Genomic DNA, 144,179 nt, shown 5'->3' with positions numbered 1-144,179 from the left:
ATTGTTTTTTTCAGGACAAGATGGGCTTTCTTCAGATACCATTATTTTGATCGTATCATCTTATTTACTATAAAAAAAACATGGTGCAAAATTGAAAAAAAAACACATTTTATGACTTTTATTTGAAAAATCTTTTACTCACCTAAAAAAGCAAGTAAAAAAACTAGCTAAATAGATTCTACTACTTGTCCTGAGTTTAGAAATACCCAATGTTTTTATGTTTTTTTGCTGTTTTTTGTAAGTTATAGGGCAATAAGTACAAGCAGCGTTTTATGATTTCCAAATCTTTTTTAACAAATCTGGTCAGTCTGCCTCCATCTCCTCTTTGGAACATCTTTGAAGCCGGTTAACTCAATTTAACCCATTCAAACCATATATTTTTGAAAACTAGACACCCCAGGGTATTCCAAATGCTGTTATTTTAACCCTTTCCATGCACCAATTATACAACTACACTTTGTCAAACTTTGTAATAGTAATTTTTTTTCTTTTTTTTTCCACACAAATTGTACTTTAGTTATAGATATACAGGTTCTGGTATATGTCACTGTCAAACAACACCCCAATATGTGTTCAGCAACATCTCCTGAGTACAGCGATACCCCACATGCATGGGTTTGTCAGATTGTTTGGCTGGTAAAAGGCTACTTTTGGGGCATGCGTAATTCAGGTGGTCATTTGGTCATTGTGCCTCCCTCTCCTCTTTGGAATATCTTTGAAGCCGGTTAACTCAATTTAACCCATTCAAACCATATATTTTTGAAAACTAGACACCCCAGGGTATTCCAAATGCTGTTATTTTAACCCTTTCCATGCACCAATTATAGAACTACACTTTGTCAAACTTTGTAATAGTAATTTTTTTTATTTTTTTTTCCACACAAATTGTACTTTAGTTATAGATATACAGGTGCTGGTATATGTCACTGTCAAACAACACCCCAATATGTGTTCAGCAACATCTCCTGAGTACAGCGATACCCCACATGCATGGGTTTGTCAGATTGTTTGGCTGGTAAAAGGCTACTTTTGGGGCATGCGTAATTCAGGTGGTCATTTGGTCATTGTGCCTCCCTCTCCTCTTTGGAATATCTTTGAAGCCGGTTAACTCAATTTAACCCATTCAAACCATATATTTTTGAAAACTAGACACCCCAGGGTATTCCAAATGCTGTTATTTTAACCCTTTCTATGCACCAATTATAGAACTACACTTTGTCAAACTTTGTAATAGTAATTTTTTTTATTTTTTTTTCACACAAATTGTACTTTAGTTATAGATATACAGGTCCTGGTATATGCCACTGTCAAACAACATGCCAATGTGTGTTCAGGAACATCTCCTGAGTGCAGTGATACCCGACATGCATGGGTTTGTCGGGTTGTTTCAGATTTAAAATGCCACATTTGGGAAGTGCGCTTTTTTTCTCCACCTTGGTCAGTCTGTACCTATGCCCTATCTTTGAGCTAGGCCACTCCAATTTACCCCATCAGCCATTTTTTTTATATATTAGACACCCCTTGGGTATTTGAAGTGCTTTTATTTTAACTCTTTGTTGAGATTTTTGAGAAATTTTAGCACTTGCTCAAAATAATAAACTTTATTTTTTAATTTAATTTTATTAATACTTTTTTTATATTTTTTTTTACACATTTTGCTGGTACTGGATGGTTCATCTAGTGACATCACTGCATAATTATTTTTAAATGTTAGCACATTTTTTTTAAAAATTTTTTTCCATTTTTTATTTATTTTATTTTTTTGAATATTTTACTAATCACATAGTGATTAGAAAGTTGGGCTCCATTGACTTGCATGGTTGAATGCAGTACCTGTATTCAACCAGCAAGTGGAGCCAGTTCTCTAGAGGGTCTGGAGACCCTCTAGCGAACTTTTTCGTCTTTATTGTTTTATTTCCCGGGCCGCCGCCATCTTGCTTGATGGCGAAGATCACCGGCAGCGGCGGCTGTGACCGCTCTCCGGAGCGGTCACAGCCCACCCAGAGGTAAGTGTTTGGTGTCGCTGGATGCCTCCTGATCGAGGCATTCCAGCGACACCATTTAAGTTTAGGAGGCGATCGTTGATCGCCTCCTAAACGCTTTTAAAACGGGCGTCCGCCGCCATACAATGTATGGCGGCTGTTGACGCCCCGGGGAGGGGCCAGACATGGCCCCCGATGCCGATCTCGGCCTTGCTGAATGCCTCGACATCGAGGCATTGCAGCAAGGCCGTTTAAGCGAAGAAAGTGATCCTTGATCACTTTCTAAGCTTATTTAATTTTTTGACGGTTCAGGACCGTCAAAGGTCATTTAGTGACCTTCTTGTTATGACGGTCCTGAACCGGCAAAGGTCGCGAAGGGGTTAAATATAAAAAAATTGTTTACATGTGAATTAATATTTACTAGTAAAAAAAATTCCTATAGGGTAGTCTTATATTCAGGCTTTTTCATTTTTTCCTAAATTAATATTAAAATTTTGGGGGTCACCTTATAATCGAGCAAATACGGTACTTCTATAGAATTTACTATGATTCCATTATACAACTATATATATATATATATATATATATATATATATATATATATATATACCGTATTGGCTTGAATATAGGCCGCACTTTTTTCCCCCACTTTAAGTCTTTAAAGTGGGGGTGCGGCCTATATTCGGGGTCTAGCGCCCGACGCCCAGGACATGCAGTCCCGGGCGCTGGGCAGGCAACGGGGTTAGGATACAGATCCCCCGCAGCGGTGCAGGGGACCTGTATCCTACTCTCGGATGTGCTCAGACACGGAGGGAGTGCCGGCACGGGAGATTGTCTAAGCGCATCGCGCAGACGTTCACAGGCAGCGGCGATGTGCATAAACAGCCCCCGCTGCCGGCACATCTGCACGATGTGCTTTAACAATCTCCTTTGCCGGGAATTCCCACGGGGGGAGTCCAGGCAAGGGAGATTGTTAAAGCACATCGTGCAGACGTGCCGGCAGCGGAGGTTGTTAACGCTTGCATTGCCGCAGCCGGTGAACATCTGGGCGATGTACGCTAACAATCTTCCTTTCCGGCACTTCCCACGGCGGAAGTTGAGTACGCGTACTGCGTAGCTGTCCCCCGCCGGCCCTGCAAGACCCCGGGGAGTCTGCACCGGTAAGTCTAGGGGGGGGGCCTCTTGGGGGCAGAGTGGCAGCATATCTCAGGGGGGGTAGAGTGGCAGCATATCTCGGGGGGGGCACATCTTGGGGGCAGAGTGCATATCTCAGGGGGGGATAGAGTGGCAACATATCTCAGGGGGGCAGAGTGGCAGCATATCTGGGGAGGGCAGAGTGGCAGCATGTCTGGGAAGGGCAGAGTAGCAGCATGTCTGGGAAGGGCAGAGTAGCAGCATATCTCGCGGGGGCAGAGTGGCAGCATATGTAAGTGGTTTTTTTTTCTTTAAAAAAGCACCTAACTTTTAGGGTGCGGCCTATATCCGAGCCAATATGGTATATATATATATATATATATATATATATATCAGCAAGTGAATAGTTAAACATGTGCAGCTTCTTTTTGCAACTTAGTATCAAGCACTACAGAAAAGAACATATTTTGATTTACAACAGTCATTACTGTGTATGTTTGTAAAGCGTGTGCTGACACCTACTGGTAGTGCTGAGTATTGCCGCCAATCATCCCATCATTCCAATATGCTGATTAGTATTTCCTCTGAAAGTTCTACATCAGGAAAAATGGGCATGATAGAGGAATGCTTCTTATATGAGTTTACAATCTATTAGAAAGGAACAGCAACTAAGGAAGAAAATATAAACAAGCAATCTAATAATAATAAGCATAAGAGCATACAAAACAAAGTATGCTTCAATAGATAAAGTAACAACAATGCCCCAATAAAGGTAAACTTAACATTTTATACAATTTTATATTTTGAGATACCCTCTGGTATGTTATTTGTTTTAATATATTTTTTCAATCAGTACTAGTGCGCTCCTTTCCTTTTTGTTCTAGCAATACACACACACACACACCCACACACCCATTGATTATAAGCAAGCTAGCATTGGATTCCATATGTGTGTGCGTCTATGTGTGTAAAATCTGAGCTATAATTGTTACAATACGCCACGTACGCACATAATGTATGTGTTGGCAGATTATCTTCATAGAAATCCTGAAACATAGCACTTTCGTAATAGTGCAGTGATTTTACAAACACGTTAATGACTTCACACAGTAAATCATTCGTTTTATGTTAGGACACACAGCAAGTCGGAAGTGACGACATGTAAAAGTTCCCTAATTCCGTTCAGTGTTTCCCTGATGCGAGTGTTGCCGGTAAAGTTGACAGAGGAGGAAGGAGGTGATTATTTTGTTATCTACCAATCGCGTGGCCATATTTTGTTAGGTACAGACGATGGCTTGATTGACATTTAATTGGGCGATTTTCATTCTTTAAGGAAGTTTTTATGTGGTCCTTTATGACGAATGGTTTTTACTGCTCGTTGTGATTCTTTTTTTGTTATAGGGGAAACGTTTTGATAATCCATTGTATTATCACAATGGAAAGCAGGGCTGTAGTACTGCATGATATAAGGTGGATGATCTACAGACACCCCAATGTATGGTATAACCACCGTTTGCATGTTTTGCTTTGTTTTTGGTTTTTTCGTAAAAAAAATGAGATACCAGTACAATTAAAAAATATAAATAAATAAATACACGTAAATATACACGACCCCCTCCCTTATCTATATATGCACTACCTAATCCGCCAAACTTCCACCCCTCTACAGCACCTTATTCCTCCAGTTTCTATGGGAAGCTACATAGTCTTCAATTCATTAATCTATGCAGGGGCTGTATCACATAATGTCAGGATGGCATTTTAGCAACTTGCCTGATCTCAATAGGCGCACTCTCACTACCACACACCCAGACAGTCACACTTAGACTAGGTTTCCACTTTGGTTTTTGTCCTGCGTTTTTTTCTTGATGAAAAATGCCAAGAAAACTGCCACTGCATTCTCCTGCGTTTTGGTGTTTTTTCTGGAGTTTTTTTCTGGCGTTTTAGCCTTTCTGTGGAAATTGCTTTTTTGACCTTAGGCGTTTTTCCAGCCTTTACACGTTGGAATTTTCACCCAGCTAAAAGGGATTAGGATAAATGGCAAGTATCTGCCCCCTCCTGATGTCATTTTCTTGGTAGAGTTCTACTTAAAGACGCCCCGGCGGACCCTTTTTTCTCTTTTCTGTGGTTTGTAAGGCATGCTTTATTCCGAATGTCTGCTCCTCTAGGAAGATTGGCCCCAAATGATGGTGCAAATTGTTTGCTGTTGCTTTTGGCACGCAGGATCCAGTTGGGTATGTTTGTTTGTAATGGCATGTTTGTTCCAAATGGTGTAAAACTCAATATGAACTTTGTTTTGTGTGAAACTGTTTGTTTACAGCCTATTTCTCGTAGGACACACAGATACTGGGTCCATCCTCTGCATTGTAACTGGAAAAAAACGCCATAAAAAACGCCATGGCAAAACCCACATGGCTTTTTCATGGCGTTTTTTCTCTCCCATAGACTTCTATTGGAGAAAACACACCCAAGATTTCCTTGCAAAAAACGCCAGTGTCTCAACACGCTGCGATTTTGAAAAACTGCCACAGAGCCCAAAAAAGCAGAAAAAACGCCAAAGAGGACTGAAAAAACGCCAAACAGAAAAATGCCAAGTGGATATGGCATTGTGCGATTTCCTATAGAAGAACAGCTAACATCTGGCCGGCAGCATTTTTTCACTAAAAAAACGCCGTGTGGCTGAATTGGCGTTTTTATGGGCGTTTTTTAGCAAAAAAAACAACAAGTGGAAACCTAGCCTAACACACATGAACAGTCACACTGATACACATACCTTCGGTTCTGTGGGTCAACACCTGAATCCTCCAGGTCGCATGGTCTTGACACGTCCCGCTCCCCGCCCATTTACCCTTTAAATGACATCAGCGGGAATGCCCGCCGCCATTGGTAGGCAGTCCTGGTGGCGTCCCCCAAGGGAAGGTAGCCGGAATAAAGAAGTTCCCAGGTATGCTAATACACCAAGATACCATTACACACTAACATGCAAATACATTATTTCTTTTTTTTAGCGCCATTATATTCCATAGCGCTGTACAGTGGCTAGACAGGACATAACAAATAGTAAATAATATAACAATTTGTCTTACAGAAACAACAGATGAGGAGGGCCCTGCTAAAATGAGCTTACTATCTAAAATTTAGTGTGTATTACATAAGAGGTAAACGTGCCACTGTTAGGGATGGATCAGCCACACTAGTATAAGTGTTGCAAGGAGAGGGACTAGGAAAGGTGATCTAAAGGAATATGGAGGAGGGTTCTAGGTGTATTGAGGGAATTTTTTTGGAACGACCAAAGACGGATCAAGAGTAGGAAGGTTAGGTAGAAGGGTTGAACTTGATGGACTTAGGTCTTTTTTCAGCCTTATGTACTATATAACTTGTCTGCTATTTCTTCATGGATGTCACAACACTACCTGAAACTTAATCTTTCTAAAACTGAACTCATTATCTTCCCTCCCTCCATCTCCACTCCACTACCTGAATTCTCTATCACCATTAACAACACGACTATCTCTCCTACTAACCAGGCCCGATGCCTTGGGGTCATCCTTGACTACAAACCTCTCCTTCATCCCTCACATTCAGTCCCTCGCCAAATCCTGCCGCTTGCACCTAAAAAACATCTCTCGTATCCGCCCATTCCTCACCCAAGAATCCACAAAAACACTCGTTCATTCCCTTATCATTTCCCGTCTTGACTACTGCAACACTCTTCTGGTTGGCACTCCACTGTCTCGACTCTCTCCTTTACAGTCTATCCTAAATGCCGCTGCTAGGCTCATCTTCCTTGCACGTCGCTCCTCTTCTGCTTCCCCCCTCTGTGAAACCCTCCACTGGCTCCCAATTACCTTTAGAATTAAATTTAAGATCCTGGTACTGACATATAAAGCCATCCATAATACTGCTCCTCCGTACATTCTGACCTCATTAGCAAATACTCTCCTACTCGATCCCTACGTTCCTCCCATGGGCTAAGGCTCTCCTCCTCACTCATCACCTCTTCCTTTTCCCGTCTACAAGATTTCACTCGAGCTGCCCCATATCTCTGGAATCTACTCCCAAGGAACCTTCAGCATTGTCCCTCCCTCCCAACTTTCAAGAAACATCTAAAAACCCACTTCTTCAGAGAAGCATACCATCTTAGCTGCTAGAACTTCCTTGTCATCGATACAACCCCCACAATACCTCTCACCCTTTCTCTATGCTTATGTTTGTCACCCCATTTCCCTCTAGATTGTAAGCTTGCGAGCAGGGCTCTCTCCACCAAATGTATCGGTTTGTCTTAGTCTGTCAATTCTTGTCTTGTCATATCCCTTGAATTTATGTATTGTATTAAGCGCTGCGTAAACTGTTGGCGCTATATAAATAAAGGATAATAATAATAACTATGGCTAGGCCAGGGAATTACATTCCAGTGGATAGGGGCAGCCATTTAGAAACCTTACAATATTGCATGAGAGCCAGAAATCAGAGAAGGCTGAGTGGAGAGACTGGTTAGGAGCGTATTCGGAAATGTGAGTAGGGTACCCACTATGAAGGGTTTTGAAAATAAGAGCCAATATTTTGAAATGAAGCATGAACATAAACTGGTGATAACACAAAGATACCCAGGTACGCAAACATTCAAATGCCCGCACAAACACACACGCTCCTGCCCATGCACATATATACACACTCATGTCTGCCTTTATACATACTGGCTTATGCTTACCCCTGCAGCCACATACTTGCCCTAAGAAACACGTTTAACACTCTCCCTCTCCCATATCTAATTATCTCTCTCCTTTCTCTTCGATACTCCCCTTTCTCATTTCCTCTCCCCTTTCTATTTTTGTGACATTTAGGAGTATTTTATTTTCCCCAAAAATCATAAAATGTGCCTCTCTGGATCAACTGTGATAAAAAAAATACTTGAAACCACTGTACTCTCATGTAATCTGTCACATGTACCCTGTATCTATACACTTTTTATTTTTTAGGATATCAAAACTTGCCTGACATGTAAAACGGTAGCCCAGCATGTAGCATCAATCCCTAAACATCCTGAGCTTAACCCCTTCACTACAAAGCCCGTACATCTGTGGGCAATAAATGCAGAGCGTTTGTGACAATGCTTGTGCATGTACTGGTGTTGCTTTAAAATTCCTGCAATTTGATTGCTTCGATCACCCCCCTCCACAAAAAATGGCCACCGCTGAACCAATTAACAGATATGGCAATGGTTACAAATGGGCTGTGTTGCTAAATTGCCACAATTTTGATGAAAAAAAACACAAAAATCCAGCTCTGGAGAGCGACCACAAACGCCGCAAGTGTTAGACATGTTTCTGCTTGGAAGCACTCACTAAAAAGTAAACAAGTTCCCTGGAATACACTCACTGGCCACTTTATTAGGTTCACCTGTTTAATTTCTTGTTAACGCAAATAGCTAATCAGCCAATCACATGGCAGCAACTCAATGCATTTTGGCATGTAGACGTAGTCAAGATAACTTGCTGAAGTTCAAAACAAGCATCAGAATGAGGAATAAAGGGGATTTAAGTGACTTTGATCATGGCATGGTTGTTGGAGCCAAGCAGGCTGGTCTGAGTATTTCAGAAACTGCAGATCTACTGGGATTTTCACGCACAACCATCTCTAGGGTTTACAGAGAATACATCCAAACCTGAAGCAGATGGGCCACAGCAGAAGAAAACCACACTGGGTGCCGCTCCTGTCAGCTAAGAACAGGAAACAGGCTACAATTTGCACAGGTTCACCAAAATTGGACAATGGAAGACTGGAAGAAGACTGGCAACAGACTGGTCTGATGATTCTCTATTTCAGATGGCAGGATTTACCTGACATTTGCTTAGTTGCATCTCAGCGCAAAAGCTGTGGTCCGCAGAGAGCTTCCAAAGCATTAGATGGATCTCATTGTTGAAAGATTTCAGTCAGGAGAAGGGTGCAAAAGAATTTCCAAAGCATTAGATGTACCATGGAACACAGTGAAGACAGTCATCATCAAGTGGAGAAAATTTGGCACAACAGAGACATTACCAAGAACTGGACGTCCCTCCAAAATTGATGAAAAGGCGAGAAGAAAACTGGTCAGGGAGGCTTACAAGAGGCCTACTGCAACATTAAATGAACTGCAGGAATTTCTGGCAAGTGCTGGCTGTGTGCTACATGTCACAACAATCTCCCGTATTCTTCATATGAATAGGCTACGGGGTAGGGTGGTAAGCCTTTTCTTACAAAGAAAAACATCTTAGCCCTGCTGAAGTTTGCTAAAGCAAACATCAAGTCCCAAAAGCACGTGGGAAAATGTGTTATGGTCTGATTAAACCAAGGTTGAACTTTTTGGCCATAATTCCAAAGGTATGTTTGGCGCAAAAACAACACTGCACATCGCCCAAAGAACATCGTACCCACAGTGAAGCATGGTGGTGGCCCATATGGACCGGAATCTGAGGAATGTTTCTAGCACCTTGTAGAAAGTATCCCACGAAGAATAAAGGCAGTTCTGAAGGCAAAAGTGGGTCCGACCCTGTACTAGCAAGGTGTACCTAATAAAGTGGCCAGTGTGTGTATGTATATATATCGAAAGCAAGTAATTGTGGAGGATGGGATTGATGTATCTCTATTACCCCCCAGGAAAATGGTACTTGAAAGCAGATATTGCACTTTATACAAGTATTGCTTTTGGCACCTGGAGAGTAGACTGGGCCAGTGCTAGGGCTGCAACAACTAATTGCTAAAATTGATAATCGATAATGAAAATCGTTGACAACGATTTTCATTATTGATTAATCGAATCGATTTTTATCGATTTATTAAAAAACTCCTCTTCTTATATAATCTGACCTCAAACAGAGATTGGATTATAAAAACACACAACACAGTGCAGCTAACGATCAAGATAACGAGGTTAACTGAAACACCACCTATACCTCAAGTGGAATCAACATATGGAAAAATACTAAAACAATTGTATCAGTAAACCACAATGACATTTGGAAATGGCAGTTTAGGGAAATAAGAAAAATCTAAAAATACATGTGACAGTATAAAAAACACTTTTAATAAATCAGAACTGTCAGTCTAAGAAACCACAGGGCCCTTGTAGCTATAGACTCAGTTGCTTAATTACCACAAAAATAATAAACAGAAAAAAAAAAATACCAAAAAATATAATAGTAAAACTATAATAATATAACACTCCTGATCAATATTGGTACACGGTTCAGACTTAATAAGTATAAAGTCCCATATAAGAAAAACCTATAAAATTGTATCCAACTAAATAAACTTTGTAGCAATTGTCCTGCAACATGAATATGTGAAGTATTCAGTGTTTCAGCACTGAATACTTCAAAACATCGTGCTGATTGTAAAATATCTGTAGAAAGATGTCCTCAAACATTAAATATGGTATGGATCCCTTGGGGTAGGCAGTAAGCACTATGTCTTTATAGAATCACTGGCCGGTGCCTTATTTAGTAAAACAGATGCTCTTTTTCTTAACGGATCATAAAAAGATGGTACACTGTACCGCTCACCATCTGATGTTAGACCGGATTTTTGTCGCTAGCAGATCTTTTCCAGTACAACGCTCCAACTGGGAGATATGGCTCTGGATGGAAGGTAGCCTCTCACACAGGCGAGCGCACTGGCAATCACCAGCATCTGACGTAATAGTCAGATGATATCCGTCAGTTTGTTAACTGTATGTAGGACGTTCCGGCCGAAATCGCAAACACAGACCAACTCAGTGATGGTATTCGCTGGGTGTTCGCATGGATTCCACAGTCAATCAGCATACAGGCAAAAAGTGAAAATCGTGCCTCCCAAACTTCCACAATTGGCGCTGGCTAAGCGGGCAGTATCTGAACAGTGTCCAATATAGTAGTGTATACTAACCAGGCCCAACCCTGCTTAGCTTGCGAGATCAGACGAGATCGGGCGCTTTCAGGGTGGTATGGCTGCAGGCAAAATAAAAATAAATAAAAAATAAATAATAATAAATACATAAAAAATGAAAATAAGATACAAGAAAACCTTTCATGAAAATACCAGTAGGTGATAGGATCCCTCCCGGGGGCCACTCTACCAATTATTCCAGAGTGGGTCACAGGTAGGGAGCCCAACTTTCTACATAAAACCATGCAAAAAAACAGAATGTTGCAGAATCTTGTAATACCTTTTTTATTGGACTAACAGTATTTAAAATAATAGACGATCTTTCGGGAGTCCTCCCTTTATCAAGTCAAAAGCATTTCTGACCAAGCAAGTGAAAAACACAGTTTAAAACTCATACAGGGTTAAAACAGGGGTTAAAACAACATGGTAGAGAATTTGCAGACAAAAAACTAAGAGGGTCGTAAATAGTAAATAGTGGCATATACTGCACAGATAAGGCTAGGGGGGGAGCAGGGGTAAGCATGTAGGAGAGAGAGAAGAAGAGAAAAAAAAAAACCCCACAGGTTATAGGAAGTTTTGATAGTGTGCTAAGAAGCTCAAATCCACATTAAGTCCTCTGTTTTTACAATCATAAAAATGTATCATTTTGGCTTCAAATGTCTTTCTTTCTTGGGTGTTTTTGAAATTACCTCTCAGTGTTTTGATTTTAAGGTCATATATGGAGTGACCTGTTTGGGTGAAGTGGTGGCCAACTGGAGTGCAAAGGTTTTCTTCATCATGATGGTTGATGGAGTATCTGTGCAGATTCATCCTTTTATTGAGTTGCTGGCAGGTTTCACCGATGTAACACCCTATAGTACATTTGGTGCATTGAATCATGTATACAACATTTTGTGAAGTGCATGAGTATGATCCATTAATATTGTATGTCTTGTTGTTGTGGGTGGCTGTGTTGCTAGTACAGATGTGTTGGTAAAGTTAGCATCTGGCTTTGTTGCATGGTTTGCTTCCATTATCTGTGTGTGTTGTTTCAGTATGTAGTTTGCTACTCACCAGCTTTTGTTTGAGATTAGCTGGTTGTCTCTCTCCTACACGCTTACCCCTGCTCCCCCCCCAGCCTTATCTGTGTAGTATATGCCACTATTTACTATTTACGACCCTCTTAGTTTTTTGTCTGCAAATTCTCTACCATGTTGTTTTAACCCTGTATCAGAACATATACTGGTCAGTTTTAAACTGTGTTTTTCACTTGCTTGGTCAGAAATGCTTTTGACGTGATAAAGGGAGGACTCCCGAAAGCTCGTCTATTATTTTAAATACTGTTAGTCCAATAAAAAAGGTATTACAAGATTCTGCAACATTCTGTTTTTTTGCATTCTTATACACTGGACTAATACGGCTACCCCAAACTACAGTACTATTGAAGATACCGCATATAGCCGTTTAACAAAGCAATTCTTCAAAATCACCACAAAGGAAACACAGCTCAACAGTGACATATACTTCTTATCTCACTGTAAGAAAAGAAGGCTCATCCCCAATGGACTGAGGATCAAAAATCCAGTCGCTACAACGCATAACTCACAATATGCTGAAAACCTCTGCAAACGCACCAGTGAGAAACTTAGGAATCACCTTATCCACCTACTATATAAGAAAAAAACAAGCATTCAAAATGAAAAACAATCCCTGCTTCAGAAACTACGGGGAATGAACATACACACGACTGAAAAAGTGGAAAAAGAAATGCAATATTTCAACGCAAAACAAAAGAGAGAGCTTTTCATGAAGAAAAACAACAAACTTAACAGGCTTTCCCAAAATGTCAGCAAACACCAAACAGAGGGAGAGACCAGGATCACCACTAAAGCAGGGCTTGACAAATTTGTTGTGAATCTAGGCGCCAGGTAAAAAAGTTAGGAGCCAGGATTTTTTTAAACTAACAGTTGGTTAGGAGTGATCGGATCATCATCAGCCCACTTACTAAACTCACAGCGTTTGACCTGGAAGCACCCTGGACTTTCAGGTCAGTGCTGTTTTTTTTTTTATTAATTATTTTTTTTTTAACTCTTTCGATGCTGATGTTCCATTGGAGCACAGCTTTGACTGATATTTAGTCCCCACAAGCTTGTGGGGAAAAATGTTAACCCCTGCAATGCCACGAATGTGTCATACACAAGGGTGGCATTGAAGGGGTTAACGCTGCACTGTCGCTCTCATGGAGCGATCAGGCAGCAGGGGGGTGTTGGGGCTGGTGTCCACACTCATGTGGAGACCAAAGAACCTTCTCCCCTGTCCCGGCAGCTGGGACACAATTGCTGGTTTATAGACCAGCCATTGCAGGGAGGGGAGTCTTTGATGACTGCTGTAGGCTTCCATGCCTACAGGAATCATCAAAGGGCTTGTGGGGGCTCGTTTTTGCTGTTGCTGGTCTGCCTGGGCTTCCAGGCAGACCACCAGCAGCAGAGCCCCATACAAAACGGGAATTAACCCCTGAAATGCCGGCATTGAAGGGGTTAACGCTGCACTGTCGCTCTCATGGAGCGATCAGGCAGCAGGGGGGTGTTGGGTCAGGTCCCCACACTTGTGTGGGGAACCAATCAACACACAACCCCCTTCCCTGAAGCTGCCTGTGGCAGCTGATAACACGATTGCTGGTTTTGCAGCAACCGCGGTTTCAGCCTACAGGATCACTCCGTGGGAGTGATCTCAGGCTCGGGGGCGGGCTCTGAGTGGCTGTGCTGTCTGCCCAGACTCCTGGGCAGACAGCAGCAGCAGCGCCCCCGTGTGGTTACTCAGCCTCTTACATCCACATTTTTTTATGGATGTAAAAGGCTGACAAAACCTAGGCGCCAGGACAAAATTCTCTGTCGCCATGGCGACCTGGCGCCTGGGATTTGTCGAGCCCTGCACTAAAGCACCCAGAGCACCTGAAACAGCCGATGGTCTCATTACTAACCCGGACTACAACACAAACAGCTCAGGAATTATAAATATTTCAGATTACGAACTGTCCACACCTGAGATATCTGTCCTCTCCAAAGGATTATCATTTTGTCCAAGTACAAAATTAGATGACATTGAACTGTACTCAGACCTGGAAGAATTTTTTTAGGAGACTACAATTAAAAGAGTTCTTTCACGATAAAGAGAAAACTACCACAACGCTGGATTACAATATCAAGAAAAAGAACTCTCAATTCACTCCAGCACCAGGACGCAACAGCAAATTGGACAGTTACATTGAAAGTTTCCGGCTAAGAACTGCATCCTTAGTCACAAAGCAGCACCATAATAAAATCAGAGCTAATCTCTCACCAATAGAAAGAGATGCAATCAAAGATTTAAGGAATAATCAAACCATCACAATCAAACCAGCGGACAAGGGAGGAACAGTCGTTATTATGAACACCCAAGATTATATAGAAGAGGGAAACAGACAATTATCAGGCAGCACATACTATAAGAAACTGATCAAAGACCCCACCAAGGAATACACTACCAAACTGAAGAAGCTGATCAGATCTGTCCCAGAGGAACAGCAAAAAGGATTGGAAACGTTTATACCCACCAATCCCAACATAGGGACATTCTACATGCTTCCGAAAATCCACAAACCAGGGAACCCAGGCAGACCTATAACAACAGGTATGGACACACTAACCGAACCAATTTCAGGCTTAGTGGAAAATATTTTAAAACCCTTTGTTAAAAACACTAGGAGCTTCATACAAGACACCACTGACTTCCTTAACAAACTCAGTAAAATTACAAACTTGCCTGCCAATTCCATACTTGTAACCATGCATTGTGGAATCTCTATATACCAACATCCCACACGTAGATGGAATTGAGGCCTGCACTCTGTTCCTCTCAGAACATACTCATAACCAGAAATACAGTCCTCAAACCATTACTAAACTCATAGAATTCATCCTCCCACACAACTACTTCAGTTTCAACAACAATATATATCTGCAAACCATAGGCACTGCCATGGGGACGAGAATAGCACCACAATATGCCAATCTATTTATGGCTGACCTGGAACAACGATTCTTGGAAACACAACTTCACAAACCCTACAAATATTATCGCTACATTGATGATATTTTCATTGTCTGGACGGACGGAAAAGAAAACCTCAGAGAGTTCCATAACTCATTTAATACATTTCACCCATCTATTAAACTCAAAATGGACTTCTCCACAGAAAGTGTAAACTTCTTGGATACAACTGTCACAATAAACAAGGACACACTACATACATCCCTATACAGAAAACCCCTTGACTGCTAACGACGGCATGGTGCCGTCGCTAGCAGTCCCAGTCAGGTGCGAACGACGGCACCATGCCGTCGCTAGCACTCTCCTACCTTTTATGGAGGTCTGTGGACCCCCATCACCCCCTACCCCGGCGATCTGCCCCTCACACTGAAGGGCATCACCGGGGCCACCCGATCCGGCTGGTGACGGCACGCGCAATGACGTGATGACGTCACCGCGCAACTTTATTAATAACTGACAATTGTCAGTTAAAGCGGTATGGGGGCATGCTGCTTAGATGCCTGTATCTCGGGCATCTAAGCAGCTACAGACCCCCAACATATAAAAAATATTAAGTAAAAAAAATAAAAATGTAAAAAAAAATTATTTGGGGGTCTCTAAAGGCAGATAAATAAAGATCAAAATTGCCTAGAGACCCCCAAATTAAATTATCTAAACATAAACTAGTTTAAAAAAAAAAGTTTAAGTATTCTAGCTAAATAATCACTGTGGTAGCCAATTAGGGCTGCAACTAACGATTATTTTCCTGGCATACAGTGGCAGTACCAGTGGGTAATGTTCTTTCCTAGGGACAAGTAGAATCTAAAGAGAGTAAAGAGTTAAATTGCCCAGAGCCCCTCCTCCTTACCCATAAAACCCGGGACCTCTCGAAGAGAATCAGTTCTTTTCTTGTCCCTTTCAGGGACGGACAGGTGGAATCGTCAGGTCCGGACATTTTCGGCAAGCTGGTGAGGCGCACGGGTTGCTGCCTGGGGGTTTCGTTGCCTCCGATTGCTCCCCGGGTGGTGAGCAGAGAGGGGTCGTCCCTCCGTAGCGGTTCGCGTTACGGAGGATGTGGTGAGTCTTCCTTTTGATGTTCAGGAAGCGGGAGCATGCGCAGTTTGGTGGAACGCACGCCCGGGTGTCGTTGCGTTCCACCGAAGATCCGATCGTGCTACTGAGCATGCGCGAGTCGGATCTTCCGGAGGGCGGCAATTTTAAATTGCTTATAATGTGCTTTGCCTGTCTGACTGCTGGAGCTTTCGTCAGTACAGTGCAACCGTGTCACCAGCCCCCCCACACGGTTCAGAGGAGGTTAGGGTAAGATATTTTTTTTATCTTTGCTCTTTCTTTTCCTCTTCCCTCCAAAAAATAAAAAATAAAAAAAAATAAAAATTTCTTTTATACTTGCTTTTGTTTTATCAGATGTCTAGTCCGGTGCCGTCAGAAAATCCGGATAAGGATAAGAGACCTGCTCCAGCTCCCAAAAAAGCCACTGCTAAAGCTAAGCATTTTACATGTGCTGAATGTGCTACTCCGCTTCCCGATGGCTGCAGGAAAAAATTATGTAACTCCTGCTCTGCTGAACAGCTTGCTTCTGAGAAGCGTAAAGACCTGCAATCGTTCCTTGGGTGGTTCCAGGAAAATTTGGCGCAGACATTTGAGGCGTTTCAGTTCTCCGCGGCTCAGACCCAGGAGAAAGTTAAGAGTGGGTCAGCTCACAAGCGCAAGAGGTCCAGGTCTTCCTCTCCATCTGACCTTTCCTTGGGTGAGATCTCCCGGTCCTCTAAGTCCTCATCAAGTGACAGTTCGGAGGATGAGATGGTTTTTCCTCCCCACGACCTCCGTAAGTTCACCAAGGAGGTGTCTCGCCTACTCCTGGAGGATGATATAGGAAGAATTAAGGGTTTCCCTGTCCTGCCTAAAGTGGATGACCTTATTGCCAGGGAATGGAAGCACCCTGGGAAGCGAGCTTTCATTTCAAAACAGTTTAAGCAGCTGTTCAGGCTTCAAGGGGAATATTCCTGGGATGAGCCCCCCAAAGTGGACGTACAAGTGGCCCAGCTCTCTAAAAAGACTACTCTCCCTATTGGTGAGGTGTCCGGGCTTAAAGACCCCATGGACAGGAGAGCGGAAACTTCGTGCAGGCGTATTTTTCAGGCTGCAGGAGCTCAATGTAAGGTGGCGGTATCCAGTGCAGCGGTGGCTAGAGCCCAGCACGTGGATTCAGATTTTGCAGGATCGTCTTGCAGATGATTCCGACTCGGAGATTTCTAGGCTTTTAAAGAACTTAAAGCTCTCTAACAGTTTTTTTGTGGATTCGGCGCATGAATCTCTGAAGTTATCAGCCAAGAACATGGCTTTGTCTTCTGTGTCGCGCAGAGCCCTGTGGTTACGGTCTTGGACGGCTGATTCCGCCTCAAAAGCGGCTCTCTGTGACTTACCTTTGGAAAAGAAGAAGTTGTTTGGTGCACCTTTGGAAGACCTTATAAAACAGATTTCTGATACTAAGAGAGCCTTACCACAGGATAGAAGACCTAGGTGGAGTCGTAGATATCCATATAGGAACCCGAGGCCTTTTCTCCAATCCGCTAGATCTCAGAATTTTCGTGGGCCCTTTGGAGATAAGAAATTCCAAGACCGGCCGAGAAAGCAGGACAAAAGGAAATTCTGACAAAGTAGGAGGTCGCCTGCAGCATTTCAGTCTCTCCTGGGAACAGACCACGCAAAATCCGTGGATTCAACGCATTATTTCTCATGGTTACAGGATAGAGTTCTTTCGTCCTCCGGTCCGCCATTTCCAGATTTCATCTTACCCCTTGGTAACAAAGAATTTGACGCTGTTCTCAGAAAGCATGAAGCTTTTGGAAAAGGGAGTTATAGAGCAGGTCCCTGTTCTCCACAGGTTTCAAGGAGTCTATTCCAGGTTATTTCTGGTGCCGAAGCCGGACGGCTCCCTTCGTCCGGTTTTGGACCTAAAGACTGTCAACCGCTGCATTCCCTATCAGCATTTTCGGATGGAGAGTATCGCCTCAGTCACTCAGGTCTTAAAGGAGGGAGATTTGATGGTCACCTTAGACCTAAAGGACGCTTATCTTCATGTCCCCATAGCCGAGGCATCCAGGAAGTTTCTGAGATTTGCTCTACGGGTCAATCAGAGGGTGCATCATTATCAATTCAAGGCCCTTCCATTCGGTCTGGCATCTGCCCCACGAGTTTTTACAAAGATTCTTTGTCCGTTGACTTCGCACCTCAGGGAACAGAATATTTCCATCATTCCTTACCTGGACGACTGGCTGATCATGGCAGCTTCCCGGGAAAAATTGTTACTAGATCTGTCCACAACAATGAACTTTTTGGAACAACACGGCTGGTTGATAAACAAGCAAAAATCTTACCTTATCCCTTCTTCCAAGATTCTGTTCCTGGGTTTTTTGGTGGACTCAAGGTCCCTTTGCGTCTATCTTCCACGTCCCAAGCAGATAAAGATAAGACGGGAAATTGCAGCACTTCAAAGGTGTCCAACTTGCTCGGTCAGGAAGGCTATGAGCGTCTTGGGTCTGCTAACTGCTTCCATCCCGGCAGTACCTTGGGCAAGGTGTCAGCTTCGTCCCTTGCAGTGGCAGATTCTCTCAAGCTGGTCCAAGCAAGAAGAGGACCTGGATTCGTCCTTCACAATAAGTGGCCAGGTCCTGTCCCACTTAAATTGGTGGAAACAGTCGACCCATCTCACAAGAGGTCTCTCTTTCCGTCCCAGAAGTTGGATCATTCTCACTACAGATGCCTCCGGCCGCGGATGGGGAGCCCATTTAGGTTCCCTTTTTCGAAGAGGAGATTGGGCTCCAGTGGATGCGGCCCGCTCTTCAAATTTCCGAGAGCTAAAGGCTGTTCTTCAGGCACTCCTGGCCTTCAGGCCCTTCATAGAGGGGCAGGCGGTAAAGATCCAATCGGACAACGCATCGGCCGTCGCCTATGTCAACAAACAAGGTGGGACGCGGATACGGAGTCTTCAGATTCTGTGTGCAGTGATTATGGAATGGGCCCAACTTCATTTGTCGGATATTTCGGCGACTCATATCAGAGGCCGCTACAATTTAATCGCAGACGATTTAAGCAGGTCAAAATGGTCTCAGACGGAGTGGTCCTTGACCCCAGAAACATTCTGCACGTTGGTGGCACGTTTCGGTCTTCCGGAAGTGGATTTGATGGCGACTCGTCTAAACCGCAAGGTTCCGGTGTTCGCGTCTCTCAACAGATGGGATTCGCCGCATGTCCTGGACGGTCTGTCCATGGTGTGGAATTTCCGGTTGGCCTACGTCTTCCCGCCGGTGGCTCTGATTCCTCGCGTGCTGCAGAAGATTCGTTTCGACAAGGCCAGGGTTTTGGCCATCCTTCCGTACTGGCCCAACAGGAGTTGGTTTGTCCTCCTCAGGCAGTTGACCGTCTCCTATTGGGAACTGCCGATTTCGTCCCAGCTTCTGGAGAACGTCGTCCTTCCGGATCTTCTTCAGGTCTTCCGTCTGACAGCCTGGCTGTTGCAAGGCTGATTTTGAGTTACCAGGGTCTGGACGAAGATATGTCTAATTTTCTTCTGTCTTCAGTCAGGTCTTCTACTTCCAGAATTTATTTGCGGGTGTGGACCAAGTTCCTCCTGTGGTGCTCCGACAAGAATCGTTCGATTTTCCCTCTGTCCATCAACTCCATCCTTCAGTTTTTGCAAGAGGGTCTGGCTTTGGGCCTTAGTGTCTCGACCCTTAAGGGGCAGATTTCGGCCCTTAGTCATTTTTTTCTCTCGGATTTGGCATCTCACGTGCTTATTAGACGTTTTTTTAAGGCCGCCCTTATTCGTCGTCCTCCTAGGAGGTCTGTTTTTCCATCATGGGATCTTTCCCTTGTTCTTCATGCTCTCTGTTCAGCGCCTTTCGAACCTCTGGAGGAAGTGTCCCTTAAGCTGCTTTCGCTGAAGACGATTTTTCTGGTGGCTATTACCTCGGCTAGGAGAATTGGAGAAATCCAAGCTCTTTCTTCCTCTCCTGAGTTCACCATTTTTCATGAGGATAAGGTTGTTCTACATGTCAAACCCTCATTTCTCCCTAAGGTGATTTCCAGGTCCAGTCTCAATCAGCCCTTGATTCTGCCCACTTTTTTCCCGTCTCCTTCCTCTCCTGAAGAGTCTGCATGGCACACGTTGGATGTAAAACGGGCTTTAGAGATTTATATTGCTCGTACCTCCTCCATCCGTACCTCGGACCAGCTGTTTGTGAATTTTTTCGGGCGCTCGGCCGGGAGAGCGGCTTCGAAATCATCCATTTCCAGGTGGTTGGTGGACGCCATCCGGATGGCATACCAGTCCAATAACCTCACTCTGCAATGGCCCATCAGGGCCCATTCCACGAGGGCCATGGCAACCTCCTGGGCAGAAAAGGCCGCAGCTTCCCCTGAGGACATCTGTAAAGCTGCTACCTGGTCCTCATTCTCCACCTTCGTTCATCATTATCGGCTAGACATCTCCTCCTCTGCGGCGGATTTTGGGCGTAAGGTGCTCCAGGTTGTGGTTTCCTGATGCGTTTTCCCTCCCAATTCCGGGATCTTGCTACATCCCACTGGTACTGCCACTGTATGCCAGGAAAAATGGAAATTTTTTTACTTACCGTAAATTCCTTTTTCCTTAATACAGTGGCAGTACAGGTTTCCCTCCCCTGTTTTGGTGGAATAAACTTATATTTTGGCAAGCATCTTTCTGTGTGTGTCTTGTTACTTACTGATTCTCTTCGAGAGGTCCCGGGTTTTATGGGTAAGGAGGAGGGGCTCTGGGCAATTTAACTCTTTACTCTCTTTATATTCTACTTGTCCCTAGGAAAGAACATTACCCACTGGTACTGCCACTGTATTAAGGAAAAAGGAATTTACGGTAAGTAAAAAAATTTCCATTTTTCATAATCGATTAGTTGGCCGATTATTTTTTCGATTAATCGATTAATCGGGTAAAAAAAAAACAATATGCAAATTTTTCGTTTATTTAAAATAAAAACGTATAATTTACAATGGCATTTCACGATTCGCCTTCTTATTTTACTGACATAATAATTAAAGCTATATTTTAACAAGAACTCAAAAAATACCAATAAAAGCATTACTAGTAAATATTCATGTAAACTATTTTTGCCCAGTTATGCACACCTCCCCCCCAGCTTGCCTCTCTGTCCCAGAAATGCATATCAGGAGGGGTATAAGGCATATCAGGGGACAGAGTGGCATATAGGAGGTATAAGGGGATACCTCCTATATGCCACTCTGTCCCCTGATATGCATTATACCCCTCCTGATATGCCTTATAGCCCCCTATATGCCACTGATATGCCACTTTGTCCCCTAATATGCCACTGTGCCCCCTGATATGCCTTATAGCCCCATATATGCCACAGTGCCCCGATATGCCACTGTGCCCTCCTGATATGCCTTATAGCCCCCTATATGCCTTTACCCTTGATATTCCACCATGCCCCGATATGCCTTTTACCCCCATATGCCACTGAGATGCCACTGTGCCCCCTGATATGCCTTATAGCGCCTTCATGCCACTGTCCCCCCTGATATGCCTTATAGCCCCTTTATGCCACTGTCCCCCCTGATACACCTTATAGCCCCTTTATGCCACTGTGCCCCCTGATACGCCTTATAGCCCCTTTATGCCACTGTGCCCCCTGATATGCCCCCCCGATATAAGAAAAACTGACATCACTAAAATTGTTTTTTTATATTTATATTTATTAAATATAGACAAAAAAAATACACAATACAATATATAAATATATGGACAATGAATCAAATATTATAGACATTAAAAAAACCCACAAATGCACATAATTAATAGATCCCGCAAAAATTCTACCTGCCCCACCAGGGGTTAATATATCAACAGAAGAAACACAGGGCAAATGAGCATAAAAATAAAGATAATACTTACCCAGTGCTGCTTACTTGTCCTGTTTTTCTTCTGTTGATATATTAACCCCTGGTGGGGCAGGTGGAAGTGGCAGCGAGATGAAGTATCCTCTCCGGCAGCCGGTAGGGGTCTGTGTGATGCGCGCAGACAGCCGCTTCTCCCCTCCGCTTCCGTTGGGGCTTCCATGATGGAAGCCGCACCGGAAGGTCACGTGACGCCGGGTTCAGTAATAGAAGCCCCGGCGGAAGTGGAGGGGAGAAGCGGAAGGGGAGAAGCGGAGGATGTCTGCGTGTTTTGCACAGACCCTCACCGGGTGGCAGAGAGGATCCAGGTCTCCTGCAGCTTTGCGGGGGGTCTGGATTCTACAGTTATAATCCGATCTCTATCTGACAACGATTTTCATAATCGATTATTATCGATTTTATCGATTCGTTGTTGCAGCCCTATAGCCAATGTTACCACAGTAATCATATAGCTATGAAAAGTCACATTCCCTTTTTAAAAATGGCCGATACTAAATTTAGCCAATGGTAGAGGGAGACAATTTTTTAAATCCTGATGAACTGCAAATATTATTAAAATCAGCCATTTAGCCTGTGCGGTACGTGAGTAACCATCTCATCCCTGGAGCTCCTTGCATTTTAACTGCAAAACGTATTTTTGCTGTAAAAGTGATTTTTTTTTTTTTCTCCCTTTACCATCATTTCTTTGGGATTGTAAGGGGAAAGAGTGGTGTGTGTGCGTCTGTGAGTGAATGTATGGAAAGTATGGTGTGTGCTTCTGCGAGTGAATGGAGATATGAAATGCATGTGAATTAGGGTTGAAGCCTTGACGTGACATTACTGCTCACGTAAGAAGTTAAATTATGGCACAAAAAGTACATATTTGCAAAAACTACACCCCTTGGCGCATCAAATGAGGGGCTGCATGTGTTTCTAGTACAAACCTGGAGTGCGCAAGACACAAATTAACATGTCGCTATGGTTAGAAAAAACATATTTTCTAGCCAAAGCGACACATTCCATCATTATTTGTGCACTCAACTTTTGTCCTAGAAATATGTGTAACCCCTCATTTGAAGCGCCAAGGGGTGTAGTTTCTTGAAATGTATACTTTATGTACCCTAATTTAACTTCCCAGATGTCTAGACCACTTTAACTTCAGATATGGCAGATTGGAGAATCTTGTCAAAAATTGTCTTAAAACATTTAGGGGTGATGCCTGCAATTAGACAGCTCTAGACAGCTGGGAAGTTAAATTATGGTACATAAAGCATACATCTTCAGAAACTACACCCCTTGGCGCATCAAATGAGGGGCTGCATGTATTCGTAGCACAAGACTGGAGTGCGCAAGACATAAATGAACTTGGTGCTTTTAACTTAATTTTTTTATTTTTATAGGTGTGATATTCATTTATTTGTTGTGCACATCAGGTTTGTGATACAAATACAAATAAGACCTCATTTGCTGCGGCTGGGGGTGTAGTTTCTAAAAATATATCGTTTTTGTTGGCATATTTTAACATCCCAGGCAGCTAGAGCTGTTTAATTGACACCAGCCGTGCCTTAAATGCAAAGATGTCTTTTGTGATAGTCTAATAAATTTAACTTTTAGCAATAAAATATTAGAAAAACACAGTCTACTGTTCTCAATTTCTGTTTATTTTAGACCGGTTACCTACTACAAATATTTAGCAGCACAGCTTTTGATATTAGAGTTTAGAAAAATAAAATTACAAACTAGTTTTTATTGAGTCGGAAGTGAAAAATTACAATTTTTCCCCATTTTTGGCTATATTTTGCAAACCTGATGAGACATACACATATAAAAATGGTATATTTGGAATCTGCTGGGTGTGCTGAAAAAAACAATATATGGTTTGTATAGTTTATTCCCAAGAAATTTACTTATAAACGCGTTTAAACGTGAGATGCACCAAAATGCCGAAAACCAGCTTAGCACCAGGGTGGGAAATGGCTTGGCAGCCAAGGGGTTAAATACTGTTAGTCCAATAAAAAAAGGTATTACAAGATTCTGCAACATTCTGTTTTTTTGCATTCTTATACACTGGACTAATACGGCTACCCCAAACTACAGTACATAAAACCAAAAAGTTCTATGCTTGAGTTCAAGCCATGTGGCTCCAAACTTTGGAATTCATACATCTAAAGTAGCTAACACACGTTCTGTGGTCCAAGAAAAACTCTCTATTAGTTTAATTGCTTGAGTAGTGTATTTTAAATGATAAATTGTCTTTTGTACAAATGGCTGCAAAAATTTGTCAACATATTGTGACAAATTTGATGTTAAAGATCCTATTCCAGATACAATCAGACGGCCAGGAGGACTTTCTAAACTTTTGTGTGTTTTTGGCAGACAGTAGAAAACGGGCAATCTCTCCTGCGTGTACCCATAATGAATTTTGACTCGTGTTCATTAATAATATCTCCATCTAATGCCTGTTTGCAAAGGTTCTCTAGCTGCAAGCTATATTCCCCAGTTGGGTTACCAGTCAGTTTTTTTTTATAAGTAGTTGTATCCTGAAGTTGTCTAAGACATTCTTTATTGTAGTCACAAGTATTCAATATAACAATCGCTTTATAACACTAGAATCCAGATCCCCCGCAACGCTGCAGGGGACCTGGATTCCCCTCACTGTCAGCCGGTGGGTGTCCGTGCGATGCGCACAGACAACTTCTGTCTCTCCCCTCCACTTCCGCTGGGGCTTCTATGATGCAGCGCCAGCGTCACATGATATAGAAGCCCCAGCGGAAGTGAAGGGGAGTAACGGAGGCTGTCTGTGCACATCGTGCAGACCCCCACCGGCTGACAGAGAATCGAGGTCTCCTGCAGAGGCTCATCCTCTCTGTCAGCTGGTGGGGGTCTGCGCGATGTGCACAGACAGCCTTCGTTACTCACCTTCACTTTCGCTGGGGCTTCTATGAAGCTGCAGTGAAAGTGCCTGTCGGCAACGGAGGTTCTCAAAACACCAGGGAGTCGGGAGAGAGGCAGAGCGGTGTATGAGAAGTTGGAGGAGGCAGAGTGGTGTATGGGAGCCACCCTCCCATACATCACTCTGCCTCCTCCCCCTCCCATACGCCCCTCTGCCTCTCTACCCGACTCCCTGGTGTCTTGTGAACCTTCGTTGCTGACGAGAGGCAGAGTGGTGTATGGGAGGCGGGGGAGAGGCAGAGTGGTGAAGGGGGGAGAGAGGCAGAGTGGTGTAAGGGAGGGGGAGGAGGCAGAGTGGTGTTTGGGGTGGGGCGTGGAGGCAGAGTGGTGTATGGGTGAGTTATAGTGGTGTATGGGGGTATAATGAATTTCAGGGTAGCAGAGTGGTGTATGGGGGTGTTATCAATTTCAGAGTGGCATATCTGGGGGAGGCAGAGTGGTGAATCAGGGAGTATAATGAATTTCAGGGTGATGCAGGGCATTTATGGTGGGCGGAGTGGCATATCAGGGTGCACAGTGGCATATAGGGAGGTATAAGACATAAATGGGGCTAGTGGCATATTGGAAGTTATAAGGCATATCAGGGGGCACAGTGCAATATAGGGGTATAGGGCATATCGATATTAGGCATATCAGGGGGGCATAAGACATATCTGGGGGTAAAAGGTATATAAGGGGGCTCAGTTGCATATCACTGGCATATGAGTATAAGGCATATCGGGGCACAGTGGCATATCAGGGGGCACAGTGGAATCTCTGGCGTATAGGAGGTATAAGGCATATCTGGGGGCAGAGTGGCAACCTAGGGGTCAGATGTGCATAACTGGGGGAAGTTTGGTAAATAAAAGAAAATATAAACAAGGCTTTTTTCCCTGCCATCCCAGGTGACACTATGAGAGACTCCTCCTCCGTACCTGAGATAGGGCAGGACTCAAACAGTTAAAAGGCCCCTCCCCTCCTAGCACCCTCAGTGTTTTTTCCTGCCCTACATCAGGTAGGGAGGACTCGTCTCCTGTTTGTTATTTTTTCACGGCTCTAGGTTGAGCCGGTTCTCCCTAGGGCTAAGCCCCCCCGGGTGGGGGATGCCTGCACCATAGCCGGGTGGCTGGTGCCTGCACCATAGCCGGGTGGCTGGTGCCGCGCTGCCCCGCGCATACTCACCGTGGCTGAGCGGTGGTCTGTCTGGCTTCCTTCCCTCAGCTCCCGCGGCTTCCTTTGCTGATCTGCCGTTAGACGCCGCGGTTCCGGCGTCTCGGCGTGTTTCAATATGGCGTCCCTGCTTCTTCCGGTGAGGAGTTCTAGGCATGTCCGGTATGCGTTCCTAGCCTCGTTTTCGGGTCAATTCAAAATTTTGGCGCCAAATTTGCTTCTGTTGCAGTTTGTAGCCTGGTATGAAGCTATTTAAGCGGTGTGGTGAGCTGAGAGCTGTTATATATATATATATATATATATATATAAATATTTCTAACGGTGCTGTTGCATCCTGTTTAATTATGTCTGCTCCAGTCGGCTTTATCTAAGACTAAGCATGCGCAGTGTTCTGGTTGTCACAAGCCTCTGCAGGATTCTAAGAAAAAGCTCTGTTCCGCCTGTCTAAAGTCTGTGGCGGATTCTGAAGCCTCTGGTGGGAGAGAATTTTTAGCCTGGCTTAAGGAAGAGATGCAGTCTACCTTTTCTGCCTTTCGTCAGTCAGTTCCTGCTTCTCCCCGTCTTCCGGCAGTACGGGAACCATCTTTCCTGGGTTATCAGCAGCTTTCTGACTCCGAGTTCGATTACCCTGAGCTGGAGGAGTATTCTTCAGAGGAAGGTGAAATCCAGGAGGAAAGTTCCTTTTTGTTTCCGGTGGAAGAGATTGATACTCTCGTCTCTGCTGTAAAGTCGGCCATGAACTTGGAGGATACAGCTACACCTAAAAAAAGATCACTTTTTTTTCCCCGGCTTCTCCAAGAAGTCACCGTCTTTTCCTGTGCACCCTGCTTTATCCGACATCAAGCAGTAATGGAACCATCCAGAGAGGAGAATTAACCTGTCCAGGCGGGTGAAACGCCTTTTTCCGTTTGAGGAGGACTTTGTCAAATTCTGTGCAAACCCGCTGGTTGACACCGCAGTGATGAAAGTTTCCAGAAAGACTGCCTTGCCGCTGGAGGATGGCTCTCATTTTTCGGATCTTATGGAAAAGAAGGCTGAAGCAGCCGTTAAGAAATCTTTTGAAGCTTCCACCGCTGCTTTTAAACCTGGCATAGCATCTGCCTCGGTGTCTCGAGCTGTTAAAATCTGGCTGTCGCAGATCGAGGAAGAGGTTGCAGCTAAAACGCCTAGAGAAACTATACTCAAGAACATTGCTGCTCTCAAGTTGGCAGTGGATTTTCTCTGCGATGCCTCAATTGAAAATGTCAGGATGTCAGCCAGGGCCTCTGCACTTTCTGTGGCGGCCAGACAAGCCTGGGGGGCTGACAATGCCTCAAAGAACAGGCTGCTTAATATCCCTTTTAAAGGAGGTCTCTGTTTGGCGAGGAACTGGAGTCCCTGCTTGAGAAAACGACTGGTGATAAACATTGGATGCCACAACGCAGAACTGCTTCCAGGAGGCGGCAGTCCTTTCGTCCATACTTTCCAGGCCAGTCCAGGTCCGGTTTCTCTCGCCCTGCAAGGGAACATGCCTTCCGGGGCAGATTTCATCGTGAAAGGGGTAGATATGACAGGTTCGCCTTCCCCAAAGCGGCCCAGGACCCCAAAGGTTTTGCATGACTCGGCAGGCATCCCGGTGGGAGGAAGACTTCGGCATTTCATAGACTATTGGTTCTTCATCACCCAAGATTCCTGGGTGAGATCCATCATATCCCAGGGTTATCGACTACAATTCGAAAGCAAGCCTGCAGACCAGTTTTTGATTTCACACCTTCCTCAGAACGTGGAACAGCGGGGATTCCTGTTGTCTGCCGTCCAACAGTTTGTAGATTCAGAAGTCCTTATTCCCGTGCCCCTGCAGGAACAGAGTCAAGGGGTTTATTCTCGTGTCTTTTTGGTTCCAAAAGCACCAAAGGGGTTTCGTCTCATTATAGACCTACGTTTCCTGAACCGTCACCTCCGTTTCCTAAGGTTCAGATGGAGACTGTACGATCAGCTCTGGACTCTCTAAATCTTCGAGACTTCATGGTCTCCATAGACCTAAAGGATGCGTATCTTCATTTCCCTATGCACCCCTCCCATCAACGGTTTCTGCGGATAGCTATTCCTTGGGGTTCAAGAATCAGTCATTTTCAATTTCAAGCCCTTCCAATTGGACTGTCTCCAGCCCCCAGAGTGTTTACAAAGCTCCTTGCAGTGGTGGTGGCCCATTTCAGACGTCAGGGTATTTCGGTCATCCCTTACCTGGACGATTGGCTGATTCACTCTCATTCAGCTGCTCTCCTTCAGTCTCACCTTTCCCGGGTGGTCCAGACGCTTCAGGATCTCGGCTGGATTCTAAATTGGGAGAAGTCCAATTTAGTTCCTTCTCAACAATTGGTGTTCCTCGGCCTTCGCCTGGATTCCTGCGAGGGAAAAGCTTTTCTTCCTTCAAGCAAGATCAGCGGTATTTATTCCCTAACCTGCAAGGTGCTGCACGCAAAAGCCCACTAAGGCAATGTATGTCTCTTCTCGGCAAGATGACTTCAGCAAGGTATGCAGTTCCCTGGGCCCTGGCTCACATGAGGGTTCTTCAGAACCATATTCTTCATCTGATGGAAGAGAACCCATTCGCCCTGGACAGACTGGTTCGTCCTCCTCCGCATGTCAAGGCATCCCTCTCCTGGTGGCTCCTACGAGAGACACTCTGGTCTCAGGAAGACAATGGGCCTGGTCATCCAAAGAGCTCCTTACCACGGACGCAAGCAGAACAGGCTGGGGAGCCACCTATCGGGACGGCTTTGTTCAAGGTTTCTGGTCGCCTGCCACTCAGCTCCTACCCTCAAACTGCCTGGAGCTGCTGGCGGTGGAGAATGCCCTACATCACTGGGGAAAGCAGCTCTTCGGCAAGAACATCCTGCTTCGTTCCGACAATCGGGCGGTAGTCGCCTACATCAACAAGCAGGGGGGTACAAGAAGTCCTCGCCTGCTGCGCCTAGCTCTCAGGATTTCCTTTTATAGACTCAATCAGATCGCACAAGAGGATGCCCTGTTCGGTCGTACGGTTCTTGGGGCTGTGTTTTCCCCCTGAGTTTCTTTGTTTCCCACCCTTCTTCTTTGTTATATCTCTCATAGTGTCACCTGGGATGGAAGGGAAACATTAAGTTCTACTTACCGAGAGCTTCTTTTCCCTGCCAATCCCTGGTGACACGTTTGGTTCCCTCCCTTCCTTTCAATAAATGTTTTGCAGTGATTCTGTTTTCCTGTGTGGTCTTTGATATTCACTGAGGGTGCTAGGAGGGGAGGGGCCTTTTAACTGTTTGAGTCCTGCCCTATCTCAGGTATGGAGGAGGAGTCTCTCATAGTGTCACCAGGGATTGGCAGGGAAAAGAAGCTCTCGGTAAGTAGAACTTAATGTTTCTCATAGTTTTTATTAAATAGTTAACATATGAATTAATATATACTAATAACTTTGTATTAAAACCTAGTTTGAGAAACACTGTGTTTGGGTTCTTGTAGCTTTTATTATTATGTCAGTAAAATAAGAAGGTGAATAGAGAAATGCCATTGTGATAAAGTTTTTTATTACATCATTTTAAATTAAACAAAATTTGCATTTTTTTTTTTTATCCGATTAATCGAAAAAATTATCGGCCAACTAATCGATTATTAAAATAATCGTTGGTTGCAGCCCTAGCCAGTGCTGCACTCCACGTTTTGGAGGTTGCTGGTGAGGAGTCTAGTTCCAACTTTCTGGTTTACCTCACCTGCAAAAGGTAACCATTTCGATATCAAATGGACATGTCAGTATGTCTTTAAAAAAAAAAAAAAAAATTCCTGATCTTAAAAGCACATTAGGATATACCGCTACGCCCTGACATTCTTGCAGAAGCAGGGACACCTCCACGCCATTACAAGGAGATCAGGCTGTATTTTTACCGCTTGGACTACTCTCTGTCAGCATAAGAAAGTGGGTACGAAAGGCATTTTTCAAATGTGATGAAAGTAACAGGTACCATACCCTGAGATGTACTTTAATACTTTTTTTTCCTGTCAATGTTTTATTTAATGGATGCTACATCCTTAGATTATGGCTGGTATTGCAACAATAATGGTATCTGTTAAGAAGTACTCTTACTTTTAAGATATTCTCATGTACCGTTTTAAAAATGGACTGTAAATAAAGGACAATTTTACAATTGTTGATACTTCCATCTTTAACATGCCTTCTTTTACCTTCTATGCCAGGTGTGTCATGATTGAATGTGCACTGTTTCAGTAACATGAGGCTGAAGCTCAGAAACATTTTCCTTGTCTACTTTGTGGTCTCCAGTATTGTTCTGCTGTATGCAGTGTTGCAACTTGGTGAGCTGGGTTTTCTTTTGGGGATCTGCTTCTCACAACGTCCAACACCCGAAGTCGATAAGTATATAAATCTGCTATCTATATGTGTCAGAAAGATTTGTGTTTTGAAGAGAAACCAGAGCATATATGGGTAATGTGTAAGGTTATATGGGTAATCAAGGTTACTGACATAAAATGTACAAGTAAAAATCAAAGAGAAGCAGTGGCAAATAAAAATAAGTTGAAAGATAGAGTCTGCAATTATTTAAGTGATATGGAATGTTATATGGAGTTTACGTCTCTTAGTGTAATCTTTTATTTGCTAACAGGGCAGCCATGTGATTGCTCCCTTCATATTCAGGAAGCTCGGGGTATCCATGGGAAGGACTATAATGTTGGGAATCGAAGGGAATCCAATGACCAAGGACTAGTGAGCCAGTTACCCATTATATATGTGGTTACTCCAACCTTTAGGCGGTTAGTACTTCATTTATGGTAATTCAGCCTCTCTTTTTTTCCCCTCTCCTTTCAGTTTTGTTATTCACCGTATTTTCTAGCATTACTGTGCCTCTTGACAACTCTGTCCTCTAATTCCCTTCCTTTACAGGGTTATATACTTATATTGAGGGAGTGGGTCCGTTCCCATGTGAATTTTCAATCTAATTCCGTTTGGATATTTGGATTATTGCTGTTTGATAATTTACAACATTTTGTCTACGTAACCGGATTTTTCTTCGATACATTTCAGTGACTCTAAATAGCTTCCATTTAGTCACTGTTTTATTTTTCATTTTATCATGCTTTCTTTCTTTTCTGTTTTACAGGTTATCCCCTGCTTGTAATTTACTTTATCTCTCACTTGTCTATACTCCAGACCTCTACAGCGTGCAGAACTCACCCGCTTGTCCCAGACTTTGATTTTGGTCCCTGCTCTTCACTGGATCTTGGTAGAAGACTCACCAGAAAGAACCCCATTAGTGACAGATCTGCTTGCACAGAGTGGTTTGCATTATACTCACTTGAATGTTCAGACACCACCATCCATGAAACTTAAAGAAGGAGACCCAAATTGGTTGAAACCTCGTGGCGTGGAACAACGTAATGAAGCCCTGCATTGGCTAAGGACAAACCAGTCACCAGTAGATCGAGGAGTTGTATATTTTGCAGATGATGACAATACATACAGTGTCAACATTTTTAAGGAGGTAAACCTAACAATTAGTTTTTCAGGTTGCATAACATATGCAAATGACAGAAATTCTTATTTATACAGTAAGTTAATCCTTTTACTGAATTTGGGCTTGTATATTGGTGTGATTAATAGTTCACTAGTGTAGACAATAGATAAAAAGATCACCCTTCATGGGGATATATATATTCGCTCCGTTTATATTACTGTTGAACTATGCATTGTATAAGAGCAGTTCATCCCTTGCAAAAACAAACCTTCAAAATGTAAAAATGCATCTTTCCTCTTGCTATAGTGATTAAAACCCTCTTGCAAACAGACCCCCAGACTTAAAATCGCTTTTCTGAGAATGTCTATGTAAACTGCAAGTAATTCATCTAAATGTGCCCTTGGAAAGTGTCCATATTATACTTAGTATATACTTATGTTTTAGTTTTTTTTACACGATTTCCCCTTTGTCTTAACAGCTGCCAGGACCATGGGTTCTATTCATGCGAGAAGGAGATCAGGAATATAACCATGGGTTATATTCCTGTTCTCGTCTTGTAGTACAGGATCTCCCCAATTAAGAACCTCCTCCTTTATATTAAATAAACCCCCACCACAGCTCCCTGGTATTCTTCTATTCTATTGGGAAGATCGGTCAGGTAGATTTCTTGGCTTTCTCAGGCTACCTTTTCTGGAGGCTGCAAAAGTCACTACCAGATCGCTAAGTACCCTGTACCCTATCCTCTCCCACAGAAACAATTTTTGTACTGGCAGGTGCAAATACTCGAGCCGCAGAGAAATGTAGAGTTTTTATTGGAAGGGTACGGCATCTGAACTTCTCCAGTTTGATGCTGAGCATGCACTCAGAGTATCATGACATCTAAAAGGTGGTGACAGGGAGGCAGGAAAAGAAAAGACAAATTCTTTGTAGGTATAAAAGCACAGGGGGTATTGCAGAAAGATGCTAGGAGAGGTCAGGAAAAATAGGGTTTTTTACAACAGTAGACAAGTCAAGGTGTTCAACTAGGGTAGTTTTGACGGTTTTCAGCTAGCCATTTCTTCACTGATGTCTGCCAAACTTCACAGGGAAATTATTTTACTGCTTTTTTAACGCATACATTTCAATGTTGCACTGAATTTCTTGCACACCATAAGTGCAACAGTGGAAGAAAACACCACCACATTTTGTTCACCAAGATCCCCTGATTCCAACAAGACCTCACATGCATGGTTCATGCATTTTTTGAGGAAGCTATGAGGGCAAAACTGGAACATGTGCATTTACATTTTTAAAAATATTTTTTTTCATCAGATTTCTTGTAAGTGACAGGTTTAGGCCGCTGACATCAATCAGGGAGACCGATCAATAATCAGCGACTTAAAATGTCACCGACAAGTGATCAGGTAATAATTATGATTATTTCATTTGTTAATAATTTGTGTTTTTTCATAATTACCCTTGATGACCCCTCTCTCTTTGTAGAGCAGGGTCATCCGTGGGCTGCCATAATGATCCGATCACTCCTATTGGCCAGGAGCGATCTGATCAGCCCAGCCCAGCATTTGACCTGGAAGCACCCTGGACTTTCAGGTCAGTGCTGTTATTTATTTTTTTTAATTATTATTATTATTATTATTATTATTATATTAAATTTTTTTTATTAATTTTTTTATTTTTTAATTTTTTTTTTTTTTTACTCTTTCAATGCTGATGCTCCATTGAAGCACAGCATTGACTGATATTTAGTCCCCACAAGCTTGTGGGGACTAATATTAACCCTTGCAATGCTTCGATGGGGGTCATACACAATTGCAGCATTGAAGGGGTTAATTGAGGAAGGGGGGGTAGGGGTTAACTGAGGAAGGGTGGGGGGGTCTGGTCTCCACACTCATGTGGAGACCAAAGAACCCTGTCTCCCTGTCCCTGAAGCTGTCTCTGGCAGATGGGACACAATCTCCAATAGACTGGAGATTGTAGGGGAGGAGTATCTCTGATCAGTCCTACAGGACTGATCAGAGGACTTCTGGGGGGTCGTTTTTGCTGTTGCTGGTCTGCCTGGGCTTCCAGGCAGACCACCAGCAGCAGAGCCCCCTACAAAATGGGGGTTAACGCTGCACTGACGCTCTCATGGAGTGGGAGGGGCCACACAAGGGGATTGAAAAGAAAAGTTCAGCCGCAAACTTCAAAGTTAGTAAATCTAATGCTTGGGCTAAATTCACTATCAAGAATCAATCGGTGAATATATGTATCAGAGGCGGACTGGGGATGATGTTGGTTCAGCCAATATTCCGGTTTCCTGTGAATAGCGTACACATGTAAAGTATTTCTTGTTTTTTGAAGAAAACTTGCTTTTGATACCGTATTTGCATGATTAGGTGAAAATTGTGGGTGGGAAATTTAGTAAAAACTCTGAATCGTCATCAAAGTAGTTACATTAACGTAAAATACCCACAAATCCACTGTACAGGAAATTGCCTTCTGGTAAGACACAGGACATTTTTGTCTTCCACAAAGAGGGCATCCCTCAGGATTCTAGGAAGGTGTAGATCTTCCCAGTTCCACATTTCTTGTACAGCACCTACGTATGCATACAGCACATACATATGTATGTTTCCAACATACATATGTAAACATACTTACATAAATTCTAACACACTACCACTCACACCCCACATGCTAAAACACTCTGTCTCCAAACACTGACACATACATGCTCACAGACACTTATACATTGACATCCATGCTCACACACACATTAACCTATATATATAGCCTGTCTATGTGGGGTATATACCCCACATAGACAGGTTATTCCCAGGCCCATTTTTTAACATCTCACTTTCCTCCACTTATGTGTATTTTAATATTGTGTCAGTGTTCTACAGCCCTGAAAGTCACAGCAACAGGAAATGTGTTGATAATGTTAATTTCAAGTGTGTAAATAAATAAATAAAAAAAACATTTAAAAAAAAATCACCCTTCTACATGCCTTACTCAGTTATCAATAGATGACAGCCACATAAACAGTGACGTTTTACCCCCTAGGCCCAGCAACTAAAACAAGTGCCCCTCTTAGGCCATTTTCAGCATTAGGATTGTTTGTTTTAACGTGTGCTGCTAAAGTGGGAGACCCTGACCACAAGGCTGTTAGTGTACCCAGCACACATGTTCACAGAAGGGGAGGGCTGGAACCTTCTGGCCTGGGGTGTCTAGACCCCATGCCTTTCTCCAGGCTAACAAATATAAATACTGGCACACATTTACACACCTACCCACCCATGCTACATACACCATACTCCCTTCATCCGTCCGCTCATGGGCTTCTTGACTGATTTACACAAATTTACAGTCGTTTAAAATGTTCTTTTTTAATTCAAAGGAATGTTTGAATGCAGATTAGAGACTTCATGGCTTCATGTTATTTGTATTATGCATATTAGAAGTTTTCACACAGTGTTTAAGAAACACTGAATTCAGGACAATACATTAACCTTACTTGTGATACAGTATGTTCTTATTTTCTTTATTGCAGATGCGTTATACTCAGAAGGTCTCTGTCTGGCCAGTTGGGCTAGTTGGGGGCTTGCTCTATGAGGGACCACTGGTAGATAAAGGCTATGTGGTTGGATTTCACACTGCCTGGAAGACACATAGACCATTTCCCATAGATATGGCAGGATTTGCAGTGTCCGTCTCAATTCTTTTAATGCACCCAGATGCCATATTTGATCCCAGTGCGGAGAGGGGATTTCTGGAAAGCAGTCTATTACAACAGTTGGTATCAGTTGACGAACTGGAGCCCCGAGCAGATAACTGCACCAAGGTTTGTATAATTATATATATATTTTTTTACACATAATATGTTTGCATATATTAGTATCCACGTATTTATACAGTTCCTTGAAAAAGTATTCAGACCCTTTAACAATCATTACAAGTGGTACATTGGAATTTCATTTTGTATAGTGTCTATATACCGTATTTGCTCGATCATAAGACGACCCCCCAAATCTGAATATTAATTTAGGAAAAAAAAAGAAAGCCTGAATATAAGACGGCCCTATAGGAAAAAAGTTTTTCCAGTAAATGTTAATTCATGTAAACTATTTTTTTTAATAAAAGCTATGATTGAGAAAAATATTTTGGTTTTATTTCCTTCTATTTTCCAAACTGCATCCAGTTATGCATTTCATGGAACACTCCAGAAATGCCTTATGCCCCCCATTTAACACCCCCCCCCCAAACTTACCGTTGCTTCTGACTCCCCCTTCATGTAGTCAGGGCAGCGTGTAGATGTCTACGCGATTCGCGTAGACAGTTTACGCTGCAGGCGGAAGGAGGTGTGGCTAGCAGAGGGGGTTGTCTGCGTCCATCGCGCAGACCTTCCTCGACTGTCAGAGATCCGAGTTCCCCGCACCGGTAAGGGGTGGGGGAGGGTTTATGAGCAACTATGAATGATTAAGGGAATGAATGAGTATTTAAATGTTTGTGAATGAGTGTGTGTGATAGCATGGATGTGTAAGGGGGGTAGCATGGCATAGGGAGGCTGTAATCACACTCCTATCATGCCCAGGTACTGGCTGCCTGGCCATGATAGGAGTGTGATTGCTGTTAGCAATTGATATATATCCCTATATGCCACTCTGCCCCATGATATGCCTTTTAACCCCCTATATGCCAGAGTGACATATAGGGGTATAAGGCAAATCATGGGGCAGAGTGGCATATAGGGGGTTAAAAGGCATATCATGGAGCACAGTGGCATATAGGAGGGTATAAGGCATTTCTGGAGGTAGAGTGGCATATAGAGGGTTAAAAGACATATCATGGGGCAGAGTGGCATATAGGGGGGTATAAGGCATTTCTGGGGGCAGATGTGCATAACGGGGGGGGGCAGGTTGGCAAATAAAAGGAAATAAAAACAAAAAAAAAATTATCAATCATAGCTTTTATTAAATATGAAAAAATAGTTTACATGAATTAATATTTACTAGTAAAACTTTTTTCCGACAGGGTAGTCTTATATTCAAGCTTTTTCTTTTTTCCTAAATTAATATTCAGATTTTGGGGGGGCTTCCTATAATCGAGCAAATATGGTAATCGATTGTAAGCTCGTCTGAGCAGGGCCCTCCTCACCTGTTGTCTCTGCAAGTCAAATGTTACATACTTGTTGTGTCCTGTCCACCTATTGTACAGGCTACGGAATTTGGCGCTATATAAAACAATAAATGAATAATAAATAATAGTGATATTTCATTGGATATTGAAAGCCATGTGTCAGTGCTTGCAGATGACACAAAATTAGGTAAAATAATTTGGTCTAAACTAGACCTTACTTTCCTGCTAGGACATTTTGATAGAATTGGAGGTGTGGACAGCCAAGAGATACTAATAATTATATACTTAATATTGATGAATGCAAGGTTATTTATTTTGGGAGACGTTCACGTTTCCAACGCTGGCACACAACTGTAACCCGACACCTACAACAATGTTCCCACACTGCTGAACGTGGTTGGCGAAAGTCTCATTTCATGTCTGATTTTCTGCGCTATAAATTAATGCTACGTTCCTACTACTCTGCTCTCAACCTTGCTAAATAAACCTACTTCACTTCCCTCATCTCCTCCCTGTCTCACAACTCTAAACGATACTTTAATACTTTCAATTCCCTGCTTCCACCGATCCCCACTACCCCTTCCACCAACCTTAACACATCTGACTTTGCCACATTATTCAATAATAAAATTCAAACTATCAGAAATTACATATATGCACAGTCACCACCCTGCCCTCACCCTCCATCTGACTCTGACCCAATGACCTTTTTTCCCTTCACTAATTTCTCTGCTGTCACTGAAGAGGATGTACATGCTCTTCTTCTTTACTCTTGTCCAACCACCTGCCCCCTTGACCCCATCCCTCCCCATCTCACTCAGTCTCTTTCATCTACCCTTGTCCCTACTCTAACTCATATCTTCAACCTCTCCCTCACTACTGGATCTGTCCCATCCTCCTTCAAGCATGCTGCCATTACTCCCTATCTTGAAAAAGTCCTCTCTTGACCCGACTGATCTCTCCAATTACCTTTCTATCTCTTTGCTTCCTTTCACCTCCAAACTTCTTGAAAGAATTGTTTATATCCAATTAACTAAGTTTCTAGATTCCAACTTCCTGCTTGACCCTCTTCAATCTGGTTTTGACACTCGACACTCTAATGACTTACTTACTGCTAAGTCCAAGGGCCACTACTCCATGCTAATCATACTGGACCTTTCTGCTGCTTTTGACACTGTGACCTCCGTGAGACTGCTCTCTCCTGGCTCACTTCCTACCTCTCTGATCGTACCTTCAGCGTCTCTGTCTCCAGTAACACTTCCCTTCCCCTCTCTCTCTCAGTTGGGGTACCCCAAGGCTCAGTTTTAGGACCCCTTCTGTTCTCTCTTTACACTTGGCAAACTGATCTCATCCTTTGGCTTTCAATACCACCTGTATGCTGATGACACCCAGATCTATCTATCCTCCCCTGATCTCTCTCCCTCTGTCTTGGATCATGTAACTAACTGCCTTGCATCTGTCTCTACCTGTATGTCTGCATGTTTCTTGAAACTTAACCTCTCCAAAACCGAACTGAACTCCTCATCTTCCCTCCCTCCAATGCTAAGATTCCCTTACACTGGCACTTTTACCTATTGTGTAATACACCCTAAATCCCTCTAGATTGTAAGCTTGTTTGAGCCTCCTCACCTGTTGTCTCTGTTAGTCAAATTATTATGTTACCACTTGTTTTGTCCTGTCCACCCATTTTACAGCACTACGGAATTTGATGGCGCTATATAAAGCAAGAAATAATAATAATAATATGTGCTGGTCAGCAGAAGCCAGCATTTCTATCTTCCCGGATGTGGTGTAACTGTCCATGTGCCATACCATTGCTTATTAAATATCTGATCACATGACTGGGCAGTATCTTTCAGTTGGTGTAAATGCTAACACCCGCCAGAGACTTCTCAAACCCCCCCCAGTGGAAATGGGGTGGGGGGAAATGAGTGTTACGGGGAGGTCCTGTACCCTGACTGGGTACACCTGCCAGATTGTTGCTTCCTTCCCGAGACTTTGGCGATTAACCCTATTGGTGCTGGACAGAACTAGTGCTAGAGAGATAAAGCAGGACTTTGTCAAAATGGAGCCGCGCTGTGGCTGATGGCAATCTAGATGATGCAGTGCTCATACAGTCCTGACAAGGACAATAAGTGATTGTAGCAGCCCACCCCAAGCATCAGACAGAGTTAATATTGAGGTTAAAACAAAGAACACTTTATTGTGAAAACACACAGCCTTATATACAAACTCTATCAGATAAGGACATAATCTGATCACCACAAGCAATGCCCGTATAACCCTAAATTGTTGTTTTCAGGGGGATCCAAAGGGAGTGGTGACAGTCCCGGGGTCCCTAGATGATTAGGTCGTGCACTGGACCCCAAGCGGTAGCAGTTTGATGCTTTCCTGGGACAGTCCACAAAGCAACCAGGCTGCTTAACCCCGGTCAACAAAAGGTGCTTAAAAACTGGGGTTCCAGCTCCCTCTCCCAACCACCCCTTGTCTGAACCCCACCACATGTTGTATATTTGTGCAAAAGAGCGCTCTGGTGGGGCCAGGGGCATCCGAGATATTAAGGGTTTAAAAGTCCAGCGGGCACTCCTGCCAATCCTACAACTGGTCAGGAACAGGCCAAGGAAAATAAAGATCCAATGGGTCTGGGTAAAACAAAGGTTGGACTATACTCCTGGGCACAACCAAAACAGGTAAACACAAGAATAGGATAGAATAGAATGAAGAATAGGTAAAGTCCTCTGCAGCCCTGGTTCCTTGACAATGGGCAAGGTCTGCGGCTATGCAACCCCATATGCAACAATTTGTGATGCGCTGTGTGTTCTGACACTTTTCTATGAGAACCAGCATTAACTTCTTCAGCAATCTGAGCTACACTAGCACGTCTGTTGGGTTTGGCCACACAGGCCACCCTTGTTCCCCATGTGCATCAATGAGCCTTGGCCGCCCATGACCCTGTTCACCGATTTTCCTTACTTGGACCACTTTTGATAGCTACTGACCACTGCAAACAGGGAACACCCTGCAAGAGCTGCGGTCGTCTAGCCATCGCAATTTGGCCCTTGTCAAAGTCATTCAGATCCTTATGTTTGACCATTTTTCCTGCTTTTAACACATGAACTTTGTGGAGGAAATATTCACTTGTTGCCTAATATACACCACCCACTGACAAGTGCGGTGATAAGCTTATCAAGGTTATTCAATTCACCAGTCATTTGTCCTAATGTTAGGGCTGATCGGTGTATATAAACACAAAATATACAGAAACAACAGCATGTCTTTATTGAACCTTTAAACACCACTATATGGACAAACGTATTCGGGGACACCTCTTAACCCCTTCAGTCCAAGGGGTTTTTGGCACCTTAAGTAAAAAATTTTGTGAAAAAAATGTTTAATTTTAGCCTCTCTACCCAGAGTATCTCATCCAAGGGTCTTTCGTCATTTTTCATGCAGCTATTTGGCCATCAGTAACTACCAAAAAACAATAAGAAAACAAAATATAGAGCTAACTATCAGGGGAACTTTCCAGTTCCTAAAAACTGTGTGTAATATATATATAATATATATGTGTGTGACGGAACCCTCCGTCGCTGGGGCCACTGGAGTGGCCTGACTGCTTACCGACTATGGGCCCTGATTCCGATCGCTTCCTAAGCTGTTTTAGCCTGCCATCGTTTTTCTTGTGGGGAGGGCTTTCCTCCCCGGATTAACAGCAGCCCGTACATGTACGGGCTTTGTCGTTATCATATTGCACTGCAAGCCCGTACGTTTATGGGCTTTGACGTGAAGGAGTTAAAGAATGAGACAAATATAAATCATGTTAGAACAGGGCTATGGGGTAGGGTGTCAAGACGGAAGCCTTTTCATACAAATAAAAATATTCAAGCCTGGCTGAAGTCCCCCTAAAGCACATGGGAAAATGTGTTGTGGTCTAATGTAACCAAGGTTGAACTTTTTGGCCAGAATTCCAAAAGGTATGTTTGGTGCAAAAACAACTCTGCACATCACACAAAGAATACCATACCCACAGTGAAGCATGGTGGTGGCAGCATCATGCTTTGAGGCTATTTTTCTTCAGCTGGAACCGGGGCATTAGTCAGGGTGGAGGGAATTATGAACAATTCCAAATACCACGCAATTTTGGCACAAAATCTTCAGGTGTCCGTTAGGTAGATGAAGACAAAGTTCACCTTTCAGCACAACGACGCAAAGCACACATCCAAATTCACAAAAGCATGGCTTCACCAGAAGATTAACATTTTGGGATGTGCACAGGAGAGGTCCTCGCAATCTGACAGATTTGGAGCGCTTTGGGAAAGAAGAGTGGGCCACATCAAGATGTGCCATGCATGTGGGGTATCACTGTACTCAGGAGATGTTACTGAACACATATTGGGGTGTTGTTTGACACGGACATATACCAGGAGTGGTAAATTCATACCTGAAGTACAATGTGTGTGAAAAAAATACAAAAAGATTTAGTACCATAAAGTTTGACAATGGCTGGTGGTAAAATTAGTGCATGGAAAGGGTTAAAATACCAGCATTTCAAATACCTTGGGGTGTCTAGCTTTCAAAAATATTTGGTTTGATGGGGTAAATTGTATTGGCTGGCTTTAAAGATACCTGAAATAGGATATGTGGGCAGTCTTTTTGACAAGTCAAAATTCCAATTTGAAAAATGCACACCTCTCAAAAAGGGCATTTTAGTCCCTGAACAACCTAACACACCCATGCATGTGGGGTATCACTGCGCTCACGAGATGTTGCGGAACACATATTGGGGTGTTGTTTGGTATAAGTGACTTATACCAGGTGCAGTAAATTGTGGAAAAAAAATACAAAGTATTTTTACTACCATAAAGTTTCACAAAGGGTGGTGGTAGAATTAGTGGATGGAAATACCTTGGGGTGTCTGGTTTTTAAAAATATATGGTTTGATGGGGTAAATTGCATTGGCCCTGCTTCAAAGATACCTGAAATAGCACATGGGGCAAAATGACCAGCTTTGGTGAAAAATTGGCTTTGAAATAGCAAAACAGTACTGGTACTTATTGCCCCATAACATGCAGAAAAAAAGCAAAAAAACATAAAAACATTGGGTATTTCTAAACTCAGGACGAATAGTAGAATCTATTTAGCAGGTTTTTTTTATTAGTTTTTGCAGATGAGTAAAAGTTGTTTTTTTGTAAAAAAGTGATAAAATTAATTTTTTTTAACAAAAGATCACAATATTTTGTACATTTTTGTTATAGTAAATTAGATGATATGATCCTAAAGAAAGCCCTGTTTGTCTTGGAAAAAAACAATATATAATATGTGTGGGAGCACGAAATGAGAGAGAAGAAAGTCACAGCTAAACAGCAACACTGAAAAATGTTAAAAGAACCATTGTCCCAAAATGTATTACGAGTAAGAAACAGTCTTCTCATTAAGTTATCAATAAAAGCTGTATGCCACTCTGCCTCCAGAAATGCCTTATATCCCTATAATCCACTCTGGCATATAGGGGGTTAAAAGGCATATCATGGGGCATTCCAGAAAAGCCTTATGCCCCCCATATAACACTCCCCCCCCCCCCCTCCCGACTTACTTCTGATTCCCTGGTGTCTGGTGGGGGCAGCGGGTGGCGGCCGGCGTTCTGCCTGGGCTTCCATGACTGAGCACCGGAAGGTCATGTGAAGCCGGTGCTCCGTCATAGAAGCCCCGGCGGAAGTGCCAGCAGTAGCGGGGGTTGTCTGCTTCAATCGAGCAGACGTTTGCCGGCTGCCAGAGAAGAAAATTCCCTGAAGCGAAATAAGTCCTCCTCCTGCTAACCTATCTTCTTCAGTGACCCTTAGAGACCAAGGTGATGGAAAAGGGAAAGGACATTGCACTGGGGGAGGGAGTGGAAGGTGACCAAAGGCCTTAACTGGTTTGCCATGTGCTCTACAGAGAAGAATCTCCATTAATGTTTGAGACCATTTTAGGGTCTTGTATAGAGAGGCTGCGCCCTTTGGATCTCTGCATCAGAACACTTAACCATTTCACTTAATTGGCATACAGTTGGTTGTCAATCATGCCTTCCTTTTTACAGGAATATTTACTTTGGGTAAGTTGTACAGTGATTTATAGTATTGGCCAAAAGCTGTGGATATATGATTGGGCGAAATCAGTTTCTTATCTCCAACTATGATGTTCTTTATTACTTCTCTTTTACGCTTGTTTTTTACCCTATTTGTGAGAGACTTGCTTGCCATATTTTTGGAGTAGTTCCATTTTTGGCGTATATATATAATAGGGATTTAATAATATCAAATAATTTGGATTTAATTTTCTCTTTAATTTGATTTATGGATTCTTTGATGTTTTGCTAAATCTATATATAGCTCTGGTAGAATCTCTTGTTTATTGCCGTTCTTCCCTATTTTTGCCCAAAAATGGACGCTCAAACAGCTTAGGAAGCGATCGGCAATCGCTTCCTAAGCATAATTGGTGTTGCTGACATGCCCAGATAACCTTGTGATTGCTCCAAAGAGCAACAAGTGCCATCATGAAAACAACGTTGCCGCGACTCACAAGATGGCGTCTACAACCGAAAAAAAAAACCGGTAAATTGCATTGGCCGGCTTCAAAGATACCCGAAATAGCACATAGGACAGAATGACCAGCTTTGGGGAAAAAATGGTTTTGAAATAGCAAAACGATACTGGTACTTATTGCCCCATAACGTGCAGAAAAAAAGCAAAAAAAAAAGATAAAAACATTGGGTATTTCTAAACTCATGACAAATAGTAGAATCTGTTTAGCAGGTTTTTTTCATTAGTTTTTGCAGATGAGTGAAAGATTTTTCAAAGAAAATTGAGAGGGTAATTTTTTAACAAAAAAACCCCATATTGTATCATTTTTTAATGGTAAATTACATATGATAAAAATAATGGTATCTAAAGAAACTCAGCAAACAGGATCCATGAGCACCTTAAATAGCAGGGGACTGACCTGAAAAGGAGAACAAATACGTGAGAGTACCAGGCAATTACAACAAGAAATACCTGGTAATAAAAAAGAGAGGCACGTGAAAAATAGTTAGAAAATTGAAAACACACAATGAAATAAATACTGCCAATAAACACATACTAATAACCCCCGAAAAGGCGAAACAAGAGAAAAACCCAGGGAGGGAAGACAAAAAGGGGGGGGGAATACTCGCCTCCTGTCTTTAATAAAATTCAGATTAATTCTGCACCAAGGCTAGATTAATCTCCAATTTTACAGCAAGACAGGAGGCTTTGTATTTTGCAATTTTAACGCCCAGCCATAAAACTAAAAGAAGCATGAGACTGGGGGCGAAAGTCCAGAACGTGGAATCTCTAGACCAGTCCGCCGCTGACATGTCAGCCATGGAACTGCCCACAGAGAAAGCCGCCGAAGCGGCCGCACTCCTAACCGAGTGCGCCCCGAAAGAGTCCGGAACATCAGCCAACTAAAGGCTGGCCAAGGTGGGACTCGAAACCGGGCGAAAAGGGTGAACATAGGAAATGAACAGAGGACCTGAACCAGAGGAACGAAAAGGTTTAGACGCGTGAATGTAAGCTAAAACGCAACGCGCCACACACAACCGAGGTCTGTCTAGGAAATAAGGATAAGAAACCGAGGGCGAATGAGATTTTGTCCGGCGCGAGAGACGAAAGGAAACACCCGTAGGGGAAAAAGAAAAAAAAAAAAGAAACATCAATGGCCAGAACATCGGAAACGCGACGGAGCGATACGAGACAAAGAAGCAAGGCAAGCTTGGCAGGCAATTGACGAAGAGACAAACGGTCGTATTCCGGCCAGAGCTCCAGGAACTCAAGGACCTTGGAAACGTCCCAAAAAGATGCATAGTGAAGGAAGGGGAGGCCTGGAAGACTGAATGCCGCGCAGGAGCCGACAGACCGCAGGGTCTTTACCGACCCAAGGCCCGCCACGGGAACGTGCGTAGCAGAGATGGCCGACCTAAACAGGTTGATGGTCCTGTATGACTTCCCCTGGGAAAAGAGGTGAGCTAAAAAATTTATAACAACCGTTATAGGGGCCATAAAGGGATCACAACGCTGTTCCATACGCCAGCGACCCCCGACCTTCCAAGCCTGGAGGTAGGATTTTCTGGTGCCAGGAGCCCAGGATCCCCAGAGTAGATCTCGAGCCGTTGCCGATAAACCTGACATATCCCAGGATCCCCGGAAACTGTCCAGGCCACCAGGGACAGGCGATCCTCGCAGGACCAGAGGGTGAGGATGCCCTTCTGGGTCCAGCAAGAGGTCCCCCAACGATGGGAGAAGAAGGGGATCCGCACATGACATCTCCAGGAGCAACGGGAACCAAGGTTGAGTTCTCCAGAGGGGGTTCAGCAGAACGATCGTCACACCCTGACAAGCTAGGGTGTGGAGAGCCCGAAGGATCATGGAGAACAGGGGAAATGCATAAGCTCCCCTGGGAGGCCACAACTGAAGGAACGCGTCCGCAGCTAGCGAGAGCGGATCCGGCAGCCAGCTGAAAAACTGAGGGGAGTGGACGGCAGTTGCTGGCGTCCCTCCAGTGGCGTGAGAACCAGTCCACTACCAAATTGTCCGTCCCGGGTAGATACTCCGCCCGAATGGACAGATGGTTGTCCAGACAATATTGAAAGAGATCCTTGGTAAGCTCGGTCAGAAGTCGCGAGCAAGAGCCCTCCAGGTGATTGATGTATCTCACCGCAGACACGTTGTCCATGCGTAGAACCAGGCAGCAGTGCGTAAGGTTTTTGGTAAAACTGCGTACCGCGAAGGACAGACAATTGATGTGAAGGCCGCGCTCCTCCGAGGTTCACGGACCTCCCGTGGCCTCCGGGCCACAGGCCGCTCCCCAGCCCAACAGGCTGGCGTCGGAGTCCAGAACGAAGTCCAGAACCGAGCCGAAAATGGCACGACCGTTCCAGGCCTCCATGTGCCCCAGCCACCAGCGGAGTTCCAGAGGTGCTTCGGCCGAAAGAGCGATAAGGTGATTGTAGGAACCTGACGCGCGAAGGTGGAAAGTTTTTAAGCGCTGAAGGGCCCATTAGTGGAGAGGGCCCGGGATGATCGCCTGGATCGATGAGGATAGGAGGCCAATAACCCTTGCGAGGTTCCGAAGTGAAACGCAGCGACGACTGAGCAGGCGACGAATCTCCTTTTTTATGGATTGGACTTTTGCGGCCGGTAGTCTGAGTACAGCTGCCACAGCATCCACCGTGAAACCCAGGAATTGGACAGTCTGAGAGGGGGAGAGAGATGGCTTCTCCACATTGATAATGAACCCCAGATCCTGAAGGAGACGGACTGTGGTCGAGGTGTCGCGAAGAAGGGTCTCCACGTCGCCCGCCTTCAGAAGAATGTAGTCTAAATAGATGATGGCGCGGACGCCCCACGTCTGAAGAAATTCCATAACCGGCTTTAGTAGCTTTGTGAAGCACCAGGGAGCCGAGCTGAGGCCGAATGGGAGACGTGAACTGCCAGAGGCGCCAATGGAACTGCAGAAAACCCCTGTCGTCCAGGTGCATGGGAAAGGTAAGGAAGGCGTCCTTTAGATCGAGCCTCGTAAACCAGTCGTTAGTATGCAAGAGGTCGCGGAGGAGATGGATACCTTCCATCTTGAAATGACGGTAAACTATGAACGTGTTGAGGGCCCGCGGATTTATGACGGGACGAAAGTCTCCCGACTTCTTGCCCACTAGAAAGATGTTGCTTAAGAAACGAGGGGCCCGTTCTATGGCCCCTTTGTCCCGGAGCGAGCAGTGTTCTGAATGGACAAGGGAGGCCGCTGCGCGCGCAAACCGAGGGGGACAAGGAGGAGACATCTGGAACGAGACCGAAACGAAAACCTAGGACCGTCTGAAGAACCCAAGGGTCTGAGGAAAGGGCCGACCAAGCATGGAAAAAATGGGCGAGTCTGCCCGCAATAGGTAGAAAAAGATAAACATGAAAGATGAAGATACTCTACCACAGTAGGCACCACGCTGGAATGGTGTGCGGAAACGGGACCGGAAGGTGTTAGCCGAGTCCGGGTACCGGGGTCTTGAGCCGAAGGAGGCTGATCTGCTAGCGGCACGACCCCTCTGCCGGCCACCTCTGACGGAAAAACGGTCTCCCGACCTGAAGACTTTCTTTAAAGATGTCTGTGCCTTGTCCAAGGAGGTGAAGACTGTAACGTGACGCATGAGATCCTTGAGGAATTTTTCTCCGAAGAGCAACCCGTTCGCTTCAGGACCCAGCTCCTTGGGTGCCAACTCCACCAATTTAGTATCGAGCTTGAAGAGAGCCGCTTTATGGCGTTCGGCTGATAGGGCACAGTTAGCATTCCCCAAAAGGCAGAGGGCTCTCTGGGTCCATTTGCGGACCAAATGGGGATCCAATGGAGATCCATCGAGAAGGGCCTCGTCTGCCATCTGAAAGATGTGTGTAAGAGGACCCGTGACATCCAAAAGCTTGTCTTGAGTGGAACGGAGACCAAGCTCAATCCCCTTCCTGGGATCCTTTCGATGCCGTGTAAGGAATGTAACGAATGATTGGTCAAACTCAGGAGTGCTGGTGACCTTGGCGGGAACGGTAGGTCTGGGGCATTCAGACCGGAGCCGCTGGCGAACTTCTTTATCCAGGGGCCTGCGGATCCAGAATTTGATAAACTCCGCAATGTGATCCGATGGGGTCCATTCAGTGGAGCGTGGATGGCGTATCGACCTGGGGTCAAAAAGTGGTACGCCCATCTCATCGGTGACCTCAAAAGGTTGATCCTGCTTGGAACAGGAGGGTTTAGGATCGTCAGGTGACAAAACGGGAGCCAAACAGGAAGGAGAGCCGTGGCCAGAGGAGCTGTTGGCGATCCAGGATCTGTTATAGGCCTGGATCGCCCATGTCGGAGAGGGATGGGACAGTCGCCCAACTACTTTTGCGGGATTTATCCCGGTCGGTGGGGGAGATGGAAACCCCATTATCAGATTCCTCGGCTTCAGCCGGGATGACTGCCTGTCCCGGGCGGAGTTGTTGAGCTTTAGCCAGAGCAGCGGGCAGAGAGGCTGCCAATGCAGAACGGCACAGACAGCCTCCTTAACTGCCTTCTATGCAGCTGCAGTGAAAGTGCCTGTCAGCAACAGAGGTTCACAAAACACCAGGGAGTTGGGAGAGAGGCAGAGTGGTGTATGGGAGGGGGGAGGAGTCAGAGGAGTGTATGGGAGCCACCCTCCCATACACCACTCTGGCTCCCCCCCCCATATGCCACTCTGCCTCTCTAACTGGCTCCCTGGTGTCTTGTGAACCTCCGTAGCTGACAGGAGGCAGAGTGGGAGGAGGCAGAGTGGAGTATGGGAGGTGGGAGGAGGCAAAGTGGTGTATGGGAGGGGTGAGGAGGCAAAGTGGTGTATGGGAGGAGGGAGGAGGCAAAGTGGTGGATGGGAGGGGGGAGGAGGCAGAGTGGAGTATGGGAGGGGAGAGGAGGCAGAGTGGAGTATGGGAGGGGAGAGGAGGCAGAGTGGAGTATGGGAGGGGAGAGGAGGCAGAGTGGAGTATGGGAGGGGAGAGGAGGCAGCGTGGAGTATGGGAGGGGGGGAGGAGGCAGCGTGGAGTATGGGAGGGGGGGGAGGCAGAGTGGAGTATGGGAGGGGGGAGGAGGCAGAGTGGAGTATGGGAGGGGGGAGGAGGCAGAGTGGTGTATGGGAGGGGGAGGAGGCAGAGTGGTGTATGGGTGAGTTATAGTGGTGTATGGGGGTATAATAAATTTCAGGGTAGCAGAGTGGTGTATGGGGGTGTAATGAATTTCAGGGAGGCAGAATGGCATATCTGGGGGAGTTAGAGTGGTGTATGGGGGGTATAATGAATTTCAGAGTGGCATACGTGGGGGAGGCAGAGTGGTGAACCAGGGAGTATAATGAATTTCAGGGTGGTGCAGGGCATTTATGGGGGTGGAGGAGTGGCATATCAGGGTGCACAGTGGCATCTAGGGAGGTATAAGGCATAAATGGGGGCAAGTGGCATATCGATATTAGGCATATCAGGGGGGCATAAGACATATCTGGGGGTAAAAGGTATATCAGGGGGCTCAGTTGCATATTACTGGCATATAAGGAGTATAAGGCATATCGGGGGCACAGTGGCATATCAGGGGGCACAGTGGAATCTCTGGCATATAGGAGGTATAAGGCATATATGGGGGAAGAGTGGCAAGCTGGGGGTCAGATGTGCATAACTGGGGGCAGTTTGGTAAATAAAAGAAAATATAAACAAGGCTTTTTTCTCATAGTTTTTATTAAATATGAAAAATAGTTAACATATGAATTAATATTTACTAATAACTTTGTATTAAAACCTAGTTTGAGAAACACTGTGTTTGGGTTCTTGTAGCTTTTATTATTATGTCGGTAAAATAAGAAGGTGAATAGAGAGAGAGAGAGAGAGGCCATTACAATATGTTAGGGATATTAATGAGACTAAATAGGCAAAACCAATATTTTATCACACACGCAAAATAACGACGCTATCAATTACTGTGGGATCGCATCCACAATATTAATACAAAGAGAGACCCTATATTTTATCTCTGATCCTAAATTCTTTCAGATCGCCGAAAATTATAATTCAAATTAGATATATATATCACCACGATAGTCAATCAAAAATATTATTTATTGGAAACACAATTTATAAAATATCTATATGAGTCACACAGTGCATAATATAAAACAGAAAATTCTTAAAACATGTCAAATTGAGTCAGTTCCAAATACAGTATATAATCGAAAGTTATCAATATGAATTACTACTTTATGAGTCTAACACACACAATTAATTTCCATTCCACTCAGCAATCAAAATTGATAATAATCAGGGCAGTAATAAAAAGATCATTAACTCTATCTATATATTAGTTCAACTAATATGACAATTAAAAGTAATTTAATAATGTTTAAGAGTATTAGTGAAGTTCCTAATAGATGCAAATAATGTCAAACTTCATCTTTTCATTATTGTCATTATCACGGGTTATAAACTGCAGTCTCACAAGCCGTCATATACAATAATGTCATATATACTAATTCCCAGATACAGGGAATTCTATATTGAAGAAGACAAAATTCTCCTCTATTCAGAATAATAAAACAATTATAATTACCATCACTTGTTACTGTGGTCCAACTGGTCCTTGTAGAAGTTAATCCAGGTTCAGTGGCAAGAAATTAAGTGGAAAGAAATATAACTTTCTAAAAGTTATATAGGTTAGGACTCAAAGTAACTCTAAGAGTAAAATTATGTTAAGATTCCAATTCTCTGGGGTGAATTTGGTGAGTTAGTCCGTCAGGGTCCAATTTGTTTCAGGGTGCCTTTGTTTCAGGGTGAGTCTTTTTTTCTAATTATTAAAGACATAAGCTTTTAAAGACAGGGCTTATTATCATAGCCTCCACCTCTTGATTGGAATTATCCACTCATAACGGTGGGTTTTACCCATTATAATTAGGACTTCTACTCATATTTACACTGTTTTTCTTAATTTACCTGTGAGAGACGCTCTGGTCTAAGAAATAACTTAAGATCATTACATATATGTTTGGAATTTATCCATGGTCACCCTTATCTACCTCCTAGGTAGAAAATCAGGTCTTTGTAGTCACCCATATCTCCAGATGTTGCCTCCTAGGTAGTAAATTAGGTTTTGGTGGTCTTACGACGTATCCCCCATTCCAATTTACATTCCTAAGGATATGTAGTGTCTACTCCTTAACTTTCTCATGGAAGATAACGTTAATTAGATCATATATACTGAAACATCTATATACATGACTACTTCTTTGTTCTCAATTATAGAGGGAACAAAGACAGAAAGAAATAATCATTATATGATTAAGTAAAATAAAATGGCTCTGACTCCATTTTGTGCTCATGTAAAATACAGAATATATAGAATACATGTTTTCCATCATAAAATATCTGACAAATAAAGAGATGAAAGTGTAAATTGTACGTTTTTTATTACATTATTTTAAAATTGCATTTTTTTTCCGATTAATCGATTAATCAAAAAAATTATCGGCCAACTAATCGATTATTAAAATAATCGTTAGTTGCAGCCCTAATATCATCCAAATTTTGAACATCTCATGTTTTCCAAAGGCTGGCTGTATCAGTAGTAAAAAAATCTTTCAGGTTTGTATTTTCTCATATTGGGGTAAAGTAAGATGGTTGATCAATATTGAGAAGACCAAACTTTAAAAAAGGTTCTTTATCTGTGTTTGAAAACTAAAATAATTTGTTGAGGTATGAATTAAAGTACCCAAATCATAATCCTTCAATAAGATTTTTCTACGAGAACAGAGCAAAGTGATTCATAATTTGTCAACCAACCCCTGAGATTAGTTAAATTAAATCTTCAAAAAAGATTCTTGGGAGAGCAATCGGAGAGTTTTGGAAAAAAAATAAATATTACGGAAGAATCATCATCTTTATCAAAATAACTCTTCCAGATACATTGATAGGTAAATGTTTCCAAACAGATACATTTTGAAGCGTTCTTTCCAATATTGGTTGGGCATTTAGTTTAAAGTATGATTTCACATCACTTTATCACAACCCCCAAATACATAAAATTCTCTATTCTTTTCCCTAGCTCCCTTATCAAGTTGCATTATATTCGATTTAGACCAGTTTATAGTTTATATAGACCCGATAAGGACCCGCATTCTTCTACAGTCTGTAAAAGATTCTGCAATGAAGAACATGGATCCTCCAAAAACAATAAAAAATCTTCAGCATAGAGAGCAACCTTCTCTACTTTCCGGGCCACTCTAAAACCCTTTATCCTGCCTGTATTCTATATTATTTCTATAGAGTAAATAATGCTGGGGAAGGAGGGAAGCCTTGGCGAGTTCCTCTACCCAGATCAATCCAATTTGAGTTTGGTAGCTACCACCTCAACAATCCCTTCCCGAGTTCCATAACTGATATCTAACAAAAAAAAAGAGGAATGGTAAAAGAAAGAGGGTAGGAAATACAATGTATTTGCTTTTATTTAGTTTGAGAATCCAGCCAAATTGACAAATTTAAGATCGGCTAAACTGTGTTCCATTCTCAGGACCCTATTTGTCAACCCCTCTACTTTATATCTATTTTAACTTTGTCAATTTTGTTATTAACTGTAACTTGACATGTAGAAATAGCCAGCATAATATCTCTAAAAGAGAATTCTTGCAATTTTTTTTTTACCTAGAGAGACCTCATTTATATTTAGAGTCTTTTGAATAGTCCGGATTTATCTACATCAGTGTCTGTAACTTCTAATTCCACCTCTGAGATCTCTGGTGGTTGAGTATCTTTATTTAACTCCATAAATTCCAATTTTCTTCCTCCCCTCCTTACCCCCAATCTCTGGTCTATTCTTTTCTTTACTTATTCCTCTCTTCCTCCCCTCAAAAAGCAGCACCTAATTATAAAAAAATAAAACAGGTTTTTCAACCTTACAAAAATGTATAATACTTGCAGTTTGACACTACCAGCGACAGCATTGCCAGCTTTATGAATACAGGTTTTAAAAAAACAGAGCTAGCCACCGGGTTAACCCGACTTAGAATTCACAACCACCTCCAGCAGCGATACCAGCATCAGCAGTAGCAGTAGCGCGATCAATGCTGAGGACCGGCATCCGGAGGTAGTGTCATCATCAAGCACCAAACAGAGGCGGAGCTCCAGTAGCAGTGGCACGATCAATGTTGAGGACCGGCATCCGGAGGTAGTTAGACTTTTGATATCCATGGACATTAGGACTATTCCATCCATACTTATGTCCATTTCTTTCAAATGGTAAATGAGAATATTAGTGTCCTTCAAAATTATTGGTATGGCTTCCATTGACTCCTTAAAGTGATAGTCTAGCCATTTCGCCACACGTTCTAGGATTACTCCAATACCTGAGACTATTGGTCTTCCTGGTGGTTGTTGTAAATTTTTATGGACCTTTGGTAGTGTAAATAGCACTGGTATTCTGGGATGAATAGTAAGTAAAAAATTATATTCATCTATTGTGATGTATCTCATATAAAATAAAAAGACTGAAACGTTGACTTGTAACACAGAGTTTCTTGAAATTATTTAAAACCAAGTCCCACGAGTGCCGGCAACTATTTTTGGAATATATATATACACTCACTTTATTAGTTTTGGGTTGGACCCACTTTTGCCTTCAGAACTGCCTTCATTCTTCGTGGCATACTTTCTGTAAGGTGCTGGAAACATTCCTCAGAGATTTTGGTCCAAATGATGCGAAGCTCCACATTTAAAAGATGCTCTATTGGATTGAGATCTGGTGATTGTGGCGGCCATTGGGGTACAGCGAGCTCATTGTCATGTTCAAGAAACCTGTTTGGGATGATGTGAGCTGTGTGACATGATGCATTATTCTGCTGGAAGTAGCCATCTGAAGATGGGCACACTGTGGTCATAAAGGGATGGACATGGTCAGCACTAATACTCAGGTAAACTGTCACGTATAAACAATGCTTAATTGGTACTAAGGGGCCCAAAATGTGCCAAGAAAATGGTCCCAACACCATTACACCACCAGCCTGAACCGTTGATACAAGGCAGGATGGATCCATGCTTTCGTGTTGTTTAATCAAGACCCATTAGACCAGGCAACGTTCTTCCAGTCTTCCATTATCCAATTCTGGGGAGCCTGTGTGAATTGTAGCCTGTTATCTGTTCTTAGCTGACAGGAGTGGCACCCAGTGTGGTCTTCTGCTGCTGTAGCCCATCTGCTTTAAGGTTTGACGTGCTGTGCATTCAGAGATGGCATTCTGCATACCTTGGTTGTAACAAGTGGTTGTTTGAGTTACTGTTGCCTTTCTGTCATCTCGAACCAGTCTGCCCATTCTCCTCTGACCTCTGACATCAACAAGGCATTTTCATTCACACAACTGCTGCTCACTGGATATTTTCTCTTTTTTGGACCATTCTCTGTAAACCCTAGAGATGGTTGTGCGTGAAAATCTCAGTAGACCAGCAGTTTCTGAAATACTCGGACCAGCCTGTCTGGCACCAACAACCATGCCACCTTCAGAGTCGCTTAGTTCCCTTTTATTCCCCATTCTGATGTTCAGTTTGAACTTCAGCAAGTTGTCTTAACTACGTCGACATGCCTTAATGCATTGAGTTGCTGCCATGTGATTGGCTGACTAGCTGTTTGGGTTAACAAGGAATTGAACAGGTGTACCTAATAAAGTGTATATACATATGCCCCTTAGTTTTACAGAATAAACAAATTTAATAAAAAAAATAAAATTAAAAAATAGTTCATATATTTGGATTTTTATATTTAACTACTATATTAGGCATAGCAGAATTTGTGTTGAACTTTATCTGGGTATTTTTAGGTGTGTATATAGGCGTCATTGATAGCAGTGCTGGCTGGTTTCTAGTTGTGGGATTTGGTTGTGGTATGGAGAGGTTTAAAAGTGGTATAGATTTGTAACTTGACCCAACTGCACAATTGGGTATATCTGTCATTAGGAGAGATTACAGTAACATAATAACAAGTGGCATGAATTCTCTGAAATACATGTACAATGTTTCCCCTCCCTACCTACTCTTGCTGGTGAAGAAACTGCTGAGTACAATGCAGCCATGATGTACCAATCCACACCCAGGGGTATTTGTGGAATGTCCGATCTGGACTTACGGCGGGAAATTTGAAGATCCGTTTCAGTCAGCCCAAGTTGCTTGAGAATCCACCGATGATACAGCAAATTTTTAGAAACGGAGGGCGGGCAGATCATTATAGATTTTGCTTTGTGAGATTGTAAAATAGGAGTTTAGGCAGGGATTAGAATGTTGGTCTCTCCCTCAGGTTATGCCCTTAACGGCATAGTGTCAAGTAGGGCTGCAACTACCGATTATTTTAATAATCGATTAGTTGGCCGATTATTTTTTCGATTAATCGGATAAAAAATGCAATTTCTTTAAATTTAAAATAATGTAATAAAAAACGTACAATTTACACTTTCATCTCTTTATTGCAATGGCCTCTCTCTATTCACCTTCTTATTTTACTGACATGATAATAAAAGCTACAAGAACCCAAACAAAGTGTTTCTCAAACTAGGTTTTAATACAAAGTTAATAAATATTAATTCATATGTTAACTATTTTTCATGCTAATAAAAACTGAGAAAAAAGCCTTGTTTATATTTTCTTTTATTTACCAAACTGCCCCCAGTTATGCACATCTACCCCCCAGCTTGCCACTCTGCCCCCATATATGCCTTATACCACTTATATGCCAGAGATTCCACTGTGCCCCCTGATATGCCACTGTGCCCCCTGATATGCCTTATACTCCTTATATCCCAGTGATATGCAACTGTGCCCCTGATATACCTTTTACCCCCAGATATGTCTTATGCCTCCCTGATATGCCTTATACCCCTATATGCCTTATAACTTCCAATATGCCACTCGCCCCCATTTATGCCTTATACCTCCCTATATGCCACTGTGCACCCTGATATGCAACTCCGCTCCCCATAAATGCCCTGCACCACCCTGAAATTCATTATACTCCCTGATTCACCACTCTGCCTCCCCCAGATATGCCACTCTGAAATTCATTATACCCCCATACACCACTCTAACTCCCCCAGATATGCCATTCTGCCTCTCCGAAATTCATTACACCCCCATACACCACTCTGCTACCCTAAAATTCATTACACCCCCCATACACCACTATAACTCACCCATACACCACTCTGCCTCCCCCCATACACCACTCTGCCTCCCCCCATACACCACTCTGCCTCCTCCCATACACCACTCTGCCTCCTCCCCCCTCCCATACTCCACTCTGGCTCCTCCCCCTCCCATACACCACTCTGGCTCCTCCCCCTCCCATACACCACTCTGGCTCCTCCCCCTCCCATAATCCACTCTGGCTCCTTCCCCCTCCCATACAGCACTCTGGCTCCTCCCCCTCCCATACACCACTCTGCCTCCTCCCCCCTCCCATACTCCACTCTGCCTCCTCCCATACTCCACTCTGCCTCCTCCCATACTCCACTCTGCCTCCTGTCAGCAACGGAGGTTCACAAGACACCAGGGAGCCGGGTAGAGAGGCAGAGTGGCGTATGGGAGGGGGAGGAGCCAGAGTGGTGTATGGGAGGGTGGCCTCTCTACTTGGCTCCCTGGTATTTTGTGAACCTCTGTTGCTGACAGGCACAGCGTAAGTGAAGGGCAGTAACGGAGGCTGTCTGTGCGATGCAGACCCCCACCAGCTGACAGAGAGGATGATCCTCTGCAGGAGCCCTTCACTTACGCTGAGGTTTCTATGAAGCTGCAGTGAAAGAGCCTGTCGGCAACGGAGGTTCACAGAATACCAGGGAGACGGGAGAGAGGCAGAGCAGTGTATTGGAGGGGGAGGAGTCAGAGGGGTGTATGGGAGGGGGAGAGAGACGGAAGTGAGAGACCGGCCGACAGTGAGGGGAATCCAGGTCCCCTGCAGCGTTGCGGGGGATCTGGATTCTAGTGTTATAATCCGATCTCTGTTTGAGGTCGGATTATATAAGGAGAGGAGTTTTTCAGAGCATTTGCGCTGAAAAAAAACCTCTTTTTATAATCGATAAAAATAGATTAGACTAATCGATAATGAAAATCGTTGACAACGATTTTCATTATCGATTTTATCGATTAGTTGTTTCAGCCCTAGTGTCCAGCATCATTTAGTCAGGACTATACTGAAGTAAGGTGGGAATTGGAGACCCCTGTGGCTACTACCTCTAAAAGCTCTGGGACAGCTATTGACTATTTAGTAATTCAATCAAATATCTATCTGTTTTGGAGTCTTTCTAATAATTCTATCAAACAATAATCTCTTTTAATGCTAGATTGATTACTTCATGATTTTAGTGTGTATCATGATTTTAGTTAATGTATATTAAAAGTAAAGCTTTATTATAGGATTTGTTTTGTGCAAAAAACCCAGACGTACTATATAAAGGTAAATAGTGCTGTAAAAAGCGTTTGCTCTTTCCTGAGTTCTTCTATTTTTGCATATTTATCACACTTAAATGTTTCAGATCATCAAACTAATTTTAATATTTAATAATGGAGTAAACACAAAAATGCTTTTTAATGTTTTTAATAAAACTATCCAACCCTACCTGGCCCTATGTGGAAAAAGTATTGCCTCCTTTCTAAACCCGTTAAACCCCTTGACAAGTCATGAGGCTAAAAAGGGTACCTCAGCACTGGTAGTGGTTTCTTAGCACTATAGGTAAACATACATTGGCAGGAATGCTTTTACAGTAATTTTCTCTATGGTGATATTTTTTTTTTAAATGTCAAGAACTCATCTCATCTCAAAAAAAAAAGAAGTCTTGGATAAGAGTGGCATATAGGGGTTAAAAGGAATATCAGGGAGGCAGAGTGTCATATAGGGGGTATAAAGCATATATGGGGAGCAGAGTGGGATATAGGGTTGTATAAGACATATCTGGGGGCAGAGTGGCATATGGGGTATAAGGCATATCTGGCAGCCAGGGAGGCAGAGTGGCATAAAAGGGGGGCAGATGTGCATAACCGGGGCCAGCAAATAAAAGGAAATAAAAACAAAAAATTCATTTTTCTCTATCATAGTTTTTATTAAATATGAAAACCATTTACATGTGAATTAATACCGTATATTCCGGCGTATAAGACGACCCCCAACTTTTCCAGTTAAAATATAGAGTTTGTGCTATACTCGCTGTATAAGACTACCCCTCTACCCAGTATACAACAACCAGCCAATCACGGCAAGTGATGTACCTTACCGGTGATTGGCCGGTTGTTACACACACACACACACACACGTGAACGAGAGGGCAGATATAAAAGGGAAGCCAGGAGGGCAGGTAGTTCTCTGGCTGAGGACACAGAAAGCCTGCCTGTGGGAGAGACATGTGAGTAAAGGTTGGTTGCTGGACATATTATGTTAAGTTGGCAGAGAGAAGCTCTCCAGCTGGTAGTGAGGGACATCCCTTGTATAGTAAGTGCCGGACAGGCAAGGTATTTCTTTTATTGCTGTGTTGTTATATTTCTTTTGTCTTTGCAACCTTTCTAATAAACCTGACCCTGTGTCAGATTGCATGAGCTTACTGCTGTTTGCCTGAAGTTTGTGCAATCTGACACAGGGTCAGGTTTATTAGAAAGGTTGCAAAGACAAAACAAATATAACAATATATCTACACATACTAACATACGCTTGTCCATACATACACATTTATACACTGCCCTCACCACACACCCCTGCCTTTACACACACACACATACACAAATATATATATATATATATATATATATAACACACACAATTACCTACACTGCTCTTACACACACCTGACCATACACATACACTGACCATCACAGTTGTGGCAGCGTGAGGTCTGTCATTTCAGACCTCTGCTTTACTGCTCCCTCATCACTACGCGCTGGCAATTGATGCAGAGCACCGGGACATGACGTCACCCCCCGCGCTTGGCATCAATAGCCGGCGCGTAGTGATTAGGGAGCACAGAAGCCGAGGTCTGAAGTGCCAGACCTCGAGCTCCCTAATGTTGGGCTAGTTAGAGGGAGGTCGTGATCTCCCCAACCAGCCCTGCTGATCAGGGCTAGTTGGGGAGATCACGATCTTCCACCTACCTCGGGGCGGCCCTGAAAACCGGCCCAGGGGAGGCGGCTTCTACACTCGCCCCTCCCCTAGAGATTTGTGGCTTCGTGGGGAATCTCCGGCTCGGTAAGTAAGTATACCCTGTGACAGAACCCTCCATCACTGGGGTCCCTGGAGAGGCCTGAGAGCCAGCCTCCTCCCTATCGACTATGGGCCCAGGCCTTGTAGAGACTTCTGTGTGTGGATACAGGGGTTCAGTTTCTGCTGATGTTCCCCATGTTTTAGCACTCAGTGTCTCAAAACTAATGTCAGCTGGACATCCTGTGGTAGGAAGAAGGCTGATTGTTAATTGTATAGGTGTGAAGTGTTTCCCCTGTTATTGTGTGAGTTAGCCCTTATCTTAAGACCCCCTGTAGGTATGACTAGGTGTCACTGCTGCATACCTAGTTATCAATTACTTAACAGGTAGCTGTAAATCCTGTGAGCTCCTGTTATCCCTGTGTCCTGGCCATTGTCTGTCTCAAGCCAATTATATGTCTATCGTCATTCCACGTCTACGTCCCCAGTTAATGTAATTATTTATGTCTCGTGTCATACTGTCCTTCCCCTGGATATTGTGTTGCAGGATTAGATCATGTGATATTTGTCTTGCCCCTTTTCTACTTGTGTGTATATATAACTCTGTATTTGTCTTTAATAAAGGAGTCCTGTTTTCACCTCAACATGAGTGTTGCCTGATGTTTTGGGTGGGCTGTAGCCTCGCTGTGTAGCTAAACTTCGGATAGCCACAGTGCCAATGCAGCTACGGTGCAGCGACGTCCCCCATTCTATCTACAACGCTGGTTCTGCCCGGCGCTGAAGGGGTTACTTGTTGGTGTCCCGTCAGGAGGAAGCAACGTTTGGCGGGAGTACTCAGTCGGGGTACAGGTCGGGCCCGTCACATACCCGGCGTATAAGACGACCCCCGACTTTTGAGAAGATTTTCTTGGGTTAAAAAGTCTTCTTATACGCCGGAATATACGGTATTTACTAGTAAAACTTTTTTCTTATAGGGTAGTCTTATACTCGGGCTTTTTCTTTTTTTCCTAAATTATTCAAATTTGGGGGGGTCGTCTTATAATCAAGCAAATAAGGTATTTCATAATATAACCCTTTACTGACTTTTTCAGCAAGGACAAAAACAACTTTTTTTTTTTTATACCATTATTAGTTGTGTAATCCGACATTCAGTATTCATAATACATTAATGAAAAATGTTGAAACAAAAACATTTTTAATCTGATATTTTACTATGAAAATGGACCCATATTTTACTATGAAAAAAAACCAGTTCAGTTGACTAAAATACAACAAAATATATTGTCTTAAGTTGGAAGAAGAAGAAGAAAACAAAAACCCATCATGCGTGCCTACCTTGCCCTGTTCTGTGTGCTGTTAAGTAGTGTCATGTAGATTAAAAAAATATACAAAGGGGGGGCGTGTCCTGGAGCTCGACCAAGATGGCCGCACGTTAAGTTGCTCCTGACTCACCCGCCGAGATATACAGCTTTTTTCAGCGTTAAAACGCATTTTTTTTTAATTCCTCCTTGGCAGACAACGATGCCTAAACACCATCCGAAAGATTCGTCGGCCGCGGTCGCTTCTTACTTTCGTAAGAAAGATTCCGCTCCTCCGCGTGCTTCCAGCGGCCTGGACCCTGGGGACGAGGACTTGGACGCCCCCTGCACTAAAAAGGACATCGCCGACCTTACTGACCTTCTCAAGACGGTCAAGAAAGATCTCCATCGGGACATCAAAGATGGTCTGGCGACCCTGAAGACGGAGGTATGAGCTCTGCAATCCCGCACTACCGTACTCGAGCAAAACCACGTGGTGTTGGCCGAGGAGAACCAGGCCGCCAGAGCGGATTTGGAGGGATCCCTGGCTAGGTACCGGAGCCTACAGGAACAGGTTGAAGACCTGGACAACCGCTCGAGACGTTGCAACATCAGGGTTCGTAATGTGCCCGAAACGGCTCCATTACCTGACTTTATAGATCGTTACTTTCGCCTCTTACTACCTGAGGCTTCTGCTGCGGATCTCCACCTTGACAGGGTTCACCGGGCTCTTAGGCCTCGTCCCGCGCCGTCGGATAACCCGCGAGATATCATATTAAAATGCCACCATTACACGACCAAAGAAGCTATCTTTCGTGCGGTTCGCAACGGATCGCCCTCCTTGGACGGTATCACACCTCACCTTTACGCGGACGTTGCTCCATCCACGCTGCAGAAACGGAAGGTGCTCAAACCCATTACAGCGCTCCTTCGCTCTAATGGTGTTAAATACCGATGGGGTTTCCCATTCCGCCTTATTGCTTTCCACGGCTCCACTCAACATGTTCTACGAGATCCCTTTGAAGGACCGGACTTTTTGCAACGCCTGGGCATCACAGTTACCCAAGAAGTGCTCCACCTGCAAACCCTGATGGATCCTCGCCCTCGCCTCGGTAGGGCTGCCTCGCCCTCACCACTACAAGATGTTGCTTCAGGGGATGTCGACAACGCTGCTGCTCCCGCTCCGCCACTGCATTCTCAAAGGGACTGAATATTATTGCTCCCTACTGTCTATTGTGCCTTTGGGTGTTGCATTGTCTCGTTGCCCCTGCTGGGTTTATCCTAGGGGTACCATTCTTTCTGACTTTTTGCCTTGGCTTCTGTCGGGGCAGACGCGCGACACGAGGGGATGACACAGAGGGGACAGACACACACCACACACACGCTGCTTGCTGTCCCACTACATCGCTGTTTTCTCAAATGGTCCGCGTGCTATTATTCCATGCTGTCTTCTGTGGCTGTCAATCGTTGCTCCTGTTGGCTTCTCCCGAGGGGTACATGTCACTTGTTCCGGGTCAACTGATCCCACGCACTCACACTTACAAACACTTACAAACACTTTTTAATTCCCCCCCCCCCACTCGTACGCGGTATGTTACACAGGTTGTTCTGTCTAAGTTACCATATTGTTTATCATGTTGTTCTCTTCTTTTGTTCTCGGCGGGGGGTCCCATCTGGTCTCCCAGGTCCCCCTACAGCGCAGTCTCTCCGGTACTGGTGGGAGTACTGCTCTTCGTTTCGGATCTCCAGTTATAGGCATTCCCTTCTCCCTTCTGGAATTTGGGTGCTTATCCCGCGACTCATACGGTTCGCCCCTGTTTGTCGCCTTCGTTTTGAGATCGTCACCTGATACACCTCGTTTGGTATCCGTGGGCAGATCCCGCTTTCTTACCCCTGTAATACTCGTTCCCTACTCTTTCCTCTATTTTTCCCTACTTACTCTTTCCCTTCGGCTCTTAGGGGCCTCTCTTGGATTCTTTCTTTCCCCCCTCCCCTTTCCAAATTTTTTTTTTTTTTTTTCTTTTTGCAGGGGCCTCTCGCGACCTCTGCTTAAGTTTTGCGCTGATCAATTGTTGGGCCTGATGGCTGCGCTGGAGGCTTCTGGGGGGTCCGCACTTAAGGTAATCACACACAACACACACGGCCTCAACTCCCCTCACAAACGTCTTAAAGCTATGTCACCCCTCGTGCAGATGTGGTCTTCTTACAGGAGACCCACTTTAAACATGACCATGCTCCCAAATACTGGGGCAAACATTTCCTCCAACACTTTCATGCCACTCACCCCACAAAACATAATGGGGTCACGATTCTCCTACATAAAAGACTAGACTTTCAACTCACCAGCTTGACTAAGGATCCTGCAGGTAGATACATCCGATTGTGTGGCACTTTGTCTGGTCGTGAGGTGTGCTTTCTTAATGTTTACGCACCCTCTCCCAACCTCTCGGGCTTCTATTCCCAGTTGGAAGCTCTGATCGATGTTCCCAGGTCTACCGGCCTGCTTGTGGGAGGGGACTTTAACGCTACTCCTGACCCGTACTTGGACAGATCAGACTTCCGACGCACCACGACACCTAGGTCCTCCTACAAACCTCTACAGCTTTTCCTACGACGCATGCATTTGTTTGATGCCTGGCGCGCGCTCCACCCCAGGGATAGGGACTACTCCTTCTACTCTAATCCACATGATAGTTACTCCCGTATTGATCATATCTTTATCTCGCAAACTTTACTACCCTCTCTGCTGTCTTCTCGCATCCACGAAATTACTTGGTCTGATCACGGGATAGTCGAGTGTCTATTTTCTGGCCTTTCCCCTCGTCCCCCAGCTTGCACTTGGAAATTGAATGAATCCTTGTTGGCGGATCCGGTCATAGCTACCTCCGTAGCTGAGGCCCTGGAGGAGTATTTTACCTTGAACTCCTCCCCTGACCTGGCGGTGGGGACACTGTGGCAGGCCCATAAAGCCGTTATCCGCGGCACACTCATCAAGTTAGCTTTCCACAAGAAACGTGAGAGGCTCCGTCAGGAGCGCCTTTTATGGGCCGAGATACGCGACCTCGAACGCATACATAAATCCACGGGAGACCCCCGGGCCCTTCGCTCTCTGGTCGTCAAGAAGGGGGAGCTAAATCTGATTCTTTCGACCGAGGTTTTGAAGGCCATTAGTTGGACGAATCCAAATTTTTTCGAAAAGGGCAATAAGCCTGATACCATGCTGGCGAGACGTCTTCGCCTCGCCACGAAGTCACATTCTATTAGGCTAATTCACACCTCTTTCGGAAATACGTCCTCCCATCCTGACGTCATTTGTCAACAATTCACTAACTATTATACTTCCCTTTATGACGGTCATAAAACCTCCCACACACCACATGTTGCCCAGTGTACGCAGGAGTTCCTGAGGAATTCTCGGTTGCCGACCCTCTCTCCGGATGAGTTATTGTCGTTATCCGGAGAGGTTACTCAGGAGGAGGTTGACCTTGCACTCGGCACCATGAAAGGCGCCAAGGCCCCCGGCCTTGACGGGTTTACGGCATCTTATTAAAACGTTATAAACATATTTTATCCCCACAATTGGCTGCTCTGTTTAATAGCTTTTTATCGGGCTCTCCGATACCCACAGAGATGCTTTCCTCCAAAATTGTTGTGATCCCTAAAGAAGGGAAGGACGCTTCCTTTTGCTCTAATTACCGTCCTATTTCCCTTATTAATGTGGACATTAAGCTATACGCCAAGATTTTGGCGTTGCGTCTTGCCCCGTTTACCACGACTGATCCATCCTGACCAGGTGGGCTTTGTGCTGGGTAGAGAGGCCCCTGACAACATTCGACGCACCCTGGGTGTCGGCCAGCCGGGAAGCATGGACCGATCTCCAGCTCTACTGCTTTCGCTCGACGCAGAGAAGGCATTCGATCGGGTTGATTGGGAATATATGTGGGCGACGCTCGGGGCCTTTGGCTTTACTGGAGGTATACTGTCTGCTCTGCGTGGTCTCTATTCCTCCCCTAGTGCGGTGGTGGACACCGGTGGGGCCGTGTCTTCTCCGTTCTCCATACGGAATGGTACGCGACAGGGATGTCCCCTCTCTCCCCTCTTGTTTGCGCTCTGCATCGAACCGCTTGCTGTGTCTATTCGTTTGCACCCAGACATCAGGGGAGTGCAGGTAGGGGATTCCCAATACAAAGTCAGCCTCTTCGCTGACGATGTGCTTCTTTCCATCACATCCCCCCTGGTGTCCCTGCCCAATTTGTATGCCCTCTTATCCCGCTTTTCCGACATATCGGGTTATAAGATCAATGCTTCGAAGTGTGAAGCGCTGAACATTTCCCTCCCGTCGCATACTGTTAAATTTCTAGATCTCAATTTTGACTTTAAGTGGCAACCTCACCGCCTCTGCTATTTGGGGGTCTTCTTGACTGCCCAACTCTCAGATCTTTATAAAGCTAATTACCTTCCGTTGCTACAGCCGTTAAAGGGGGACCTTCGTAGATGGATGCCCTATAACATATCTCTTCTTGGTAGGGTTTATAGTGTCAAGATGACTCTCCTTCCTAAGATACTTTACCTTTTCCGCTCGCTCCCGGTCCCTTTGGTGTCCCGAGACCTGGACCTTTTCCAGGCGGAGATTTTCCGCTTCGTTTGGAGGGGCGCTAGACCGAGGTGGAGGAGATCCAACCTTTATCGCCCTCATGATGCGGGGGGCCTGGGGGTGCCTCATCTGTTGTCTTATTTTCATGCTGCCCAATTGGCTCAGCTTACGCTGGTCCATCTTGGTGCCTTGGCCCCGAGATGGGTCCCCCTTGAGGAGGCCATGTGTCACTTACCTGACATCTCAGAGGTCTGCTGGCTGGGGGGGGGCGTGCGCCCGTGCTGTTCCGGGAGCCCCACGTTGTCCTTTTCCCTCTCGTTATGGGATCGCCTTAAATTGCGGTACACTTTGCTCCATACGCCGTCTGTTCTCACTCCTTTGTTTCGTAACCCGGCTTTCCCCGTCGGTTTGTCGCGCACGTCCTTCCTCTGGTGGCGGATTCATGGTATAACTAAGGCTGGCCACATGTATCATAGGGGCAGTTTGCACACTTTACACACACTCACTACCGCCCTACAGATGCCCCCTGCCGAGGCTTTTCATTTCCTCCAGCTTCGATCCTTTTTGACAGCGCTCAAGTTTCCCCGCGCTTTGGCTCCTCTGACTCCGTTTGAACGGTTGTGCTGGACGGAGGGGTAGACAGCCGGGTGCGATTTCACAACTTTATACTCACCTTGTCGCCTATGCGTTTCCTGACTCTCCTCCCCACTGTCGACTGTGGGAGTGTGACCTGGGTGTCTCTTTCACTCAGTCGGACTGGACAGAAATTTACGCTAACACATTTTCGCTTACTGCCAACACCCTTATTAAAGAAGGTGCATTCAAAGTGGTTGGCAGGTGGTATCTCCACCCTTCCCGGATTGCCCAGATTTTCCCGGGTTCCAGCGATGGTTGCACGAGAGGTTGTGGGGAGAGGGGCTCATATTTCCACATGTGGTGGACGTGTCCCTTAGTGACGGATATGTGGACCTGGGTCTTCGGTCTTCTTAGCGAGATCATTGGTGCTCGGGTGGATCGATGTCCTTTGACGGCACTACTTAATAAGAATCATCCTAATCCTCAATTCCCCTTGTACACTCACCGGCTCATTCACAGAGTTTGTGCGGCTGCGAGACTCTCTCTTGCTGAAAACTGGAATACATGCATCCCTTCCCACGCACAGCTTCTGGCCAAAATTTGGCATATTATGCACATGGAAAAGCTCACCGCACACATACATGACACTTCTGAGCGTTTTTTGAAGGTGTGGGCCCCCTGGATGTCTTCTGCTTACGCCGATGGCTCTACAGGTAGGATGGCCGCTCTGTAAAATTTCTCCACAGCTCTCCGGAGCCGTTTACATTTTTCCTCTACCTTCCCCTCCCCCCTTTTTTTTTTTTTTTTTTTTTTTTCCTTTCTCTCTACCCCCCCATCCTTTTGCTTTTTCTTTTTCTTCTCTTTTCCTGTTTCTCTCTCTCTCTCATGCCATCTCCCCTGCTTATCTTATTATGGGGGTGGCGGGACCGAAGGGCCTGGTGGATTTGTACGATTTTTTGTCTCGGTGCTAATGTACGGTCATTCTGCCCCCGCCCCCGCGGTGTGCTCCCCTACCACCTGCGCCGCCCCTATTCTACTGCTCGCCTCTTGGCGGCTTTGCCCACTGCTACATGGGGTCTCTGCCCACGTGACTCCTCCTTCCCTATTGAGGTCCCTACTCCTTTGGTGGTTTATGCCAGTGCCGCCCTGTTTTTTCTTTTCTTTACGTTTTTTTTATGCGTCTCCAGTATGACTCGAGTGTCGGCTATGTTCACCCGTTGGGGCCTACGCTCCCCGCCTATGCTCACTCGACTATTCTGGGGCATATGCCCCCTTTGCGCTTAAGATACTGGTTTTGTTTCTGTCACATTTTGTTTCCGCATGTTTTTTACTGCATTTGCGTCTCCATCGCAAAAAAAAAAAAATGGCTCCCGGACACGGCTCCTGTTTCAATATGCTTTATTTACATTTGTGTTGTTACATGCTGTCTGGCTGTCAATAAAAATCTTTTGAATCGAAAAAAACATTAAAAAAAAAATAATAATAATATACAAAGGGCCATGCATGTTGGGGTATTTCTGTAATCTAGAGATGCAGCTGAATACATCGAGGTGATGAGTATCTCTGCTTTTGCATGTAATCTACGCAAGCAATCCAAGAAGCATGTAGAGGTTGGTTGAAAAAAAATCTACGGAAATTAATTTTTACGATTTTCTTTGCTACGGGTTGGTGACCACCTGGTTGCATGATACGTGTCTGAATGCTTCTAGTGAAATAGGTTGTTTTCTCTCCAAAAATATATAGATTTGTGGTGGTATATCTGGCAGGCTGCTAAACAGTACAAAAAGAGACTTTTGAAAATTTTACGTTTGGTAAAGGGAAAGAGCATGTTCTATTTTGGGCCTCATAATTTGTTCAGCTGAACTGGTTTGGGGACAACTTTCATAGGAAAAATATTAGAAGCGATGTATTCAATATTTTTACTTTTTTTTTTTTTTTACTAAATGTTGGACTATATTTAAAAATTGCATCAAAAGACAGCTCTATCTATCCTTGAAAAAAACATTATAGTTTTTTTGGGCGCAAGAAAAATTCAAAACCAGAGTCAACCTTAAACAACTGTAAAAAATGCTGAAAAAGTCTCGGGTTTTGGGCACAAAAGAGCCTCTATAAAGACAGGGTTCAATTATGGAATATGTGAACAATACACAGATCAGCCATAACATTATGACCACCTGCCTAATATTGTGTAGATCCCCCTTTTGCCGCCAAAACAGCCCTGACCTGTCGAGGCATGGACTACACTAGTCCTCCTGAAGGTGTGCTGTGGTATCTAGCACCAAGATATTAGCAGCAGGTCCTTTTAGTCTTGTAACTTGAGAGGTGGGGCCTCCATGGATGCATCCTGGTGCCATGTGTTCTCCAGGAAAGCAACGCACATGAACCCAGCTATACACGTGATGTATAATAAAATGTGATTCATCAGACCAGGCCACCTTCTTCCATTGCTCCATTGTCCAGTTCTTATGCTCATGTGCTCATTGTAGACGATTTAGGAAGTGAAAAGGGGTCAGCATGGGCACCGTAACTGGTCTGTGGGTATACAGCACCATACAAAACAAACTGCGATGCACTGTGAGTTCTGTCACCTTTCTATCAGAACCAGCATTAACCGTTTCAGCCATTTGAGCTACACTTGCTCGTCTGTTGGATTTGCCCATACTGGCCAGCCTTCGCCCCAGTGTGCATCAATGAGCTTGGCCACCCATGACCCTGACGCCGGTTCACCACTTTTCCTTCCTTGGACCACTTTTGATAGCTACTTGTGACGGATCGTCCTGTGCCCCAGACTGGACACATCCGCCCGTCAGCTCCTTCCCTCTCCCAGTAAGCGGACGCGCTGTGGCTGTCCGAAGAAAGCAGTCACAGACCAGCACTTCCCTCAATCATGAGACAGGACTTCATGCTTTGAGGTTAAAACAGAACTCTCTTTATTACAAACACTCAGAATTTATCCATTCACTGTGCACCGAACCCAACCCCCAATTCCATCAGCCACATCCCATCACAAATCCCATCAGCCACATCCCCTCACAAATCCTATCAGTATACAGGGGATGTATCAAGTGAGGGGATTAAGGGATACAATGGGTTTCCCTGTAGTGCGGGTGCCGTCTGGGCAGACAGGGCTGCGCTGGCTGATTAAGAGCCCCAGCCAGATTATAGGATTGTCTCTTTGAAGGCTGGAGCTGCAGCCACATTCAAACAGGGTACACATAAATATAATAATAATAATAATAACAGTGAAGATCAGAAATGGTTCTTCACACTACTGACTACTGTAAACCGGGAAGACCCTGAAAGAGCTTCAGTTTTGGAGATGTTATGACTCAGTTGTTTAGCCATCACAATTTAGCCCTTGTAAAAGTCGTTCAGATCCTTACGCTTGCCCGTTTTTCCTGCTTCTAACACATCAACTTTGTGGACGCAATTGCTGCCTAATATATTCCACCCACTGATAACATTATCAGTGTTATTCATTTCACCTGCCGGTGGTCATAATGTTATGGCTGATTTTTTTATCATGTTTTTTTTTCTGGCAAGATACTCGTATCGTGGTAGATACTTCTGATTAAGCTTCTTCTAAAGGCATAATGTGTGATGTTTTATCCATTTCATATCACATCTAAATCACATATGACATATGAATGAACATATGTGATTTTTATATATTACATTTTGGTAAAATTCTTAATAACAATATATTGAGTATCTGTCATTTTTTTAATTCTATGGAGAAATTTACGTTCCCATTGTATCATTGTTCCTGCAGTCCGATCTTGGAAGGATCTAAAGATCCAAGCGCATAGCCCCTGGAGGTTGCTCATACATCTTACATGGCTACAGATTTCTTGAAATATGGATGACAAGTATATCAAGCACATTGAAAAAATAGCATTAGGAGAGACAGTGGCTTTTCTGCCATGCAGGCCCGGACTGGCCGTCGGGCACACCGGGCATTTGCCCGGTGGGCCGGGCCGGGCCAGCCAGGGCCGAACTGACTTAGGGGCTAATGGAGCTGCAGCTCCAGGCCCCTACCTTAAAATAGGCCCAGTCAGGACCGGTCAGTCCTTAACGCAGGGCAAAAGGGGCACCTGCCCCTTAAGCCTGCAGCAACTACGACCGGGCCCGCTACTTACCGTCAGACGTGCGCGAGCAGCATCCCTTCCACGGCCAGGGGGACGCAGGAATCCAACAGAGCCATGTGACGTACGTGACGTACGTCACATGACCCTGCTGTGCGTCTGCTTCCCCTGTGCAGATCCGCGGTCTGCGAGCGGTGCGGGCATCATCGGTTCAGGTAAGGGGGTGAGGGAGGCTGTATGGTGTATGTGAGATTGAATGAAAGAGTGAATTAATGAGTATCTGAAGAAGTGAGTGAATGAATGTTTGTGAATGAGTATATGTAAATCAGTATTTGAATGAGGGAATTAATGAGTATCTGAATGAGGGAATTAGAGTATCAATGTATGAATGAATATCTGAATGATTATCTGTGAATTAGTGAATAAATATTTGTGAACAAGTGAATGAATATGTGTGTGTGTAATAGCATGGATGTGTAAGGGGGGGCAAGGATGCCACAGGCAGGCTGTTTTGGTGGCAAAGTTGCCACAGGCAGGCTGTTTTGGTGGCAAAGTTGCCACAGGCAGGCTGTTTTGGTGGCAAAGTTGCCACAGGCAGGCTGTTTTGGTGGCAAAGTTGCCACAGGCAAGCTGTTTTGGTGGCAAAGTTGCCACAGGCAGGCCGTTTTGGTGGCAAAGTTGCCACAGGCAGGCTGTTTTGGTGGCAAAGTTGCCACAGGCAGGCTGTTTTGGTGGCAAAGTTGCCACAGGCAGGCTGTTTTGGTGGCAAAGTTGCCACAGGCAGGCTGTTTTGGTGGCAAAGTTGCCACAGGCAGGCTGTTTTGGTGGCAAAGTTGCCACAGGCAGGCTGTTATGGGGGCAAAGATGCCACAGGCAGGCTGAGTGAAACCGTCTGTGGAAACCCTCCGGATGCGGGTGTCAGTGGGGCAAAGCCTGTCCTGGTGTTTGTGATTGGGTGTCAGTGTGGCAGAGCCTGTCCTGTCGTGTGTGTGTTTGGGTGTCGGTGTGGCAGAGCCTGTTCTGGTGTGTGTGTGTGTCGGTGTGTCAGAGCCTGTCCTGGGGAAAAGAACCCCAGCACTCCAATCAGCTTCCAATCCTTAGGTTACTTTACTCAAAGAAAGCAAAACAAAAAAGCAACATTCCGGCCAAACAGGGTCTTTGTCAAGCTCAAACGGCCCTGTTTGGCCGAAACGTTGCTATTTTTGTTATGCTTTCTGTTTTTGTTTTGCCCTTTTTCCTGCTAGCTCCCAGCTTCCTGGGAGTTGAGTGCTGAAACATTTCTTCTTTCTTTAACTGTCCTGGTGTGTGTGTGTGTGTTTGGATGTCGGTGTGGCAGAGCCTGTCCTGGTGTGTGTGTGTGTGTGTGTTTGGATGTCGGTGTGGCAGAGCCTGTTCTGGTGTGTGTTTGGGTGTCGGTGTGACAGAGCCTGTCCTGGTGTGTGTGTCTCTGGGCGTCGGTGTGGGAAAAGCCTGTCCTGGTGTGTGTGTTTGGTTATCTGTTTCCTTAATTTACAGTGGGAACTATTTCATTTTAACTTATCCAGAGATAAAATGCCCTCCTGAATTTGTAGTGACTTCAGGGGACAAAACATTCAAGGCCCAGAAATCACCCTGAAAAAGTGGAAAAGATAAGGTATTGTGTTATTTACTCTATAATATTTATTTCAAGGATTAGTCGCACTAAATTGTGGCTTCAGGCTTCCCACGTTGAATGACCAAGTATTATGTATATGTATGTACATATATGTTTTTTCATAAAAATGGGCTGCTCAGTCTGAAATGTCCGGGCCTATTTTGTGTCCCAGTCCGGGCCTGCTGCCATGTCTCTGCACAGCGGTGGAACAAAGTAAGGTGGGGCCCTGGGGCAACACTGCTACACACACATACATATCTAAATACACACACAGTGCATTAGCAAGCCGTTGACCACTCAATAAGATTACTGGTTTTCCCTTGTACAAATGTGGCACTTTTTTTTATTACTCCCAATAAATGCCCATTAAGAAAAATGTATCAATATATTTCCTCAAGTGTTTACAAAAGTTATTTCATAGAGCTTAAATGCTTTTTGATCACAGAGCACAAAAAATATTTACTCAAAAAAATCAAAGAAAGCTTAATTAATTCCATTCAATTGGAGTAAGTAAAAACAGCTAAATTCATCCGGTAATCAGCAACATTAATCAAAAATATATCTTCCATGATAGAGTAGAATTCATCGAAACACTTATGAGTCCAAATGTTAATAAGAGTATCCCTACAGTAAGCATGTTAAAGTGTCCATCATTATGCAAAATGGCCACCTCTGAATGCTCACTCTTATTACCATTTGGAGTCTTATATGTGTTTTGTGAAAAAAAATTGAAAAGGCATTGTATGTATAACATAGAAAGCAGGAAGTATGATATCCCAACAGGAGGAATCAAATGAAAGTTCCAACTCCAAAATATATATTATTGCAGGCCTAACTGAGTTGTCCAATGTGCCCTGTAACTTTCCAAAAGTATAAATAAGCCTATGCATATGGGGTATTTCTGTATTCTTGAGCTGAAAGTCTTTTTTTTCTGGCTTTCACACAACCTGTGTAAAGCATCTAAAAAATGAAGGGGTAATAATATGGCCACAGTTGGTAGATATTGGTTGCCAAAAGGATGTGTGATTAGTGTCTAAATGCTTCTATTGAAATATTGTCTACTATAAACAGTGGAAATTGTTCTTGCTCTCTATTTCTCATCATATATAATACCATTGGGAAGTTCCTCATATAATGCAAGTGGCATGTAAAGTTCAGTAAGGTTTTCTGAATACAAATAACTTGGGCCAATTAAAAAAATATATTGGGTGGAAGCCAGGTTATTCAGTACTTTTTAGGTTATTAGCTTAAAGCGAGCAGGCGTGCCAGTCTCCAAGGCTATATATTTTATCAGATGTTGAGTGCCTGTATGATGCCTAAACGCTTATGATCCCTTAAAAGGCATAGTTTTTTTTTTGTTTTTTTAAAGAACTTTAATAACTATTTCAGCCATTTGTAACCTTTCTTTCACACTTGATAAAGGGGTTGTTTTTGACTGTTTGTATTGTTTTCGTGAATCATTTGTGAGCAATACATGTTCGCTTGAATACAAAAGTTGAAGACATTGTGACTTCTGGTCTTTTTCTGGGATTCACGTGAAAATGTAATATGATTAAACGTTGAAAATACTCTCCCTTAATTGTTAAACGAATGTTCTATCTAGTGATAAAAAATAATTATGACAGACAATATCAGCTTTAACCTCTATACCTTTATGACGTAATTATGCTTTTTAGCAAATCTGAAGTGTTTGGGTAGGCACCTGTGAATATGCTTGTGAAAATGAATCTATTTGGAAAGGGTGTTATGTAAATAATGTGTAGTTTATTTCTCACATAAGGTTTAGTCTGTTATCCATTTTTTCTCTAAACAGTTCTCTTCTCCTCAGGTATGGGTTTGGCATACACGGACTGAAAAACCAAAACTCAAACAAGAAGAAGCACTGGAGAAACAGGGGAAGGGTTCAAATTCTAACATACGGGTATGATCTTAATTTGAAGGTTAGACCCACGGGAAGGTATGATCTTCATGCAGACCGTAGACTTGAATGTATTGGTGTATTAATACAGAAGGAAGACCCTTCTTTACAGACATTACCTTAGTGCAGAGGTGTCACACAAACAAGGAATTTCTAGCTGTGCTAACATAATTCTAAAAGGGTTTCCCAATGATCAGCCTTTTAAACTTAAACTTTTATTAGTCAATACAATGCGCTGTTGGGACACAGGAGTTTTGATTGCTGATAAAGGACTTCTGTATGCCTCAGTTTTCAGCAGCAATAGTCATTTACAACATTAACAATGTGAACACTATATTTATAATTCATTTGATATGTTAATGGCCAACATTTGCGTTTCTTTCACAAACAAGAACATGTCTAAGTGACCCCAAACTTTTGAACAGTAGTATATATATATAAGTGTGTGTGTGTGTGTGTGTGTGTATATTGTGATTGAAGTATGAGTATTAATAGGATACAAACAGGGCAGCCAAAGTGCATACATAGTGGGGCTTTGTTTTAGTGGGGATTCATAACCCATTGAGTGTTTAGCAGTTTCATACCACTCAAGCACTAAAAAGGTAAATACAGTAATAGAAGGCTTTTTTTTCTTAATACAGAAAAAAAATCCTGCATGTATAGATTTCATCTAACTAGTGGGTAGATCTTATTATGTAATTCAGGTCCTGGTGGGTAGATTGAATAAATAAAGGACAAAACATAATAAATTAGCAAAACCTTGATACAGATAATGTCATTGCTGCTATCTATCAAGGTAACAAAATCATTGTTATTCAGCCGTCATAAGTTGAAGTAAAATGAATTACTGCATTAATGTTGTGTTATGGAATGCCACTCTGCCCCATTTCTCCTGGAAGAAAGGCTGGATTGGCTGTTTAGTTATACATGTCACGTAGTGAGATTTTATTTTTTCATCTCCATGGTACAGTCTGTTAAGTTATATAAACTCCCATGGTTGCTTTTTTATGAAGGGTCATATATAGTCAGCTCTGTACTGTGGCAGTGGTCTGTGTGTGATTCCATCAGGGTTTATGTGGTTGTGGGAGTTTTCAGTTTTTTTGGGAATGAGTAATTTTATGATATTGTAACCTTTTCAAATGCTTAATGCAAAGATGTTTAGAATGGGTCTGGAGATTATCACATAAATAAACAACTTGTGGTACAAACGTCTCTGATGTGTTCCTTAGAAACATGAATGTTTCACCTCTAGTTCATGTTTTTGTTTTTGAAGTACTTGTATATTTGTCAGTGCACCATATTACTCTGCAGTATTCTTTGACTGTATCTACAACAGAACTTGTGTATTAGTATGGCAGTCTTACATATTATGTGGGGGGTTTTGTTTGTATATATGTATTTCCCACAGCACTACACTCTCTCTGTTTCTCTCTTTTTTTTCTTTTATTCACGCCTTCTGAGTCTACATTTTAGCAGCTACAACTAGGAAGACCATCACCCCTGACTCATCCCTCATACATGCATAGTTTGTCTGACACATAGGGATAACCCACTCCATCATCTATTTTGCAAAGGAAGTGGAAGCGTATTTGAGCTATTTCTAAAGTCTCTAAGCATAGCATTTTGAAGTACCTAGCTAGCTGTGGCTTCCACACCACCATTTGTCCCCACCTGATTGGACTTAAAGAGGGCCTTAGTTTTCTCTATTGTGCTGTTAAGAGTATCCCCTACACCCTTTTCCAGAAGGAATCCCTCTGATTCAGCTTCCACATCCTCAGGACCGCTGATCATATCCATAGAAGTCTGAAGATAGCGTAGGCTGACTAGGACCAAGACCTGAAGGGGATTAAAGCAAAAGCGTGTGTAAATATACTGAGCAAATTTTCTAGAACAATAGTTTGTGATTTATCTTTAATCTAACATTTAATCTAACATTGTATATGTGTGTAATATATGTAAAATAAATATCTTAAAATATTTACTTGACCTACATGAGCCATTGAGTGAGCCAGTGGCCTATGAGCAGACTTGATGGGCTGAAATTTTAAATTTGCCAGTTGTTATTTCAGCTCCAAAGTATTTATATACCAACCAACAAAATTATCTCAATCAAAATCATATCAATAATACTACTGCAAAACACTCTAGGTTTCCTCCAGTCTACACGTTTCCCCAAAAAACTGTCCTTTGGGGACACTGAAGGTAAGTGAAGCTCCTCCTATCTACGGTAGGGGTAGGAAACAGAAATAGGGCAATAAATGTATAAGAGACAAACCAGAAAAAAAATAATGCAAACATTCGGTTGACCAAAATGACAACAGGAAAAGTAATTGTTCAGGTAAGAACCTTATCTGCTACACAATATCATGTGTAGCACTCAAGATTGAGGTATAATAGCAACATAAAGAGAGAAAAAAAACCAAGACCTGACTTATTCTCCCAAAGACAAAATCATCTTGGAGCATTGTGATATTTTCTGCTCTACCCCATGATATAACCATAGAAATTGTGGAATTTGCATTTAAATTAAGATCCACTTGATCCAAAGAGCAATGATACTTCTAGAAACTCCACTAAATTGACTAGAAATAAGGGCACCTTTTCCATTGGGTTGATCTATTAATCTAGATCTATAAGCTTATTTTAGCATCCATTGCATGTAATCTTTTCCTTAGCATTGCTGGATTTAGGATAGGGTGACCAGACGTCCCCGGATGCCGGGCCAGATTAACTTCCACAGGGGCCCTGCTGCTTAACTGTGCGTTGCTCGCACAGTGCTGTGCGAGCAACGTCTCCTGAATCCGCCCAGGGGAAGCAGGAACCCAGTGGAGTCACATGAATTTGTCACATCACATGACTCCGTTCCTGCTTCCCCTGGGCCATACGAGAGAAGTGCTCGCACAGAGTAGTGATGGGAAGTTCAGATCAGTAAAGTGAATCAGTTAATTTCAAGTGATTCATTAAAATGAACCGATTCATTGGTTCACTTAATGTGACTCATAGCAGTTACTCCTTCCCAGTCACTCCCTGCACTCACACTGATAACTGGCCCTGCACCTTTCAATATAGTGTATGAATCCTCCTTCCTGCCTAAAAAGGATTATTTATTTGCATTACGCACGAATGTATTATACAGTAATGTAATATGTGTCCACGCTGCTCAGGAACTAAACTCACAGTAAACATAAGATTAATATTTGGGGTGCTGAAAGTTAAGGGAGGTCGGATTTAATTTAGAGGCAGTTTACGGTTAATGGGATCTTTAGGGTTAATTTAATGATGAGGACTGAGGAGCTAATTTAATAAGGTTAACTTGAGGTGCAGTTAGAGGTAAAGGGGTGCAAACTAAGGGGAATCTAAATCCTGGGGGCAATAAAGATTAATCCTGTATTTAGTTATAAAGTATAATTGTTTATACTGTATACTGATGACTTGAATATGCTCTGAAGTCTGAATCCGTGAACTGATGATTCAGAGCTGCTCTGAGCGGTTCTTTGGGTCAGTGAACTGATGAGCTATTGACTCAAAAGCTGTTTTAACCTGATCTCTGAGTTTGTGTACTGTGCAGATGACTCACTCTAGGATCATATTACCAGTGCAGTTAATGATATACAAACCGGATTGTTACAAATGAGTCGTTCAGTCTACTGAACTGATTAATTCCGTTCTTTGAAAAGAATCACTTAATTCGAAAAAGAACGATTCGTTCATGAACTGGACATCATTAGCACAGAGTATGAGCAACGCAAAGGGAAGTGGCAGCCCCTCCAGAAGCCTGCAAGCTGACCGAGATCTGCAGTTCCGGTAAAGGGGTGGAGGAGGGTGTATGAACGAGTATGCGTGATTGAGGGAATGAATGTGTACCTGTGAATGAATGAATATATATCTGTAAATGAGTATATGAATGTTTGTGAGTGAGTTTATTAATAAATATGTGTATGATAGCATGGATGTGAAAGGGGGGCATGGCACAGGGAGGCTGTTTGAGGCTAGGATGGCAGGTCCTGCTTCCAATCTGGGTGCCATGGCTGACGTGGATCTAGCTGGGGGCAATACGCAAGGGTGACAACATCGGCCATGTTTTCCAGGACACATAACTTTTACATATTGCTGACCATATAAACACCAAAACCTAATGCAAGGAGAGCACATAAGGAAAAAAGGTTGGTACGTTTAGACTTGGCACCATTCATCACCAGGCTTTTTGCTGTTTTCCGCCTTGTTTCTAGGTTTGGTTAGTTACTTTTGAGCACTGATGTACCATTGCTGTATGTTATTTCATTTGTTCCTTTTTACTTTATCGCTGTGGTCATCCTTGTGTTTCTTATTTGTGCCTTCATATAGATACGTATTTCCATCGTAGTTCCTGTAGTCCTGTGCCCTTGTTCATATGTACCTTCCTATATGTGTCTTGGTGCCGAGATGCTTTTTTATTATATATATTTTTTATATGTATTTAATCATATTGTTTAACCCCTTCAGGACCGGGACGTACCTGGTACGTCCTGGTTAACAGTCACAGGTAGACCGGGACGTACCAGGTACGTCTCCTCCAAAAACCGCCCCCACATCGCCACAATCGTGGCGATCGTGGGGGCGCTGCTGCTGTCTGCCCAGGAGTCTGGGCAGACCAGCAGAGCCGCTCAGAGCCCCTCCCCAAGCCTACGATCACTCCCACGGAGTGATTCTCTAGGCAGAAACCACGATTGCAGAAAAATCTGCAATCGTGGTTTCAGCTGCCACAGGGACCTGACCAAACACCCCCCTGCTGCCTGATCGCTCCATGAGAGCGTCAGTGCAGCGTTAACCCCTTCAATGCTGCAATTCCCGTTTTGTGGAAACCCAGGCAGACCAGCAACAGCAAAAACAAGCCCCCAGAAGTCCTTTGATCAGTCCTGTAGGACTGATCAAAGAGGCTCCTCCCCTACACTCTCCAGTCTATTGGATATTGTGTCCCATCTGCCAGAGGCAGCTTCAGGGACAGGGAGACAGGGTTCTTTGGTCTCCACGTGAGTGTGAAGACCAGCCCCCCCACCCCCACCCTTCCTCAGTTAACCCCTACCCCCCTCTTCCTCAATTAACCCCTTCAATGCTGCGATTGTGTATGACCCCCATCGCAGCATTGCAGGGGTTAATATTAGTCCCCACAAGCTTGTGGTGACTAAATATCACTCAATGCTGTGCTTCAATGGAGCATCAGCATTGAAAGAGTTAAAAAAAAAAATGTAAAAAATAATAATAATAAAAAAAAATAAAAAAAATGTAAAAAATAAATAAATAAAAAAATAACAGCACTGACCTGAAAGTCCAGGGTGCTTCCAGGTCAAATGCTGGGCTGGGCTGATCAGATCGCTCCTGGCCAATAGGAGTGATTGGATCATTATGGCAGCCCACGGATGACCCTGCTCTACAAAGAGAGAGGGGTCATCTAGGGTAATTCTGAAAAAACACAAATTATTAATAAATGAAAAAATCATAATTATTACCTGATAACTTGTCGGTGACATTTTAAGTCGCTGATTATTGATCGGTCTCCCTGATTGATGTCAGCGGCCTAAACCTGTCACTTACACTTAAAAAAAAAATATTTAAAAAAATGTAAATGCACATGTTCCAGTTTTGCCCTCATAGCTTCCTCAAAATATGCATGAACCAAGCATGTGAGGCCTTGTTGGAACCAGGGGATGTTGGTGAACACAATTTGGTGTTTTCTTCCAGTGTTACACATATGCTGTGCAAGAAATAAATTGCAACATTGAAATTTATGCGTTAAAAACGCAATAAAATAATTTCCCTGTGAAGTTTGGCAGACATCAGTGAAGAAATGGCTGGCTGAAAACTGTCAAAACTACCCTAGTTGAACACCTTGACTCGTCTACTGTTCATAAATATATACTTTTATGGGGTAATTTACAGTGGGGGGCTTCCAAAATGTCCCAAATGGGATATGGACCCAGGAAACCAATTTCTGAAAATTCCAAATTTGAAAAGTAAAATGCGCATGTTTCAGTTTTGCCCTCATAGCTTCCTCAAAAAATGCATGAACCATGCATGTGAGGCCTTGTTGGAACCGGGGGATGTTGGTGAACACAATTTGGTGTTTTCTTCTGCAGTTGCACATATTCTATACAAAATATAATATAAAATCTAAAGCAACATTGCAACATATGCAAAAAAAAAAATACCTCAAAATTTGGCAGCAATTGGCGATAAAATCCCTGTTTGAAAAGTGTCAAAATGACCCTAGTTGTAGACCTTGACTTATCTACTGTTCATAAACATATAATTTTGGGGGGATAATCAGTATCTGTGACAACTATTGCAGTTATTAGACTACCATGCCAAATTAGAAAAAAATTACATTTCAAAAACGTGATGGATGCCTTGCAATATTTTCCCTATACTGGTCAAAATAGATAAAAATCCTGGCCATGTTGGGTGGTTTCCAAATCAGGACAACTTAATGAAAATATTTGGGATAATTCAATGTGTGTACAATTTGTATGTATACAAAACTGTAAAAAAAGGCGTTTTTTTTCATTTTTTCCCCACTTTTTCCAGTTTATTTCAAACAAAACTACCCAAAACTAAATGTACTACCCAGCTTAATATGGTTTCAAATGAAAGCCCTACTTGTGCTGAAAAAAACAATATATGATTTGTGTGGGTGCACCAATTGATAAGAGAGAAATTACAGTTGAAGAAAGACATGGCAAAAACACAAAAACGGCTCCGGTCCTTTACCGACACGTTAGTATCAAAATCCCGGTCCTGAAGGGGTTAATAAAGATTTACTTTATATATACCTTTTTTCCTTACGTGCTCTCCTTGCATTAGGTTTTGGTGTTTATATATGTACAGTGCACGTATTTCTACCATTATTGGTAGTTTGTTCGTTTTTGGTGATTAATATTGCTGACCATCCCAAATTAAATGCTGCCCTACAGTATGGAGGATGTATAGACCCATGGAAGGGAACCAACTAGTCAGATATACATCCCCCATACTGCAGGGCAGCATTTTATCTGGGCCGGCGGCATCAATCCAGAAGGGGGGCAGCTGGGGCTATTATATAAATCAATACTAAAGAGAGGGGCAGGCTGGGGGCATAAATACACATAGTGCTGGCTGGGGGCGATACAGAAGGGGGCAAAAACACGACGACGCAGCAGTGTGGAAAATACTTTTTTTTTTTGTTTGTAGCTTACCTGTCCAGATGTGGGTGTCAGTGTAGCAGAGCCTGTCCTGTCCTGGTGTGTGTGGGTGTTGGTGTGGTAGAGCCTGTGTTATTTACTCTATTTCAATCTTCATATTTTATTGAAAAGGATTAGTGGCACTAAATTGTGCCTTCAGGTGTCCCGTGTATGATTACATTTTTAGTGTACTGATATACTCCCAATCCTATCACATAAGATTCTATCCTATTTAATCTGCCTCGCATTGATGTCATCTTTATCCAGTACACATCGATGCCGAGGAGTTTAGATTCTTTCTATTTTAATCCTCAGTACCAGGCCCATGATACTCAATCTGCCCTAAAGATTCTAAGTATTTTTATTTTTATCTCATTGACAAATGTGAGAAAAAATGTATACATCATACAATCACTTCATAAACATATACCAAATACACTGCATATATAGCTTGAAGAGAAAATTCTTATAAAAGTTTTTTACCCTTTGCCAATGAAAAATAAAAATGTCGCCAGATTTTAATAATCTGGACAATTTAATTTAGGATGATGTGGATAAGAACCAACGGATTGACATGAAAGGATGAAATCACAGGAATAAACTCTGGGGTTGATTTTCAATTGTAAGGTTACAATGCTGGCTTCTGTCAACAGGGAAAAAGCCAGGCCTTCATGCAGCAGGAAGGAGATATACCTGCAACTGCAAAAAAGTCAGGATATCCTAAAGGGCATGTGAAGGGATGCCCTGTACCCTGACTAGGTACTCCCACCGAATGTTGCTTCCGCCTGCTGGGACACCGACAATTAACCCCTTCAGCGCCAGACAGAACCAGTGTTGTAGAGATAAGAGGGGAAGTCACTGCACCGGAGCTGCGTTGGCACTGTGGATAGCCGAAGCTTAGCTGAGTGTGACTATTGTCCTGAAAAGCATCATAGCAGCACACCCCAAGGCTCAGACAACACTGATCTTGAGGTGAAAACACAGGGGTATTTAACCCCTTCAGTACCGGGACGTACCTGGTACTTCCTGGTCACATATCGCCGTCAGAGCGGGACGTACCACGTAGCTCATCCAAAAAAAATGCCACCACAGTGGTGATCGCGGGGGCGCTGCTGCTGCTGTCTGCCCAGGTGTCTGGATCACAGAGTGATTCCGTAGGCTGAAAACACGATTGCAGGAAAACCAGCAATCGCGTTTTCAGCTGCCACAGGCGGCTTCAGGGAAGGGGGTTGTGTGTTGATTGGATCACAACACAACATCCCCCTGTTGCCTGATCGCAGTCGCAGTATTTTAGGGGTTAATACCCGTTTTGTACAGAACGCTGCTGCTGGTGGTCTGCCTGGAAGCCCAGGCAGACCAACAACAGCAAAAACAAGCCTCCACAAGCCCTTTGATCACGCCTGTAGGCATGGAAGTCTACAGGAGTGATCAAAGAGAGTCCTCCCTATAGACCAGCAATTGCGTTCCGGCTGCCAGAGGCAGCTTCAGGGACAGGGGGAGAGGGTTCTTCGGTCTCCACATGAGTGTGGAAACCAGCCCCAACCCTCCCCTGCTGCCTGATCACTCCATGAGAGCGACAGTGCAGCGTATGACACAATTGCGGCATTGCATGGGTTAACATTTGTCCCCACAAGCTTGTGGGAACTAAACATCACTCAATGCTGTGCTCCAATTGAGCAAGTCCAGGGTGCTTCCAGGTCAAATGCTGTGAGTTTAGTAAGTGGGCTGATGATGATCAGATCACTCTTGGCCAATAGGAGTGATCTTATCATTATGGCAGCCCCTGGATGACCCTGCCTTTGTAAAGTGGAAAAAAAATATTAATAAAAAAATACATACTTATTACCTGATCACTTGTCGGTGACATTTTAAGTCACTGATTATTGATCGGTCTCCCTGATGAATGTCAGTGGCCTAAACTTGTCAGTAACAAGTCAACTAACACTAACTAGTCAACCTTCACTTTCTACCACTGTTACACTTATGGTGTGCAAGAAATTCAATGCAACATTGAAATGTATGCGTTAAAAACGCAATAAAATAAATTTTCTGTGAACTTTGGCAGACATCAGTGAAGAAATGGCTGCCTGAAAACTGTCAAAATGACCCTAGTTGAACACCTTGACCTGTCTACTGTTCATAAACATATACTTTTTTGGGGTAATTTACAGTGGGGGGCTTCGAAAATGTCCCAAATGGGATATGGGCCCAGTAAACCGCATGTTCCAGTTTTGCCCTCATAACTTCCTCAAAAAATGCATGAACCATGCATGTGAGGCCTTGTTGGAACCGGGGTGTCATGATTAACTCATATAATGTAGTGGATGCATGGAAGGGTAATCTAGCAGAGGTGGTTTGTTCCTTTGTATTAGCATTCCATGAGTTAATCTGAGGTTGATTTAAATGTGTTTCTTTGTGAATGCCCTCTGTATCTCTTCTGGCAAGAGGTGTCATCTTCCCAAATGACCCCTGTGGTGATTCATGGCCTAACAGATAAGGACCCTGAGTTATAGGAACTCCATTCCTATCTTAAGTGGAGGGGTTTCCATCACCTTTACCCCACCATAACTTATTGGCACATCAAAGATGGGAACCAATTCTTGGGGAAGGTGTCATATAATTGGCCATGTGGTCAGAGGGGTGTTTTCCGGCACGGGAGGTTGTCTAAGTGCATCACACAGACGTTCACCGGCAGTGGCGATGCGCGTAAACCCCCGCGAAAGTGCCGGCACCGGAAGTTGTATACCGTTCTGCGTAGAATAGATGTCCCCTGCCGGCCGCGCAAGACACCTGGGACTCCGGGAGTCTGCACTGGTAAGTCTAGGGGAGGGGGGCACATCTCGGGGGGGGACAGAGTGGCAGCATATCTCAGGGGGGACACAGAGTGGCAGCATATCTCGGGAGACACACACAGAGTGGCAGTGTGTGTAAAGGCAGGGGTGTGTGGTGAGGGCAGTGTATAAATGTGTATGTATGGACAGGCGTATGTTAGTATGTGTAGATATATATATGTGTGTGTGTGTGTGTGTAAGGGCAGTGTATGTATGTATATGTCTGTGTATGGGCAGTGTACGTGTATATGTGTGTTTGTAAGCTGGTGTGTACATGTATATGTGTGTAAAGGAAGGGGTGTGTGAGGGCAGTGTACGTCTATACATGTGTGTGTGGACAGGCATATGTTAGGGAGAGCTGACCCACCCAATCCAAGCAGGCTTTGTATACAACAACCAGCCAATCACCAGTAAGGTACATCGCTTGCCGTGATTGGCTGGATGTTGTATACTGGGTAGAGGGGTAGTCTTATACGGCGAGTATAGCCCAAACTCTATATTTTAACTGGAAAAGTTGGGGGTCGTCGTTTTATATGGTAATTTGGTCTAATTTATGCCTTGTTAAGGGGTGAAGTTAGTAAATCCAGAGGCCTGGTGCTATTAACCCCTTCATGCCCATGCCCTCCACACAGTCACGGCTTGGCAAGTAGTCCTGACCGTGACACGGGGGATGTTGGTGAACACAATTTTTCTGCAGTTGCACATATTCTATACAAAATATAATATGAAATATAAAGTAACATTGCAACAGATGCAAAAAACCCCACAAAAATATAAAAATACCTCAAAATTTGTCAGCAGTTGGTGATAAAATCCCTGTTTGAAAAGTGTCAAAATGACCCTAGTTGTACACCTTGACTTATCTACTGTTCATAAACATATAATTTTTGTGGGGATAATCAGTATCTGTGACAACTATTGCAGTTATTAGCCTACCATGCCAAAATTGAAAAAATTAAAATTTTACAAATGTGATGTATGTCTTGCAATATTTGCCCCATTGGTTCAATGTGTGTACAATTTGTATGTATACAAAACTGTTAAAAAATTTGTTGTTTTTTTTTCATTTTCCCCCCACCTTTTCAAGTTTATTTCAAACAAAACAATGTACTACCCAGCTTAATATGGTTTCAAATGAAAGTCCTACTTGTGCTGAAAAAAATAATACATGATTTGTGTGGGTGCACTAATTGAGAAGAGAGTAATTACAGTTGAAGAAAGACATAGCAAAAACACAAAAACGGCTCTGGTCTTTTAGCGCAACCTTAGTAACAAAAACCCAGTCCTGAAGGGGTTAAACAGTACAAGGGGGTAATTTACATACAATAGACACAGCAAGCCACACACAGTTCTCTATCAGGTCCTCCTTTGCACACGGCTGAGTATTTGCACTTAGCCCACCTCAGCCCAGTAGCGGGTTGCTATTGTAGTCTGTGGAGAGCATGGGCAGTTCCCTGACTTCTGGCTGAAACCTGCTGGATATCAGATCCAGCTGCAAATACTGGCCATAGAGGTCTCTGTCCTATAAGTCCTGACCCGATGGAAAGCCACACATAAACCCCCTCCCAAAATGCAGGAATTCTAAATCTGTCTGAGCTCCAGTCTTTAGAGTCTCTTGTACCTTGGGAAATGTGGCACTCCATACCAGGGCCGTAGTCTGTAGGAAGGAGGCTGGCACTCAGTCCCCTCTAGAAGCCCATGACATGTCACCTTTTTTGTGGCCATACCTGCTCTCCATAGGAGAGTAAAGAGGCTTATCAGTTTTATTTCCTGAGCTACTTCCATCAGTATCTGTTCCTATGTCTTCAGTTTCTGCTTTTTTTGATTTCACATGCTGCAGATGATAAAGGGATGTGATATCATAGTCGATAGGTTGGCCAATTATTTTTTCGATTAATCGGATAAAAAAATAAATGTAAATGTTTCATTTCTTTAAAATAATTTAACAAACAGAATGTTAAAAACAAACAGCAAAATAGAAGAAACTGATAAAAATGCATTTCTTGTTTTTATTTCCCAACCTGCCCCCCCCCAGTTATGCACATTTGAGCCCAGGCTTGTCACACTGCCTCCCAGATATGCCACATACCTCCAGATATGCCACTTCGTCCTCCCCACATATGCCTTATATACGCTATATGCCTTATACCCCCTGATATGCCACTGTGCCCCCTGATATGCCACCCCATCCTCCCCAAATATGCCTTTTATACCCCCCCAGATATGCCATGGTGCCCTCATAGATTCACTCGTTCACAGCACACTGACACAATACTTTTATAAATAAATAGAGGATTAATCTTCACTGCCCCCAGGATTTAGATTCCCCTTAGTTTGCACCCTTTTACCTATAACTGCAGCTTAAGTTAACCTTATTAAATAAATTAATTAACTCTAAGTCCTCAGCATTAAAGACCCCATTAACCATAACTGTCCCTAAATTAACCCTAACGACCCCATCAACCATAACTGCCCCTAACTTAACCCTAAAGATCCCATTAACCATAACTGCCCTTAAATTAACCATAAAGACCCCATCAACCATAACTGCCCCTAAATTAACCCTAAACAACCCATCAACCATCAACCATAACTGCCCCTAAATTAACCCTAAAGACCTCATTAACCATAACTGCCCTTAAATTAACCATAAAGACCCCATCAACCATAACTGCCCCTAAATTAACCCCCACCTCCCCTAACTTTCAGCACCCCAAATATTAATTTTATACTTACCGTTAGATAAATTGCTGAGCAGTGTGTAAGGAAAGGGCAGGGCCAATCGTCAGAGTGACTGCAGGGAGGGACTGGGTGGTAGTAACTGCCGTTAGTGATAGGTCGGATTATAAAACAAGGGGTATTTTTCAGAGCATTTTATAATCGATTAAATCGATTCAACTAATTGATAATGAAATTCGTTGGCAACGATTTTAATTATCGATTATTATCGATTTTGTCGATGAGTTGTTGCAGCCCTAGTGGAAAGCAGGAGTCAGCGACTATGTTGTATAATGGCCACCATGTTGCAGGAAGGATATGTTTTGCAGGCTAGACTGCAGTTCTAGCCAAAATCCCCTAAAGATGTTCCCCTGAAGGGGATTAAAATAAAAGCATGTGTAAATAAACTGGGTCAGAATACTAGAGGTCACTGACAGATATATGGCTCAGCCAGGGTTAGGATAGAGGTCATGAAAAAGCATTTCACAGACAGGATCAGGATGCCAGATGTCACAGACGATAAAGGAAACAACCAAGGTCAGGAACATACACAAAAGAAGAGGGCTCAGGAGAATGCTGAAAAAGCAGGGATATCCACTAGGGAGCTACAGTACAACTGTGCACTGGCATACAGGTATTGTGGCTCTAAATTGCTTGGTGGCCTTTCCTGAACGTCAGTAGTGTGGCCACTACCTTGGTCGAGGTCGTGGATCACCTTATAAATATTTATAAGGTGGCCACACTTTGCAGTGGAGTGTGTTCCTCCGCCGAATCCAGAGGACAACGGAGAACCCTGGTATCAAGACATTAGTGCCTTACAGTTACATTTTTTTTATTTTCAAAAACAGTTTTTGAATTGTATGATTCAGATGCAGTGATCAATGGAGAAGATGGCCTTTGAATCTTCAGGGAGTTCTAAACATAAACTCAAAAGACATCCTCATCAAGTGCACTATTCTTTATATTCCTCGGTAGTTTAACACCTTCGTGAGAATGGCTGATTTAACATTTCTGCAGTGCTCATGTTTAGTTGTAATTTTCTTTTTTCCTATTTACTGAACCCACACAAGTTATATATTGTTTTTGTTTGTATCATATAATTTACTATTAAAAAAAAGTATAAAATATGGAGAAAAAATGACTTTTACTTTCTTTTACTCATCTATAAAAGCTAATGAAAAAACCTGCTAAATAGATTCTACTATTTGTTCTGAGTTTAGAAATACCCAATGTTTTTATGTATTTTTTCTTCTTTTATGCATGTTATGGGGGCAATAATTACAAGTGGTAGTCGTTTTTTTTGTGTTACTTCAGGAATGAATTTACAGGTCCTGCTATATGTCACTGTCAGACAACAATATGTGTTCAGCAACATCTCCGGAGCACATTGAAACCACCCATTCATGGGTTTGTCTTTGGGGGGAAAAGGGTCACATTTGGGGCAAGCGCATTTTTAAATGTTGAACTTTGAAATTTGGTGATTCACTGCCCATGACCTATTTGGTACATCTTTGATCCTGGCCAATTCAATGTGCCCAATAAAACCATATATTTTGAAAGCTACCATCCCCAGGGTTTCAAATGCTGGTATTTTAACTCTTTCCATGCACACATTTTACCACCAGCCTTTGTCAAAGTATGCAGTAGTATTTTGTTTGTATTTTTCCCACACATATTATACTTTAAGGTATTACCGTATTTGCTCGATTATAAGACGAGCAAATCTGAATATTAATTTAGGAAAAAAAAAGAAAAAGCCTGAATATAAGACGACCCTATAGGAAAAAAGTTTTACCAGTAAATGTTAATTCATCTAATAAAAGCTATGATTGAGAAAAATATTTTGGTTTTATTTCCTTCTATTTTCCAACCTGCCCCCCAGTTATGCACATCTTCCCCAGAAATGCCTTATACCCCCTATATGCCACTGTGCCCCATGATATGCCTTTTAACCCTCTAAATGCCACTGTGCCCCATGATATGCCTTTTAACCCTATATGCCACTGTGCCCCATGATATGCCTTTTGACCCCCAATGTGCCACTCTGCCTCCAGAAATGCCTTATACCCCTATATGCCACTCTGGCATTTAGAGGGTTAAAAGGCATATTATGGGGAAGAGTGGCATATAGGGATGTTTAAGGCATTCAGGAGGCAGAGTGGCGTATAGAGGGTTAAAACGGCATTTCTGGATGCAGAGTGGCATTAAGGGGGTTAAAAGGCATTTAACAGAGCACTCTGCCTCCAGAAATGCCTTATGCCCCCCATTTAACACTCCCCCGCCCCCCCAAAACTTACTGGTGCTTCTGACTTCCCTGTCATGTAGCCGGGGCAGCGTGTAGATCCCACGAACTTCCGCTGCAGCCGGAAGGAGGCGTGGCTATCAGCGGGGGTTGTCTGCGTCCATCGCGCAGACCTTCCCCGACTGTCAGAGATCAGAGTTCCCCGCACCGGTGCGGCCACACCTCCTTCCTGCTGCAGTGGAAGTTGTCTACGTGAATCGCGTAGACATCTACACGCTGCCCCAGCTACACACCGGGGACTCAGAAGTACCGGTAAGTGGGGCGGGGGGGGAGACAGGAGGATCCAGGTCCCCTGCAGCTGCGGGGGATCTGGATCTTAGTCGTCTCATAGTCAGACCTATTTGAGGTCTGATTATAAGACGACCCCGATTATAAGACGAGGGGTATTTTTCAGAGCATTTGCTCTGAAAAAAACCTTGTCTTATAATCGAGCAAATACGGTAATTTACAGCTCCTAGTATATGTCACTATCACAAAACTCTCCAATATGTGTTTAGCAACATCTCCAGAGTACAGTGATACCCCCGTTGGGTTGTTGTACTCACAAGAGTGTTCCCTTGACTGTGGCTGTAGGGGCTCCTCACCATGAAACATTGCAATTCCAAGTAAGGCAAATATATATGAAATATATTTCATTTTCCGGTGGTCCTTGGTTGCAAAAACAAGAAAACGGCGCACAGCTGCTATGTCCTGGTCCTCTGTGTGCTGCTAATTGTTTCAGTAGGCTGTACATATGTAAGTCCTCTGTATCTTCGCTCCCTAAGGAATACGAGGAGTACAGTGATGTGTTCAATAAAGTACGGGCAGGTACTCTACCTCCCCACAGGTCTTATGACTTTGCCATAGACCTGCAACCTGGAGCCATACCTCCTTATGGCTGTGCATACACCCTGTCTGCTGCAGAGAACAAAGCCATGGAGGAGTCTATTGCAGATGCGCTATCACAGGGGGTCATTCATAAATCTACTTCTCCAGCTGCAGCATGTTTTTGATTGGCGAGTTGAGGCCATGTATTAATTACAATTACCAGTCACTCAATTACCAATTACTCAATCACATTACCAATAAAACGCTTGCCCAATTCCGTTAATCACTGAACTTTGTGACCGCCTTAAGGGAGCTACGGTCTTCACCAAACTAGAGGTGCATACTATTTTATAAGAGTCAAATAAAGGCACGATTGGAAAATGGCATTTAACACCAGGAACGGGCACTATGAGTATTCCGTAATGCCCTTCAGTCAATGCAACGCTATCTTCTAAGAATTAATGACATTGTATGAGGTCATTTACCTGGATGCCAACCTTATCCAGTTTCCTTCCTTGGAGACCCACTACTGTGGATGTCACTAGGGTCTTACAGAGATTACGAGAACAGGGTTTGATCCGTAAACTCGAAATGGTCCACCAATCACAAGTGAGGTTCTTAGGCTACATAATCTCCGATAAGGGTTTTGCTATGGACCCACAAAAACTAGCTGCTGTACTAGAAGGGCCTAGTCTCGTGGATTTGCAATCTATACAATGTTGCCTAGGTTTTGCAAACTACTATAGGAAATTCATTATTGTGTGTGTGTGTGGGGGGTTGTATAATAAATGCTTGTTACACCACTCACCTCCAGAATAAAGGACAGAGTGACAGCTACCCCGTTGGTGGCCATGATTCCAGTGTAGTAACCTAGTAGTACCTCCCTGCAACCCCTCACCCAAATATTCAGCTCATCCGTCTGATAGTTGTAGCTGTAATGGGCTGAGTTGTTGGTGATCTGGATATGGATGCAAGGCCGTGGGGAGCTTGGATTACAACAACTGAATGGGACACTGTCCATCAGGTATCGGCCATCCACATTACTTTTTATGCGACTGTAGAAATAAGATATGTTTAAGCAGGTTGGATGAAAGATCAAATAAGAAAAGGTGCTTATCAAATACAGTCTAATTTATTTACCATTCGGGTAAAGCAACAGTTACATTTGTTATACAATACATGCACATAGTAAGGAAAAATAAATAAATCTGTAAATCATAAACCTCATGCATTAAAGCAATGCAGTTATAGCTATTTCTCACTATGGGGTTTACTCATTGAAGTGGTAATTGCCAAAATAAATTGCAGAAGAGTTGCAGTTTCAACTCACTGACTTTATAAATTATAAAGGTCCAACCTCAGTAAGCTTCTGCAGTAAGGACATTGTGGTTGGCCTTGTAAAATGAATAATTAAATCAATTAGATTTCTTGAAGAAAAAAGAGCCTTGCATTATGAAAGGCCGGCTAAGCCCTAATAGCTGGCTTCAACTCCCATGCAGAAATTATGATTAATAATAACCATTATTGTCTTGTATATATACTAAAATAACTTACTCACTCTTTCACTTCCTTGGAGCCAAAGTCCAAGTAGCGATTGCTGATCCATTGTACCTCAAACCAATCTTTGTAATGATTGTTTCCACAGCACTGGTATTCCATTTGTAGCTTGTCCATTGACTTCTTCTGATAACAACGACCTGGGGTATCTGTATCTTTGTAAAACCTGATTCCATTCTGTAGCCCAATTTTTAGTGATTCCTCCAGAGTCCCTCTCATTGCAACACTTAAAACTAGCGCAGCTAGGCAAATCATGCAGCTCAATACAGAAACAAAAAAAAAGGGCATCATAAAGGGTTTCCATCGTGGGTACTTGGCAATATCCAGGGAGTCTTGGCTGATCTTTCCTGCATAGAGACCAAGGAGGATACCTACCAACCCAGCTGTTATCACTGTACTTGGGACAGCGTGTGCTGCTGTGTTATCCATTATCTCATTGTGTATCCAAAGTTGCACCTTTAGGAAAATCCCTATTCCAAAAGTCAGGCATCCTATAAGGACAGCGAGCCACGAGAGAAGCCATAGAGTTTGAGCAAGCTTTACACGCCTTTGGAAATTGAATTTGGCCTTAAAGAGGACCATTCTGAGTGAAGGGCAGGAAAAGAAGTGCAAAGGATTCTGTGTTACACCTTCAAGGGTGGGTCTTAGGAGTATGAGAGAGAAACAAACAAAGATTTTCAGTGCAGGAGAAGAGAGAGTCCAAGGTGGAGAGATAATCAGATTGACTGGAGAATAATCCTGCACTCATCTGCCTATCTGTCAATCTCTCATTAGCACTGTATGCCCCTTCTACACCTCTCTTCCAATACGGTCTGTTTTGTCCTATGTACTCTAGTTGAATTTCCCATTTACACATTTCACAACCAAAATGTGTAAATATGTATTTTTGCCTAATAAACATTACTACCTTCATCTCTTCAGAGGTTCCCATTCTCTCCATGACAATGTGCTGTGACCACATATATATATACCACACTATACTATAGTGACTACACTATACTATAGTAAACATTAAATAACAGGATCTTCACAATAAATTACAACATATACAGCTAAATCTCATGAAAATGCATGTACTGTATTACAAACAGCACATAGCACACCGCTGATTTTCTGAGATAGATTTCTCACAGTGCAGGACACAGTAAGATAGCCCAGAAACAGACCTCAAGCAATCCAGTCCCATCAAAAAATCACTATGAGTAATGATATAAATACTGCACACTACTTTTATTGAAGAACCATGATGGCTGTATGGAATATTGCATATTAATCCATCCCTACCTTCTAAAAAAGAAAAGGTTGCGTCTGGTAGTGGTCCAAATTCAAACTCAAGACAGCCCAGGCTCATTTTCCACACTGTTACATTTAACAGCTATTCCCTGGTGTGTGCTACTGGACTAGTGGTAAGCGCCATAGATATAGCATGAAAAACTAGTTTGCACTTTATATACCAAATATCAAATGTTACTTATAAAGTGGTAAGATGTTGCTTTATTTTTGTAACATATGGTCGTTTTATTTCTAAATGTAAAAAATGAAACAATAGAAGACTCTGTATTATACAAGAATATTGCATTTAACAACGTTAATAATATAAAATAAAAAAAATCCATACCATAGTTGTCAAAAATGACTACAATCACATACCATTCCCTCTTTAACATACCATTTAATCTAATATCCTAAATATATATTCTGCTATTTGTCCCGAGTTTAGAAATACCCAATGTTTTTTATGGTTTTTTTGTTGTTGCTTTTTTCTGCAGGTTATTGGGCAATAATTGCAAGTACCGTTTTGCTATTTCAAAACCAATTTTTTCCTCAAATCTGGTTATTCTGCCCCATGTGCTATTTCAGGTATCTTTAAAGCCGGCCAATGCAATTTACCCCATCAAACCATATATTTTTGAAAACTAGACACCCCAAGGTATTTCAAATGCTGGTATTTTAACCCTTTCCATGCACTAATTTGACCACCCTTTGTTAAACTTTTTGGTAGTAATGTATTTTGTGTTTTTTTATAAAAAAAATTGCACTTCAGGTATGGATTTACAGATCCTGGTATATGTCACTGTCAAACAACACCCCCATATGTGTTCAGCAACATCTCCCGAGTACAGTGATACCCCCCATGCACAAGTTTCTTGGGCTGTTTAGGAGGTAAAATGCCCTTTGGCATTTGGGAAGTGTGCATTTTTTTATTATTACCATTATTATCTTTTATTTATATAGCGCCAACAATCCACCCAGAGAAAGGGTGAGAGGTAGTGTGGTGGTTGTATCAATGACAAGGAAGTTCTTGCAGCTAAGATGGTATGCTTCTCTGAAGAAGTGAGTTTTGAGATGTTTCTTGAATATTGGGAGGGAGAGTGAATGTTGAAGTAGATTCCAGAGATATGGGAGGAGAGCCTTAGCCAATGGGAATAACGTAAGGATCGAGTAGGAGAATATTTGTTTATGAGGGCAGAAGTGTATGGAGGAGCAGTGTTATAGAGGGCCTTATGCATTAGAACCACTATTTTAAATTTAATTCTAAAGGTTATTGGGAGCCAGTGGAGGATTTCACAGAGTGGGGAAGCAGAAGAGGGGCAGCAGCATTTAGACAGTGGAATGCCAACCAGAAGAGTGTTGCTGTAGTCAAGACGGGAAATGATAAGTGAATGAAACAGAGTTTTTGTGGATTCTTGGGTAAGGAATGGGCAGATGTGAGAGATTTTTTTAGGTGCAAGCGGCAGGATCTGGCGAGGGACTGAATGTGAGGGATGAAAGAAAGGTTAGAGTCAAGGATGACCCCAAGGCATCAGGGCATGGTTAGTAGGAAAGGTAGTCGTGTTGTTAATGGTGATAGAGAATTCAGGTAGTGGAGTGGAGATGGAAGGAAGGAAGTTGATTAGTTTAAGTTTCAGGTAGCGTTGTGACATCCATGAAGAAATAGCAGACAAGCAATTGGTAATATGGGACATGAGAGATGGAGAGAGATCGAGAGAAGACAGATAGATTTGGGTATCATCTGCATATAGATGATACTGGAGGCCAAATGAGTTGATTAGTTTGCCAAGAGATGAAGTATAATGAGAGAACAACAGAGGGCCAAGGACTGAACCTTGGGGGACACCAACCGAGAGTGGAAGGGGTGATGATGTCTTGCCAGAGAAGCTGACAGAGAAGGAACGGTTAGACAGATATGAGGAGATCCAGGAGAGAGCTGTATCTCGAATGCCTATAGAAGCAAGTGAGTCAAGAAGAAGGTGGTGATCAACAGCATCAAAAGCAGCAGAGAGATCCAGTAGTATTAGAATGGAGATGTGACCTTTTGCTTTGGGAGAGAGCAAGTCATTGGAAACTTTTGTTAGAGCTGTCTCAGTAGAGCGAAGGGGTTTGAAATCAGACTGTAGTGGGTCAAGGAGGGAATTAGAGGAGAGGAAGTTAGTAAGACGATTGTTACAGGGTCACCGTACCCAAGGCTGGGTACCCCTGTTTGAGGGCTGAGGAATCACCAGTCAGTCCCTCATACGGATAGCACTCAGCTATCCACAGGTCAGTCAGACCACCATTCTGAGTAAAACCAGAAGAAGAACTCTTTATTGCACAACAAACCAAACTTATATAGATCCTTAACTCAATGAACACAAAACCCAGCCCCCAATCTCATCAGCCACATCCCATCACAAATCCCATCAGTATACAGGGGATGTATCAGGTGAGGGGATTACAGAATACAATGGGTTCCCCCACCTGTGTTATCCCCCCTGTAGTGCGGGTGCCGTCTGGGCAGACAGGGCTGTGCTGGCTGATTAAGAGCCCCAGCCGGGTTACCTGATTGTCTCTTTGAAGGCTGGGGCTGAATCCACATCAGTCTCTGGGCCGGTTACACAATAAACCGGGTCATGGTATCACAAACTGAACACAAGAACGCTCCATGACCCGGCTAACTTAACATGAAAATAATAGCCTGTTAGCCTGACCCTGTGACATTTCGCCCCCTTGACCAACGGTCCGGCAGACCCAACGAGATCCACCCGGGTCGGTTGGAGGCTGTCCGAGATGACACAGTTCACACACCCAGGTCTGATTGTCGGGATAAGCCATCAGCGTTCCCATTCTGCTTACCCGGCCGGTATTGGACCTTAAAGTCATATGGCTGCAGGGCCAGGCTCCATCGCAACAGTCGCCCATTGTCCCCAGCTACACGATGGAGCCAAACTAGAGGATAGGGCTGAAATTTCTTGAGGGCCCAGACCAGAGCCAAACATTCTTTCTCCACGGCGGCATATGCGACCTCCCGGGGTAGTAGCTTACGACTGATGTAAGCTACGGGGTGCTCACGGCCATCGGACCCTACTTGACTTAGCACGGCTCCCAATCCAAAAGCAGAGGCATCTGTGTGTACAGAAAAGCGTTTAGAGGGATCAGGAGCAGCTAGGACAGGTGCGGTGACAAGTGCAGCTTTCAGGGTCTGGAATGCTGTTTCGCACTCTGGAGACCACAGGACTTGCTTGGGGAGATTCTTTTTAGTCAAGTCCGTCAGGGGCTTTGCTATGGAGCTGTAATCGGCTACAAATTTCCGATAGTACCCGGCGGTGCCTAGGAAAGCTAACACCTGGGTCTTTGTACGTGGAGTCGGCCAGCGGACTACCGCCTCTATCTTAGCCGGCTCAGGGCGTTGCATCCCTCTGCCCACTCGGTGACCCAGGTATGGGACCTCGGATACCCCTATCACACATTTGTCGGGTTTGAGGGTCAGTCCGCCTGCCTGTATACGGTCTAGTACGATACCCAGATGAACCAGATGGTCCTCCCAGGTATCGCTATAGATCGCAATGTCATCCAGGTATGCACATGCATAGTCCTGGAGGCCGTCGAGGAGTCGATCTATCATCCGCTGGAAGGTTGCCGGAGCATTCTTCATCCCAAACGGCACGACCTTAAACTGGTACAAGCCGAAGGGAGTGATGAATGCCGACTTCAGAACCGTGTCCGAGTCCAGCGGAATTTGCCAATACCCCTTACAGAGATCTAAGGTAGTAAGGAAGTTCCCCCGGGCAATGCGGTCTAATAGCTCATCGACCCGGGGCATGGGGTAGGCGTCTGTCGTGGTCCGGTCATTGAGCTTCCGATAGTCCACACAGAAGCGGGTAGTCCCGTCCTTCTTAGGAACTAATACAACTGGAGATGCCCAGGGGCTCCTAGATGGCTCAATGACCCCCATGTCGAGCATCTCTCCTATCTCAGTCCGCATTTCTGCCCTGACTGCCTCTGGTACCCTATAGGCTGCCTGTCTAAGGGGTGAATGCCCTGGAGTCTCGACTCGGTGTACCGTGAGCGAGGTGCACCCTGGGAGTAGGGAGAACACGGTCCTATGCTGGTCCAGCATGGCTCTAACTTGCTCTTGCTGGGTGGCTTCCAGCTGCTCGGACACTTTTACGCCCTCTGGGCCTACAGGGGGTTCGCCCTTTCGTGGTAGTTCTGGGAGCGGTAGACTCTCTGGGTCGTCCGCGGCTGGGGCACATATGGTCGCTACATCCTCTAGTCTTTCCTGATACGCTTTCAACATGTTCACATGAAAGGTTCGTTGGATCCTTTCATCTGAACACTTGGCGACCAGGTACGTGGTGTCGCAGAGCCGCTTCACCACCAGATAAGGTCCCTTCCAGGCGGCCTGGAGCTTATCTGTTTTTTCTGGCTTCAAGACCAACACTTTCTGCCCTACCATCAGGGTACGGCTCCGAGCGGTACGGTCATACCAACCCTTCTGCCTACCCTGGGCTGATCGCAGACTCTCTGCCACCGAGGCAGTGAGCTCCGTCAACCGGTCCCTAAGCTTCAGGACGTACTCCAGTAGGGGGGTCCCTTCTTTTTCAGCCCCCTCCCAGTGATCCTTGACTAAATCTAAGGGTCCCCTTACACGTCTCCCAAAAAGTAATTCGAAGGGTGAGAACCCAGTAGACTCCTGGGGCACCTCCCGGTATGCAAACAGGAGGTGCGGCAGGAATTTCTCCCAGTCCCGGTATGTGACCGCAAATGTCCGGAGCATTTGTTTCAATGTCCCGTTAAAGCGTTCACATAGACCATTGGACTGGGGGTGGTAGGGGGCACTGCGCAGGGTTCGGATCCCACATAGATCCCAGACCTGCCGGGTGAGTTCTGCGCAGAACTGCGACCCATGATCCGAGAATACCTCTCGGGGTAGCCCTACTCTCGAAAATATACTCATCAGGGCATCAGCCACTGTGCGAGCGGTAACATTAGCGAGGGGAACGGCTTCAGGGTACCGAGTGGCAAAGTCTACTAGCGTCAGTATGTATCTTTTCCCAGAGGCACTTGGTCGGGGTAGGGGACCTACGATGTCTACCGCTACCCTACTGAAGGGCTCCCCAATGATAGGTAGGGGGTGTAGCGGGGCTTTGGGATGGTCTCCGCGCTTCCCGGCTCGCTGACATGCATCACAGGTACGCAGGTAGCGCACCACATCTGAGGTAAGACCTGGCCAGAAGAAATTGCGGGTTAGGCGGGTGATCGTGCGGTCTCTGCCAAGGTGGCCAGCCAGGGGTATATCGTGGCTTACTCGTAGTAGTGTAGCCCGATATTTCTGGGATACAACCAGCTGCCGTTTGGGCACCTTAGTCTCTTTTTGGCCCTCTGTGAGACGGTACATCAACCCCTGGCTCCATATGATTCGATCACCAGCCTGTCCCTCTGGCTCAGCCCCAGCTCTCTCCCGATACCTTGCCAGGGTAGGATCGGTAATAGACTCATGACGGAATTCAGCTGCATTAGCCCAAGGGCTGGTAGGGGTATAGGGAATTCCGTCAGGGCTACTTGGGGTGGGTAGGTCGGGGCTCTGGTTCCCGTCACCATCCTGCACATCTTCTGGGCTACAGTCAGGGGTATTGTCAGGGGCATGGTCAAGGTTTACCTGGGTCTCCTCCTCAAGTGACCTTCCTTCCCTCTGGCTCTGTTGGCGAGTTATCGCATTGCAGACCTCTGGTTTAAGGGTCTCGGTGTAGGCAGAGGTTAAGTGTCCCAGGTCGTTAGCCAGCAGCACCTCCGCTGGGAGTTCGGACATGAGTCCCACATCCACAGTACGTGTCCCAGTGCCCCAATCAAGTTGTACCCGGGCTGTGGGTATCCTATGGACATGTCCTCCGGCCACTCTGACTGCTACGGCTTTAGGTAGATAAGCAGACGAGGGGACAAGGCTGGGTTTTACCAGCATAATGGTAGCCCCACTGTCACGGAGTCCTTGGGCATATTGGCCGTTGACCCAGACCTCTTGTCGGTGGTGAGCTCGGTTATCTCCTGCAGCAGCCCGGACCGGGTCTACCTCATGTAGTACACCAAAGTCCTCCTCATTGCCCAGACAGTACGCCGTTGGTGGGGCAGTCTGCCCCGGGATGGTTACAGTGGGTCGTGTAGCAGTAGGACAGGCAGTTTGTAGGTGTCCTACCTGCCCGCATCGGAAGCAGGTCCTGCCCTCCAGACGCTGTAGCCGAGGTGGCAATCCTCGGGTCCCTTGACTTGGACTGCGGTAGGGCGGGCGTGCCCCCTGGGATGCATTATAGAGCGCCGGGTGAGCTGGGTATGTCGATGTAACCGTCATTGGTGGGTTCCGGGACGGATAGACAGGGCGAATCTGGGAAGTTACAGGTTGGCCTCTTCTGTTCATATCTATATGAGAAGTGCGCCGTGAGTCAAGATATTCATCCCCCAGAACCGCAGCTTCATCTACTGTGAGGGGTTTTCTGTCCCTTACCCATTCAGACACAGCTGGGGGCGCATACTTGTAGAATTGTTCCAGGAGGATGAGTTGGGTCACCTCCTCGACGGTGCTGGCATGGTGTCCTCGAATCCAGCCTTCAGCTGCCCGTCTCATGCGGTGGGTCCACTCTCCTAATGACTGCCCTTCGGATCTCCGCAGGCTGCGGAATTTCACCCTGTGTGCCTCTGGGGTGACTCCGAAGCGGGCCAATAACCGTTCCTTGACCCTCCCATAGTCTTGGCAGTCCTCGGTGGGCATGGACTCAAATGCTGTCCTAGCCCGGCCTGTGAGTTTACTCACCAAGAGCGGCACCCATTTGTTCGGCTCCAATTGCAGGGTAAGGCACTGTCTCTCAAAGACCTCCAGGTACTGGTCTATCTCGTCCTCAGGGTCTCTGAAGGGCTGGATCGCCTGGTATGGTATTTTGGCTGTCTGTTCCCCTAGGCTGGGGAACACGGATCCTCTCTGGCTCTGCTCCCGGTGGCATAACTCAATGACTGCCGTCACTTGCTCCTGCGTTGCTCCTCCGGGGTACAGAGACAGATGCCACTGGATATTTTTCTGCAGAGTGCTCAGTCCGAGGCTCTCTTCCCTTGCATCTTGAGACTGATCCATTTCTCTTAGCTCCGCTATCAAGGTAGCCTTAGTCTTTCCACTGGTTGACCGACCCTGAGCTTCTAGTAGATCTTTCAGCGTCTCCCGTCTTAGGCTGTTGTAGATCCGCTCCATATATCTGCGGTCAGGGTCCCGGCTGATGGTTTGAACTTCACCCAAATTGTGGGATTCGTCCCACCGCTGCCAGCCAATGTTACAGGGTCACCGTACCCAAGGCTGGGTACCCCTGTTTGAGGGCTGAGGAATCACCAGTCAGTCCCTCATACGGATAGCACTCAGCTATCCACAGGTCAGTCAGACCACCATTCTGAGTAAAACCAGAAGAAGAACTCTTTATTGCACAACAAACCAAACTTATATAGATCCTTAACTCAATGAACACAAAACCCAGCCCCCAATCTCATCAGCCACATCCCATCACAAATCCCATCAGTATACAGGGGATGTATCAGGTGAGGGGATTACAGAATACAATGGGTTCCCCCACCTGTGTTATCCCCCCTGTAGTGCGGGTGCCGTCTGGGCAGACAGGGCTGTGCTGGCTGATTAAGAGCCCCAGCCGGGTTACCTGATTGTCTCTTTGAAGGCTGGGGCTGAATCCACATCAGTCTCTGGGCCGGTTACACAATAAACCGGGTCATGGTATCACAAACTGAACACAAGAACGCTCCATGACCCGGCTAACTTAACATGAAAATAATAGCCTGTTAGCCTGACCCTGTGACAACGATTGTACACAATCCGTTCAAGCAGCTTAGAGGTAAAAGGAAGCAGAGAGATATGGTGGTAGTTAGACAGATGGGATCTGAGGAAGAATTTAGAATGGGTGTGATTAGCGCATGCTCTGTTAGAACAATTCCATGATACAGAAAGATTAAGTAGGTGGGTAAGTGATGGACCAAGGGATGGACAGAGACTTTTTGAGGTGTGATGGGATGGGGTCAAGGGGACAGGTTGTTGGGTGAGAGGAAGAAAGAAGAGTGGCTTTTACATCTGGTCCTACTGCCTCCATGTCCTAATTGGGCCATCTTTGAAGCCAGGTTTTTCAGTTTACCCCATCAAACCATATATTTTTGAAAACTAGACACCCCAAGGTATTTCAAATGCTGGTATTTTAACCATTTCCATGCATGAGATTCTACCACCAGCCTTTGCCAAAGTTTGTGGTAGTAAATTCTGTTTTTTTCACACAAATTGTACTTCAGGTATGAATTTATAGCTCCAGGTATACATCAAACACCCCAATATGTGTTCAGCAACATCACTCGAGTACAGTGGGCTACAAGGCCACATTTGGGAAGTAGACACCCGTTGGGTATTTGAAATGCTTTTATTTTAACACTTTTCATGTCAGGATTTTTGGGAGGATACAGCGCTAATTTTAGAACTTGCTCATAATATTTTTTATTTTATTAATTTTTAACTTTTTTTTTTACATTTTACTGGAACTGGATGGTTCCCCTGATGGTGACATCACTGCATAATTATTTTTAAATGTTACCACATTTTGCAAAAAAAAACCACTTTAGCTACCTCCCTATCCCCCACCTCCGACCTGACCAGACCGCTGACGCCGTTTGAACTACTCTGTACAGACCCCTCTAGACATTCACATCTTCTCTCCACACTTTACAAACTTCTTTTGATGTATCTCACCCCTAGAAAGCCGTATTTTCTCAGCCTGTGGGAAAAGGATCTGAACCGTTCATTTGAGTCTGTAGACTGGGACAGGATGATATTGCTCGCCCTTAAGGGGGTTACTTCCAGTAGACTACAAGAATCTACATACAAGCTTCTTACCAGGTGGTATAGGGTACCCGCTGATCTCCACCGCTTCCTTCCGAAGGTCTCCCCCCTATGTTGGAGGTGCGGATCCGCTCAAGGCTCCTATATGCATCTGTGGTGGTCCTGCCTCCTAGTACAGCCCCAATGGGTGGCTGTGACCGCGGTGATACGGGCTGTTGATGACCCTTCCTTTCAGGCCTCTCCCGAGGCGATGCTTTTACATCACGGCACCTCTAGCCTGGGCTCCTATAAGAGTTCACTTACCATCCACTTCATTACTGCGGCCAAGGCCACCATCCCCTGTTTTTGGCGACGGGCTACGCCTCCGCCTGTTTCTGTGTGGCTGAGGAAGGTCAACTTCATCTGTCAGATGGAGGATTTGGTCATGACCTCCAGGGGTTTTGGATATAGAAATGGATTGAAGTGGCTACCCTGGAGGGAGGTTCTGGCCTCCCCCTCTTTTCAGGCCGTCCTGGGCAGCTTCGTTGCTGCCCCCCCTGAACTAGACTAAAGTTGATTGTCGACTTGTATGCATATGTTTCGCCTATGATCCCACCAGTTTGACCTACTGCGATGCCATTTTCTAAGTACGCTTTTGGAGACGGCGCCCCATCCATCCACCCATCCATTCACATGCATTGTTGATGTTATTGTTTCTGTTCTCTTATTTTTATTTTTTCGTTTGTTTAATCTTGGCACAAACCTGTCTACTGCCATACCCTGTAACATTGTACCCATGATATTGTGCCTGTATCTTTTTGTATGGTACATCAACCTTTGTTGCATTTGACGTATATTTTGTCATCCGATATACCTTTTCGAACTGTTACCCTCTTGTGTAATACTCGCCCGATGCATACTATTGTGTTTTGATGCCTGATGTACTATGTCCACCGATTTACGCAATGTTACTTTTTCAATAAACGGAGACTTGAAAAAAAAATAAAAAAAAAATATATATATAAGAATGTCATTATGTAAAAATATATTTTTCCAAAATAATTTAATTCATAATCATCCTAAATATCTCATATTCAAGCATGGCTTTCACAAAAACTAAAAAGCCTATGACACCTGGTATTCCCAAGCAGTCTCCGATCCCAGTACTAACCAGGCCCAACCTTACTAGCTCCCGAGGTCAGACAATATTTGGGTGTATCCAGGATAGTATGGCCGTAGGCTCACAAAAATGGCATTAAATCTAATTCCCTATTGAGTCCATTTGGAAATAATGTATCCAATTCATGTATGTAGGTAGCGTGTACCGTGCACCACAAACCAACTACCACCTAAACTCACCAAGTAACGGCACGGAGACTGAAATTGGATAAAACAGGCCACAGCATATTTTATTAACAATAACCACAAACAAAACTCTGTTGGCCTAAACACCATAAACCAACACAAATACACAATAAACCAACACAATAAATACTAAATACAAATATATATATCAACATAATCCATAATACAGTCAAGCATAACCAACACAGGAACTGAATTAACCCTGTCCTTGCCGGCCGCTCACCACCATATAATCCAAACCACAGGTACTCGCCTCCCCCCCTCGTCCAAACTTGACAGCTAACTTCCGCTGCCCCACAACCAATGCTAACCACCAGCCGACCATAAACTCGGTGGGCACGTCCAATAAAAACACCAGAGGTCAGGGGAGAATTGAACCTTCCTTCACACTACCATCCAAACTACATAACCAAAACCAGACTGGCAAGGACACACAAACCGACACAAACCCCGCTGTTTAACCCCTTTAATCAGCAGGGGGCCCCCCACCAACAAAAGCCATGGCCTGACTGATCGCCTCCTGCAGCGCTAAATTAAAAATATCCAGCCCAACATCATTTAGATGGACGCCATCGCTTCTAAACAAATTAGCGGCAGAAAACGAATGAGTGTCCGACGAGCCAAACTTGAGGAAGAACCGTACCTACAGAAAACATTAAGCAGACATATCCAAATGAACATAAGACCTAAAACGCCCCGATCGCCAACGCGCAATCCACTGCACCAAAGAATCGGGTAGACCCACCCGGGTATCCGTGGCTGCCCCTATCCTTAAGGAATGCCCCCCAAAAGCCCCGGCAGGGAGCCCCGCCCAGCGTCTTCCGGAAGACACCCACAAATTGAAAATGCAACAAATAGGACCCGTGCCAGAAGCGGGCCACCGGGCGTACCAACAGAAACTCCCTAACTGCCGACACAGGGCCCGCAATGGAACCCAACTGAACCCAAGTTCCCTTGCTCTACACATCCGCCTTAGACTGACTAATGCGAAAGCGCAAGCCTGCTGACCAAATTCCACATCCTCCACCAGAACACCACCAGGCACACGCTTACTAGGGCTAACCAATTCTCCTATAGGCATGGCCCTAAAAAACGCTAACCAAACTTTGAAATCCTGACAAACAAGGAAATCCTTGGTAAAATCCGCCAGCCCCATTAACTGACATAGAAAACTAAGACCCGACAGGCGAGCAGACTCCGCCGACGGGGACACCCCAGCCGAGTCCCACTGACACAGGAGAGAAAGCAAAATGTAGACCCGAGCAGTGTGAAACGGGAAACCACCACAGTCCCCATCAAACACTACCCACTCGTCCCACACCTTACCATACTGTTATGGAACCACTATATATCAGCAAGAAACGCTTATTGCTTTAATGAATATAAGCTGGCCTCGACCAATAAAGGTTTACACCTCACGCAGATACGTGGGAGACGCAAGTAGCAGTGTATTCAATTATCTATGTTTTACTAACCGCAAGCGCCATCCTGACTATATCTAGTTGCAGGAAAGTATCTGTTTTCTGCCTTTCTGCCTATTTCCGCATAGTTTCAGGATTAACCAATTAATAAGCTTTACGTAACCTGACGTCCCTATTTCCGGACACTATATAATCTATAATATAAACAAAATAAAGCAGAGTGATTTTGGACCTGACCCAGAGTGTGTCGTATTTCTCTCTCCGTGCACGTACATTTATATTCACATAATTTGGAGCAGTTCAACAATTGAAGAAAGGCTTTATTGGAAAGCATCCAAAACAGTTGGCGCCCAACGTGGGGCTCGAGGAAGTCGTACCTGTCGGAGGTCCCTCCCGGGGAGAGTTCACGCCGTGAGCTGACGATTGGACCCTGGGACTGCAGCCCAGTTACAAGGTAAGATCGTTTCTTATCTACCTTGTGTGTCACTCGTTACTCACGTGTGTATTCGGAGGAGGGAACTCAGGTGGTTGACGCACCCTCGAGAGGCAATAAAAGAACCCCATGTAAATATACTGTCGTAGTCACTTGTTGAACTGTGGTGCCTCCCTTTTCTGGCAAGCACACGGTAGTGGGAAGGAATCGGTAAAGTGTTGCAAGTCTACACCGGATCAACCCAGTTGCTCTGATCCCCAGACGGTGCCGTAAGACTAACACTAATTTGGACAGCCCAGTCGCCTGTCCCAAGCACACTGTAGTAGGAAGGAATCGGTAAAGTGTTGCAAGTCTACACCTGATCAACCCAGTTGCTCTGATCCCAGACGGTGCCGTAAGACTAACACTATTTTGGACAGCCCAGTCGCCTGTCCCCAGTGCATAATATTACTACAGTGTGTGTGTGCCTCGCTCGTATCAGAAGGTTTCGGACGGTTGCGGACAAGGTTACGATATCGTTGCGGAATGGGGAACGATAACAGCGTTCCAAGTGGGTTCTGTACGCCCTCCCAATTAGTTGCCGACAGACGAGGGAAAAGATACATTAAGCAATTATCTAAGTTGGAAAAACGATATAAAGTACCCAGAGGAGGAACCTTATCAATTTGCACCTGGCAAAACCTCCTAAATGAAAAAGCAGGAAAATTAGACGACGACGGATTGAAAGATACTGTTAAAATCTGGCTAGATTGTAGCAAAGAATTGAAATCGTTAGATGGCGAAGAAATGTATGATGAAAAACACTCAAGATATCTGTGTAAAATTCCAATGTCTCATACGCCACCGCTCTATAATGGCGCCGAGTCGCCGGACAAGGGGTGGAGCTGCCCAGCCTGTAATGCAATGACGTCAGGAAGCCGTCGCTCTTGTCTGTACTGTGAGGCCCCCCGCCCCCTGTCTACTCCGGCTACTGTGTCGTGTCTGACACAGACACCAGCGCCATCTTGTGACGCACTTCACCAACTGTCTTTAGTGAAAAATCCCCACCAATTGCCTGCCCCGTTTTCTGTTATATCCGGTACAGGCATCGGCGCCATCTTTGCTAACTGACAACGCCCAAAATTCTGGCCTACCTCCGGCTCCGTTGTCTTTTATGTCTATTCCCACAGTGTCATTGTACCCAGTAGTTAATCCGGATGGCACATTTGTATTACCTACCCAGATTACGGCACCCAGACATATGGTCCCAATCATGATAATGGGAAGCGGTGAGGAAACAAAGAAGGCGAATATATCTACTAGTGCTGTTATGCTTCCGGCCCAACACCAGGCTGAGGAAGGCCTACTACTCCAGGGAGGCAAAACACTCAAGCAGTACTATTTCCACCCGCTCCTCCCGTAGTTACACCCCCGGGACCTACACCCAGCACTACTGCCCCGATAATGATGATGGGCCCGGGCGACAGTGCAGAAGGGGAGGAAATAGATACGACCGAGGGCGCAACAGCTGCCCCGACTCAATCCTATGCCGATGAAGGGGAAAAAGTTGCCTGGACCAAAACCACCAGCTAAACCCCAAGGAGGGTCTAGACCCAAATACCCACCTGTTCTCGTTCCCACAGAAATAGATACATATACTGACCAATCCGACGAAGAAGACGCAGGTCTGATCCAGGTCAACTCGCATGATCTTCCCCAGGCCCTCGCCGCCGTTCACGGCACTCTAACCCTAAGCAGCCTTCGAGTACGTCTCCCCCTCAACCACCTCCATCTATGGGAAATACTAATCCTAACAACCCTTTCTCTCCACAATTTCCCGAGATAATGTCCGGGGCTATAGTGCAAGCCACCCGACTCGCCACAGAAAGTTCTCCACGGGATGGTCTCTCTTCTACAGAACCGCGCTCCAAGTATGTAGTATTTAATCCACAACAATTGTACACAATTGTTAAAGATCTCCCCGAGCCCGATACACACCCAACGCCATTCTATCGCAAAATCTCACAAGCCTGGACCACCTATGGATGTACTTGGTCTGACCTTGTTAGTATTGTTCAAGCCAAATCAGGAGATTATGCAGGCCTCATTCTCGACCAGATACGAGACCCATCTTTCCCACCTTGTGATCCCAGATCTACTGAGTTGGGTCAACTGTTCATCAAACAATTAGAAATCTGGGCAAAGGACAGATTGTCCGAACAAACGGTATCTTTACAAGATATAACCCAAGAAAAAGGAGAGTCAGTGGAAAAGTTTGCCCATAGAATCAAGCAGCATTTTCGTGATCTAGGATTCTCCTTCCAAGAAATGGCACATTTCTGTATGCTGAGTCGTGCTTTTGTAGACGTCCTACGTTCTGATCTCAACAAAGTACTTACCACTTGCCGCCCTGACTGGAGATCAATGGACCTCGAAGTCCTTATACAGGTTGTTAAAGGATTGGAGGCAGGAAACAGCAAGAAAAAGTCCGCCATCATGGCGGTAATGACCGGAGCCGACACCACTAATGAAGCCACGGACGGACAGCGACAACCTCGTAAATGCTATGGATGCAGAAAAATCGGTCATCTTAGAGTATGCCGTAGTCGCCATCTCTGGGCCGCTTATCAAGCCCAGAACCAAAACCAGAACCAGAACACTCCTCCTCCACCTCCTCCTCCTCAGCCATAGGAAATAGGCGTGCAAATGGCCGTCTCCTTCCGGCCCTTCCCCTAAGATCACTCTTGATGTAGCCGGAAAACCTTGCTCATTTCTTGTTGACACTGGCGCTGCTTGTAGCGTGCTTTTTGAGACGGATGCACACCCATCCTGGTTATCAGAGATTATAACTCCCCTGTAGTGGGTTAGAAGGCGTGGTTCAACACAACCCACTCACACGCCCCTTATCTGTCACAAGCTCTTCAATACATCTGCCTTCATCTACTCTAGCTCAATTTGTGGTCAGTGCCACTTGCCCCTTCAATCTTCTAGGAGCGGATTTTCTCAGCAAAATCCAAGCCAATATTTCCTTCACTGACAAAGGAACTGTCACTCTCAACACTGCTCTTGCCCCTGAAGAAACCTGTATGCTTATGGCAGTAGTACATGATCCTGGTGCCGAAACCTGGGATGATCTATTTAATTCTTTGAATACCTTGCTAGACCATCTTCCAGCTACCCTATGGGCCTCTGGACCTATGGACATTGGACGTCTCAACGTCCCACCGGTACAAGTTGTGCTTAAGGATCCTAACGTTCTTCCATACGAGGCCCAATATCCTTTATCAGTGGCCCAACTAGATGCAATATCTATTCAAGTAGCTGCACTCCTAAAATCCGGTGCAATAATACCTACTACTTCTCCTTGCAATACTCCTCTGTATCCAGTCAAAAAGAAGCAGATCAAAGGCCAACCTCCAGTGTACAGGATGGCACAAGATTTACGCGCTGTCAACGAAGCCACGGTTCTGGATACCCCTATTGTGCCAAATCCACATACTCTTCTATCCAGCATTCCACCTACGGCATCCTGGTTCACTGTAATTGATCTTGCTAATGCCTTTTTCTCTATTCCATTACACCCTTCGTGTCAATATCTTTTTGCATTCACACATGCTGGTCGGCAATGCCACAAGGAGCTTAAAACAGCCCGTCCAGTTTCAGCAAAGCTATGTCTTCTGTGCTTTCTTCATGGCAGGACGCTCACCCGGAAGTTGAGCTCCTGCAATATGTGGATGACCTACTTCTTTGTGCTCCAGACCCATCCATGTGTCAAGAAACTACCCTGGACTTACTCTATTTTTTTAGCTACAGCTGGCTGTAAGGTCTCCAAATCGAAACTACAGTTATCCCTTCAAAAAGTGATTTTTCTAGGACATTGTATTACCAAAGGCCGTAAACACCTTACAATGGCACGGAAAAAGGCCATCCTGGAGTTGGCTCCGCCAGAAACTCCACATCAGCTACAGACCTTTCTGGGTCTCATTTCATACTGTCGTCCCTGGATTCCCGACGCTTCTGTTCTAATGCAACCACTATATGACTGTATACCTCGAGAACTACCAGCAATTTTTTATTTAACACCAGAGGCACTGGACTCATTCGACGCTCTACAACAAATGATTGCCTCATCTCCAGCTTTAGGAATTCCGAACTATTCTCTTCCGTTCCGTCTCTATGTTATGGAACGGCAAGGCCATGCCACAGGCGTTCTCACTCAGATGCACGGTGGTCAACATCGTCCCCTCGGATTCTACTCCAAACGATTGGACCCAGTTGCTCGCGTGACACCCTCCTGTGTAAGGGCTATTCACGCTGCCAGTTGTCTTCTGGACGTCACTTCAGATATTGTCCTCGGACATCCCTTGACAATTCTAGCTCCACATGACATCTCAGCTATTTTACAACAGACCCAACCCAGACATCTCACTGCTCAGTGTCATCTTCGTCTCCAAAAGAGTCTGTTGTTGCCCGACAATGTTACTATTCAACGATGCAATGTTCTCAATCCGGCTGCCCTCCTTCCACTTCCAAGGGGGGGGGAGTATACTGATATTCCATCTACGGATTTTATTGATCTAGCCACAGAAGAAGATCTTCAGGAACAGCTATTGTGGCATACACAGTCATCAAATGTCGATTTTTCAGATGTACCACCGGAGGACGATCCACATGATTGTCTGACCATGATGCAAGCGGAAGTCGGTTCGCCTCCGAACATACAGGATACCCCACTCTCAAACCCAGAATGGACCCTGTTTGTGGACGGCTCCAGATATGCCGATGACAAGGGTCGTTTCCATACGGGAATGGCGGTTACGACTGACACCACTGTACTCTGTGCAAAAGCTCTACGACCGGATCAGTCGGCTCAGGAGGCTGAAGTAGCTGCCCTCACTGAGGCCTGTATTATGGCTAAAGATTCTACCGCAAATATCTATACGGATTCCAGGTACGCCTTCGGAGTTGTACATGATTTTGGAGTCATCTGGAAGGCAAGAGATTATATCACCGCAGCAGGGACTCCAATCAAGAACGGGAAAGCAGTTGAAGCTTTGATGACTGCGTCCCTACTCCCGAAACAAGTTGTAGTGATCAAAGTCAAGGCACACTCACGGGCTGGCACTATGGAAGCAAAAGGAAATCTGCCTTAGCAGATAGTGCAGCCAAGCAAGCAGCCCTCAATGAAGACTCAACGGTCCCTCTAATGACGGTGACCGAGGAAGCAGCAATGGAATTAGACTGGGATATTCTAATTCAATTACAACAACAAGCTTCAACCAAGGAACAAAACCAATGGATACAAGAAGGAGCAGCTAAAGATGAGCGGGGAGCCTGGGCCAAAGGCCAATATCTTTGTTTACCCCAGACATTATATCCTTAAGTTGCATCGTTAGCTCACGGACCTACACATCAGTCTAAAACCATTATGAAAGAAATCATCGACAAAATCTGGATTGCTCCAGGAATCACTCCAATACTGGTACGCATCACCGAATCCTGTTTAATCTGCGCTCAGTACAACACTGGAAGGGCGGAACCAACTCTGTCCAAATGTTTACCAAAAGCTCAATATTCTTTCCAGCAGATTCAAATCGACCATATTCAAATGCCAATGTGTCAGACTTTTCAATATGTACTAGTAGTGGTAGATGTGTTCTCTGGATGGCCTGAAGCTTACCCAGTACAAAACCAAACCGCACCCACTACCGCAAAGAAATGTATTCAAGAACTTATTTGCCGTTTTGGAGTCCCTGAGGTCATAGAAAGCGACCAAGGACCTGCATTTACGGCAAACATCACTCAAGAAGTGTGGAAAATTATAGGTTCACATCTCGCCTTCCACACCCCCTACCGACCCCAAAGTAGTGGGAAAGTGGAAAGACTGAACGGTATACTCAAGTAAAAAATGTTAAAAATGACTCAAGAAACTGGTCTAAATTGGGTACAATGCCTACCCATCGTGCTTTTTGCTATCAGACACACGCCAAAGGCATCACATAAGCTCACTCCACATGAAATATTTTTTGGAAGTAGTCCCAGGCCAGGACAGTACTTCCCACAGCAGTTGCAAATGAATTATGAACAATTGCAAAATATGTTATTGCTTTGACTACTTAGTGATCTAATATATATGCCCAAGTTTTCTCTTCTATTCCAGATCCCAATACCCTCGAAGATACCCATTCCCTATTGCCTGGGGAGTGGGTGGTTGTGAAGAAACACGTCCGATCCACTCTGGAACTGCAATTCGAGGGCCCTTATCAAGTGCTACTAACAATTTCTATTTCAGTAAAAGTTGAAGAGAAGCCCACGTGGATACACGCATCGCACTGCAAGAGTCAAAGGATACAATCCTCCAGCAATTGACTCCTAAAATGTATAGCCTTTGCAAAAGAGTGGGCATCCCACTATTATTATTATTATTTATTTTTCAATATATATGAGGAAAACCAACTCAAGCTACCAGTCACCAGGGGGGTCGGGTAGCCATTACAAGAGACTCACGACAGGCAGGTCCTCCCACTTTTTGGTACAATTCCAGTAGTCACATTATAAATTGTGTTTCTAAACGCTACACCAATGTATATACCGGTGTGATGACACAAGAAGGGGATACCACCGACAATTTTGACCCCGGGTATTGTGATGTTCAAATAGGAGAATGTGTTGGGTACATATGCTATGTTGGAGGGCAATGGGGGGACAACTGTAGGTATTGGGGCTCTGTTATAACTAATTCAGGTACCAAATGGGGATATAAGCCCCCTGAAGCCCTAGCCCTCAAAGATCAATATGGTAAATCATTGCTCTCACGAATGACTCTCATATCCACCGGAACTGGTGATAACCAACGATACACCCTTACTATAGAGAATCCCCGGGCCAACTGATGCTCGAAAATATATTTTCGGGATTTACAAATATGGTTTCATGAGCGGCAAGGCCCCCTTCTATCTTAAAGATATGTACAATAGTTTAGAATGGAAAGAGCCACAAGGTAAACCATCAAACCAATCAGTTTCGAAACCACCGGAAATTCCATATAATGCCCTGCGCGCCATTCAACGTATAATAGCTATAGCGAATCCCACTTATGATGATACTGTAGCCATAGAAACTGGATATAATGATATTAATCTATGGCTCGAGTGGATGCAATATTCTGCTATTAAGCACAATAAGTCCAATTGCTATGTGTGTGGTAGAGCCCGTCCACATCTGGGTACAGTACCCCTACAGTTGCCCTATCAGTCACTGTTATGTCTATTGAGTCTTTATACCAATACCAGTAACAAATTCACCGAATGTGAGAAATGGAAAAGAGAATATCCTCTATTAATCGAGGCTCCCAAGCTCAACGGAGGAATTACTATATATTCTGGCACTAACATTTGTATTTCAAACACCAAAGGAACAGGCAAATTTCTTGGTAAATTCTCTAATGGTAATTGTGCTGAATACAGCAATTTGACCGGTCCCCCCACACAGAATCAAGTATATTCTCTGGGAGACATCTATTGGCTATGTGGAGACATGAAACTGCGCACCAGATTAGAAGGTAGTTGGACTGGTGAATGTGCACTGGCCAAAGTTATAATGCCGTTATTTATAATGTCGGAAGAGCCAGAAGCTGTTGAGGCCCAGTCTACCCTCTTCCGTAAGAAACGCAGTGTCTCAAAAGCCCCACGAGGGAGGCTTCGACCCCCATGTGTATATAGATGCAATAGGAGTTCCTAGGGGGGTCCCAGATGAGTATAAAGCCCGAGATGCGCTCCAAGGACTTTCGGATCAATTGGAGGCCGCAACCCAGATGACTTTTCAGAATCGCATGGCACAGATATGATTCTGGCAGAAAAAGGCGGAGTCTGTCAAATAATCCAGAATGGAAAGAGCCTCAAAGTGATCCTCCACCTAATCCCCTGGCTCCAAATGCTGGCCCATCCATCCGACGTATGGTAACCATTGACAACCCCTTTAATGCTCATGTACGATGATACTGAGCCAAGCAGTCTTGCGCCTTCTTATGAAACAGCATTCGACTCGATAGTCACCCCCAACGGTAATCCCCGTCCCGTGTAGGGACATATAGATCCGAGGGACATGTCCAAGACCTGAAACCGGGATTTTATCCAGTAGGGATAATTTGTCGCCACTGCAGGTGAAGACAATGCGGGATCATGTCCGGTAGGATCTGTCAGGATTAGGGACAGTTGGCCATTATATATTCAAGGGGGGACTGTTATGGAACCACTATATATCAGCAAGAAACGCTTATTGCTTTAATGAATATAAACTGGCCTCGACCAATAAAGGGTTACACCTCACGCAGATACGTGGGAGACGCAAGTAGCAGTGTATTCAATTATCTATGTTTTACTAACCGCAAGCGCCATCCTGACTATATCTAGTTGCAGGAAAGTATCTAACTGTTTTCTGCCTTTCTGCCTATTTCCGCATAGTTTCAGGATTAACCAATTAATAAGCTTTACGTAACCTGACGTCCCTATTTCCGGACACTATATAATCTATAATATAAACAAAATAAAGCAGAGTGATTTTGGACCTGACCCAGAGTGTGTCGTGTGTCTTATTTCTCTCTCCGTGCACGTACATTTATATTCACATAATTTGGAGCAGTTCAACAATTGAAGAAAGGCTTTATTGGAAAGCATCCAAAACAATACCTCCCCCAAGTGGCTTTGGAAACCGAACCATGGATCCACTGCGTCACTCGTCCAACCCAAGGGCCCACAGTTCCACGGTACATGGGACCCCCTCTTCATCTGCATATGGTGCGGTAGCTCAAAACTCCGCCCACTGAAAGCGAGAGAGAGCATCAGCCATCACGTTTTTCACACCAGGTATATGCACTGCTCTACAGGTCACATTCAGACCCAAACACCGTAATACCAGCCGACGCAAGAGATGCAGCTGGGCATTGGAATCCTCGGGCGCCTGCCAATATGACCGACCATTGTAGGTGTCCAAAACGGACCCCCAAACTGCTAAGTCATCCCGCAGTGAGGCCGAACCACACCCGCCGACTAAAGACCCTCCCCATCGGCCAGCTTATCAACAGGCAAACAGCACTCCATTGCCACAGAATCGATCTCGATTCCAAGGAAGCTAAGGCATGTAGTAGGCCCCTCTGTCTTATCGGCCGCAAGGGGGGACCCCAAAACATTTCATTACACCCTGCACTGTACTCAGACAATGAAGACAGTCCCCAGAATCCCCGGACCCAATAAAAAAATCATCCAGATAATGCAGGATAGAGGCCAAACCCGCCTCCTCCCACACTACCTAGTCCAAGAAAGTGCTAAAACACTCAAAATAAGAACATGATATTGAACAACCCATAGGGAGGCTCATATCAACATGAAACTGCTCGTCGAACTGACAACCCAACAAGTGATGGCAGGCTGGGTGAACCGGAAGAAGGCGAAAAACCACGGTGGTAAGACAAATGGTTAATCAAACATGTAAGCCGCCGTACGAGCCACGTCTGCTACCCCCACCGCCATGTCCCCCACCGCCGCCGAGTCACTCCCCGCAGCAACCCCGCCAGACGGCGGGGCCAACACCCCTGGAGCCACAGGACCCACCGGGCCCGCAACCTCAGTTCCACCCGAAACTGCCACTGCAGGCACCGGGAGGGAAACTGAACCCGAGGAACCTGCACCACTCACAGACTGCTCCCACACTGACCTAACCTGCCTATCCAGACCTACCCCAGGTGGCCCAGCACCCCCACCACACTCCCACGCATCCAGAAACCCCCGCAGACCCAACAAAAAAGGCCCCACAGCGGAGCCTGGGTGACCCCCCACCTCAGACCCCAAGAACCCCAAAGACTGAGAGGGTAACTCACCACCAAGCGACCGGCAGACCTCCTGTGGTGCCGTACTTGCAGCCATGTTGCTAGAAGATCCCTGCATCACAGGTCCAGACAGTTTTTAAGAATCCTCCTGCAGCACACCAGCACCAGCCTGAGCAGATTAAAGGGATGAGATGAGATGCCCCTGGACAGCAGAGGGACCACAGGGCCCCTAACCCAGGTAAGCCACCACCAGGTGCCGTGTAAAAGGGGGGGGTAGCCTCCTCACCAGAGGGGAGCGTATTGGAGGATGGAAGACCCCCCACCCCATCACCCAAAGGAGGTAACTGGGCTGAAGGCTGCTGAGGACCCACCACCGTCCTCCTAGTCCCCCTCCCCAGCCCATCCCCCAGCCACCCTCCGTAATGCCCCGCCGGGCCTACTCACCCCTCCTGCAGCTTGCCTGTCCGTGGAAACCCCACCCGCCGCTTCCTGCGGCCTCCGGAATGGCCGCGCCGAGGTCCGGCAGTCCCTGATGCCCATGCAGGTCCCGCAGCCTGTGTTGCCGGCTCCCGCGATGACGCGGCAGGTCTCACGAGCCGTGAGGAAGCCTCGCGATGACACACGTCCCCGCCATCTTGCCAACGATTAAGATGGCCACCCACCCTGAGGAGACACCTCACGGGGAGCGCGCGACCCAGGATCTAGACTCCTACTGCGGTAACGAGCACCCGCCTCGGAGCTCAACCTCTGCGGCCCCACCAGGCACATCAGCCTGACGCAACAAGTGAGCAAACTGCTCACGAAGTGCCCTGCCACCGTCCTTGTCCGCACCAGCCCTGAGAGCAGCCGTCAGGATACAAGCTCAAGCAGGTAAGTCTGTTAGCCATCTCTGAAAAAAGTGACGGTGACTGGGGTCACCCAGAGGGCACCCTTTATCTCCTAGGGACTGCCACCCCTACATTTACATACCCCAATCAAAAGACACCCATGCCACCAGCATGCACTCACCCACCCACATACATACATGCTCCCTGTCCATTTAGCTACACTGATTCCCAGGGGCCTTAAATCCACAATGCTTCACGTTGTTTAGGAATATTAACTCAATCACGCCCTCGTTTAGGTCTAGGTACCTGTTCAATAACATGAAATTTAAGGTCCGTTAATTTATGTTTCAACTCATTAAAGTGTGATGGGACCGATAAATCCAATTTTCTTAATTTGATGGATTTATGTTTGGAAAATCTACTTTTGATCTTCTGTGTAGTTTCTCTCACATATAAAAGGTTACAAGGATACGTAAGTATATAAACCACATAGGATGATTCACATGTATAATGGGATTTCAGATTATACCATTTTTCTTTCTGTGGGTGTTAAAATCTGTCCCCCTTCAGTATATCAGGACAGGCCACAAAACCTAAACATGGGAAATTGCCACATTTTTTTAACCCTGAGTCATCGCATTTAACATTTTAAATTGATCCCGAATGGTACCACCGCTTCTAAATGCCATAAGAGGGGGCGATGCAACTCTTTTATTATTGTGTAACCATCAGATAATATATGCCAATGTTTTCTAAAAATCCTTGTAACATCTCTGCTATGGGTACCAAAATTAGACACAAAAGCCTGTTCTGAGGAACCCTATGTGTTTTAAATAACAAATCCACTCTAGATTTTTTTTTAACTGATCTATATATTTATCATCCAATAAATTTTGGGGATAACAGTGCTCGGCCCTTCATTGGTCATTAACTGACCATTTTTGTGTGACGTGCCTCGCCCGTCATTGGTCGTTAAGGGGTTAAAGCTGTAAACAGCCTTGCATTATATCAGGTTAATCTCAATGTAATACTTTGCTCAGCATCTGGTCACTGACCCCTAAGTGTTTTATTTATAAATTTATAATATAAAATTATAGCGGCCAGCCGTGGACAGCCACAATAACCAGGCTTATGTCCCAGGTGATCATAGTTCCATAGGCTGAAAAAAGATGTGTTAATCAAGTTCAGCCTTTCCCATATCTGTTTATTTCTTGCTGTTGATCCAAAAGAAGGCAAAACAAAAAAACCCAGTTGTGACTCTTTCCAATTTTGCACAAACTAGGGGAAAAAAATCCTTCTTGACCCCAGAATGGCAGTCAGATCTCTCCTTGGATCAAGAAGCTGTTTCCCCATAATTTGACATTTATATCACTGAATATTATGTTTTTGCAACAGACTCTGATAAAACTACCTCTGTAGGCAGAGAATTGCACATGCTTATTGTGCAAACTGTAAAAAACCCTTTCCTTTGCCTTAAACTAAATCGCCTTTCTTCCAGTCTAAATGCGTGACCACGTGTCCTATGTATAGTCCTGTTTATGAATAGATTTCCACACAATGGTTGGTATTGGCCCCGAATATATTTATATAATGCTATCATATCCCCTCTAAGGCGCCGTTTTTCTAAACTAAACAGATTTAAATTAATTAACTGAAGTGTTCCTGTAACGGATCAACCTGTGCCCCAGACTGGACACATCCGCCCGTCAGCTCCTTTCCTCTCCCAGTAAGCAGACACGCTGTGGCTGTCCGAAGAAAGCAGTCACAGACCAGCACTTTCCTCAATCACGAGACAGGACTTCATGATGTTAAAACAGAACTCTTTTTATTACAAACACACAGAATTTATACACAATCTCAATTCAATGTGCATCAAACCCAACTCCCAATCCTATCAGCCACATCCCATCACAAATCCCATCAGTATACAGGGGATGTATCAGGTGAGGGGGATTAAGGGATACAATGGGTTTCCCCAACCTGTGTTACCCCCCCTGTAGTGCGGGTGCCGTCTGGGCAGACAGGGCTGTGCTGGCTGATTAGAGCCCAAGCCAAGTTACAGGATTGTCTCTTTGAAGGCCGGAGCTGCAGCCACATTCAAACAGGGTACAAATAAATATAATAATAATAATAACAATCAAGATCAGACATGGTTCTTCACAGTTCCATTCCTTTTATTAATTTTGTAGCCCGCCTCTGCACTTTTTCCAGTGCTATAATATCCTTCGTTAGAATAGGTGCCCAAAATTGCACAGCATATTCAAGGCCAGTCCCCCAGTCTATCTAAATCCCTCTGCAGCAAAGTAATATCTTGCTCACATTGTATTACTTTACAGAGTTTAGCTTCATCTGCAAACACGGAAACATGACTTTCAATACCTATTGAATGGTCATTTATAAATATATGTTGAATAAAAATGGTCCCAGGACAGAAACCTGAGGAACACCACTTACCACTTTTGTCCAGCTTGAACATGTACCATTTATGACAACTCTCTGTACTGTAGATTAGTTTGACAGGACCTATGTTTCATAAAACCATGCTGATTTTTGCTAATAACACTGTTCTTCCCAATGAATTCCTGAATATTATCCCTTAATAGCCCTTCAAATACTTTCCCAGCCACAGAAATTAAGCTCACAGGTCTATAATTTCCAGGCAGAGAGTTTGAACCCTTTTTGAAAATAGGAACCACATCTGCCTTCCTCCAGTCCTCTGGTACAATTCCTGAAAGAAAAGAATCCCGGAAGATTAGAAACAGAGGTTCACTTATTTCCAGACTCAGCTCCTTAAGTACTCGTGGGTGAATACCATCAGGCCCCAGGGTTTTGTTGACAACTTCTTTTTTTAGGATTTATGTACTTAAGGATTTTTGGGGGGGTTGGTTTTGCTCTCTTTGGCTATCCCTCTCTCATTTTCTAGTTTAGCCCATCTAATCACCTTTTTTCATGCATTATTGGCTTCCTTATATCTTTTATAAGATGCCTCTGATTTGTCTGATTTAAATGCTTTAAAAGTCCTTTTCTTATTTTTAATTTCTCCATTTACTTCCCCACTAAGCCACATTGATTTAAATATGTTTCTTTTATATTTATTACCCAATGGTACATACTGAGAAGTGTACCTTCCTAATATTTGTTTTAAGATACTCCATTTTTCCTCAGTGTTTTTATCGCTAAAGTGTTTATGCCAGTCAATATGTTGTAAAGCTGCCCTTATCTTATTAAAACTGGCCTTTTTAAAATGATGTTTTAGTATTCCCCATGTGAAATATCTTTAAGTTTATTTCAAAAGAAACCATATTGTGATCACTATTACCCAAGTGCTCCCCCACTTGAATGTTTGACAGTAGATCAACATTGTTTGTTATAACAAGATCCAGACGAGAATAATTTCTAGTTGGTGCTTGTACCAGTTGTGACATGAAGGTGTCATTTAACAGGTTCAAAAACCTGAATCCCCTTGCAGAACTACTAGTCCCTCTATCCCAATTCATGTCCGGGTAATTAAAGTCTCCAATACTCAATGTGTTACCCAGATGAACAGCTGTTCTTCCTCATCATTAGGTGGTTTATAACATCCCAACCAGTAGTTGATTTCCTTTTTTTTTTGCCCCAAGCTGATACCTACCTATAAGGCTTCCACATTTCCCTTGTCGTATTCAAGATGCTTAATATTAGACTTTAGCTCCTTGTTAACATACAAGCCTACTCCACCTCCCTTCCTGCTTTTTCTGTCCTTCCTATATAACGTGTAACAGTTTAAGTTAACTGCCCGGCAGGGGGGGGGGCAGAGGGGCCATGCCCCCCCCCTACATCATGCTGTGCCCCCCAGTTGAAACACCGTCTTTTTTTTTTGTAATAGATGCGTTTTGTAATAGACGCATTTGGTAATAGACGCGTTTTGTAATAGACGCGTTTTGTAATAGACGCGTTTTGTAATAGACGCGGCAGGGGGGCGTACCTGGCGGGGGGGGGGCGGTCCACCCCGACTGCCGCTCATCTGAGGGGTGCCACCACCCCGGCACACCTCCAGAAACGATGCGCGCGGCAACTGTGGCTGTGCGTCGGGACTTGATGTCAAATCCTGGCGCACAACACTGAAGCCACGCCCACCGTCTTCCGCACTCAGTGCACCGGAAGGAGAGGACCCAGAAGAAGAAGAGGAAGAATGAAGAGCAGGAGGAAAAGTTACAGTGACAGAGGAAAGGTAGGACAAGATTCAGGGAGAGTGGATTAGTGAGTGTGTGAGAGTGATGGGTGTTATGCTGAATGTTTGTGAATGAGTGTTTCAGATAGCATGGATGTGTAAGTGTGGGGGGATAGCATGGCATAGGGAGGCTGTAATCACATTCCTTTCATGCCCAGATTCCAGCATGTAGTGGCTGCCTAGGGATGATAGGAGTGTGATTATTTTTTTGGTCCAACTTTGGTGTGTTAACACTTTTATTGGACAGAATAATTCAATAACAGTATTAATATATATATATATATATATATATATATATATATATATAATTGCAAACAGCAATCACAGTCCTATCATACTAAGTCAGCCAGCACATGCTAGAACCTGAGTAGGATTGGGATTGTTGTTAAATATATATATATATATATATATATATATACCGTATTGGCTCGAATATAGTCCGCACTTTTTCCCCCACCTTAAGTCTTTAAAGTGGGGGTGCGGCCTATATATTCGGGGTCTAGGGCCCGACGCCCGGGACATGCAGTCCCGGGCGCCGGGCAGGCAGCGGGGTTAGGATACAGATCCCCCGCAGCGGGTGTGCCGGGACCGGAAGTTGTATACGCGTATTGCGTAGATGTCCCCCGCTGGCCCCGCAAGACACCCGGGAGTCTGCTCTGGTAAGTCGGGGGGGGGGCAGAGTGGCAGCATATCTCGGGGGGGGGAGGACAGTGGCAGCATATCTCGGGGGGGGGGAGGAGGACAGTGGCAGCATATCTCTGGGGGGGGAGTGGCAGCATATCTCGGGGGTGGACGGACAGAGTGGCAGCATGTTTTTTTGGTGCTTTTTTAAAGAAAAAAACTTTTTCTTTAAAAAAGCACCAAACTTTTAGGGTGCGGCCTATATACGGGGGAGGCCTATATCCGAGCCAATACGGTATATGAATATATATATATATTAATATTGTTATTGATTTTTTTGTCTAATTTTGGTGTAGGTAGGTAGAATAAATAAATATACTAAATTAAATAACTTTAATAATATAATAAGACATTAACCCCCTTATTTTTAACACCCATTAAATGTAAAATTAGATAATATTAATAATAGATCTTTAACAAAACCAGTGCACTACTACTATTCTTAACCTTACATTAATCCTATGAGTCTAAGCTTATTTTGAGTTTTTGTCCCACATGCTTTCATCCGAATACCTGCCAACAGCCCTTATTTTTCCAGTTCTGTCCTGTCAAATTCAGGTTGTTGGAAAGTATGCTATTGTAGATAAGTTGCAAATGTTAGCCAAGTATGTAAAATTGGTCTAAAATCCCCTATTATTTTTTTAATTCAACTTCTATTGATGTTGTATGGTAAATAATCCACGCTCCTCCCAGGCCAAGATGCTCAGAGCGTTTGTCTAAGTCTGAGACAACTGCTCTGAGCAACTTGGCCTGGGAGGAACAGGGATTTCATTTGAGGGCAAGGTACACTTCGGAGCACCTTGGATGGCGCCAGGATTTAAAGGTCTGTATGTGCAACATTATTGGTCGCCGGCAGGGGGCTCGTCTGGCATCAACCAATGAAGGGCAGCTGTTCTTCATTGGTTGATGCCAGGCCTACCCCCTGCTGGCAACCAATAGAATCGCACATGTGGACCTTTAAATCCTGGCGCCAAAGCTGGTGTGCTCCGAACATATACGAATATTCGCCTGAACCGAACACAAGAACGGTGAATATTCGTAGAATACGGAAAAAAAAATTCACGAACACGAACACAAAGATTTTGCTGGTGCCCAAGTCTAGTACTGACCACAAAAGATTATAGTGTGGGATGTGGGTTAAATAGGATGTCTGAGTATGAAACAGGTTTCAGGGGCGCTGAGTGCTCGTGATTGAAGGGACAATCACCTTGTCTGATTAAACTGAAACATGAGGGGTTGATGTAAAGAAATAGAACATAAATGTTTGCTTTGTGGAAGGGGGTTGTAATGTTTTCAGAACCCTGGGAACTGAATTGGATTAGAAATCATTTGGATATCCAAATCAACCCTGGTATTATAAGGATGGCCGAGGGATAATGTTATTATAGAAAGATGATATTAATGGTACTGTTGTGCATGATTTGTACTGCAATTATAAGTGTGATGCTGCACCGTGTCTTATTTTTCTCTCTAGCAGATTGGTGTCCTTTTTACCCCTTCAATCCCAGGGGTTTCTGGTACCTCAAAGCCCGGAGCAATTTTGCCATTTTTGCGCTATGTCGGTTCAGCGATTATTCTCTTTTCCTGTGAATAGTGTACCAATGTAAACTATACATTGTTTTTTCAAGGAGAGATAGAGCTTTCTTTTGATACCATAGTTGGATGACTAGCTGAAAATTTAGAATGAGAAATTTAGTAAAAACTAGCGAAAATTTGACAAAAAACTATTTTTTTTTTACATTTTCCCTCTGAATCCTCACAAAATTAGATAAAGTGATGGAAAATCCCCTCCAACTTTATCAATTCAGGTGTCCTGATTTCAGAAATACCTAATTTATATAGATTTTCCATACTTTCCCAGCACCAGGGAGTGTACATTTTTTGTATAATTTTTATGACTATGGGTTAACGGGTTTGAGGGTTGTGAACGGGGGCAGGAGGGCTATACTGGCTAGATGTTATGCTATGGCAATGGGATGTAAGGTTTTTTAATTTTTTTTATTATCTTTTTTATATGTATTTTTTTCAATTATTTTTTATATTATTATTTTAATGATTTTTTATTATTATTTTTTAAATGAATAAACGTTTTTTTTTGTTTTTTTCTGCTTTTCTGTTTCAGGACGGGAGGGGGGGTGAGAGACATGGTTTTTCACTCCCCTCCCCGCGATCCCCCTGCACCGATCACACTGTGATCTCACACTGGGGTTGCAGCGTCTGTGCCTCATCGGAGGACAAGATGTCCCCTGACGCAACCCAGAAGGGAATGCCCGATCGCACGATCGGGCAGTTTGAAATGTAACAGCTTTCTGGCTTTCATGTCGGGAGCTGTTATAGCAGATCGGACAGCAGAAAGTAGCGATGCCTGATCTCCCGTGCAGCGGCAGGGATGTGTCCCTGACGCTGCACGAAGGGCTGGACGTACCAATACGGGGGGTTTTTACTAGGCGTTTTTTGGACGTCCCGGTACGTCCATAGGGGATTGAAGGGGTTAAGAGATGCTGGTTTTCTACTGAGGATAAGACGCTTCACGCAGCAGGGAGCATGGAGTTCCACCAGGGATTTTATTGAAATTGCTGTCTTGACAGGATCAAGATCAAGAGGAGTGTCACATGAGGGAAAGATTCAGTTGGACATTCTTTTGAAAATAACATTTAGGGTTATTATAACTTTATGTTTTTTATATGTTTGTATGTACATGATATCTGTGAAATGAGTGCCATGGGGGGTATTTTTTCTGGAGAGATACATTTATGTATCATTGCTATATGATGTGAATCAAGAGGTGGAATGTAGTGGCCATGGATTGCGTCATCCATTATTAGTGATTCACGTCACAGATGCAATATCTGTATCTACCTTTGGATAAACCACTCCCTACGTGTGGCATACATTGCCAATTATTTATATTGTTTAAGAAGTGCATTACCTCTACCACCAGGTAGCATTGGAGAGTAAGTGATGATGTGTATATCTCTTGTTTATCTAAGACCATGGATAATGGCTGCCTACATGAAAAGCCATGTGGGCTACACCAGGAACCATGGGATATCAGAAACTCCAGGAAGAGGGGAGGAGTAGAATAGACTGGAAGGAGGAAAAAGGAAGCAGCATGGCAGAAGCTAAGGGAGCTGTTAAAGTTTGCCAGAGAAAAAGTATGAAATAGGACATGTCTCTTCCATCTTGGGCTAGTTAAGTGCCAAGAAGCTAGGACTAGTTTAGTGCCTAGTATTGTAACTAAAATTAGAAAACAACTACTGAAAGATTCCCTTAAAGTCTTCTATATGAACCTGGTATCTAGAACCAGTTTGGAAACTGAACCTCAAAGGAGTGATTTGATATGCTGAAGTTAAGTACATATGTTATTACAATGTTATTAGAATATTAGAATAATATTAGAATTGTTGACTTCTGTAATTTTGTTATGGTAACCTTTTTCGATATATTGTTTTTACCGCTAGAGGTATTAATAAAGTATATCATTATACATCATAACATCTTTTTGGTATTCGTCTTTACATAATTTAACTGTATTCTTGAATCAAATAAATGTATTGTTGTATTGTTAGATGTGTTTTTTCTAAATTGTGTATTAAATATTAGCATAATATTGCATAAAACAGGCCACGACCACAACACGGATGAATGGACAAAACAGCAAAACTTGGCACAAAAACGCATTGGGAAGGAAATGATTGCTCAAGTCTAGTTGGCAGCTGAGATTTGCACCAGTAGTGTTTTATACAGTCTTCTGCTTTCTGACAACTTATACTGACCTTGTTTGTTGTCTGTGATCCTGACCCCGCTTGCCTTGACCAAGTCCTGTATCTTTTGCTGTGGTGGTCTGCACTGCCTTGTTCTTGGTTACTAGTCAGTTCTGCTCCGAGGATGCTGTTCCTGAATACAGTGGTGTAACAACCTCTGTTATGTTGGAGGCATTAATGGGCTCCTATTTGCTTTGAATTGGGATTTTCATTGACAGTCTGGATGATATCTGAAAAAACCTGTCTACTTCTGAAAATATATCTGGCCAATAAAACTTTCTAAGGATCTTTTCCCTAGTTTTCTCAAAGTCCAGGTGTCCCCCTATTGCATGACTGTGATACAACTGCATTCTGCAAGATGACAACTCTTTTCTAGCCTACAAAACCAAGTGTACTTCTCTGCAAAATAGGGGAACAGTGTTTTGTTAGGGGCAATGGGACTACCTTTCGGGTACCTGTACATTTGGGTTTGGTTTTCCTACTGAGTGTCTCTAAAGGTTCCAGGGCTTACACTCAAATCATGGAATTCTACTTCTCTTGGGGGGTTCATATATCTCGCAGGATTTTGTCACATTCTGTTACTCCATGTTACCCAAACATGCCACATATGGATCCTTTTCACTTTCAACCTTGGCAAAAGAAACAAACATCCTCTATTTCCTCTGTATCTCCAATTTTCTCTGGGCGCTTGTTCTAAGTGATTTTCCTATGTCTGGGGGGGGGGAGTGGGAAAGTATAGCCTTAATACTACATCATAGTGCTAGTTCTCACACCTGTGTAAATTTTTTCTTCTGATGTGGGATATGAGTGAAGACATTTTTTCTTCTGATGTGGGATATGAGTGAATATCACCAGGCATACATGAAATGTCAATTATCTGTTGTTCATTTAACCACAATCCTAGAATCTAGCAATGCCTTCACACTCCTCCCTTTTACTCTTACAGATTTTACATGATTAGAACAAAAAGCAATATAAATGGACATATGTATACACAAGTAAAACCCCACAATAATCCACTTTTGACATTGCACTGTCCCACGAATCTGCCGATTTACTTTAATGTTCCTTCTCCTCAGCCTTGTGGCCACTTTGTAAGCATTTTCATCTGATCTTCAACCACAAGTCACAATATCCACTTAACACACAATTATATGATTTCATGTCTTCATTGAATATACCATGTAAACATTTATAGTGTAAAGTGGAAAAGTATGTGAACTCCTAGTCAGGAGTCAAAAAAAGAGATTGGATGTTTTTGTTCAAGCTGCCAAAAACCATAAAGCCATTTGAGTTGGCTTTTCATAAGAAGCATTCCATGATGTGAGCCATGCCTTGAACAAAAGAGATCTCTGAAGACCTAAAATTAAGAACTGATGGCTTAGATAAAACCGGAAAGAGTGATTAAGGTATCTCCAAAAGCCTTGATGTCCATCAGTCCGCAGTAAGACAACTTGTTTATAAATGAACACAGTTTAGTTGTTGCTGCTCTCCCCATGAGTTGGCATCCTGTAAAGATTTCTGCAATAGTGCAGTGCAGAATGATTGATGAGATTAAGAAAAATCATTGAGTGTCAGCTAAAGACTTGCATGTTGTTCATGAGATGATGTAAAGGAAGACGCTATCCAAAAAAACCCCAAAAAATGGGAATTTAATTTCCTTGTATATCCCTGGCAGGATTTAAAATCAAATGTAGCTCGACTTTTAGGTAGGGCAGGAAACCAATAAAAAACTTGCAACATACCAAGTGCCCAATAAGTGGATATAAATGTGCAAAATAAACAACTTTATTAGGAGGGACAAAATTGTGCTGTCGAAGATACTCAAGGAAAATACATTCCCAGTTATAAAGGTTCTCTTGTGATCCCCTGCAGCACTTAAAATGAGATATACAAAAGCAATAAGGGTGATACCAAAATCATGGTACCACAGACTGCAAAACAACTTGAGATATCAAGTCTATAATACTTGACAAAGGTATGGAATGAGGACCAGACAGCTGCATTACAAATTGGCACTGTGGGAACATCTGTTCAAAATGACTTCCGTCTAGGGGAGCTTATGGCAACCGATCTCAGTAACTCAGAAAAAAAACAAAAAATGACATATACGGAATAATAATGTAGTATGGTCAATAACCTGAGAAAATAAAATGAAACATCCAATAGTCGCACTCACAATATGTACGAGTAATTCAGGCCTCCAAAAACAAACTCCTTGGTGTGTATCCCAGTTTATCCAAACCAACGAATATAGAAGAGAGGAAAAACATCTACCATAGAATGATATCTTTCAAGACTTATAAATGCGCGGTAATTGGTTGCACTCACATTTAGATGGATGTATCAAGCGTTTCTGGTATGTTTTCTGAAGTTGCAGTGGATCCTGGGTGCCCTGGGTTGACCTTTTTCCTTGGATGGAGTATCCAGGTATTTCTTTTTGTTTTTATTAATTCCGTTAGTATATGTCCGTTTTAAATAAAGTGCAAGTGCTTGTGTGAATCAAAAAAGTTGTAAAATTAATTATAATGTCATGTGTGAATGTAAAGATGAATGAAGATTAATGTATAAATTACTTTATGAAGATAAATCTATGTAACCCGTGATGTGATGTATAAATAAATAATTTATCACGGGACACAGCCCTAAGAATTGATAAAAAAAAAACTTTACATGTATCTAAAAAATGTACGATCCAATGATCTATTAAAACAATAAAAATCCGAAAAAATGTCCGTATCTAATGATAAAAAATTGGAAAAAGTCCTAAGAAAAGTCCGAAAAATAATAATCCTCGAAGCATTTCACCACAATTTGGCTTCCTCAGGAGGTTCATGTCCGGTAGCCATATCGTGGAGAAACGCGTCGAGGATTAATATTTTTCGTGGAGAGTGTTATATAGGGTTGCGGCTGTACACTCGGTCAGAAGAAGGACAGTATTTCTTTGATTTTATTACTTTTTATTCACTTTCACTTTTGACACTGGTTTTCATTTTTCATATCCGGAACATTTGTTCATCCAGCCCACAAGGTAGGTAATATGGAATGAGCCTCAAGTCCCAAAGGAAGAGGAGAACCCACTGATGTGTATGCCTCTTGAATAGTATGCATTATCCATCTTCTGGCAGATCTGGAGACCTTACATCCTTTCTGGGCTCCCGCAAAGGAAACAAACAGGTTGGTAGAACTGTGGAACACAGCAATCCTTTCTAGATACACTAGTAAAGCTGTCCTCACATGCAAGAAGTAATCCAGACATAATTTTGCCAGCTTTTTGACCAGCACCTTAGAATGAGAAAGAGTTGCACGCTCAGACTGTTTCTCGTACTTAGGTGCTTGGCAAAAAGCTGGTAAAATGATTTATTGATTAGTATGAAAGATAATTTCTTGGGAATTAATTCTGGTGGTAGGCAAAGTATCGCACCTTTATCTAGGATATTCAAACAGATGCATAGTAAAATGTCTTCGTACCAGCATTTAAGTCCCATGGAGGCACGTGAGTTCTGGACTGAGGTTGTGAGCTGGAGACTGCTATAGCAAATCTCCAGACCCAGGGGTGAGAGGCCAAATAAAAACCCCAAAAGGCACTTAGGTCAGCAATATAGACATTAATAGTGGCTGGTGACAATCCTTTTAAAATGCATGGAGGAACTTAAGAATTTGTAGTATGGACCGGAGAAAAGGCGAGCTGTACCTAAAAAAACACCACTCCGAGAAGATCTTCCAATAGTGGTATACCTCTTCTTTGCACACAGTTAGCTAACAAGGGGTTGAGCCCCAACAAAGGTGGACAGAGATTTACATAATCCCAACAGTGTGGAGGCTCCAGTATAGGTGGGTATATAATAATAGGCAGGATTGGGATATCTGTGCTGAGCAGTTCCGGATTTTTAAATCTGGTGCCCAGCTAGCCCCACCTCCAGCTGAATATCATGGGCACGCCTCCTGCTGTGCATCATCGGTGGGCCTCCGGTGTTCCTCTGCTGGCTGAGAACATGTAAGTGCTTGTCGCTGGGGAGCCTCGCGCTAGCTACCAGCACCTTGTCTGCCGGTAGCGGGTCCCATTGACGTGACACTCATGACTACTTTTACTGTTACGTTCATCAGCTGGAGCAGTGTCTGAGATAGATGAAAAACAGGACTATGAGAAAGCAAATCTGGATGTCCCAGAAGATGAAAGGGCAGAATTACAGACATCAACAGGACATCCTTATAACATATTCTCCTCCACCAGTTCGGGGTGACTAGAATGACATCTACTTCTCCTGTCCTTCAGTGGTGTCTCCAGCTTTCATATTTAGGGAGGGCACATGGGGGGGCAGGGACCAAAGTAGGGGGGCCAATTATAAAATGCTACATATATATATATATATATATATACACTATATATATATATGTATTGTGAAGAACCTATGTCTGATCTTCACTGTTATTATTATTATTATATTTATTTGTACCCTGTTTGAATGTGGCTGCAGCTCCAGCCTTCAAAGAGACGATCCTATAATCCTATAATCTGGCTGGGGCTCTTAATCAGACAGCACAGCCCTGTCTGCCCAGACGGCACCCGCACTACAGGGGGGATAACACAGGTGGGGGAACCCATTGTATCCCTTAATCCCCTCACTTGATACATCCTCTGTATACCGATGGGATTTGTCAGGGGATGTGGCTGATGGGATTTGTCATGGGATGTGGCTGATAGGATTGGGGGTTGGGTTCGGTGCACAGTGAATGTAGATTGTATATAAGTTCTGTGTGTTTGTAATAAAGAGAGTTCTGTTTTTAACCTCAAAGCATGAAGTCCTGTCTCATGATTGAGGGAAGTGCTGGTCTGTGACTGCTTTCTTCGGACAGCCGCAGCGCGTCCGCTTACTGGGAGAGGGAAGGAGCTGACGGGCGGATGTGTCCAGTCTGGGGCACAGGACGATCGTCACATGTATATATATTAGACTTGCGCATTCGTCTTCGGGCGAACATGGAGCACAAAGAGGCCGTTTTTTTGTTCGTGCCGAAGACGCGCCGAAGAGAATACAGTGCCGGCAAAACGTAGGAGAAGACGAAGACTCACAACCACAAAGAATCGAAGATTCTTCGTGATCGTCTTCGTTTTTGCCGCGCAGCCGCCAAAATTTCAAACAGGAGTGAGCTGATCCTCGTCTCTCCAATCAGCTCACTCTTGTGACATCACGCTAAGGGTCTTGTCCAATGCCTGTGCTGCTGTTTTTTGAATTCTGAAGGCGCCTTTATAAGACCAGAGCTTGCCTGAGAGATCCATTCATTTTTCGCTGTGACTGCTTTGGCAACACTGCTGTACTGCATCCGAACGTTACAGAGAGATTGTTCTGTTCTGACTGGTAACCCTCAGCCTGCCATTTCTCACAGTGTACTTCATCCTCACTTCAGTTCTACTGAGTTAATATTTAATAATAATAATAATTTGATTAATTTAATCATTTTTTATTTAATTTGTCATCAACTGTGTAGTGCTGTTGAGTTGACAGTGCACTCAGTGCCTCACTGGCACTGGGGTGCCCTTGCCCTGGGCTGGCACTAGTGCCTACAGTCTGTCCTGCTTAAATAAATTAAATAATAGAATTTATAAATAATTTAATAGAATATATTATTAATAATTGAATACATATAAAATTATATATATATTTGTCAGTTATATATACTATAGTTAGTATAGTATTAGTAATAGTATACTAGTGTAGAGTGTACTGTAGACATTCAAGACATCTACTAGTGTCTAATCTAAAATCAGTAATACTAATAATTAATAATTGAATACATTATAAAATTATATATATTTGTCAGTTATATATACTATAGTTAGTAATAATAGTATACTAGTGTAGAGTGTACTGTAGACATTCAAGACATCTACTAGTATCTAATCTAAAATCATTCAGTAATATCAATAATTCTATAATTCTTAATAGTTAATTAGCTATAAATAAAATTAATAATTAATTACTACTAGCTTATAGTTCAGCTAATCTTATTAGTACTGGTGCTGCAGCTCTTTAGTTTGTGCTTTGTTTTAGCAACAGCAAGAGACCAAGTAAATTTTTCTTAATTAATAATAATATTTCATTTTATTTCATTTGTTTTGCTCACCTCAGTCCATCAGTGAAGTGAACTTGTTGGGCTAGTGAGTGCAGCCGCATAAGTGCTGTGTTCTTTTTTGATCAGCAAGCAGTGACGTTAACTATTTTGCAAAGATTTTCTCATTTATTTTAATTTTATTAAAAAGGACCCTTAGTGTTTTGCTCACCTCAGTCCATCAGTGAAGTGAACTTGTTGGGCTAGTGAGTGCAGCCGCATAAGTGCTGTGTGTTTCAGCAAGCAGTGAAGCTAACTGTTTTGCTGTGACATTTTATTTTATTTCTAATTTATTTTCAAGAAAAATTGACTGTGTGACGACAACAACTGTGCTAAGCAAAGCTTCAAGCTACTAGCTGTAGTACTAAAATAATTCTAATCTTTAATCTTCTTAATCTATAATATATTATATAATATAATATAAATTCAAATTCATAATCTATAATATATATAAGTAATTCTTTCTAATTCATAATCTATATTCTATCTATAATCCAAAATATAAGTAATTCTAATCTATTAATAATATAATATTATATATAATTTAACCTCACTTTAGCTTAGTGGGCTTGAGAGCGTCTGCCTAGACTAGAATACCAATATAGCTTTAGGTTTAGCAAAGTAGTAGGATAGGCTCTTAGGCCCGTGTAAATTCAAAGTCTTTAATTTTTTTTATCCCCCTTTTTTTATTTATTTTTTTTAAGTTTTTTTAAACACTACACTACACACACAACACAAAATTTGAAATGGATCCTCCTTTTGGGACTAAGGAGGATCAAGCTCCATCTACCACCACTACCACCACCACCACCAGCACCACCAGCACCACCACCAGTTCTAAGATGCAGCCTTTGCGTCAGTCTAGTCGGCCAAGCAGGCCAAGCTCTCGCTTATCATTTGGGGAAGCATTGCTTGAAGGATCATCAAGTAAAGGAAAGGCACCAAAAGCAGGCAGTAGTAGTGCGGCTAGGCCCACAAGCTCTATGTTTTTTTACGGAAAGTCTAAAGCACCAGAAGCACGTTCAAAGTTAAAGGGTAGCCCAACTAGTACTTCTACTAGCTGTCACGTCCTACCCAGGCTGCGGAGCTGCATATCTCGCTCTTGCTTCAGTTTCCTGTTTTGCTTTGATCCATTCCTGGATTTCCTTTTGCTCTGTTCTGATCTTCCATTCCTTGCTTCTGCTTCAGCTCTTTGCTTCAGCTCTGTTTCCTTTATAAGGTGTGCCCCACCTGTGTGTTCTGTTTGTCTCAGTCTGCAGTCTAAGGTATGTCTCAGTGCTATGTGTTTGGTTTACATGTTTGGTTTGTTTCGTACCACTGTCAGCAGGAATTAGCGTTAGGACCCACCGTCATTGGAGTACTTTGGCGTAGTGGTGGGCTAAGCATACTATGGCCATATCATGTGACGGAATCTCCAATTGTTATCAAACAGTCTTAGGCTAGTTTCTGTATTCATGTTTGTTTGTCTCTTATGTACCTTTGCCCTTCTCCCTTGTATCATCTGAGGATTCTGGTTCCTCTCTCCTCTCCCTTTGTCCTAGTTAATATGGCCTATCCTTGCTTAAAGGAGAAGCGTCCGAGGATTCCGGCTCCTCACTCCTTCCCCTGTGTTCCTTGCCTTGTTCCCTGTCCTTTGTTGTGCCCTGTATCATGTATATCTTGTCTAGTAATGTTTATTCCTTGTCTGGTTCACTGTAGTGCCCTGTAACATGTATGTCTTGTATGGTTATGTTTCGTGCCTGGTCTCCCTCTCCCTTGCTTGTTATGTTTCTGCTATACCCTTTGCTTAGCTTCCATACTCCCAGCCTGCAGCATCCTGCACGTGATTCTAGTGATATGCTTCATGCCTGCTCCATGGTGCCTGCAGGATATCACTTTACTTCATTCTGGACTTCATCCACTGCCATATCAGGGCGCTGGTGTTTGGCTGCTCAACCCTAGGTGCTCAACACCTGGGTGAGTGTGGTCACCCTGCAACCAGGCCCTGTCCAAGCTCCACTACTGCACTGTGACTCCTGCATACAATCTTCGGGCATTCTGGGTCCTTTCAGTCATCTGTTTGGACCCAGTCCGTGACACTAGCCCAGTGAGTAAAAAGAAGTGCCTTTTGCCCCAAGCAGCATCTTCCCCATCCACGAGCAACATGCAAGGTACCAAGCAGAGCCAAATTAGCAGCAAGACTCAGAGGGGTCCCAAACCAAAGCGATCTCATTCCTTTGTAGGGAAAACCACCACCACCTCTACCGCCTCTACCACCACTAGTGCTGCGCCTACTGTTCCCACCGGTACCCGCCACGCCATGTCCACCTAGTACCTCTAGCAAGCCACCAAGTCCTTACAATATTTTTGTGAAGACAGTTAGAGAGAGGGCTACACATAGTGGAACTCCACCTAGTGAGGTAGCAGAGGAGCCTGAGACTGAGAGGCCAAGTGCAGAGTCTGTTCTTCCTGCTCGCACTACTACTAGTCACGAGTCTCACGACGATATCAGTCTTAGCTCCAGCCTAGCAGGAATTCCATTCGATCTGGCTAATGAAGAACTAGACTATGAGCCAGAGGAAGTAGAGGAGATGAGTGGTCAGGAATCAGATTCCTCAGGGAGCAGTGTCCAAATGACTAGTGCACAATTTTCCCCTGAGCCTCCACCTTCTCCGCTACGATCATCACCATCACCAGCAGCAGCAAAACCTAGCAAATCTAAAGTTAAAGCAATTAGCAGTCCCACTATGGCCAGTACTGTTACCACCAGTCCCACCACCACTAGTTCTGCCTCTGTTCATCCACCCGAGCAGTAGGAACAGCACCCAAGGCACACTCCAAGGCTATGCGCGCCCCAATTTGGGAGCACTTTGAAAATGTTGAAGAAGGGCGCTATGGAAAGTGCAAACATTTAGGGAAGCTAATAAGCAGAGGGAAAGTGTCTGGCCATTTTACCGGTGCTAGCATGAAGCATCACCTCAGCACTCAACACAACGCTGTGCTATTGGGTAAAGATGCAGAAGTAAAACTTAGTGCAGGCAGCATAGCTGGTGGCCGTGGAAAAACCCCAACAACTGCTTCTGAGCCAATAGTAGCAGCAGCAGCAGCTAGTGCTGGCAGCCAGAGACCAAGGCAGGTTGGAGCACTGCATGTCCAGCCCACCCTGGAACAATTTGTGGCATTCCAATCCAAAAGGTCAATGCCTAAACAGCAGGCCGATAAAGTAACCCGACTTATTGGTCAGTTCATTGCTGTTGGAGGGGCATCCTTCTCTTTGATCGAAGGGGAGCCTTTCAAACAATTGATGGCGGCTGTGGCTCCACAATATACAGTTCCGTCACGTTCCGCTTTCAGCAGGAACATTGTATCGGTCCTGTGTTGCAGCAGTGAAAGAGGAGCTTTCCAAGGCTGCTGGTCAGTCTGTTCATTTCACAACAGATTTGTGGAGTGCACCTAGTGGGCAGCATGCCTTTCTTTCTTTGACAGCACACTGGTGGCAGCCCGGTGTGCCCAAGGAAGCTGCTGCAGCAGGCTACCGATCATTCCTTCTCCATGCAGAAGTGATGGATGAAAAGCACACTTCCCAAAATATTCTGCATGCGATGAGGAAAATGTTTAACCTTTGGGTGGGAGCAGAGGCAGGCACCAATGTTGAAGTTGGTTTTGTGGTAACTGACGGAGGTGCCAATATGGTGAAAGCGCTGCGAGATGGTCATATTGTTGGTGTGCGCTGTGCAGCCCACATCATCCATCTTGTAGTGAAGGCAGCAATGTCAGAAGGAACTAATGTGGCAGCAGTAGTTCTGTCCCGTTGCCGATCGCTGGGCACTTTCACCATAGTGTTAAGGCTAGCCAACTTTTGAGGGAAGAGCAAGAGAGGTCAGGTCTTCCCGTACACTGCCTACGTCAGGATGTCGGTACACGGTGGAACTCCACGTTAGACATGCTGGAGAGGATTTTGGAGCAGCAGAGGGCAATCCATAATCTTGCCTCAGAGCACAATATTGGGATTACATCTCCATTGAATAGGGAGGATTGGACAGTGATCGCCCAGCTAGTGGCAGTCCTTAAACCATTCAGGGACACCACAGAAAATTTAAGCTCAAACACTGCCAGTCTGGCCCAGGTAATCCCAGTGTTCTCCTATCTAGGCAGCAAGATGGATGTGTTCCTTGAAAACCGTGAGGCTGTTCAAGGGGGCACTCTACATCCTGACGTAGCAGCCATAGTCAGGAAGCTGAAGGATCTGCTAAAAGTACACCTTCGCAAACGCATGGAAGAGAGTCCCGAAATGATGCTAGCGTGCCTTTGCGATCCAAGAATTAAGGGAAAGCTAGCTTTGAAATTCAATGTTCTCAGTAGCTACCGGGAGCAATTGGTCAACAAGGTGCGTGACTGGCAGCGTAAAATGGGAATGCTGTCCGAGGAGGGAGAGGTGCAGGAGGAGCAGCATCAGCAGCAATGCCACAAGCATCACAACAACACAGCTGAGTGGAGCAGCTGTGTTTTGGGAAGAGGCACTTGGGAGTATAGTTGGACCATCTAACAGAGCTAGCAGCAGAAAGGAGAGTAGTGCTGCTGAAATGGTCAAACTACCTCTGTTAAGTTCCTTCTGCACCTAATGTTGATCCTCTTAGCTACTGGGATGAAAAGAAGAGTGTGTGGCCTGCACTCTCATGGGTTGCTCCCAAACGCCATGGACTGACAGACTTTCATGCTTTGCCCTGGGGTGAAACAGGTGAGCGGGTCGTCAATTGCCCACTCATTCAACTTTCCCAATGCTGCTGCTGCTGCTGGTGGTGGTGGTGCCAGCGTCTCTTCTTTGCCAGTTCGCTTCCTGGCTAGAGTCATGCCCAAAACGTCCCTAATGGTAAGGGTAGTTTCTCCCCCCTGGCTGCGTCTGTTTGCGGTGTGGCAACGCCTGCTACCTCGGCCAGAGTAGCCAGCTTACGCTAGGGCCTAGTGTCTGAGCTCTGGAAGTCCGTTGCCAAACATCTAGGACTGACAGTTGTTTGGATGCTTTGCCCTGGGGTGAAACAGGTGAGTGGGTCGCCAATTGCCCACTCATTCGCCTTTTCTATTTTTCAATGCTGGTGGTGGTGGTGCCAGCGTCTCTTCTTTGCCAGTTCGCTTCCTGGCTAGAGTCATGCCCAAAATGTCCCTAATGGTAAGGGTAGTTTCTCCCCCCTGGCTGCGTCTGTTTGCGGTGTGGCAACGCCTGCTACCTCCGCCAGAGTAGCTAGTTTACGCTAGGGCCTAGTGTCTGAGCTCTGGAAGTCCGCTGCCAAACATCTAGGACTGACAGTTGTTTGGATGCTTTGCCCTGGGGTGAAACAGGTGAGTGGGTCGCCAATTGCCCACTCATTCGCCTTTTCTATTTTTCAATGCTGGTGGTGGTGGTGCCAGCGTCTCTTCTTTGCCAGTTCGCTTCCTGGCTAGAGTCATGCCCAAAATGTCCCTAATGGTAAGGGTAGTTTCTCCCCCCTGGCTGCGTCTGTTTGCGGTGTGGCAACGCCTGCTACCTCCGCCAGAGTAGCTAGTTTACGCTAGGGCCTAGTGTCTGAGCTCTGGAAGTCCGCTGCCAAACATCTAGGACTGACAGTTGTTTGGATGCTTTGCCCTGGGGTGAAACAGGTGAGTGGGTCGCCAATTGCCCACTCATTCGCCTTTTCCATTTTTCAATGCTGCTGGTGGTGGTGGTGGTGCCAGCGTCTCTTCTTTGCCAGTTTGCTTCCTGGCTAGAGTCATGCCCAAAATGTCCCTAATGGTAAGGGTAGTTTCTCCCCCCTGGCTGCGTCTGTTTGCGGTGTGGCAACGCCTGCTACCTCCGCCGGAGTAGCCAGCTTACGCTAGGGCCTAGTGTCTGAGCTCTGGAAGTCCGCTGCCAAACGTCTAGGACTGACAGTTGTTTGGATGCTTTGCCCTGGGGTGAAACAGGTGAGTGGGTCGCCAATTGCTCACTCATTCGCCTTTTCTATTTCCTTTCCATTTCCATTTCATTTTTTTCCGTCTGATACACAACCTACCAAACATAACACACACAATAACACATATAACACAGTGACATAACATAACACACATAACACATATAACACATAACACACATAACACACACATGTACAATTCACAAATCACAAGGACTTTTGCTCCTGTTATTTGCCCTGGCCTTCACTTCTACACTCACTAGCATTAACGCTATAACTCACACTTCACCCTATAACATTTTTCCATCCACATAGCTGCCAACAGACCCAACTTTTTCAGGGACAGTCCTGCTTTTTTCCTGTCCCATCAAATTTAGCTAAACTAGGTATGCTAGTGCACATAAGTATAGCTGGGTAGGGTAGCACTACAACATTAAATAAATATAATAAAGTAAATAATAATAAATATAACTTTAAAATAAAATTCAATAAACCCATTAAAATTAAAATTACATTATTATTTAGACATAATACATCTTTAACCAAAACAGTGCACTGCTAATAATCTTAAAAATAACCGTACATTAACCCTAAACTATTTTTTAGTTGTTGTCCAACATTTTTCCATTCGCATACCTGCCAACACACCCAACATTTTTGTGGACAGTCCTGCTTTTTTTCCAGTCCTGTCCAGTAAAAGTTGGGTTGTTGCAAAGTATGCCATTATAAATAGGTAGCAAATGTTAGGCATGTATTACAAGTGGTCCAAAATCAATTTAAAAATGTAAAATAATCCCTATTCTTTTATTAAACATCTATGGATGTGTGACTGTGTATGATAAAAACAAAGGAGGCCAAGTTCCTTGGAGCATTTGTCTAGGTCATTTTGTGTACAGTACACCTCGCTACGTGTGTGCAACTCTATTGGTCGTTTCGGCAGGGGGCTCGCCTGCCATCAACGAATGAGGTGCATTCTGCGGTTCTGCAATTCATTTGTTGATGCCAGACCAGCCCCCTTCCGGCGACCAATAGAGTCGCACACACGTACCTTCACGGCGGGAACGCATCTGCTGCTGCTGCTCCGATGTGTTCTTAACCCCGTATTAACCCCTGCTACGCAGCCGGGAGGAAACGAAGATGAAACAAGCACGAAGAATGGCCACGAATATTCGCCCGAAAAGAAGGCGAATATTAGTGGAATACGAAGGTGTTTTTTTTCTCCGAAGACGAGTACGAAGACGAACACGAAGAGCCCCCTGGTGCTCAAGTCTCATATATATATATATATATATATATATACGTTAGACATCCATTTTTTTAACTACATAATAAGTGCTTTTCTCTTTGAAGTAAAGACAGTGATTGAAATATGATTTCAAAACAACAGCTGAACTGGCAGTTATTTTGAATTCTTTAATATTAGACCCTGCTGCCAATATATATACTAATATTAACTCCTGCTGCCGATATATACTTATATTATACCCTGCTGCCGATATATGCTAATATTATACCCTACTGCCGATATATATAAATATTAGCCCCTGCAGCCAATATATATAAATATTAGCACCTGCAGCCAATATTTATTGATAATAGCCCCTGCAGCCAATACATATTAATATTAGCCCCTGCTCTCAATATATATAAATATTAGACCCTGCTGCCAATATATGTTAATATTAGCCCCTGCTGCCAATATAAATATATATATATATATATATATCAGCCGGTGCTGCCAATATATGTTAATATTAGCCCCTGCTGCCAATATAAATATATATATATATATATATAAATATAAATATTAGCCAGTGCTGCCAATATATGTTAATATTAGACCCTGCTGCTGATATATATTATTAGACCCTGCTGCCGATATATATTAATATAAGTCCCTGCTGCTGATATATTTTAAAATTAGTCCCTGCAGCCAATATAGATAAATATTAGCCCCTGCTGCCAATATATATATAAATATTTGCCCCTACTGCCAATATATACATACATTTTAGACCCTGTTGCCAATATATTTTATAGTGAAAAAATTTAACCTGACCCAAGCATTTTCTTGGGCCCGCCGGTATGGATCAAATAAACAACACATGGAAACAGCACGTGCAACTGAATAAGACATAAAAACCCTGTATTTGCAGATATACATAAATAATGTATGGAAACACAGCATTGCAGTTATAAATCAACAGAACACACAAACCCAGCATTGCAGGTATAGATCAACTGGAAATCACATGTAAACTCAGCATTGAAGGTATAGATCAAATAAACAACACATGGAAAAAGCACTCCAGGTATTGATCAACTGAATAAGACATACAAATCCTGTATTTGCAGGTAAACATAAATAATGTATAGAAACATAACATAGCAGATATAGACCAACACATTAACACACAAACCCAGCTTTGCAGGTATTGATCAATTGGAATTTACATAAAAACTCAGCATTAAAATTATAGATAAAACTCCCTAAATTACAGGCATAGATCACAGATCTGCCCTATCTACCACCTTCTCGTTCCCTTCTGCCCTATCTACCCCCTTCTGCCTTATCTACCCCTTCTCACTCCCTTCTGCCCTATCTACCCCTTCTCACTCCCTGCCCTATCTACCCCTTCTCACTCCCTTCTGCCCTATCTACCCCCTTCTACCTTATCTATCCCTTCTCACTCCCTTCTGCCCTATCTACCCCTTCTCACTCCCTTCTGCCCTATCTACCCCTTATCACTCCCTTCTGCCCTATCTATCCCTTCTCACTCCCTTCTGCCCTATCTACTCCTTCTCACTCCCTGCCCTATCTACCACTTCTCACTCCCTTCTGCCCTATCTACCCCCTTCTCGCTCCCTTCTGCCCTATCTACCCTTTCTCACTCCCTTCTCCCTATCTACCCCCTATCCCCCATCTCACTCCCTTCTCCCTATCTACCCCCTCCTAACTATCTACCCTCTCCCCCCTTTGAAGTTCACATACCTTTTAGGAGTCCTGCGGTGGGAGTGCGGCACTGTGACAAGACGGAAGCCTCGCGGAGGAGAAGTGCCGAACAGTTGCTGAAAACATGTTCCGGCGCCTCTCACTCGCCTCCTCTCGTCTATCATGGCTGCGGGAAAAAAAAACAAAAAAGCGTTTCAACTGGGGGGGCACAGCATGATGTAGGGGGGCCATGGCCCCCTCTGGGCCCCCCCTGCCGACGCCACTGCTGTTCCCAATAACTCTGGACAGGAGTGGACATGGAGGCAAGATGTAATTTAGATTGCCTGACTAGTTTTGGGTTAAGGCCTCTAAGGCCAGTGGACCTCCTTCCAAGGAAAGGGAGAAAAGAGGCTTCTTGGCACCATCAAGTCTATATCTGGTAGGCCGCAAGGAGAGAAAATATCTTGAAAAATCTCTGGATCCGGGAGGCTCCGTTCTCCTGTGTAATTAAGGTGCTTGCTTGAACAATCCACTTCAGAGAGCCTTGAATGTGGACAACTGCCAGAGAGGAGGGACTGTCTTCTGCTCAGGCAAACATGTGAGCCGCTAGGTGCCCCTGAAGGGAACTCCTTGTGCCCCCTACGCGACTGTTGGTATGATCTTCTTATTGCAGAGTGCCATTTTAGCTTTACGCCAGATGTAATGGGAAATATGTCTTTCAAAAAGTTCCACTCACTTCCACTTTTGACTTATCAGGCCACAGAATATTTTCCCAAAAGCCTCCGGGGTCATCAAAATGTTTGTTTTTTTGGCAAATGTGAGATGGGCCTTTGTGTTAGTTTTGGTCTGCAGTGATTTTTGCCTTCAATTCTCCCATGGTTGCCATTTTTGAACAAGTCTCTTACTTATTGTGGAATCAGGGATACTGACCTTAACTGAGGCAAGTGGGGCCTGCAGTTCTATACATGTTATTCTGGTTTTGGTAGACTGGACACTCCTGGGAAGGATCACTACTGTTCCAAGTTTTCCCCATTAGCAGATAATGGCCCTCACTGGAGTCCAAGAGGCTTAGAAATTGTGTTTTAACTGGTCCCTGACTGATAGATGTCAATGAGTTTGTTTCTTTAATTATTTTTAGATTGAGCCAACATTTGATGCTTTTTGAGACCTTTTATCCTACTTAACTTTGCAAGACAGGTTCTATTTAATTGATGTTTAGATTCCACAAGGCTGGCAGTAATCATGTCTTTGTGTGTGTCTAGTGAAATATAACCCAATTATTAAATAACATTAGTTAACTGGTTGATTTCCTAACTAAGGGGGCAATTAATTTTTCACATATGGTCAGGTAGGATTAGATAGCTTTTTTCCTTCTATACATGAAAGCATAATTTAAAAACTGCATTTTGTGTTTACTCATGTTATCTTTGGTCTAATATTAAATATAGTTTGATGATTTGAAACATTTAAGTATGACAAATATGCAAAAGTAGAATAAAGGGGGCAAATGCTTTTTTCACATCCCAAAGAGGCTCTATTGGATTGAGATCTGGTCACTGTGGAGGCCATTGGAGTACAGTGAACTCATTGTCATGTTCAAGAAACCAGTTTGAGATTATGTGAGCTTTGTGATATGGTGCATTATCCTGCTGGAAGTAGCCATCAGAAGATGGGTACACTGTGGTCATAAAGGGATGGACATGGTCAGCAACAATACTCAGGTAGGCTGCCGTGTTTAAACGATTCTCAATTGGTACCAAGGGGCCCAAAGTGTGCGAAGAAAATGTCCCCCACACCATTACACAGCCACCACCAGCCTGAACCGTTGATGCAAGGCAGGATGTATCCATGCTTTCATGTTGTTGAAGCCAAAGTCTGACCCTGTCATCTGAATGTCGCAGCTGGAATCGAGACTAATCAGACCAGGCAACGTTCTTCCAGTCTTCCATTATCCAATTCTGGGGAGCCTGTGTGAATTGTAGCCTGTTATCTGTTCTTAGCTGACATGGTGTGTTGCTAATTAAGTAACCTTCTCTGTGAGTTCTGCTTGGCTTTTGCAGTTGCATTTAGCTTGGACACACAAGCGAATCCCCTAAGTGACATCTCTAAGTGAGGAGTTACAAGCAAAGAAGGAGTTAAAAAGCAAAAAGGAGTTAAAAAGCAAGAAGGAGGGTAAAGTATAAATCCTTGTGATTGCATATAATATATTTATATATATTTTGCGCCTTACTTTCTGTTTTTGCCAGTTATTGGAGCTATCCCCATTGCCAAGATGTCCTCCATGTTTGACAATGCGGTCAGGTGTACATCTTGCTCAATGTATGCAATCCTTGAGCAGCGCTTCGAGGGTGCATATTGCTGTGCGAGATGTGTGCGGGTTGCTCATTTGGAAGCACAAATCCTGAGTCTAGAGGAGCAACTGGCAACACTGAGATCTATTGACAACTTGGAGAGGAGTCTGCTGCTCACTGAGCAAGCTCTCTCGCAGGTAGAGGTGGGGGAGGATAGTGGGATGGAGGTACAGGACAGTCAGGCAGCTAACTGGGTTACAGTTAGAAGGCGGGGTAGGGGGAAAAGCGCCAGGGAGGCTAGTCCTGATCTAGCACACCCCAACAAGTTTGCCCGGTTGGCAGATGAGGGGGATGTTAGTTCAGAGTTAGCAGTACTGCAGCAAGTCACTGCCTCTGACCACCAGAGGGGTGTCTGCTCCAGTAAGGAGGGAAGGAGGAGCACAGGGCAGGCCAGACAGGTGCTGGTAGTGGGGGACTCAATTATTAGGGGGACAGACAGGGCGATCTGTCACAAAGACCGGGATCGCCGAACAGTGTGTTGTCTGCCTGGCGCTCGAGTTCGGCACATCGCGGATCGGGTTGACAGATTACTGGGAGGGGCTGGAGAAGACCCAGCAGTCATGGTGCACATTGGCACCAATGACAAAGTGAGAGGGAGGCGGAGTGTCCTTAAAAATGATTTCAGGGACTTAGGTAGCAAGCTTAAGGCAAGGACCTCCAAGGTAGTATTTTCTGAAATATTACCTGTACCACGTGCCACACCAGAGAGGCAGCGGGAGATTAGGGAGCTAAACAAGTGGCTCAGAAGCTGGTGTAGGAAGGAGGGGTTTGGGTTCATGGAGAACTGGGCCGACTTCTCTGTCGGATACAGGCTCTACGGTAGGGACGGGCTGCACCTCAATGGGGAGGGTGCAGCTGTGCTTGGGGAGAAGATGGTCAGAAGGGTGGAGGAGTGTTTAAACTAGGGAAAGGGGGGGAGGGAAACTACAATATAGAAGGGGAAGATAGTGTAGATAGAGAGCTGGGGCTTATAAATGTACCTGGGGGTGGAGCAGAGGGAGGGGTTAGAATAGTTAATAGGGATAGGCTTCATAGGGAAAAAAACCATACACCTCTAAATTGTATGCTTACTAATGCCAGAAGTCTGACCAATAAAACTGACGAACTGGAGTTAATAATGTCTGAAGAAAATTATGACATAGTGGGTATAACAGAGACATGGTTGGATGATAGCTATGACTGGGCGGTTAACATACAGGGGTATAGTCTATTCAGGAAGGATCGGAAAAAACGAAAAGGGGGAGGAGTTTGCCTTTATGTAAAGTCCAGCCTAAAGGCCACACTGCGGGAGAATATATGTGAGGGAAATGATAATGTGGAGTCATTATGGGTAGAAATATATGGAAAGAAAAATAATAAAATACTGATCGGGGTTTGCTATAAGCCACCAAATATAATGGAAGCAGCAGAAGATCAATTATTAAAGCAAATAAACAAGGCAGCTAATCACAATGAGGTGGTTATTATGGGGGACTTTAACTATCTCGACATAAACTGGGAAACCGAGACCTGTGAATCTCATAAAGGAAACCGGTTTCTGACTATAAGTAAGGATAATTATCTGTCCCAAATGGTACAGGACCCGACCAGAGGGGGCGCCCTACTGGACTTAATATTAACCAACAGACCTGACAGAGTAACTAATGTGCAGGTCAGGGGACATCTAGGAAATAGTGATCACAATATGATGCATTATAACTTGTCCTTCAATAAGGGAACTCTTAGAGGAGCCACAAGAACTATGCACTTTAGGAGGGCAAAGTTTGATCAACTAAGAGAAGCCCTTAACACTGTAAATTGGGAAAATGTCCTCAAAAACAAGAGTACAGACGCTCAATGGGAGATTTTTAAGAATATCTTAAATTCTCACTGTGAAAGGTACATACCGTATGGGAATAAAAGAGTCAGGAACAAGAGAAAACCAATGTGGATAAATAAAAATGTAAAGGGGGCAATAAATGGCAAAAAAAAGGCATTTAAGCTACTAAAACAGGAAGGCAGTGAGGAAGCACTAAAAAGCTATCGGGAAAAAAATAAAATATGTAAAAATCAGATAAAAGCAGCAAAATTGGAGACAGACTCATTGCCAAAGAGAGTAAAACAAACCCCAAAATGTTCTTTAACTATATAAATAGTAAAAAGGTTAACAATGAAAGCGTTGGCCCCTTAAAAAGTAATGAGGGAGAAGTTATAGACGGGGATCAGGAAAAAGCTAATCTATTAAATATATTCTTCTCTGCTGTATTCACAGAGGAAAATGAAATGCCAGGTAATATAAAAAAAAAAAAAAAAAAAAAAAAGAGTTCAAAAGGAGCCTGGACGTGTTTCTTGAAAGCAATAATATTACAAGTTATGGATATTAGATTAATAGGGACAGAACGTTGATCCAGGGATTTATTCTGATTGCCATATTTGGAGTCGGGAAGGAATTTTCCCCCTGGTATGGGGCAATTGGCATCTGCTTCATAAGGGTTTTTTGCCTTCCTCTGGATCAACACAGTAGGGACACAATATGTATATAGGTTGAACTTGATGGACTTTGGTCTTTTTTCAACCTTATGAACTATGTTACTATGTTACTATGAGTGGCACCCAGTGTGGTCTTCTGCTGCTGTAGCCCATCTGCTTTAAGGTTCGACGTGCTGTGCATTCAGAGATGGTATTCTGCATACCTTGGTTGTAACAAGTGGTTATTGAAGTTACTGTTGCCTTTTTGTCATCTAGAACCAGTCTGCCCATTCTCCTCTGACCTCTGATATCAACAAGGCATTTTCGTCCACACAACTGCCGCTCACTGGATATTTTTTCAAGCCATTCTCTGTAAACTCTAGATATGGTTGTGCGTGAAATTTCCAGTAGATCAGCAGTTTCTGAAATACTCAGACCACCCCGTCCGGCACCAAAAACCATACCACGTTCAAAGTCACTTAAATCTCCTTTCTTCCCCATTCTGATGCTCAGTTTGAACTTCATCAAGTTGTCTTAACCATATCTACATGCCTAAATGCATTGAGTTGCTGCCATGTGATTGGCTGAATAGCTATTTATGTTAACAATAGTGGCCAGTGAATATATATACAGTGGGGCAAAAAAGTATGTAGTCAGCCACCAATTGTGCAAGTTCTCCCACTTAAAAAGATGAGAGAGGCCTGTAATTATCACCATAGGTACACTTCAACTATGAGAGACAGAATGAGACAACAAAGTCCATAAACCACATTGTCTGATTTTTAAAGAATTTATTTGCAAATTATGGTGGAAAATAAGTATTTGGTCAATAACAAAAGTTCATATCAATACTTTGTTATATACCCTTTGTTGGCAATGACAGAGGTCAAACGTTTTCTGTAAGTCTTCACAAGGTTTCCACACCCTGTTGCTGGTATTTTGGACCATTCCTCCATGCAGATCTCCTCTAGAGCGGTGATGTTTTGGGTCTGTCGCTGGGCAACATGGACTTTCAACTCCCTCCTCTTCTGGATCATCCAAATGCTCTCTAGCAAACTTCAGACGGGCCCGGACATGTACTGGCTTAAGCAGGGCGACACGTCTGGCACTGTGTTACCTCGCCGGCGGATCCGCAGTGTCCTCGTGCGGGGGAACCGAGACGCAGCTCGCGCCGGCAGCTCCCGGCTCGTCCCACTCGCGGGAAACGCGGCGAGGTCCGTCCTCCTGCGGGACGCGCGCCCCCGTGTGGATCGAGTGATGGGACCTTTTATCTTTTTTCCTCCTCCCCCTTAATTAGGTGGGTAGGAGGATCTAGGGATGGAGGGATATTTAAACCCTCAGTTTAGAGCTATACCTTGCCTGTGATAGAGCCTTTATTGCCTACACTAGCGTTCCTGTATCTTATTTGCCTTTTTGTTGCCTGAACTCTGCTTGAACCTGACCACCCGTTGTTTGCCGCCTGCCTTTACCTGAACTCAGTTTGTACCTGACTATCCGTTGTTTGCTGCCTGCCCTGACCTCTGCTTGTGACCCCGACTATCCGTGTTTGCTGCCAGTCCTGATCTCTGCTCGTGACCCCGACTATCCGATTGTCTGCTCCTATACCATCTGTTCCTGCATTACTCGTCATCACCGCTTGGGGCGCCTTTCCTTGTACTGCAACGAGGATCTACAGCCTGAACCACCGTTAGTGACACACTGCTTGATTTGAGTCCCTGGCGGCGTAGTATGTTACTGATGGTAGCCTTTGTTACTTTGGTCCCAGCTCTCTGCAGGTCATTCACTAGGTCCCCCCGTGTGGTTCTGGGATTTTTGCTCACCGTTCTTGTGATTATTTTGACACCACGGGGTGAGATCTTGCGTGGAGCCCCAGATCGAG

The 144,179-nt window shown here is 44.1% G+C and overlaps 2 protein-coding genes across 2 annotated transcripts; one reads left to right on the top strand and one right to left on the bottom strand.

Moving 5' to 3' along the window:
- Window positions 1-30,355: 30,355 nt before the first annotated feature.
- On the top strand, window positions 30,356-72,554 carry LOC149298605 (galactosylgalactosylxylosylprotein 3-beta-glucuronosyltransferase 3-like). The gene is made up of 5 exons (XM_089487353.1): window positions 30,356-30,437; window positions 30,746-30,893; window positions 31,291-31,621; window positions 35,127-35,417; window positions 72,456-72,554. The coding sequence occupies exons 1-5, from the start codon at window positions 30,356-30,358 to the stop codon at window positions 72,552-72,554; spliced, it is 951 nt and encodes a 316-aa protein (XP_089343479.1).
- Window positions 72,555-74,177: 1,623 nt separating this feature from the next.
- Window positions 74,178-90,535, bottom strand: LOC149298604 (RDS/peripherin-like protein xRDS35). The gene is made up of 3 exons (XM_089487338.1): window positions 89,955-90,535; window positions 89,205-89,451; window positions 74,178-74,381 (listed from the first exon to the last, which is right to left on the bottom strand). Exons 1-3 carry the CDS (start codon window positions 90,533-90,535, stop codon window positions 74,178-74,180), a joined length of 1,032 nt encoding a protein of 343 aa, XP_089343464.1.
- Window positions 90,536-144,179: the final 53,644 nt, after the last annotated feature.

Source organism: Sceloporus occidentalis, unplaced genomic scaffold (assembly GCF_023333645.1).
Source record: "Sceloporus occidentalis isolate IW3139 unplaced genomic scaffold, rSceOcc1.0.p SCAF_32, whole genome shotgun sequence".
NCBI lineage: Eukaryota > Metazoa > Chordata > Lepidosauria > Squamata > Phrynosomatidae > Sceloporus > Sceloporus occidentalis.
Note: the sequence above shows the minus strand (reverse complement) of the source record. Positions and strands in the feature narration are given on the sequence as shown.

Bases quoted from the DNA above. Each gene is read 5' to 3' on its own strand.
- LOC149298605 (XM_089487353.1), top strand. From the start codon at position 30,356: ATGAGGCTGAAGCTCAGAAACATTTTCCTTGTCTACTTTGTGGTCTCC. The intron at 31,622-35,126 runs GTAAACCTAACA...TCTTTATTGCAG, and splicing joins GTGTCAACATTTTTAAGGAG to ATGCGTTATACTCAGAAGGT. The intron at 35,418-72,455 runs GTTTGTATAATT...TCTTCTCCTCAG, and splicing joins GAGCAGATAACTGCACCAAG to GTATGGGTTTGGCATACACG.
- LOC149298604 (XM_089487338.1), bottom strand. From the start codon at position 90,535: ATGGTCCTCTTTAAGGCCAAATTCAATTTCCAAAGGCGTGTAAAGCTT. The intron at 89,452-89,954 runs GTGAGTAAGTTA...TTATTTCTACAG, and splicing joins GGCTCCAAGGAAGTGAAAGA to TCGCATAAAAAGTAATGTGG. The intron at 74,382-89,204 runs GTGAGTGGTGTA...AATCCCCTTCAG, and splicing joins CTCTGTCCTTTATTCTGGAG to GTCTTGGTCCTAGTCAGCCT.